Source organism: Haliotis rufescens, unplaced genomic scaffold, assembly GCF_023055435.1.
Source record: "Haliotis rufescens isolate VD_foot unplaced genomic scaffold, xgHalRufe1.0.p SCAF_10, whole genome shotgun sequence".
Classification (NCBI taxonomy): Eukaryota; Metazoa; Mollusca; class Gastropoda; order Lepetellida; family Haliotidae; genus Haliotis; species Haliotis rufescens.
The window spans coordinates 32717385-32861563 of record NW_025963780.1 but is presented as its reverse complement, the minus strand read 5'-3'; the positions used below and the strand labels follow the sequence as shown (position 1 = coordinate 32861563).

At 40.4% G+C, this 144179-nt stretch overlaps 5 protein-coding genes across 9 annotated transcripts; 3 read left to right on the top strand and 2 right to left on the bottom strand.

The window, feature by feature from the left end:
* Window positions 1-20478: 20478 nt before the first annotated feature.
* Window positions 20479-28998, bottom strand: LOC125374666 (sodium- and chloride-dependent creatine transporter 1-like). The gene is made up of 9 exons (XM_048385873.1): window positions 28865-28998; window positions 27640-27861; window positions 25379-25511; window positions 24673-24807; window positions 23245-23348; window positions 22468-22592; window positions 21893-22005; window positions 20947-21046; window positions 20479-20591 (listed from the first exon to the last, which is right to left on the bottom strand). The coding sequence occupies exons 1-9, from the start codon at window positions 28996-28998 to the stop codon at window positions 20479-20481; spliced, it is 1179 nt and encodes a 392-aa protein (XP_048241830.1).
* A 49813-nt stretch (window positions 28999-78811) lies between these two features.
* On the top strand, window positions 78812-122883 carry LOC124131087 (coadhesin-like). Its single transcript, XM_048389614.1, has 14 exons — window positions 78812-79891; window positions 91119-91307; window positions 92019-92207; window positions 92939-93127; window positions 94427-94615; window positions 95347-95535; window positions 96830-97018; window positions 98316-98504; window positions 100719-100907; window positions 102205-102393; window positions 103673-103861; window positions 105088-105276; window positions 121565-121741; window positions 122546-122883. The coding sequence occupies exons 1-14, from the start codon at window positions 79642-79644 to the stop codon at window positions 122755-122757; spliced, it is 2718 nt and encodes a 905-aa protein (XP_048245571.1). The 5' UTR covers window positions 78812-79641; the 3' UTR covers window positions 122758-122883.
* Window positions 122884-127492: 4609 nt separating this feature from the next.
* On the top strand, window positions 127493-131958 carry LOC125376954. Of its 2 annotated transcripts, none has more exons than XR_007219424.1 (3): window positions 127493-128064; window positions 128488-129224; window positions 131494-131958. XR_007219424.1 is itself a non-coding variant. In XM_048389604.1 (3 exons), the coding sequence occupies exons 1-3, from the start codon at window positions 127775-127777 to the stop codon at window positions 129261-129263; spliced, it is 702 nt and encodes a 233-aa protein (XP_048245561.1). In that variant the 5' UTR covers window positions 127496-127774; the 3' UTR covers window positions 129264-129643. The 2 variants fall into 2 exon arrangements, 1 of the variants encoding a protein (XP_048245561.1); XM_048389604.1 differs by lacking the exon at window positions 131494-131958 and having other exon boundaries at window positions 127496-128064; window positions 128488-128718; window positions 129083-129643.
* Window positions 128722-135452, bottom strand: LOC124123830. Of its 4 annotated transcripts, none has more exons than XM_048389586.1 (5): window positions 133435-135419; window positions 133053-133177; window positions 132288-132397; window positions 130273-131377; window positions 128722-129937 (listed from the first exon to the last, which is right to left on the bottom strand). In XM_048389586.1, exons 1-4 carry the CDS (start codon window positions 133633-133635, stop codon window positions 130290-130292), a joined length of 1524 nt encoding a protein of 507 aa, XP_048245543.1. In that variant the 5' UTR covers window positions 133636-135419; the 3' UTR covers window positions 128722-129937; window positions 130273-130289. The 4 variants fall into 4 exon arrangements, with proteins under 4 accessions (XP_048245543.1, XP_048245550.1, XP_048245545.1 ...); XM_048389593.1 differs by having other exon boundaries at window positions 133040-133177; window positions 133435-134400; XM_048389588.1 differs by having other exon boundaries at window positions 133040-134401.
* A 5361-nt stretch (window positions 135453-140813) lies between these two features.
* Window positions 140814-143554, top strand: LOC124131118. Its single transcript, XM_046494212.2, has 3 exons — window positions 140814-141253; window positions 141950-142132; window positions 143189-143554. Exons 1-3 carry the CDS (start codon window positions 140977-140979, stop codon window positions 143389-143391), a joined length of 663 nt encoding a protein of 220 aa, XP_046350168.2. The 5' UTR covers window positions 140814-140976; the 3' UTR covers window positions 143392-143554.
* The last annotated feature ends 625 nt before the right edge of the window (window positions 143555-144179 follow it).

Below are 144179 nucleotides of genomic sequence, written 5' to 3'. Positions count from 1 at the left end.
CCGAAGAATCAAACAACTTTGGCTTCTGCGGTGGAATCATTCTAATATTTCAAATAACCGTTAACGTACTTCTTGAATGTTGTCACGCCATTCATTCAGACAGATCTCGAAGATATGTTAACATCTATGCGAGGACAGCGGATTAGATATCGCGGGGCCGGTTCACAATCCGTAAAAGCATGTGATATGCCATGAATAGCCCATTGCATCTCCTGTACAAAGACTTTCTTTTGTACGTGTTGTCACAGAGCCACAAACTTAAGTCAATGGATCAGATAAAAGCAGGACTGCTGGAATCGGTTGAGGTGAACTTCCGATGACATAAACTCCTACTTGACAACCGCTTTAAGAAAGTGCCGCCATTCATGTACACAGCCCTGTGGATGAAGGAACGACCTAGCGAGGCCAGTAGCGCCACCTGGTGAGATATAATGGAAGAAGACCAACCGAGAGTTGAATCTTGACATACTCCAGTGCCATCTGCAGAACCTTGGTTAGCAATGGCACAGTGATTTATGGGAGTTTATGTGAGTCGGATTTTACGCCGCCTTAGCAATATTACAGCAATATCACGGCGGGGGATTCCCACATTGTGCCTATGATATGCAGATAATCGAACCTGGACTTTCGGCACGAGAAGCGAACGCTTTTTACCACTAGGCAACGCTAGCGGCCTTGATCATATGATCAACTCATGTGTTTTCATTTTTCAAATGTTAAAGTTTGCAATCACAGATAATATGTTTCACCACTGTAAAATGCAAGGATATCAGCATATCATCACCATCACCATCACCATCACCATCATCATCATCATCATCATCACCATCATCATCTCCGTCACCATCGTTATCATCACCACCACCATCAGCATCAGCATCGCCACCGGTACTCCACACAGAGATTAACGAAGGGCATCTATTTGATCAGTGGTTAGTTATATTTCTATAACAGCTGGGGGTCAGTATATCCAGTTTCTGTCAGTGCAGAAAAATACCAAGTCGGTCAGCTGTGAACACGGTGGGGTGTGTGTGTGTGTGTGGATGGGGGGTAGAACGGGGGGATGGATGATGGATTTAACAACAAGTAAGGTCATCTTGAGCGGGACGGTTTTCGTAGGCAATAGATGGATTAGCATATGAACTATGATTCTCTTTAGGTAGAAAAGATCCACGATGTTCGACCTGGTAGAAGTGTGTAATCAAATCGCACAGCATTGGTCTTTGATTGACTGTGGCGTCAAACAAACTTATTCATGTACTTGATCTGAATGTTCATCTTAATTGTTATGGATAGTCACGGAGCCGTGATCCAGGGAACAGGGTGTCATTAGATATGAAGTAATAATAGGATTACCAGAAAAACGGGGTATAACACCCAAGCCAATAACCTCCCCTCAGGAACACCAGAGTAAGTCAGTACAAGATTGAAAACTGCCCCATAAGTATATTTGACAGGCTAGTCGGGTATTGTTACTTGTATATGTGAAAACAAAGTTATTAAAATTAATAGCAAAACTGATGAAAGTCACCAATAAACGTGTATAAGTGTTACATCGTCACTGCAAAAATAATGAGTGTTGTATTTAGTATTAACACTCAAATACGTGATATCTGTATTAGCGATATTGTCTACGTTCCACCGGTGAGTAAGCGTTAGCCTTACTATCTCGTAGTATAAATGTTGCAATAAATTGTATTTCTGATGACATCACGATACAGTTTTTTACGATGCATCACGTCTGCACCAGCGCTTGATAACAGCCTTGTATTTGGGTGTTTCAGTAGTTTAAAGTGCTGTTCTTGATGTTGTTGAATAAACTTTGATACTATGAACAATATAAGGTTATATGAGAGTATGACTTTAGAATGGTAACATGCGTTAATGTATATCTGATATAAATATATATATATACAATAGGATGACATAAATAGAACAATGAGTAGTACGTCCAGATTAGTGTATAGGCAACATTTAAAAGTAGATGAAAGAACACAATCGTCCGGAATACAATGTATAATTCTAGTGCACTTCCCTGGGACTATATAGCATTATACAACAAGCTTTCGGGTCCCGTTTGGGTCGGTTTGGGTGGCAGCTTAGATATCCATAGAGTAGGTTCATCTAGGAATCTCCCATATAACTGGGGCTCCTCTTCAATTTAAATGGAGTCACTTGTTTCTTTCAAAACTATACAGTTTTAGAGACTAAGCATTAGTCTGAATAGATATCACCAGTTTGGAATTTGAAACTAATCTGTTTACAGTAACAGAACACTGTTTAAGTGTCATGTACAAATGTGAAAGTGGAATCCCGTCAATTAGGCGGACGAACCTTAAAACTATTAATAAACATTAAAATAAGCAATATCGGGAAAATGTATATGCATATACTATCTGGCCATAAACACCAAGATCACCTGAAATTTAAAAAAAATAAGTTTTAAAAGCCGGTTGATATTCTTTTGCGTATTTGACGATTATATAACTTTCGAAAGTATAAATCCTTTTCCTATACTCAGACGTTCCTGAGCCTTGCGCTTTCCTAATTATTTTGACTAAAATTATTACCGTTATCATTGTATTTGTTAATGGGAAATACGCGCCGATCAAGTACGTGCCATAAATTAAAGCGACATTGTACGATTCTGAACTCATCACGAGACTGTGTTTTTGAATCACTGTCAAATAGTGGTGACATAAAGTGGAAACAATACGCGAAATCGCGCATGCGCAGAACGGAAAATTTGGACAAGGCATTAAGCAATCCGCATGCGCAGAACGATTGATTTCAGTACTTCCGCTAAGCGCTTCGAGTACAGCGTCGAACTCGGGCCTGTAATCTAACACGCGAGAACTGACCAATGAAATCTGAGAAGTAGGAATACCGGTAGACGCTGTTGCTTGATTGACAATGCCAATCAAGAAAGGGAGGAGCTTGATGATATCGTTCTCTCCCAGTAAATTCCGATGTCAAATAACGACGTTATTTGGACGGAAAAACGATTGTTTGAAAACGTCCAAATAACGTCGTTTTTCCGTCCAATGACCATATACGGACAAAAACGACGTTTTCGTGTTTGCAGTGGAATTTGGTGAGAATTTCTATTGTCTGAAATCCTAATGTACTTTCTTTTGTATTTGGTATGGTAGGGTAGCCTAGTGGGTAAAGCGTTCTCTGAAATTCCAGGCTCGATTCACCACATGGGTACAATACGTGAAGCCCATTGCTGGAATATTGCTAACAAGCCGCATAAAACTATAACAACTCACTGGCTTATTATCTTGTATTTTCAGACCACTCACATGACCTGTGTGATTGAAAGGATTATTATGTATAGTTCTGTTTTTATGTATAATGTTACTTAGTTTTGCAATGTCTTGTTTACCCTTCCATATATTTCATGTGATGCAAACATTCGAGCAAAATTCAGGTGAGCCTTGTGGCTCTACAGGTATTGTTTAAGAAGGCCGGATACATTTTGGTACTTTCTGTACACTTTTCTGTTTGCAATGGCTTATTTACATGTTCAAAGATTGGTTGATTATCAGTTGCAAGATAAATTGTCAATACCTTACTGTTCGAGAAAACAACTGTTTACCCTTTGTAAATATAGATGTTATAAATTGTTTCGAGTACCTGGATTTCACAATCTGACACCAGCTACATTTAAGAAGATCCTGCTCAGCCATGTCAGACAAGGGACTCGCCGGATCAGAACAAGCAACAGATTCACCTCAGAAAGTGATAATTCTGAATGAATAATGCCACATCAGTGTGACTGAGGGTGGTTTTATTACGACACTAATCAAGTCTGGATGAATTTATGCCACAGCACTGTGACAATATTTGAAGAATCAATGTCTGAAGGCCCTGGACTTAGTGCAATTTGTCTCAAACTCTAAGTGGGGATGACATCAGAAAACCTTCCATCAACTATATAGAGCACTTATCCGCTCCAAACTAGATTATAGCTTCATCATTTATGGTGGAGCTTGTAAAAGCAATTTAAAAATTCTAGATTCTATTCACCATCAAGGCCTGAGGCTTTGCCTTAGAACCTTCCGAACTTTGCCGATACAAAGTCCGTATGTGGAGGCTGATGAGCCGTCCGTTAAACAATGTCGCATTAAAATATCTTTGCAATATATATCTAAATTTTGTTCTTTGAAATCCAATCCAGCTTATGATTGTGTTTTTAATCCTCCATACGAAAATCTCTATCAAATAAATTTCTCTTATTCCACCTCTTGGAATAAGAATACAATCACATATTTCATTGACCCCACTCAGCTTTTCTCTTCCCCACCATGGCAGTTTGTGAAGCCAGAGGCTGACCTAGCATTAACAAAATTGGAGAAATCTGACACATATCAACTAAATTATCAACAACAATGTAATGAATTACGAAGCACATATGATACTTACAAATCTATATTTACAGATTGATCCAAAGATGTTGACGCTGTTGCCAGCGCCACTGTCATTGGATCGAGGACTATCTCATCTCGATTACCTGATAACTGTTCTATTTTTACAGCAGAAGCAAATGCTATTTTAACGGCACTTAAATACATCAACAGCCAATCTAAACATATACAGTTTATAATTTTTCAGATTCTCTTTCTTGCCTCAAGGATATTAAAAACATGTCATCTACGCATCCACTTGTAACTGAAATTGTTGAAATGTTAAATGATCTTGCAACTGGTCAATGCGACATCATTTTCTGTTGGTTACCCAGCCATTTTGGAATAACTGGCAACACAATGGCAAATGCCGATGCAAAAGCAGCACTCAACAAATCTCTAACGCCACTTCGTATCCCATACACCGATATCTAAACTCTGATCAGATGTTACATCCGAGATCAGATGCAAAAGAAGCTGGACACCCAAATTACATGAAATTAAACCAACTATCGGTTACACCTACTTGGGCTGTCAGTCCACATTTGAAAAGGGCATGCGACAATGTCGTATTGGCCTTTCGAGATATACATATGAGTATTTATTAAAAGGCGAGGATCCTCCATTTTGTATCCCTTGTGATGAAAGCATCACGGTCAGGCATGTCCCAGGCATGTCCTGCTTGACTGTATTGATTTTTCCATCACAATTAAGGACCTTTTTAATGATGTTAATTCTTATTTAATATTATGTTTTTCATAAGAAATCGAACTTGCTCATAGATTTTGGTGTGCTTAATGTATTAATTTTTAAATTGGTAGTGCTAAATAATAACTTAGATTGTTAGTGGCTTGAAGTAGCGTACAATTGTCCCCCTAAGAGGGTATGTAAGTCCTACATCATTAGAAGTATTTTTATGCATGCCAGACTTTTAAACGTAATAATTTCATCATTTAAATATAAGGCTTAACTGGTAAACTATCGCCAGTGACTGAGGGATGATATAAATCCTGCCGGGGTCTATGCAGGAAACAAAGGCACTCTAAGTCCCCATGGTCCCTTGTATGGTGATCTCCCTTTAGTTTCTGACGATCTCTAGCCCATATTTATATTATGCAGTTCACTTATACTCACTGCTTTTATATATTCTCAACTAGTTTTAAATCGAATCTGTGATATTCTAGTTATTGTACTGTCCATCGTTGACAGCTTTTTATTTAGTCTAAATATACTGAACCGCGAAAGAAACGTTACCTTAAGTAACATTGCATGAAAAGTTGTCATTCAAATATCTCGGCAATTTTTGTTTCTAAAATTTAACATTACCTTGTCCGGAAAAATGAAATTTGATAATTAAAAAACAAAGCAGATGACAATAAAACCGATCGCCCAAACGGCAATGGCCATGGTAACCCGATGCACGTGAATTCTTAGCAAACTGAAATGCACATTTCTTTCCCTTTAAAAATCCACCCAGATCGGATGACATTCATTCGTTATTGAATTGCTACCACATGCCGAGATTGACAAGAAATCAGCGACATAAAGCCTTTGGACAATTGCGAGCTGGACAAAACGCCCGGCAAGTAGCCAATGCATTTCATGTCCACGTAAGGACCATACACAGGCTCCAGCAACTGTACCAACACTACAGATGACAGACCATGTGAGGGAAGACCAAGGGTCACCACCCGATGTCAAGATCGTCAGATTGTGCGACCGCATCTTCAAAATCGCTTTGTTACTGCTGCGGAAACTGCTTGACACACCATGGGAACACACCAGCGACACATTAGTGTGGACACTGTGCTTCCATGATTGACGAGCAGACACCTCCACTGTCACAGGCCACACTGAGGACCCATTCCGACACCACGTCATCGCCGGGACCGTTTTCAGTGGGCAACATAGCACAAGCATTGGCGCCACCAGCAGTGGAAAAGAGTCCTCCTCTCAGACGAGAGCCGTTACTGTATCTCAACAGCAGATGGTAGAGAGAGAGTCTGGTGACGCCGTGGGGAACGTTATTCGGATGTTTGTATTGTTGAGAGAGACTTGTGGGGTGGTCCGAGCATCATGGTGTGGGATGGAGTTGGCCTTGCACAGAGGGTCGGCCCTGTGGTCTTTCAGGACATCGGTCCAGGGAGAGGCAATGGTGTCACAGCAGCTCGGTACATTGATCAAGAGTTGAGACCACACGCCATACCTCATTTGGCACGTCGCCACAACCACGAGTTTCAGCATGATAAAGCCTGTGCCCACACTGCGAGAGCAGAAAGAGACTTCCTTCAGCAGAATGGCATCAGAACCATGCAGTGGCCTGCCTTCAGTACCGATTTAAATCCCATTGAGCACCCATGGGACGAGATTCAAAGACAGCTGAATGACGTCCGACCAAGGCAGACAACTGCAGCTGAACTGCGTCAGGCATTCCTCAGAGTGTGGGCTCAAGTGCCTATGGCCTTCATTAACCGCCTCATCCGTTCAATGTATCGACGTTTCATGGCAGTCATCAATGCACATGGCAAACACTAGATACTGACTTATGATGCCATGTTGTGTTTCACTTAAAGAACATTTGACACTTTATTTTTTAAACCTTCATGATGAAAAGTTTTGCCAAGTTTCATCTTTTTAATATGTCTCAAAGTATGTTTACAGTGTTTGGACAAATTAGGTTTCTCATATATCTATCCATGGTTACGTTTCTTTTGCGGTTCAATATATATGTATTATTAACGTACTTACTCCGGCGATATGGCGGAAATACTGCCGATGTAAAGTTAAATCTTAAATCACTCGCTCATTGATAAAGCCTACAGTACTACCATGACAGCTTGACATTTAAAAATGATTTATATGATTTTGGTATTTGAGGCCGTTTGCCTTACTGTATGTCACAGTTTTTTAAACAGACAGACAATTCTAAGTCCAAGTTGGTTCCACCATTATAATCAGGATCAGGGTCTTTCACAAGGCAGTATTTTGTCTCTCACATTAGGATCATTTAGTATCACGATAAACCGACTGTCAAAAGTTTTAAACGATTTAGTTGATGGGTGGTTATTTGAAGAGGATTTTAACATTTCTTGTCACTGTAAAACATGCACAGTACTGCGAGACAACTGCTACTGCCTCCCAGTAACATTCATAAATGATAGTTTTTTAACAGCTTCAAATTTTCCAAATCTAAAATTAATTGTATACACTTTTGCAGAAAATATAGACAGTGCAAGGACCGAGAACTATCTATATCAGGTATTTCAGGTACGCCCATCAAAGTAGTTAAGGAGGCCAAGTTTGGGGGTTTATTTGGAGCGAAACCTGTCATTCTTGGCACATATATAATATCTCAAGAAAAAGTGCGTGAAAGCTCTAGACGTACTGAAACATCTCAAGAAAAAGTGCGTGAAAGCTCTAGACGTACTGAAACATTTCAAGGAAAAGTGCGTGAAAGCTCTAGACGTACTGAAACATTTCAAGGAAAAGTGCGTGAAAGCTCTAGACGTACTGAAACATCTCAAGGAAAAGTGCGTGAAAGCTCTAGACGTACTGAAACTTGTTTCAAACTGTAAGAGGTCGGGATCAGACAAACCTCCATAGGTACAGATCACTGATAAATTCAAATTGGATTACGGTGCCATTATTTATAGTGCTGCCTGTTAAAGGAACTTGCAGAAACTAGATTCAATACATCATCAGAGCTTGAGACTCTTGAAGCCTCTCCTGTCTTAAGACATGTGTAGAAGCTGATGAGCCTTCTTTATAACAACGTTGATTAGAACTTGCAATATAATATATCACTAAATGATAATCAAACCCATCAAATCCAGCCTGCGAATACATTTATAATCCTCCCTAAGAAGAATTATTCCAAAATAAACCAAAGCTTGTTTCACCTCTAGGCATCAGAATAAACGCTCACTGAACAGCAGGAGATATTAGTATTGTTGATATTATGGCACCACACCTGTTAATGTCTATATAATGTCATTCTCATCGCGATATGGCTGCAATATTGCCGACGTGATGATATTTTTTAAGTTACTAAAGCACCCCAAGCAATTAAAATGTCGAGCAATTCCATTGTTGGTTGATGTTAAACTGTGTAATTTCACACTCACATTCAGTTTGTGAATCTCACATGTATTGCTTCAAATTGTGTTGTAAGGATTGGAGACCCAAAATGTCACACAACCCCATACATACCACTGAATGTAACAGAAAACCTGATCTTTGGCCATTCAAAACATCTGCTACTCAAAGTGATAAGACTTGTACAATGAATGTAAGTAACAAGATATAGATCAGTAATCCAATCAAATATTGAGTGGTTTACTTACCCTTGATATTTTTGTCTTGTCTCAAGTGGGACAAATGTTCGTATCATGTGTTTTGCGAGTTGATACGGCAAATCGTTAACACATTATACAGTTGTCGCACAGGCAGCTTTGTGCAAATTTGACTGAAACAGGCATATGAACTCAAGCGAAGGATTTGCTTAGGGCGTTTTTACGATTCCTGTGTATTTTAAATTAACGCATTTAACTCACTAATTGATAAACGATGCCTAAAAGTAATAAACGATGCATACAATTAATCAATGGAATAAAAATATATATTTTGGCGTAACGAATTAATAAAATACGTTTTGGATCGTTCAGATAATTATGTACAAAACAACAGATCACGAACGTCAGCTGCAAACCAACTGATCGTTTAAACACCTGGCGACTTAACTTAATGTGTGTATTACCCAAGAAAGGATATCATACATTCGAATGCACAGATGGACAATCTACTTTAGCATTGCATTTCTGAAAGAGAAAAAACCATCGGAAAATTACTAGGGCTATGATAGGGGGTACAGTGAAACAGAAAGATGTATTAATGCAAAGTGAAGTTCGTCGTTTCATATCGACAGGTTGAAAAAAGTCAAAGTTTTATAAATATATTACAACGGTTCATGTTAAGGATTGGGTGTATTAAGTAATTACATAAATTGTGAAATATGGCAATATAATAAACATAACGTCAATACATGCTAAAGGTCAAAATAGTGACTTGTGTCTCTGACAGATATAAGTTAGGCAAACGATTTGAGACGTTAACACATTTACCTGTATCTCTGTACATGGCCATCATCCACACGTACCACGTAAAGTGAGTGAGTGAGTTGGGTTTAACAGTATTACAGTTATACCGCGGCGTGTTAGCATAATGTTGACACGGAAAGCCCTATGTGATGCAGGTCTCAGACGTTTACCATTTCGGTGAAACCCATGAGCACGGGTATGGTGCTGACAAACCTAGAAACATAAACGGGATTCGAACCCACAATAAAAGGTTTCTGGCGTGCACGAGGGACGCAACTCTGCACAGCGAATCGCGGCGCCTAAGACGCCTGGGCCACCCGTGATCCCCGTACCACGTATACATACCTGACATACAAGCATGTGGTCAGTTATACTTCTACATGCTAAACTTCATGCTTCCACTCCATGGTAGATGGAGAGCAAGGAGGGTGAAACACAATTTATACTTTATCTACTAAAAAAACAAACAATAACAATACAACAACACATTATCCAGATTTATTCTGAAAGTGAGTGAGTGAGTCAGTGAGTGAGTGAGTATGGTTTTACGCCGCTTTTAGCAATATTCCAGCAATATCACGGCGGGGGACACCAGAAATGGGCTTCACACATTGTACCCATGTCGGGATTCGAAGCCGGGTCTTCGGCGTGAGGAGCGAACGCTTTAACCACTAGGCAACCCGACCGCCCCTATTCTGAAAGTGAAACCTGGACGTGATTCGTTGCTGCTGAGCGAAGTGAGAAACAGTTGTCTTCCTGTTACTGATTCCTGGCAGAAAATTCAAGGCATTGCTGGACATGTTAAGAAATTCATCAAAGTTGGATATGGTGCAATTCCGTTAGAATGTTATAAGAAAGAGCAAGCAGGTCATGTCATGGAAGGAAACTGTTTATCTCGATGACATTGTTAGTCTATGCATGCAGGGAGTAGTGGATTCTAAGCGCTTCCCTGGTGATAATGCCACCTTTTGTCCAATAGCAAATATGCATAAATAATCGAATCTGGACCTGACAATCCCGTAATTGATATTTTGAGGAATTTCACGCCCACAAGGTACACGCAATCTTTCAAGTCAACGAGCTTGATCACCCGATCCATTGAGTCCCCCAGCATAGGATGCAGGAGACTTATTCTAACCCGAAATCTAAACGGTTTACTCACTGTTCACCGGTTTGTCGAGTCCGTGCAGCGCTGTTATACAATGTATAGTGATGGTGCGGACTGTCACGTTAAACAGAATTCACTCGCTCTAGTGTATTCATGCTTTTAGTTAGTATGATATAGCATGAATATATATTAACGCGAAAGCATTTAAACATTTGCATATGTATAATGATAACCATATATATTTACAAATTAATGTTACATGTAACCTACATACATCACCACCTGCTTCACATACACATGGAAATGTATTGAGCATCCCGTGTTGTATCGACCATATGTGTCTAACAGGGTTTCACTCCAGGGATGACAGCATTTCTACAAAACCAACGCTATCGACACTTTGCCTTGCCCTGTCACGAGTGCAGATTTATCAGTTGGAACAGACCCGTGAAGATCCGGGGTAGAATAGGTCTTCAGCAACCCATGCTTGCCGTAAATGGTGACTAGCTTGTCGTAAAAGGCGACTAACGGGATCGGCTGGTAAGGCTCGCTGACTTGGTTGATGCATGTCATCGATCCCAATTGCCTGGGGTCGATGCTCATGATATTAATCACTGGATTGTCTGGTTCAGACTCGATTATTTACAGACCGCCGTCATATAGCTGGAATATTGCTGAGTGCGGCGTTAAACAACAAACCAACCAACAATTGCGTGGGTCGATGCTCATGATATTAATCACTGGATTGTTTGGTCCAGACTCGATTATTTACAGACCGCCGTCATATAGCTGGAATATTGCTGAGTGCGGCGTTAAACAACAAACCAACCAATCATGGAGGGCAGCCAAACGTTGGATTGCAGCTGGCTGGGACAATATAGGCTTACTCCAATTCTGTTTTTGTTTCTTTTTCAATTTGTACATTCAACATGACATACTTACTTTGAAAGACATTCAAAGGGTTAAAATTCTCTGTTGGCCCATTTTTTGGCATATGCTTTGACAGAATCCATGATGAATTTAATTGGTAGCAGACTGCAAACTATATTTTGTGTCATGACTGACGAAGGTGTTATTGTCAGCAATAGTGAATATATATATATATATATAACGTCAACGCCACAGAATCATCAATCTCGATTATATGCCGAAACAGATTCAATTGGGCAAAATTAGTGGTGAAATGTATGTGAATGGATCACTGACAATCAGTGATGACACCAGGTGTTTGCCAAAGAGGGTAATCATGTCTTGCTCTACCGGTAGTCACCTGTGATTCTATGACCATCAGGTTGGTAGCAGTATGATGATCCTTCCTCAAAGTAGTGGAATTTACACAATAAACCTGTCAAGCCCACGTTGTGCATTATTATTATTAAACAACTTGGATTTGAAGGTGATCGTACGGGAGAAAGAAACTGTTGTTGGTTCTTGAAATTCGAAACATTGTGGGACATTGAGAATAAAATGATTAATGCCTGAGAATGTTACTTAATATTAAAGTCTCATTTCTCACATGTAAATGTGTCTTTTTCCAATTTAGTGGAATTTCTGATTTGGCCAAACATTACAATGTAATATCAAGAACTGTAATATCTAGTCCATATTGTGGGTTCATTCTGTTTGAAGACCCCATCCAGCTCAATCAGCTTGAGTCCTTTCATTTCTTTCAGGCTCCTCCCTTTTGTATCCCTTGTGATGAGGGAATCACAGTTAAGCATGTCCTGCTTGACTGTATTGATTTTGCCATCACAAGGGATCAATATTTCAACGTTTCATCACTCAAGGATCTTTTAAACATAAACTCTCATTTAATTCTTGGATTTATAAAAAAATTAAATTGTTTGATAAATTTTGATGTAGAAAGTTATATATTTTAGAAATTGGTAGTATATATTTAAGAACTTAGATTGTTAGTGGTTGTACCCTTGATGGAGGTTGAAGTAGAGTAAAATTATTGTCCCCGAGAGAGGGTGCGTAAGCCTACTTCATTCAAAGTATTTTATATATACCAGGTTTTTAATCATAGAATATTTGTTTGTTTTAATTTTGGCTAAACTTCTTCATAATCACCAGTAACTGAGGGGATGGTGTAAAATCTGCCAGGGTCCGTGCAGGTAGCAAAGGTACATGTACTGTAAGTCCCCATGGTACCCAGTATGGTGGCCTACATTTAAGTTGCTTGTAATATATAGCACAATTTTACATTGTATTGTATTGTATGAATTGTCAAGTTTTATGGCCATTTACTAGTTATAAACCTACATCTGTGATAATCGAGTTCTTTTACTGTCCTTTGTCGACGGGTTTGCATTCTAAATTAATGTATTGTATTATTTGTTATAGTCATTATATGGCTGAAATATTGCCGATGTGACTTATAACATATCACATGATGTAAGTTATTGTTCTTATCATTAATGTAATTATTGTTTCGTTGAGTATGCTTTCTGAAAAGCAGTTGTTGATAAAATCCAATTTATAAAACAAAATACGAGAGAAGATGTTTATGGAGTGCCAAGGATGCCTTTAGAGAGAAATTAATGGTGTTATAAAATCGTAGATGTCCACAATGATTTTCAAAGCCTGGTTTGCACACGCTCCATGATATTTCAAAAAGTGGTTCCCCACCTCTTCCAGAATAGGTGTGATCATAGCGTCAAAAATGTTATGAAGATTATGATGACTTGCATGTACAAAATGTTCCTGGTACTTGTTAAATGAGAATATATGTACTGCTTTTCTCGGTCGAGCTGCTGAACATCCAAGACATATGTACATGTTCACTCTCAGTGAATTCACAAAGACGCCACTATCATACAGTTTATTGCTTATTTTTTATGGGTTTGAGAAAATTATATCTGGCCATAGACCATGGGGATGAGTAATCGTTGGAAAGTTGTAACCACACTTTTAAAAATGTTTTATCTTTGTTTTACATGTGTTTAATTATATGCGTACATACGAAATGCATAAATAATTACGAAAATATTTTTTAGAACATTCCTAACTAAATTATTACTCTAAACCTGTTGATATTATTCAGCAATAATCATAACAGGGAGCCACATCCTGTCCTCGACTGGTTTACCAGCACTAGAGTGCTCCTCGCCTGCAGCCGTTAGGAGGCCAAAGGCAGGATACCAGTCTAGCTCTATTCGGCCTATTTTTCCAACAGCATTTCCCTGCGGTGAGGCGGATCTGTCTGTCGAGAGACGGAGACAGGCCTACAGCTTATTGCTATATGGGAAACGTTGATCCAGTATCCACGTTGCGAGATATTTGCACTTCAGGGAGATAAATCTCATTAAGAAGTATGGTTCGTGGTTAAAAATAACAAAGGCACTAACAACGTTGTGGGTTTCAATTTTAACAATCTAAATGTCTTCATGTGCAGATCTACCTCATTGTCAAATAACATTACAACATTGTAGCTATTAATTTGAAAGGATTAATTATGCAACAAATGTGACTAACTTACCACTGTATATATACTGAACAGCATTGAAAACGCACCAGCAATAAATCTTGAAATATTACAAAAACAACTTGAGCAATGACCGATTTTAATTAGAACAGACATAGACAGATTATTAAGAAAGACGGATATGGCTGAGATACTGCCGATGTGACGTTAAATGTTAACTCACTCACTCACTAAGAAAGACGACAAAGGAAACAGAAAAACCACACAGCAATTACATATACGTCATCAGTGTAAGGAAGACACATAGGGTTAAAATGAAAAGTCAATATCTGGTGTGTCCGCCATTGGCAGCAACACAGGCCATGCAACGTCTTCCCATTGATCGAATAAGTCTGCGAATAATGTTCTGGGGCATTCCTTTCTTGACGTAGTGTATCTGCAAGTTCGCTCAGGTTCTGTACTTGCGGACGACGTGAGAGGCGTTGACCCAGGTAAACCCATAGATGTTCAATTAGCGATAGATCGGGTGACAGGGCTGGCCATGACAGCAGAGGCACATTATTGTTTGCTAGGTACTGTTTTGAAACACGTGCTGTGTGCGCTCTTGCATTATTTTGCTGGTAGGTGTGCATATCCTGGTGCTGATGAAAGAATGGGATGACGTGATTTGCCAATATGTTGTTCCTGTAGTAAAGGGCATTAACTCTTCCACGACAAACATGGAGCTCGGTTCGATGGTTATTACTGATGCCGCCCCACACCATATATATATATATATATATATATATATATATATATATATATATATATATGTGTGTGTGTGTGTGTGTGTGTGTGCGCTTTATGACAGTGTAGGTACATGTATTAAAAGATATGTGTGCCACACTAATGTGTCGCTCTGGTGTGTCCCCATGGTCTATCGAGCAGTTTCTGCAGCAGTAACAAAGCGATCGTGAAGATGCTGTCGCACAATCTGAAGATCCTGACGTCGGGTAGTTACCCCTTGTCTTCCACTACGTGGTCTGTCATCTGTAGCGTTGGTGGTCTGGTACCGTTGCTGGAGCCTGTATATGGTCCTTACGTGGACTTGAAATGCATTGGCTACATGCCGGGCGGTATGTCCAGCTTGCAATCATACAAGGGCTTGGTGTCGCTGATTTCTTGTCAATCCTGGCATGTGGAAGCATTTCAATAACGAATGAATATTATTCGATCTGGGTGGAATTTTATAGGGCAAGAAATGGGAGAACGCATGTGCATTTCAATTTGCACGGAACTCACGTGCATCGGTATACCATGGCCGTTGCCGTGATGTGTTTGGGCGATCGATTTTATTGTCATATGCTTTGTTTTTTATCATCAAATTTCATTTTTCCGGACAGGGTAATGTTAAATTTAGAAACTTTGACAACAATTACCCAGATATTTAAATGACAACTTTTCATGCAATGTTACTTGGGGTGACGTTTCTTTCGCGGTTCAGTATATATACAGTTTTAAAACACGGGCTATAGGCCACCAGTAACCAAAGCTAGGCTACCTCGCTGGGGATCATGGGGTCTTACAGTACCTCTGCTTCCTGCATGATACCCAACAAGATTTACGTCATCAATTTAGCCACTGGTGGGTCATACACGCATTTCTAATTTATTAAAACAATTGTTTGTAACATATCCCTTATTGGTCTAGCAGTTCTTAAAATTTGTTAGATGTTCTGTTATAGTTTCATTTAAACCCAGAAATGCGTGACATTTCTGAGAATGTTTTCCGCAATTATGATAGTGAGTATGGTTTTACGCTGCTTTCAGCATTATTCGAACAATATCACGGCGGGGGACATGGGCTTCACACATTGAACCCTCGTCAGGAATCGAACCCAGGTCTTCGGCATAACGAGCGAATGCTTTAACCACTAGGTTACCCCACCACCCAGCAATTATGAGAGGGAACGAGTGCCCACATGCCAGATCAGTACAAGTAATATGCGGCTTGACCTACTGTTTACCTTTACTGTGGAAAGACATTGTTCATCAAACTCATTATGTAAGGGAGGTAATCGCACTGTAGTCAAAAACATGGTTTAAGATGTAAATCAAGAATTAACTTGAAACAAATATTGTTCATATTATTCTAAATGTGCCTGTGTTGATAAAATATTTTGAGAAAATTATATAATTGTAAATATAATTTCGAAGTTCACCGGTGCAGATTTCATTCTCTTCACCTGCTCGTTATGATAGGTGACTATTCCATATCAAGATCACCTTGAGGGCAATTAAATTTTTTCATCTTGCAAATGACAAAACAAAACACTAGAACCAAAGTATTTCGTTATTTAAAAATCAGACAAAAATGTTACAAGACCCAGCCTAAATATAAAATCAATAATAATGTTGATTCATACAGAGATTAAAATGAAAAATAAAATAGAAAAACAAAATAATTGTAAACACTGAGAATTTCACCAAACAATCATTTTCCGCCCATTCACAGGTGTGTTAATTCCAAATATCAAACATCTGTAATCATCCTAACATAGATTACTGAAAATTGTATTCTTAAAGACAGCTGTCTTCATCAGTCGTGACAACACTATTTACATTTAATATCTTTGTAACTTTATGTTTTAATATTAAAACAATTTACAAACTATATTTTACAACAACACTACTATTGTCTTATTTGTGAAATAGCGATTGATTCATTGCAATACATTTATTTAGAATTTAACATCTCAATAGCTCGCACAGTATGGTAAAACGAAAATAACAAGACATGTAAAAAATACCTATTCCTATAATTACCATCAAATCTTTATTTTTCCGTCATCCTCTTGTCTGCCTACATGTAAGTAATAACGTTTTCAACAGAACCAATACTTATATTTAAATGCCATGCATTAACTGGAGTGCTTTGAAACAACGCACGTGGCGTAAGCTGTACACCATTTTTTTCTGGGAATACGTGACCCGTGAATCATGTAAATATACTCAACAACAAAAGTTCCTGTGACACCAACATTTTAGTGTATTTTGGAAACAAGTTTGGTTTTCAATATTGTAGTACATGTATGGAATCAAGTCACAAAAACGCAACTGCTACAGAAAAGCATGCATTCCATGCAAAAGTTGACTTTTATGCAAGCCCCATGCATTTCACTACCAAAGAATGGGTATAAAAACATGTGCGTTAATGGGATTCCATATGCATTGTTTAGCATCGTGCTGACAACCACTCAGAAAAACAAAAACATTACGCAATTATTCAACACTACGTAATGCCACGCCTGTCAAAAAATGAGCGTCTGCAAGCCATTGGTATGCTTGAAGCAGGATCGAGTCAACTTGATGTTGCAAGACAATTTAACGTCCACAGAAACACCATTTGGAGTTTATGGCAACGTTGGCAACATATGAATGCAGTCAGAGACCATCTTCGGAGTGGCAGACCACGCGTAACCAATAATCGACAAGACAACTGGATTCAAACAACATACCTACGAAATCGAGTCAAGCCAGCAACTGTGACTGCAAGAAACATCCCTGGCCTTCGACGAATATCTTCACAAACCGTGCGTAAGATGTGCAGGGATTGTCGCCAGAAGACCCGCCAGATGTCCCATTTTGACAGGAAACCAGCGTCAAGCTCGTCTACAGTGGTGCGTATCCGCTGGACGGCCATGCAGTGGGGACAATTTCTATTCACTGACGAGTCTCGTTTTCACCTCAGCCACAGCGATGGACGAATTCGAGTGTACCGACGTCGAGGTGAACGTTACGTAAATCATTGTGTCATGGAAGAAGGTCGGTTCCGGGGCGGCAGCATTATGGTAAGGGGTGGGATTATAGCAAGACAGAGGACCCGTTTGATAGTGGTAGAGGTAAATCTCATTGGACATTGTTACCGCGACGAGATCATCGGCCCTGTTCTTCTACCGTTTTTGCGTCGTCATGGCCTAGGCATTACCTTTCAACATGACAACGCCCGGCCTCATATTGCTCGACTTGTTCAGGATTCTCTTCAACAAAACAACGTGAATGTCATCCCCTAGCTGGCTCGCTCACCCTGATCTCTCACCAATCGAGCACATGTTGGATGAGATGGATCGGCGCCTTCGACGTCAACCACGTGTTCCGCAGACACCCGAAACATGCTCCAGCAGATATCGGCAGATATCCCACAGGACTTTGTGCGACGCCTTTTCCATTCCATGAGACGAAGATGGGTTGCTTGCATTGCAACCAGAGGTGGACACGCACGCTATTGATTTGTAAATTGACATTTTGGCATGTTCATGTTCATGTTTTTTTTAATGAAATCACGCATTTTCTGAAGTCAGTTTGGCAAATTAAACAATTTGAACACTTACAGAAGTCTTTTATCTTTTACAAACCGAAATTGTTTCAGATTTGGTAAAAAACATAACTTTGCATTGAATTTTATTCAATGTCACAGGAACTTTTGTTGTTCAGTATATTTTAGTAGAGGGCGACCTGTGTTGTGCCTAATCCTTTTGCTTGTGATTAAATACCTTTCAATAAAAAAAACAACGCGTGTTCTGACCCAAGTTATCTAACACTGAATCCTCTTAGGCTAGCTCCTCCACAATAGTCATGGGATAAGCAATGTCCTCCTGTGTGCCACGACCAGATGCTTCACGCCATTTCTTGTTTGGTTCCATCGATGTCAGGAATTTCTGAAACATATATTCAGGGCGCCATTGAGTAACACTTTAAACACTTATACATTTGGATCTGATGCGTCATACTTGGAAATGCCATTTACATGAATGTCCACTATAAAAAAATTCAAAAACATTTATTGAATTAACTCTGAGCAAGCAAGGTTTGAGGAAGAGTCGTATGACCTTCTTTGTAATCTTCGTAGAAAGAGCAGGTCCAATTGTACCTCAAAAATTTTGAAATTCAGACACCAAAAGCTGGAACTCTGAAATATTGCTCGACATAAAGAGAACGCTGATGCGAAACTAAAAGAAGTTCTTAAAGGAGAAAGAGATTTAGCTGAGCAACAACCTCTTTAACGGTATTTCCATGTGACCGCCATACTCTCCACACAAAGACAGCCGGAAAGGGCAGGATTGAAGCCAGAGACACCATCCATCCGATTCCTGTGGCCCATGGAGGGTAGTCATAGTCTCCATACTTGGGAGGGCGGTAGGAATACAGGGAGTAGCAGAACACAAACTGTTGTAGAGAATGGCATGGTAAGATAAAAATGAAGAACTGAATCTATGAGATTTTTTGTTTGTTTGTGGTTTAACGCCGCACTCAGCAATATTCCAGCTATATTCTCTGAGTCCCAATGGATGTGATGAACATGAAACAATAGAAATCATGAATATTAAGTAAGACTGTGACCTTGTAGCTGTTTCGTTTATTTATGAATTACGCTTTTATGCTGAAGGTTAAAACAATTATTTGACACACAGGGCGGTGGGGTAGCCTAGTGGTTTAAGCGTTCGCTCGTCACGCCGAAGACCCGGGTTAGATTCCCGACGTGGGTACAATGAGCGAAGCCCACTTCTGGTATCACCCGCCGTGATATTGCTGGAATATTGCTAAAAGCGGCGTAAAACGACACTCACTCACATGCGTATACGCCGTAAAACAGTACTTAAAATTTAAACCGTATTTTCAAAAAAAGTTACTTCTGTCTTCGCCACGAGTCAGGGGCGGTCGGGTAGCCTAGTGGTTAAAGCGTTCGCTCGTCACGCCGAAGACCCGGGTTCGATTCCCGACATGGGTACAATGTGTGAAGCCCATTTCTGGTGTCCCCCGCCGTGATATTGCTGGAATATTGCTAGAAGCGGCGTAAAACCATACTCACTCACTCACTCACTCGCCACGAGTCACGTTTTGAAGTAAATACCACAAACTCAAACAACTGCCAGAATGTTGACGTGTTTTGATGGAAGATGTCTGTGATAGCTTTTCCTTATAGACGCTGGGCATTATATAGTACATGTAAGTTAGATAAAAATAAACAGTTGCTAGTCAATCTTTCGGCCATATGTCATTTCCAATGTAGTTTACATTCTCAAAAAGCCAAACATTTTTACTTGGCCAAATTCATTAGCTAAAGTTGAGACAAACATATTTTTCAGGTTTGGCTCAGTGGGTTCCCAACTCAAGTCGATGTTTGAAGAAACATGTCCTCCATTTCGTATCGTTTATATTTGTCTTGCTGTAGTTCCGCTGCATCTTATTGGAATATGATTCCAGGTTTATCAGCACCATGCCCTGTCTCATGGTGAACGTCAGCACCAATTAGGCTTTTACTCCATCACTACACAGCCATGCCATAATACGACTTCCAACTGAAATACATTTCATGTATTACAAACATGTCAACTACTGTGGTTTATGTGTGGAACAGGTACATAATAAGACCGTAGGTTCTATACTTTTACAAATATGGTTAATCACCTACCACCAACAACATCGGACACACACATTTGATGGCTATCATCATAATCCGCGGGATAGCCTTCCCCCACATCGACTTGATGTCGCGTTGTAGTCTGTCCGTACCTTAAATGGAATGGGTTGCAGTGATTTAATGATACGCAGAATATCACAATGAAGTCACGTTACACCAATGTACAAACATACTGTCTGAAACACATCCATGCCACAAGTACTTTCTGCGAAATATCTTTACTGAATCTGCACAGTAAGAGAAACAATTTGACAATGTTTGTTATATTTCTTCAATTTTCATTCGTGCATCAATGGCTCTAAACAATGATCCTATAGTTTCTGGGTGAAACAATTGCATAGCAAATATTTGGACATGCTGTGTGTTACACTTGTGAACACAAGCAAACGAAGCAAATGGCTGACAGTGCATTGTATAAGTGATGCATCTGTAGTATCACATGTTTACCATAGCACCATCCAACCACGATGCATTCAAGGGTAGAGAAGAGGACATTCGACGGGAAGTAGGCGAACCAGTCCACGAGGGTCAACACGTACATCCCGCCCTAGAAATCATAATATGAGATGGTTGGAAAACTGAAAACACTCTCAATGGGCGTGTTTTTTAATGTTTGTTGTACTTTTATCACACGAAAGTTGTCGCCTTTAGACATTGAGGACAGTGATAGAATTTTGTCATCTTTAATGTCAACCAATGCGCCCCTGCCTTGATGCATTCTAATGGCATTCACGTTTTCATGAAGTTGACAAGAAACGTGGAAATGCTAGTTCGCCAGCCTAATTATATAAGCCACGATTAAGAAATACAAGCTGCGCCTATGTTGCAAAACGACTGTCACCTGTGTAATGTAGTTGAGACCAAAGGTGAAGTTGGTTGAAAGTAATACAGCGATAACAAGCCAGCGCCGTCGTGATAGCTGTGGAAACCGGTCTCTTAAAGCTGCCACAACGTTCTCAATCGGCGGAACCTTGAACACATTTATACATTAAGTCCTAGAAGACTTCTGAAACTGACCGATACTTTTCAGGTCAACCTTCAGGTATGTATTTCTTTCTTCAAACAATATTTTTGTACAGCGCAATGAGAAACCATGTGTAGATCTACACAATTCCAGCAATACGAAAACATGCAAACTTAACTAAAATTGTTTTAAATGTATGTAGAAACATTGATACATACAAAGTGTGGCAAAATACTTTCGGCATGGTCACTCACGGTATGGAAAACATCAATATCTCCGCAAGTGTAATCGGTCATGTTATGAGAAGCATGTGGTTAAGAAAGACGTCTTAAATCTCGACTTATTGTTTGGGGCAGGGTTAACTCTGCTCTGGCTATATGTTAATTACCCAATGACGTCAGTCACACAAACTATTAAATCTGTATTTACCAGAGTATCAAGTTCAAGGGTGATCAGCGTCAGAAACGTCAAGGCAGACCACAACTGCGGCAAGGGGAGGTAATTCAAAACTTGCGGAAAGACGATAAAGGCAAGATTGAATCCTGAAATGAAGAACACTTGATTCAGGTCCTTATTGTGAATTACATTTTTTAACAGGAACATTAACATCAGATTATTTTTAAAAGAAATATTGTAGATCCCCTTAATATATACCACTACCTTTCAGATGGCATCATAACATAGAGGGGCACGTGGGGCCCAGTCGTCTAAGGCGCCGCGATTTCCAATTAGAGTCGCGTCCCTTGGGCACGCCAGAAACCTATGATAAAGGGTTCGAATCCCGGTTCGCCCCGATTATTTTTCTAGGTTTGTCAGCACCATACCATACCTGTGCTCGTGGGTTTCACCGAAGTGATAAACGTCCGAAACCTTCATCACTTCGGGCTTTCCTCCCACATTAAGCTGACCCGCCTTGATAGAACTGGAATACTGTTGAAAGCGGCGTTAAACCCAACTCACTCACTCACGATAGGAACACCCGAAAGCACTGACTTGATATCTACCTGAAGATTCAAATGCTTCCACAGTTACCCCCCTCTGGTAGGCAACATGACCGATGATGGCAAAGAAGGCAAATCCAATGAGAAGTGTAACTAGCATGTCTCCAATGCAGACAATTATGGAATCTCTAGAGTCGAAGAAAAATGAAGTAACAAATATTATCAACAGACAATCGTTGTTGCTAGCAACAATGTTATTAGAGTGAGTAGGATATGGTTTTATGCCGTTTTAGCAATATTCCATCAACATCACGGCGGGTGATACCAGAAATGGTTCCATATCAGGAATCGAACCTTGGTCTTCAGTATGATGCGAACGCTTTAACCACAAGGCCACCCAATCGCCCCTCAAGTTATAAGAGACTTTTCTTTACCTATTATCTGGAGTAATCGAAATCAAGAAACGTGTATTAAATGGCACCACCACAAACACAGCTGTCTAATAATAGTATTTTCTTTTAACAATACAGCTACAGCTCTTAACATATTATCACTACCATCACAAAAATGTACACATGCAAATGTCTAACAATATTAGCTCTCTAATCTAACATTAATACTTCTAAAACCGTTGTCTCTTTAGCGCTGATTTTCACATATTCTTTTTGCAATCTGCAGTTGATGGTAGAGACGATTTAAAGATGATACAGACGTGTTAATAAATCAAATACAGTTGACAGTAAGTTTTCAGTTGAAATTAAACATTAGTAAGATGTTTTGAGTCTTACACCAGATAGTCACACCTGCCATACATATTAATGGTCATTCCTCTCGCCTTACCTGAAACAGTTGTTTCGAAATTTACTGTGGCTTGACAAAGTCACGATGGACCCCATGCCGAGACCAAGAGAATAAAGAGCGAAATTACATCCTTCAATCCACACCTACGGGTTACAGAACGTGTGTATTCATTATACTAATATCACATCGTTTTTTCAATTGAAATACAACATGATAGTTGGGAGGTAGATGAAATATTCTAAAATGACACTGCACTCCTCGGGATTACTACACAAAAGGAGAGGGATGTTTTATAGTTAAAAGGCGCACGGTGTCGTCTTCACATGAAAGAGATACGAGTATGAATATGCCTGACAAATGCAAGTATGGGAAAGCCCTGATAGAGATCCATGTAGGATCATGCCTGACAGAGCTGGAAGTATGAATATCCTACAGAAACGCAAGACAATTTATCAGAGAGCACAACATTTGCTACAAAGGATTGCAATAACTGAATGCACGTATAACCCCTCAACGTCAGTGACGTCGTTTGACGACCGAAGATGCATAGGCGTGCGTGAAACTGTGCCTACAACGTTACCTTCAAACATCTTTGATGTCAGCCAGCTGGAAGACATTTTTTCACTGATTTTACCACAGTCAGAAAGGACCCGCGGAACACCAGTAGCGTAAACGTTTCTTCTCAGACAGTGAGAACGTTTCTTCGCATTCCACTGACCCGACATCACAGGCATACGTGTCTTATATTTTGCTATACAAGACCATGTTGCCCTTACCGTGCTAGACACATTGCTTTCCAGGGGATTTAGTCACATTGTTTGTTGTTTAACGCCTCACTCACTCACAGCAATATTCTAGCAATATGACAGCGGTCTGTAAATAATCAAGTCTGAACCAGACAATCAATGTTTGACATCATGAGCATCAATCCACGCAACTGGAATATGATGGCATGTATCAACCAAACCACCGAGGCTGACCACCCGATCCCCTTAGTGGAACGATTCAATCACCCTTTTTTGATGCCCTGATACAAATTATATCCATCTTCATCTACCTAGAGCCTTTTGATTGGGGTGATTATCTTTAATACATTCTCATGGAATACATAGCCAGTGACCATAAGATCACCAATTGTTCTCCAAACCTCATGATGTTTGGTCTTAAAGCAGGTTACTTCTATAGATGGTGGGTCAAAGCTACAGCATGCAAGTTCAAAGGTTATTTCTGGGTAGGACAAGGTTCCTCAACTGAAGTGTTTTCCCCTCAGAAACCGACTCTTCCTTTCCTTGCCTTCGATTCATAATTTCCGACTTATATGCAACATGATAACATGTCACTCACTGAACTAGAATGCTCCTGACAGAGACAAAGGTATTAATACTCCTTACACACTCATGAATACTCCTGACACTCCGTTAGGTCCAGTGGCATCGGCAAGGGTATGTATTTGATGTTGTTTCTTACCTGAGGTCTTGACAGGATTTCAAAGTTTGGAACGATATAGAAATATATTCCATCTGCTGATCCCGGCAGCAGACATCCCCGGATGAGGAAGATGGTCACAAGAATACAAGGTATTGCCACCGTCACGTAAACTAGCTGTGAAACAAACACAGACATGAGGGGTAGGGTTTAGTCAGTCACCTAGACATGTGGCGTATACACTATTGTGAATCTCCTCAAAGGAAGACATGGAGCTATAACGGTCATTTTAGCAACATATTTATGTCTCATTAATACACATGAAATGAAATATCCACCAATATTATGAATATCACTTTCTCATCTGTCATGATTGTTGTTCATGCTTATCGAAACAAAATTACTCTGGTTTCCATGTCATATATTTGCGTCCTGAGCAGGTGGGACTTAACATTTTTTCTAGGTTTAGAGAATGACGAGTGAAGTTCAGTGCTCCAGAGCAGAGTGTGTGTGCGTGTGCGTGTGCGTGTGCGTGTGCGTGTGCGTGTGTTTGTAAACGTTTACGCCACATTAGCAACATTCCAGCAATGTCTAGCTTGGAAACACAGGAAATTGGCTTCACTCGTTTTGGTCATGATGGAAATCGTACTCAAAATTTCTGTGTAATAACTAAAAGCCCGCGCTTTATGGTACATGGCTACATTGCCGCCCACAGTACTCCACATCAATAAGAAACCCCAAGGCCTACCTTCCCAGTTACTTTGATTCCTCGAAATACACAAAGGAATATCAATGAGCAGGTGAAAGCCAAACAAATAAGTAGAGGCAGTCTTATAGTCCCAATGGTTTCTAAGCCATCTGTTATTTGCAGAACCTGAAATCTAAAAAATAAAATTTATTACTGAATGTAGAAAGAGGTTGATAATAAACTACAAACGTGAATGCAAACACATGCAAATTCAGAAGCAGCTGCTTCCGCTATTTGTAGAATTCCTAGAAACCATTTCATTACTCCACATATTTCCAATACTTTCAGTTTGGTGAAATGCATGCCCTATGATACAGTCATATTCGTACAATGAAGTCTGCTCAAGAAGGTTTTAGGGAAAGGGTTTCACTTCTCTCATTCTACAAGCCCAGATTAATGTACATAGCCTTTCGCTGAGGAATCTATTTGGCATTTTCTTGGTAATGACATTAAAGTCAAATGATATCATTTGTGGGGAGGAATTTTCTTTTTTGTTCACTGACGTTACGACCAGTATTTTACTTGTACGGATAACAGACGGTGAGAAGTCAAACAACTAATCTATGTCACGGTCGTAAATGCAAATGGTGAGCATACTCTGCCTCACCATCACAAACACATGCACAAGCATGTAAATAATACAAACAAAGTGATATTTGTGAAACAAATTTAATCCACCAGATGTTTCTCAAGAAATATTTGAAGCCCATTTGTTCGTAAATGGTCATAAATAGACAGATCAATTTATCTCGTACAGAGCTTTCACATGATGTGAAGTTTGGTTATGTAGCTCGATTCCTTCTGTATGGTCAATTTCGAACTGCTGGCTACACAGTGAGGCAACTCTTGAAGAAACCATCCGATCCTTACATATATTCCACCTCTAACTGTTCAAATGCGTCGTTCAAAATTGTGCATCAGTAATACTTATGGTGTGTAAACTCAGACAAAGCTTTAACCACTTAAGCTTGACAATCCAAGATGGTGTCCAAATGTCAAGATGGCGGGCAATCGTCATCTATTTATCTGTTTGCGACCGACTTGAACAACACTTTTTTCCTGTTTTCAATTTCACGATACTCAGACTGATTTGACTACTTTGAAGCTTTGAGCAACTACAGTCCTTTTCATCATTTTAGGACAAGGACAGCCGGTGTCTTGTTACAATGTGGCTCTGTCTACAAAGATTTCAAAGAGCGCCATAGGACTCTTGTTTAAAAGTTGTTTGATCAGGGTTATAACATTCAAGTACTCAGTAGAGTTTTTAAAACGTTCTATGGGAGAGATGTGGAGACCTTTACAAATGTTCAGGTGAACAATTGACGTGCGTTTTGTCCGTCTTTGTGACGGGTCCCATCTGTTGGGCAGGTCACGCCCACCTTTCGCGGACACGTGGCATCATCAATATTGATTAAGACATGCAAGCTTATGGCATAGTCGGAATCATACAATGGTCTCTACGTTCAAGTTGAGATTTCGTATGAATGTGGTTTTTTTATTTGTGAGCTTTTATTTCCACTAATTATTCCATTTATATTAGTTCATTTCTGTTTTTTGGACACACTATTTCTATACCCTATAATAGAAACGTTGTGATGAAGAAATTGTTAGCTTAATAAATTATAAGACATCAAATATTTTTAGCTACAAAAACAAACCACACCTTTTTTAAACGTCACTCTGACTCATACGCGCTTCACTTTATCTAGACTTGGTGCTATTGCACTTTCGACATTTTCTCTAAATTCACAAAATCTTTGAGGCTGATGTTGTTTTTTATCCACCATCAAACTTCACGTAAATGTTATGAATACGTTTTGGTTCAACACTCCTTTGGAAAACAGTTTTTCATTTATATCGGATGTTTTTGTGTGTGAGGTTTGAGAAATGCCCGAAGCGATGTATGTCTAATGTTTACCCCTTTCCTGAAATCCAGAACCTCTCTTACAGCAGAACAAAGAAAACAATATAGAACTTATTGCAACAAGCTGTCAAAAGGCAAACAAGTTACTCCCTTAACCATAATTAGCAAGGTATACATATTTGATTTGTGGATATTTAAACAAACACATATTGTTTAGATACGTCGATGTAGAGATGCATTAACATTTATGAATACTGTAGAAATAGCATAATTATATTTATTTTATACCCAATATGGCATCTGTCTTGGATACTGATTCTCTCTCACACACACTCTGACTCTCACACAATTTGACACAGACGTACACGTTGACGATACAGCCGTAACTAACGCATACCTCCAGAACTCCTCCGCCGCTGTCATTCCAGCCACTGTACCATTGATGTCTGCAGTGTGGTTGGCCATGGTGTAGATGGTAACCTCTTCCGTCATGTTGAGCCCTGTCGTTGTGTTGACATCAGCATGCTGTGAGATACAGGAGGGAGTGTTCCATTCATTGCCACAGTGAGCCCAAGGTAGGGGGTTGGAGAATGACGCGTAGAAGTAGTACACGAACCAACTAAAGATGACAGTGAAGTATGTTGTGTGAATCCACGTCCCTATGACTGTGCCCACGCCTACGCCTGTGTAAGTGAATTATTGTAAAACGCCAACTCGGTAACATTTCAAGCATATTGCGATGAGAATAAATTATACATGACTTGAATCATGACAACGCCATTAGGTGTCTTTTGTCACGAGAGAAAATGTTTTACGACGTATACGCTAGTATTTACTGCTATATGGCAGTGTATTTTATTGTTAAACAAGGATTGTAACTGTGTTACATTGTTCCTGTTGAGATTTAGTAGAAGTTCGTCGCAATGTATTTGGGCGATGATTAGTTGTCAGGAATGTGGTACTATTTAATGTCAGCAGTGGTGAAGAGGTCATTATATTTAGAAGCTCGAATTATCTGTAAACCTCTGGAAAGGCGTGGAAGGATGACCAGCGTTATAGAAACCTGTGGAATATTTTGTGATGTTCTAGTGACACTGGGCTGGTCAAGCACTGCGTAGAAGGTGTTGGAACCTAGATAGACTACATAAGTGGAGCGGGCACGTGCCTGTCTTATCTCACATTTCAAACAAAACGTCGTTTGGGGATATACAAATCATTCTAACATGCCGAACATACTGCAGATCACATCTGTCATTCTCGGAGTGTTAAATGTTGTCATAACACACATTTAAGATATGAAACCAATTACCTTAAGTACCAAGGAGAAGATTATATAATTTTGAATTTATATATATATATATATATATATATATATATATATATATATATATATATATATATATATATAACACGTATTGGCCATGTATATTCATAAGTATCAATCGGAGAATTTTAAACAACACAACTTCTTAGATTTGAACTCTGAAAACAAACGAAATGCACTTTCATTAAATATATATATTTACAATAATGGCTCATATCACTTAACAAAAGAAGTGTGAAAACAAAATTTTGATGCAACCTTCCTGACGCAACTATCCAATAAGCATTAGCTTACTGACCTTGGAATGCTGCTTTTGACCCAGAGTGTCTTCCTACCTTTAAATGCTGGGCACAAATTCCAAACTTCAACTGGCCCCCTTTCAGAAAATTGTCCAATCACCATCTCCAGAAACACAACAGGCACAGTACCCATAAAGGTAAACAGGATAAACGGTATCAAGAATGACCCTTGAATCAAGAAAATAATCAGATGATAACTCATGGTGATTATAAAGTAGACATAATTAATGGATAACAACTTCTTTAATACTGCAATGGCGACGTTTCGGTATAGTTCCCCACACCGCTGTCAAGCTGTTATCCATAAATTGTGTTATCCATAATAGTTGTTGTCCATCAATTGTGTCTACTTTGTCATCCGTCAACTTCTAAGTAATCCCTATCAAACAAATCATGGTGATTACTATGTAATTCGTGACTCATTTAGGCAAATAACAAACTGTTAGTTTGGCTTAACTGTGAGTATTGACGAAAAGTACAAAATAGTAATTACAAACACTACTTACTACAACTACGTCATTTATATTGCGCATATTTCCACACCATACAGAATTTCAAAGCACCATAATTACCCCGGTCACTGGATCAGTGTCCACTCAAGAATCATTCTCAGCTCCCTGGGGAGTACACAACCCAAAATGCTATGATGCGAATGTTAACTTGATCTTAGTATAAGAATGTACATAAGAATAGTACCTCCTCCATTTCTCATGCACAGGTAGGGGAATTTCACGAATGATCCGGAGCCGATTCCAAACCCAAGAAGCGTGACGACATAATCCAGGTGATGGCGCCATTTTTCACGTAACATATCTGTCATAGTAACAATTACGGTTTGCAAACTGTTCAAATTTCAATACAGATTAACTTAATGTCAACTGGTTGACATTGTTTCTGACACATGGATAAAGAAGACAAGAGGCGTGATTTTGGAAGGCCCCATGCTTGTTGTAAGAACAGACTAATTGTATATGACAGTGAGTCATCATGTTCTGACTGTTCGACTGCTAGTGTTTCCAAATCTGCCTAGTCCAGTCTGGGTTCTTTACAAGCAACCCTGTCAAAACGGTGGTGACTATGCTTGTCGTAAGAGGTGACTAACGGGATCGGGTGGTCAGGCTCGCTGACTTGGTTGATACATGCCATCGTATCCCAATAGCGCTGATCGATGCTCATGATGTCAATCAATGGATTGTCAGGTCCAGACTCTGTTAGTTACAGACCGCCGTCATAAAGCTGGAATATTGTTTAGTGCTGCGTTAAACAAGAAACAACCAACCACGTAATGCACGTCAATCCCTTTATGTAAAAATCAATATGGTTGTTGAAATGTAACAGACAGTAAGTATGGATCATGTGTAGACCAGTTAATGTGTACAGCTACTGAGTGAAATCGACTCCTTTGCTTTATATTTAGATTAGAGTCACAAAAACTATCCCCACGACTGTTTGACAAGAGGGATAAAATTAATTTTCCAATTTTCAAATTCCCTTGTGTCTTGTGACTCATAAGCTCAAAAGCGTTTTTGATCAGCATAAGACATCTTAGTAAAAATATCAAAACGTTTTATGGTAGACACATCCAATTTGGTACATCATTCAAGAAAAAATGTCCGATGCAATTTGCTGTATTGAATTGTAGCATACATGTATGTTATATGTCCCCGTGTTTCACAGGGAAGGTTAGTGACAGTACAGCTTTAGATTAGATCGTTTTATATTTTAACATCATGCGCTGGAAGAAATATATATAGAACATGATGACTCACTGTCAGATACAATATATATATATACAGGATTTTCATTATGATTGGTTGAAGGCCCTGTTAATAAAAAGACATTATTGCGTTTGTTTGTCATTATTGATATTTGATTGATATTGATTGAGTTCGAATCCCAGTCATTTGAAGCTGACACGCACCCACTCATTAAGCGGCGTACATTATACACACTATTGTTCAGTCAATCATATTTGTCTTCACAGGATATAGCTCTAACATCATCGACGCAGCACTGAACTCACGGTTCGCAGTACGTATTCGATACAAGTGAATGATTTGCTTGTTTGTTTCTTTGTTAGTAATTTTGTTCACATTTTCATTGGCCATGTTTGTTCACCTGAAGAGATTCTCTGATGCTACAAGTCACTAGATTGTTTGCCCCAGACTCGATTATTTACAAGCCGTATATATGTTTTGTTTGTTCGTTTGTTTGTTGTTTGATAATAATTTCAGTAGTTTGTAACAGTAGATAAACTGTTATTGACGTACATGTATGTTTTCGAATAATTTATATACCATTACAGTTATGATTTGTTTGTTTGTTTGTTGTTTAACGCCGCATTCAGCATCAACCAAGTCAGCGAGCCTGACCACCCGATCCCGTTAGTCGCCTCTTACGACAAGCATAGTCTGACTTGGCGCCGCCAAGTGTGTGAGCTTTTAACAGTATTCCAGTAATATCACGGCGTAACAGCTTAATGTGGGAGGAAAGCCCGACGTGATGCAGGTCTCAGACGTTTACCACTTCAGTGAAACCCACGAGCACGGGTATGGTTCTGACAAACCTAAAAACATAACTGGGGCGAACCGGGATCCGAACCCACAATCATAGGTTCTGGCGTGCCCATCAAGTCCTAGTGGTTCCTACCCTGTCTGATCATTACAATCAGTATCAGGGTGTCCCACAAGGTAGTATTTTGTTTGTCACTATATTCGGTATAAAAATTAACAGTTTGTTAAAAGTTTTAACTGATTCAGTAGATGGATCACTTTTTGCAGATGATTTTAATATATCTTGTCGTAGTAAAAATATGACTCGTTCGTCTGCTGCTTTACGCCGCACTCAGCAATATTCCAGCTATATACGGCGGTCTGTACAATTATCGAGTCTGGACCAGACAATTCAGTGATTGACATCATGAGCATCGATCTACGCATTTGGGATCGATGACATGTATGAACCAAGTCAGCGAGCCTGACCACCCGATCCCGTTAGTCGCCCTTTACGACAAGCATAGTCGCCTTTTACGGCAAGTATGGGTTGCTGAAGACCTATTCTACCCCGGGTAAAATATGCACACAATAGAGAGGCAATTACAGTTATGTATTAATAAAATTCACAAGTGGTGTCTTGAAAACGGGTTTAAATTTTCCAAATAAAAAACTAACTGCATACATTTCCGCAGACAATATAAGCCGCATAAGGACCCTGAACTATTTTTAAATAGCACCCCTATCGAAGCTGTGAAGGGGCCAAGTTCTTGGTACTTTTTTGGATAACCGTTACGCTTTTCTACCACATATTAAAAACCTTAAAGCTAAATGTCTGAATGCACTCGATTTATTGAAAGTAGCTTCTAATTCAAGGTGGTGAGGGGATCAAACAACCCTCTTACACTTGTACAGGTCACTGGTCCGTTCAAAACTTGATTACGTCTCCGATAGTAATTTTACTATCCATCATCAGGGCCTGAGGATTTGCCTTGGAGCCTTTAGAACATCTCCCATTCGCAATCTGTATGTAGAAGCGGATGAACCTTCTCAAAAACATCGCCGTCTGAAATTGTCTTACACTAAATTATATTCTAATCAGTCAAATACAGCTTTTGAATGCATATTGAATCCTCTCTACGGAGATCTTTACAATAAGAAATCAACTCCCAAGATATAGCTCCTCTCCTCCTTGTCAAGTGGCAAAGCCGGAGGTAGACCTTGCATTAACAAAACTAAAGAAATCAGATGCTAACCAATTAATTTACCAACAAGAATACAATCAATTAAAAAACACTAATAAATCTATATTTACAGATGGATCAAAGGATGGTGACGCAGTTGCTGGTGCCACTGTCATTGGATCCAGAACAATATCTTCACGATTACCAGATAACAGTTCCATATTGACAGCAGAAGCAAACGCCATTTTAACATATTATCATTTACTAAATGAGAAGTTTGTGGCACTTTGAATTGTATAAACTTTGAACTTCACACAAAACCACATTGAATATGAAGTTTATCTGACCCTGAAATAGGATCATACACCACAACTGTCTGCAGATATAGAGTTAATATTAACGAACGGGCTACGAGGAATTATATGTCCCGGGTGAATTTAGCATTTACAGTCTCGGGACTTTAGTTTCGAGTGAATTATTTATATTATTACGTAACTTTATCCTCTGTGGTCATCTCTTACATGGGTTGTCAGTCCAGATTTAAAGAGGTAATTTTACGACAATATCGTATTGGTTAGAGTAGATATACACATGAATATTTATTTAAAGTAGCAGAGTCATATCCCTGGAATCCGTGACCACTTTGTTTCTACCTTTTTTATGATGGATTTGTTTAACTGACATCTTTAACTAAAAAAATAGTCCCAATGACCCTCTGGAAAATGACGGCTAACTCTGCCAGAACGCAAAATTCAAAATGGCCGCCGAAGCGATTTGTTAAATTCAACATTTTAGCTTCAGTCACCTACAAAAAATATCTTTCTAGCTCATATAGTTTCCAAGATATAACCCTTCAAACTTATCCGGCATGTGCGTTTCTTTTGTAGTTGAGTATACCTTAACCATTCAAATAGTTAGATGAGACACCTCATTTGTTCTTGTAGCCCATCTAGTATTCGAGATATGATATGTTTTGTTTTTAAAGATGGCAGCCGGCGACCATCTTGGAATTCAAGGTCAGAATTGCTTCTAATGTACAAAATAACGATTCCAATGGATTAATCATGTTCAAATTAGTGGAGTTAGACACCTTATATGTGTCTGTGACTGATATTCTTCCATAGATATACTATTTCATGCTATTCAAAATGGCGTTGGCGGCCATTTCGAATTTTGCGTTCATGGGTAATGGGGGCTAATTTTTTAGCTAAACATGTCAGCTCAACAAATCAATCATACAAAAAAAGGTAGGAACAAAGTGGTCACGGATTCCAGGGATAGGACACTGCTAAAGGTGAGGATGCTCCGTTTTGTATCCCTTGTGATGAGAGAATCACCGTCAAGCATGTCCTGTTTGACTGTATTGATTTTGCCATCACAAGGTATAAATATTTCAAATGATCATCCTACTTGGGTCCATGCAGGTAGCAAAGGTACTGTAAGTCCCCATGGTCCCCAGTATTGTTGTCTACCTTCGGTCACTGGTGATATATAGCCGACTTTTTACATTGTATTGTTATGAATAGGCAAGTTTTTTGTTCATTTACTAGTTTTAAACCTATATCTGTGATAATCTAGTTTTTTTACTGTCCTTTGTCGACAGGTTTTTATTCTAAATTTATGTATAATTTGATATAGTCACTATATGGCTGAAATATTGTTGATGTGACTTTAAATATTAACTCACTCACTCAAATCATCATCTCTCAAAGATCTAATATTAATATTACTTCTCATTTAATTAATATGTTTTTTTAAAGAAATAGAATTGTATAATAAAGTTTCTTAATATGTTTTGAATAAAATAAATGATCTTTTAAAATTGGTAGAATGAATTTTTATCTGAGTTTGTTACTTGCCATCTTCCCGAGGCAAGAGAGTTAACTGACTATAAAAGCCGAGTTTCCAGCCTTGCCGAACTAGGCTGGTATTATGGAGTTACACTTTGGCTGTACTAACGAGTCTCTGCATAGTCCAATCAAAATCGCGCACCGAAATCGAAATCCGGTTCATTGTGTCATGCAGATTTTGGTCGACTGCAGGATTTGCAAAGCATGTGCACCGCTAACTCGTTGTCAACAGATATTTTCTAAATCTTTTCCTGTTTTTAATCAAGGTGCTCATGTGATTTGATGAACTTCGCGATGTAAGACTCGTTTTATCACAATATAGATCTTGATTATCGATCAGATCGTCTTGACTTGGCGCCACCATATTGTTTGAAGCAAATGCAAGTGATACGAGAGGTTGAATCTGATTGGTCAATAGGAGAGGCATAGAAAAGACCATAACTCGTAATAGCCACTGGTGGCGCTACGATCGAGCCCAGGAATTCAAGCCAAGTTCGGCAAGGGTGGAAACTGGACTTTTACAGTCAGTTAACGATCTTGCCTCAGGAAGATGGTTACTTGCTGTATCCCAAAGGGGGTTGATGTAAATTTATTGTCCCACTGAGAGGATATCTGAAGTCCATGTCATTCAAAGAATATTTCTGCCTAATACTTCTTTAAACGTAGAATATTTGTAATTTTAATGTTGATTGCGTACAATCGCCTGCTACTGAAGGAATGATGTAAATTCTGCTGGGGTCCTTGCAGGTAGCGAAAGTACTGTAAGTCCCCATGGTCCCCAGTATGGCGGTCTACGTCCAGTGGCTGGCGATCTGTAGCCTGTTTTTATCTTGTATTGTTATGTAAAAGGATTTATATGATTCCATACTAGTTATTATATTTTTTGTGATAAGTCTAGATATTTTACTGTCCTTTGTTGGCAGGTTTTTATATAAGTTTCAATGTATTTATTATGTTTGTTTGTTTGTTTGTTGTTTAACGCCGCACTCAGCAATATTCCAGCTATATGACGGCGGTCTGTAAATAATCGAGTCTGGACAAGACAATCCAGTGATTGACAGCATGAACATCGATCCACGCATTTGGGATCGATGACATGTATCAACCAGGTCAGCGAGCCTGACCACCCGATCCCGTTAGTCGCCTTTTACGACAAGCATAGTCACCTTTTACGGCAAGCATGGGCTGCTGAAGACCTATTCTACCCTGGAATCTTCACGGGTGGCATTTATTACGTATAACCCTTGTTGCTGATGTGACTTAAAAAATTAACTTACTGTCTCAGCTCTTACAAATCGTGTCAGTTTTCGTCAACTTGGAGGGAGACGACCCTTCAGATATCACAAGTGTCCATCCGCGTGTAATACGTCAACGAGGCCGATTGATTAATCATCCTCCAAATATTTCAATCGCAAAAGAACGAAACACAGAACTGTTATTTTTTACCATTCAATAGCCAAACACTCGAGGATGATATACAAGAAATCAATCACAATTTCTGTTATTGTACAAGTGGAACTTAAAATGACTTCTACCTTAACAAAAGCCGTTTGACATGGATTTTTGAAAGGTTGCAGGTGCTGTGCATCATATTCATTTGATTAATCTGACCTCTAAAATCGGTGTCAGTACAAATGCAGTATAATCAACCAACAAAATGCTAGTGGTTTTATAGATCAACTTTCGTCTGAAGAAACATGAATTTGGAGCACAATTTCGCCCTTCCAAGGTAGGTGACCTAACTTGACCTCGTTTGGTTCCCCTGAGAGCTGATCAGTAACAGCTAACATGTTTGCAGAGAGCCTTTGGCAAGCAAGTTTCTCGAAATGTTGTTTGAACATCGCGTTTAATTCTGGATTATGTGAAGCAAGGCTGTTTTGACTCTTCTATCACTACACGAAATTTTCACGGCAGAGTTAAAAAGGAAAAAAATAGGGAAAAGTCGTTTGTAGAATTGTGGTTCTTCGCAAGATGTCCCAAAATGCCCCATTGTCACCACCCTGCTGTGGACTAGATGTTATATATCATAGAAGAGACATCATGCAAGACGTTGCAAATCACATAATGGGCATGGTGTACGCCTTGTTCTTTGCTACTGATTATACCCCAGGACTGAAACAGTGCTGGAGATGAATATTTACCTTACAGAAACCTGTACGTCGAATGAAAATGTTCCTGGTGTCACAATGTAAGGCAACAGCAACACACTACCGGACGCTCGTCCAAACCTGTTTGAAAAGGGAGTGAGACACTCACTATAACATTACAGATTGACATCATGTGTTTGCCGCGCCGCATACATGCAAATAACCTGTATTACTCTCGCTGTGATGAATTTATTTGAAGGTGACGTTGTGAATACTGTACTCGCTCGCCTACAAATAATGTTGGCTTGCCATTTTTAACTCATGTCTAAAACTTAGGATGGGGAACTGGATATGTATATTTTTAAAACCAATAACTTGATGATGGGCAACAAAGAGCTTGGCAATAATATTGGATATGCGCATTTGTTGAAAAGGTCAATGCCAGCTATTTAGGTCATCATGGATAATTTGGTTATAAGTGTGTGGCTGTGTGATTTTCGTTCAACGCCGCCTTTAACAGGAATCCAGTTATAGTGAGTGAATAGGTTTTACGCAGCTTTTAACAATATTTCAGCAGTATGAAGGTTGGAAACACCAGAAATGGGACTTCACACATTGTACTCATGTTGGGAATTGAATTCGGGTTTTCAGCATGACGCACGAACGCGTTAATCTTTGGGTTATCCTTGCGCAACCCTTCCAGTTATATCACAGTGTGCCAGCCTAATGGAGGAGGACAGTCTGACATGTTTATTTGTGAGTCTCGACAAGCTGTAAATGAGGGATGAGCGATGTTGACAGCCCAGGCCAGTCGACTGAACACAAGCCCAACCCTTCTGATAGAGACTATGTTGGGAATGTGAAGGGAAAATGATTTCATTTTGATCACCGTGTTTTCTTCAGCTACCGCGATATGAGACACTATTATTGTGTGTTGTTGTCGTTGCTTTAAGTGCTTAAGAGGTCACCTTCTACTTCAGCAATTTCGGCTGACCTGTGCTTTTTGGGACTCATGTATGTGAGTAGAGTACACATATCTATTGTGAGTTTGATATTCACATAATTTCTGTTTTTGTATTGCTATGATTTCTATTTTCGTATATTGTTTCATTTTTATCTTTGGCTGCTCTGTTTATATACGTTCGAGTAGCTGTCCATCTCTCAGAAATAGAATAAGTTTGGCCTTCGCTATTGCATCTCTTGGCTTTACGAGATGTATAAAAGATGTATTTGTATAGCCATCTGCCGATCTTACTTGCGTCCCACCAGGCTTGCCATCTTTGGGCTATGGAAGCTTTGATTTTGATTTTTATCACTAGTTTACTAAAGGGAATAGGCTGTATCCCCGCTTTGTCTAGAGATAGCTTCGCCAAGTGTGTCTGCTTTTTTTACTGATAGTTTTGACTGATCCCTTCTTAGTTTCAGTGGGGGTTCTCCTATTTCTACATGTAGTGCTTCTAGTGAAGTGCCTGTGGCTGCACCTGTGGCCCGAATTAAGGCTTTGCATTACATTCTGTGGAGGCGGCTCAAAGACACTACAACGTGGTATGTAGGTAGATATAATACTAATCTATAGATGTAAAGTATTTTTAGTAACTTTAGAAGTGCTTTAACTGTTATTAACATGTGTCGTGTCAGCCCTTAGACACTCGCGAATATCCACTCCCAGAAAAAAACATCCTGTGTTGGTTAAACATGAATGGGAGGCCCAACATGTTGATTATTGATAGAAAAGTAGTCAAAACACTGTCATGTCCTACCCAGGACATCACACCCCTACATGCAAAGGTCAGTGAGAAATCTCATCAAAGAAACACACAGTCAAGACATTGGCTTTTCTACGAGGACTTACGGGGAGTCGTAATTATCACTTTATTAAGTTACTGAATATACATTTTGATTCAAACTCAATTACTTGAGCAAAACTATACGTTTGTGTACATTTGAGATCGGTCCAGAAATGTACGTTTCGTTTTATCATTCTGCAATCCAGTTTTAGTATTACTCGCTGGCCCGACTTTTAGCCAATTACATAAAACAATGAGTGGTACTTTCACTATCAGATTTCTTATTACATTATTAAAGCAAATGTTTTCTTGATGATCTTCAAATGCATTTCCCTCCAGAACAAGGAAGACAAGTAGTTTTCTTATGTACACAGATCAATTATATTCCATGTATCCATCAGTACGACGGGTTCAGTGACCAATACAATTATATGAACACAGTGATAGGTGTGTCTTACCTTTATGTACATGTATATCTTCGAAATGCGAACAATATATGGACTTTTCAGAAATTGGATGTATATCAATCAAATGACTTATATAAATATAAAAAAGAGTAAGTGAGTGAGTGAGTAAGGTTTTACATCGCTTTTAGCATTATTCCAGCAATATCACGGCGGGGGACACCAGAAATGGGCTTCACGCATTGTACCCATTCGGGAATCGAACCCAGGTCTTTGGCGTAACGAGCAAACACTTTAAACACTAGGCTACCCGACCGCCCCTATAAAAAAAGAGACATGGTGTAGAAGAAATAGGGAATATTACGCATAACAATGGATTTGTTAAATTAATGACTCAATACAGACAATTATAAGATTACCCAAGGCATCATTATCTGTGCAATCAGATTAAAGGAAGGGTCGTAATCCACATATTTAAAATATGCCATGTGCGTTGTCAGTTTTGTCACTAGATACTTGACAATTAAGCTCTGATATGTATGTTTTCCTCTGTGATTTCTCGTTTATTTTCGTACCTGGCCAAATATTTTTTTCTTTTATCATTTGTTCAGTATTAGCGCACTTGTTACCATTTGCGTTGCTTTCTTTTTAATCTATTAATCCGTCGGGAATAATACCTCTTAATTGCTCAAATGTCTTACTTGATTAAGTGATGATAAATAATGTCTGCATCTTGTATATTGATATGTCTTTACTTCTCGCTTTCAGTACACAAGACAAGTATCAAGTTGTCCGACTCCCCATTGTTGTCGGTGCCTTAAGTTTGGTACCTCCCAGTCTGTTGACTGACATTGGGCGAGTACCCGGGTTTGCTACTTGCTACTAGGAATACAGCCCTTCTGACAATCTGGGTAATGCAGAAGGCTGCGGTGTTGGGGAGTCTTCACATTCTCCGAAAAGTTCTGGGTGGGTTTGACTAGGCAGAGATTCCTGGGAGAAGTCCAATTCGCTGCCTGGGCTGCGTGTAGAGATGGCAAGGGCCCTGAGCTGATGATGAGCCTAACCAGCCTGACTGTGCCAGGATCACCCAAACCCTCTTTGCTGCATTTTTTATTTTAATCTGTACTTTTGACACTAATGTGATTGACAAGATTCGGGGAAAACATGGCAAATATGCGAGCCTTGCTAAAGAAAACTGCCACGTTGTCAGACCACTCAGGTTTGGTACCTCCCAATATGTTGACTTAGTTTGGGAGAGTATCCAGGTTTGCTGCCAGGAACACAACCCTTTTGACAATCAGCTTGACTGTCCTAGGATCAACCGAACCTGCTCTACCGCATTTATTTATTTAATCTGTATAATAATAAAAATTATAAAATGATAAAACACTTTCCATATTCATACAATATCTATTGCACGATTCCGACGATATCATGAGCATGTGTTTATGAATCACTATCAAATAGTGGCCGCGAAGAAGTAAGTGAATCCTGACCCATCGGTTGTACCTGTCACAAACACACGCAATTATTCACCTTGAAATTCTCTCCACATGTCTGCCATAAAACATACTGAATGTTTGCCTGATGCCTTTACGTTGTAACCTTGATCAAACAACTCCTGAGCAAGAGTCGCATGATAAACGCAATAGTAGAATACGTAGACAGAAAACAAATGCATCATTATTTTATCCCGTTGGTGGTAGTACACGCCATATAATTTTGCATGTCGCAGAACACTATCCCAAAGTTATATTTCAGAGTGCTTGTGCATGCTCATCCACATTATTCTGAATGATGTCCTGAAGTCTGCCCCCATGAGATACTTGACGCCAGCTCTGGTTTGGTTCAAACGATGTCAGGCATTTCTGAAACATGTGATTAGAACACAGTTGTATCACCATTTCTTAACTGTTCCTGACCGCCTCCGTGGTCTAGTGGTAGAGAGTCCGCCCGGAGAGCGGAAGGTTTCGGGGTTCGATCCCCGGCCGCGTCATACCAAAAGACGTTAAAAGATGGTACTTGTTGTTACCCTGCCTGGCGCTCGGCATTAAGGAGTTAAAGCAAGGACTGGTCGGCTCGAAGTCAGTATACTGTGTCTGACTGGGGTATTCATGTTAAACTGCGGCATGGTATCTCAGTGGGCTAGCACTATAAATCGGCATCAGTCCGGTCTAGTACAAGCAGCCACACACACACACACGTGCATGCACGTCGCTATATAAGTGCAATAATCTTGGACGCGACGTTAAACCCCTATTTCACCTCACCTCTTAACTGTTCCTGCTGTTTTTGAAATAAAGAGAGAGAAAAAACGGTATTATTATCTTTCAGTGTATATGCATTACCGTGTTCTCACTGGTTCATGTATCAGTAAAATTAAATGAATCTTGAAATGATCACACAAGAAGGTGTATTTTCTTAAACGTAAAAATGAACAGATACAAATAAGGATCAACCTCTTTGACGGTATTTCCATGTGCTCGCCAGCCTCTCCAGACAAAGACAGCCGGAAAGGGCAGAATTGAAGCCAGAGACACCATCCATCCGATTCCTGTGGCCCATGGAGGGTAGTCATAGTCTCCATACTTGGGAGGTCGGTAGGAATACAGGGAGTAGTAGAACACACACTGTTGTAGAAAATGGCATCGGCTGTGGTAGCTTTCAGGGATTGTCCAGACCAGTTTATCACGTCTCTGCCAAGGATGCAAAAACAAGGAGGCTGGACAGTTTGTCGCTAATATGAAACCAGAGACCCTGGAGGTCGCCATTGCAAGCTTGCGCCAATACCAGCATAACTCACAGGCAGTGTATGGAAGGGCCCCTCGGGAGATACGACAGGTCTCCATGGACACATCACCACCACCAGAAACACGGGTGAAGGTGGTTGAAGCCTCGAGTCCCAGGTCATCGGGTAGTTCTGGTGATTCTGGCACAGAGAACAGGGAGACCGGAAGCTTTGGAACAGAAAGTCAGTATCCTCACCACGTTTGCACAGGAAACCAGGACCTTTATGAAGTAAACCAGGACATTTATGAAGGAGACCAGGACCTCTATAAAAGAGACCAGGACCTCAATGGAGGAAATCAACACCATGGTGACGAAGCTTCCCGGAAAATGTGAATAGTAGAGGGCGGCAAAGGTCTCCGAGCCCTAGCCGACGCACTAAGGGATGCTTTATCTGTGGAGTTAAGGGTAATTTCAAGTCAGATTGCCCCGTAAGAGCCCCAGCGAGGAGGGAAAGGTGTCCTTTGTAGACTTTAAACATGTAGGGGGAGGGCGGACAGGCCAGAATCCCTCCCCACATCTCACGCCAGTCGACCAGACACGAAGGGACCCCCCTCCATGGCTACCAGACACAACAATAGAGCCGGCGCCGCTGGTTCATGCAGACCGGACGGGGAACATAACCCGGTGGGAACCAGCAGTTTCTCTACACTGCCTCACAGTTAAGCAGACAGGAAAGGACCACCTCCATGGCCACCAGACACAACAATAGAGCTGGCACTGCTGGTTCATGACATACTGGATGGGGAACTCAAGCGGGTGGGAACCAGCAGTTTCTCTACAATGCCTCACAGTTTAGCAGACAGGTAAGGACCACCTCCATAGCAATAGAGTCGGTGCCGCTGGTTCATGACATACCGATGGGAACCAACACAGTCTCAACACTGCCTCATAGGACATTTGACAGAGAAAGACCACTTCCATGGTCGCCGCCAACAGCAAACAAGCCGGTGTCTCTGGTGCACGAATCATCAAACAAAGAGAACAAGCCGGCAACTATTCAAGGCTCAAACAGTGAGACGGTACAATTGAAGCCAGGAGATTCACCCAGACATAGCAAAGGCAGAGAGATTGACATAGAGACAGGGCTTCCAATGATTACAATTCATGCCCTTAACTAAGGCGCCTCCTACATGATCAAGGTGGATTTTCAAGGGGTGAACACAGTGGGAATAGTGGACAGTGCGGCTGATGTAACCCTTATTGCGGATACTTTCCATGATGGGCTATCGGACAAACCAGTCCTAGTGCAGGAGGTAATGGTAAACAATGCAGGGAGGATGAGAGGATGGGTAACAGGGCCTGCCAGGCTGTGAAGTCACGGCAGGACGTATAGGCAAGAAGTCTTGGTAGCCCCAATCGGATCATGTCCCAATGACCATCACAACGCGAGAGGGCAATGTGTGCCATGTCTTTCTTACCTCAGCTGTTTCGCTGAAGCCCTGGACTGTCACACGGGTGACAGGACAATTGGATAAAAAAATAGAACAATACATGGAGCTTGTCATGGGAGTACTGGGACACGCATTGATGCCACGGACCATACACCAGGGGGAGCAGAGCCAGTCTTGTGCCTCATCAACACCGCTGATAGACACGTTAAATTCTTTCAGGGTCAACAAGTGCGTGTAGCGACTGAAGCTGAGGTTATTGTGCCGGAATATGAGACTGCAATCACAGAGTGTGGAATGGCTAAGAGTCTGTATTAGTTACAGGGATAGCAGATCCAGTGGAAGAGGAGGGGATGCCAGTGGTCCCACCTCATTTGACCTATTTGAACGTTCCAAGATTCATTTGGAGGATGACGACAAGCGCCAGTTGGCCGAACTTCTGATTGAATTCCATGACGTGAACTTGACCTGGGTGACTTCTCATCCATCGAACATTCCATAAGACACTGGGGATGCAAAACCGGTGAAACAGTTGTTGAGATGCACACCTCTCGGTTTCGCAGAAGAGGAGGAGGGACATCTCAAGAAGATGCTGAATGGAGGCATCATCCAACCTTCAAGTCCAGAGTGGGCCTCGGCGCCAGTGTTAATCCGCAAGAAATGTGGCGGAGTGCGCTGGTGCATTGATTTTCGTGCGCTTAATGCCCGGACTCGGATAGATGTCTTCCCTCTGTCCTTGATCGACGAGTGCCTCGACACATTAGCAAACAGCATTTGGTTTTCGAAATTGGATGCCAATTCTGCCTACTGGCAAGTGAGGATTAAAGACAAAGACTTTTGTCACGAAATACGGCCTCTATGAGCATGTAAGGATGGCTTTAGGATTGTGCAACGCTCCAGCCACTTATGACTGGGTGATGTCACTTATACTTTGAGGGTTGAGTTGGGACTTATTTCTAGCATTCTTAGATGACACAGTGGTTAATAGCATCACCATCCCTCGGCACTTCGAAAATCTACAAACTGTTTTGAGACGATTCCGAGAATACTGCCTGAAACTGAAGCCAAAGAAGTGTGAACTCTTCCAGCAGAAAATCGAGTTTCTAGGGAGAACCGTCAGTCGTGATTGAGTAGAGGTGAACAGCGCTAGTCTGGGAGTGGTCGTGGAATGGCCAGCCCCTAAGACGACAAAGGAAACAGAAAGCTTCCTGGGATTCGCGAACTACCACAGAAACTTTATCAATGATTATGCCAAGGTAGCGGCCCAACTGTATTCAATCACCGGGAAGAAGCCCTTCAACTGGGGACCAGATCAGGAGATAAGCTTTGAAACCCTCAAACAGGCTCTGTTGTCTACCCCCGTGCTCTGGTTACCGAACAAAACAGACCCCTTCCTGCTTGACACCAACGCCTCTGACCTATTGGGGCGGAATTGATTCAACTTCAGCACGGAGAGGAGAGAGTCATAAGTTATGGCAGTTACGCCCTGACCCATGAACAACAATGTTACTGTATAACACGCAAAGAAATGCTGGCGGCGATCTGCTTCATGAGGCAATACCGCCATTTTCTTCTAGGTCGCCATTTCACTGTCCGCACGGACCACAACAGTCTTCGTTGGCACCTCAACTTCAGATCTCCAGGGCAGATTGCCTGGTGGCTGGAGGAACTTGGACAGTACGACATGGTCACACAGGGTCAAAGCTGGGAAGAGAAAAGGCCTTATCAAAGATGGAGCCCGAGTCCAGAGAGACGATATCGGGGGAGCATAGAATGGCCATCTCACTGTTATATGAGCCCCAGCCTCGTGCAGCCCCAATCGTCGTGGGGTGAGACACTCAAGACACAGGAGTCCCAGCGTAGACCTGGATCGACTCAGCAGCTGTAGGAGCCATAGGAGCTCCCCAGGTCGCAGTACAGCCGGTCATAGCAGCCCCAGTCCTTGGAGGAGCTCGTACTGAGTCAGAGCCATCAGGGACCATCGTGGTCGAGTTTGAGTGAAGACAGAAGGCACCAACAGCAACAGGCAAAAGTCCAGGTCAACACCTGGACATGGACACTCAATGAGTGGCCAAGCCACAGAACTATACCGCTCACCCAAGATAGGCATTAGCCCCTCACTGTACCGTCCTGGACCCAGCCAGAGACGGACGCACCGCCACAGTCAGAGGATGGTCATATGCTCCCTGACATAGATATCATACGAGAGGTAGGCCCTCGTGAACAAGAGAAGATGTGGAGAGGATATCTGCTGGGGTCACCGGTCGGGCAGGCAGGTGAACAAGCCCCTTTTACCTACGAGGCGCCCACAGCTGATGATCAGCAAGAAAGGGTGACTGAAGCCCTCCCTAGTAGGAAGACTCAATTCACCGTGGTTGTTCCAGCCAAGACCAGTCTGGGGGGCAGGTCTCAGGACCTTCTCAAAAGCAGGGCTGGGGACTTCTTCAGAGACCATCCAGCAGGCAGAGAAGAAGCCTTGAAGAGCACAAAGGGTAAAATCCAGTGGGAAGGCATGGAAGTCCCAGACAGACCGCCAAGAAGGAAAGTATCCAGGGAATAGAAAATAGAGTGGGAAGGCATGGAAGTCCCATTCATCCCGGCAGGGAAGAGAAGAATACCTTGGGAAGGGAGGGGTTAATCAGAAGGGAGGGGTGGTCATATATCCTCATCGCTTCAGCCTTCACCCCATAAATTCATCGGCCTGTCTGATGTATTGGAGGGTGCAGGCATTGCTAATGAATGAACTCACCACTTCCCAGGTTAGTGAGTTCGGGACTTTCCTACAGACTGTGGCATCCAGAGCAATTCCAAAAAAACCCGAAACAGCCGAGTCCTCGGAAAATTGGGACCAGGAGCTTTCCAGTACAGGTGAAGAGGTGTGGATTCCAATGAATCTGGAGGCCCCAGAATGGAAAGGGACAGGTGAGGGTACGGTACAGCCAATCGTGCCTTCCGACCATACTTCAGGATGGGAGTCCAGCACGTCACCCACAGAAGAGGGCATGGCGCGGCAAGTCGTGTCTTCTGGTCATCATTTGAAGAGGAGGGCACGGTACGGTATGCTGTGTCTCCTTGGCACACCAGCCGGGGAGCAGGCATGGCAGAGACCGCGGTGTTGCCCCTTATCATTCACACCAGCCATATGACCCCGGCAAGTCTTGCGGAAATATCGACAGATCTATCACTGCCAGCCGCGGTGGACAGCCACTTTCACCACGATCGCACCAGGAGCCAACTGTTGGGTAGTCTGTCCAGGGCCAGCACCGAACAGTTGTTAGCGGAGGGTCCACAGCCGGTTCCTCAGCACAGAGTCAGGGTTGTTGGGGCAGTGGAAGTGTATTTTGACCCTGAGACGTATCGGGAAGTGGGCAGCCTGGGAAAGTGGAAGGTGGCAGTGGGGGTCCACCTCAAGTAGCTGAACCAGTTGACTGATGCGAGATTCTGGCAATTAGCCCACTTGTGCAGCCAGACTGGAGTACCGGTTGGGGAAACTGGGCTGGATAGATCAACAAGTCCGGCCAGATGGAGTAAACAAGAGGAGGTCTTGAGGGAGGTTCTTGCCATTACACCCAGAGACAAGGTAATAGTGCTCCACGTGCGAGGGGTGACCGTGGCCAAGTATGCGGCTGACGTTCATTCCCGAATAATCGCCATATCAAAAGAACACGTGCCATCCCATCAACCCCTACATGTCCACTGTTTTATGGGAACTCGGGAGACAGTTCCAACACAGGGCTCCAACACTACCCCAACGCATTCTTCGGTTTTACAGCCAAAGCTGGAGAATTCGACCAACGGCAGGTGCAAGGGCTCCTAGCAGTCCCCATGGGGCGATTATTATTGGAGACCCGTACATGCATCCGGAGCGCGGACCAGTCAACTCTCCTGCAATGATTGGGGGAGTAGCAGCCCTTGTCGCAGACCTGGTTGGAGTCAGGTACCACAAGCTGTTGCAGCAGAGTCTGGACAATGCTGAACAGCTGTATGTGTGTTGAGGCAGGCCGGAGAACAGCTCAAAAACCCTTGACCATCGTGGCTCCCAGCAGTTTAGCTCCCGGGCGCTTAGTAAACAGGGAGGGATGTAGTGATCGCATGTTTCCGGAGGTCTTCAGAAAGGTTCATGTTGGTCGTCTTGTGGATGACCGCAGGAGACCCCCAGAATCGAAGTGTGTTGTCAGCCATCGTTGTAAGTAAACCAGGTCGAGTACCCAGCTCAATGGAGTATTGACTCATGTACTGACTTGGCAAACTGACAGCCCTTGTACGTGAGTATAAAACAAGGTTTGTGAAACCGAGACTTCGTTTTCACAACACTAACAAGGGCAGCCAACGGATGACTGCCTATGACAGGGTTTCGAATTAGCAATAGACAATGGAAGGTATCAGTTTGAAGTAATTAGCGCTGACAGCATGGAAGCTAGTACTTCAGTTATCATAGATAAGTAATAGGCAATTGGCAAACGGGAGGCCGGGGGTAATTAGCACCGACAGGTGAAAGAATTGAAATGACAATGGGCAAATGGAAGCCAGCTAGGTTATAAGCAGTGACAAAGATCCTTATCATAATTATTATAATTAACTTTGTTCCGTGTTAACAACAACTGTATAATAAAACATTTTTGAGGAATTATATCTTTGGAATTTTTTTTGTATCTACACAACATTTAATACTATTTTCATACCCTTTTCATCTCTTTCTACTGCAATGTCGACCTTTCCCTCCAATTGATAGAATGTATGATACTGTTATTGTTTTTATAACTAAAATTGATAGAATTGTCATGAAAATGCCGCATTTCATAGGAAATCTGTGGACTACTGTTACTTGATGGCAGCCCACATTTCCGCATTAAATTCCATCATAATAAGCGTGTGCTATTTGTTAATTTGCACGTTGACACAAAGATGGCGTCTTATCGGTGTTGACGAGACGGTTCGAGTGATTCACCGAGCGCTTCACGAACCTACTGGCATTTTGTGGGTTGAGAAAGTCAATTTTTATTTAACGAATTGGAACTATAAAATCGACAAAACCCTTTCCAGATTCAAAAGAATTCAATCGTACGATTCCTTTTATAGCACGTGCCTGTGTTTATGAAACACTATCACTTAGTGATGATACCAAGTTTAAAGGTGAGTGCAGTCTGCCCTGTCAGAGGCACCAGTCACAAGCACAAGTAAAGCAAAGGCAATTGTTCTCTTGACAAAACACGGGAACATATGGTATTAGTCAAAATAGTGATTTGCATCGAGCATTATGTTTATCGCAGAAGCGATATAATTGGAAATGTTCTTTATATGTCTTCCTTAAAACGTTTTGAAAGCTTTACTGAGGCCTTTAATGTTGTAACCGATTATCAAACAACGTCTGAGCAAGATTCGTATAAAGCTCTTTGAAATGTTCATAATGTAGATACTAAGGACTAGAACTGCTGGAATATTGCGCGACATAAAGGGAAAGGTGACTATAGAAACGTTGCAGTAATTGTCCTTGTCACAGATTGTTATGGTAAGGTTTTATTTCCCTCTGAATCTTCATACATAGATATAAATATAAAAAAGCACTTTACAGGCTGCAGATCAAAGAACAACCAGTCAATACATTGCCATATACAATCAAGGCATTCATCGATGAGTTGAAACTGAGGACACTTTAGAAAGTTCACCACGTTTAACTTGTTTTGGATTGATGTCATCCACGATCAATTGAGGTTGATTTCGACAAAATCGCAGAGAGTGACCTGGCTTCACAAGTTTTATCCTGTATATAGGACAAGAAAATCATAACAACCATACCACGAGATCCCTAAAAACTGCTCTTCATCGAAAACTGAAAGACCCCTCTCATTCTCGCATCAGAAACATGTCTGACAAAGAATGTACCCGCAGCAATATTATGACTACATCTCAGTGTAATGTCTGCGATTCCCAGATAGGAAATCCCTGAAATCCAAACATTTATCGAGAAGGCAGACATTAAAAAACTGTCGAACTATTGTGGTGATTGGGAAAATATAGACCCAACATGTATGCCTGAAATGATTTGGTTTATTCCATGTTATTGCTCTTGGAAGCGAGGTCGCAAGGAGCTTCACAAAATCAACGTTTGAATTATGGTGAGATGACAACAAGAGATGTCTTACCTTTGCGGCTGCTGACAAAAACAAAGAATTTGCAAGGCGGCAGGAGTGGGTCTGACCTGTATTATTCGTATCTCAAAATATAAGAAAATGAATCCAGCAGTGTTCCGGTAGCGTCTTATCAATTCTACCTGTCCATGCTTCACCCGGAATTCGATTTCGTCTTACAATTACCACCCAAATTCTTTGAGAAGACCAGTATTTTGTGTAACAACACACTCATGGTTATGAACACTCGCGTCACTACCATGCAGAGAATATCCAGAAAAGCAGGTATACCCTATATGTACACCTGCCGCTCGAAGCTTCAACCATCACACACCTGTACCCCGCCAGAGTCGACAGCAATCAGGTCCACAATATCACAAAACACAAGTCATTGCACAGAAGAAACCTCGTCCAACTAGTGATTGTAAAAGCGGTTCCCATAATGCTTCTCTAGTCTAATGTCATTTGGAACTTGAGCAACATGTTGGTATGCCATATTGGATTCAGTGATGTTTTTGAGCCCCCACGCGTCCAGCAGTCAACACCGTTTTCCCGCCCTGGCCTGACCTTGCAGGCGCCACTATAAATAACTGTTATAGCACCTACATTGTAATAAAATAATCTGCTCCTTACAACTGACATTAAAAAATAAATGGCCGCTGTACCCTGAGTACAAGGATCAAGGTTTAATAGGGTGACATTTGTTTTTGACGTCATCCATTATTGTTCCATGTCATTGCTATTTGTAAATGAAGTACCTCAGTTGTGAGATTTTAATACAGCCACTAAACTGATGCTGCCGTTTATTATATGTTGTTCATTTTGGGAGTAGTTACACATTCTATCAATTTTAGCAATAATAACGGTATCTTTCAAGGCGTTATTATTTGCAGAAGCCCGAGGTGTGTCTTGGGTTTCCAGAATATTTAAGAGTATTGCATAGTAAAGGTAATAAATGATAGTAAATATATAGACATTTGACGGAAAAATTAAGGGCAATCGTTGATCGCTTTTCCCTTTTGTGTTACCTGTAAGCCAGACATACACATACTCAATATGGGTCAGTTTGACTCAGTTGTACACATTGAAGTTACAGCCGACTAAGGGAGAACGCATACCTGCAGAACTCTTCCTCCGCTGTTATTCCAGCCCCAGTACCACTGATGTCTGCTGTTTGGTTTGCAACGATGTAGCTGGTACCGTTGTCCGTCACGTTGAACCCTGTCGTTGTGTTGACATCAACATACTGGGTGATACAGGTGGGAGTGTTCCAGTCGTTGTCGCAGTGAGCCTAGGGATTGGAGAAAGACACGTAGAAGTAGTACACGAACCAACTAAAGATGACCTGGTAGTTGGTTGTGTGAATCCACGTCCCTACGACGGTGCCCACACCTACACCTGTGCGAGTGAGTGAGTGTTTAACGTCACATCGGCAATATTTCAAGCCATAAGTTCTTTCTCCAGATCACACGTTGGAAACCAGTGTTTTAAATATCATAAATTCAACATTTCAACAGATAAAAAAGAAAACATGTGATACACTATTTGAATGACGCTCTGTTTATTATATATTATTATATATTATTACGCCGTTTTTTGCACCAGCGATAACTCGGCAACCTGTGACCAGAATCCCTCCAAAAGAAACCATCAGCATCTGGAACAATGTGAAACAAAAATCTTAAGGTTCTAGGCTCAATGACCAAGAGCGGGTCATTCTAAATTCCTTTTCCGAAAGGAACTATTCCAGCAACTTTCTCAGAAACCAATAGTCTGATGGTTCCCAAGTTTGGCATGCGGCAGCGGCATAAGATGCCCATTCATTTGGCAGTCGTATTGGATTGGAGATTTTGGCCATGCCTTTTACCATTTTACTCAGTACATGTCTGCCCCGATCATATTTCTTCCATGGCCGCCATATGAGTCCTACTTCTGGGCCAAAGTTGTCATAAAACACTTTGCATGACTTCTTTATGATTTTTCTGGCATGGAAAGATACCATGTAAAGTAGATGGTGAAGTTGCTTTTTATATGTATTTTGGCTGCTGTTCTTGATCATATATAAAATGTAACGTGATGATTCGACATATTCAGACCTCTGGACCTTTTCAGAGATTGTATCCATGCATGTACTTCCTGCATCAAAAGTCTCTAAACGCGTATAAATATATCGATTGGTTGCCGCCATCTTGGATTTTCTTCTGATCTAAGGATTCTCACAAAGTGTGCTTTGACAATTGTGTCTTTATTAGTCATGCAGAGAACCTATTGCATATTGGCAGTATGTAGAAACATTATATGATAGACATTTTTCGTTCTTAAGTTCATGTCAAAATGCGCCATATTGGATTCTGGTAGTTTCAAATCAGAATATTTTGCGAAAGACGTACCTGCCCAGGTTCTCTATAGTTGGTTGGTTTGTGGTTTTACGCCGCACTCAGCTATATTCCAGCTATATGACGGCGGTCTGTAAATAATCGAGTCTGTACCAGACAATCCAGTCATTAATATCATGAGCATCGATCCACACAAATGGGATCGATGACATGCATCAACCAAGTCAGCGAGCCTGACCACCCGATCCCGTTAGTCGCCTTTTACGACAAGCATAGTCGCCTTTTACGGCAAGCATGGGTTGCTGAAGACCTATTTTCCCCCGGATCTTCACGGGTCGGTTCTCTATAGAGAGCATTGCAAACAGGAACGACGCATCATGAAAAGACGCTGAACGTGTGCCTTAATGTTTGAATTTATAATAAAACTGCATAAAAACATCATGTGTCTCAAAGGCCCAACAGCTTCAAGATGTGACATCGTTATTAGACGCTGATCAATTTCATCTGTAAAGCTACGGTCATTAATTTTTAAATAAAACGCAAAGGAGTTAAAAATTTTACTTGACACAATTTCCACCGTCGATCTAAAGGCAGTGAACGGTGTCTTTTAGCAATTTTATTGACGCAAAGATGAAACGTCAATATAATGCAGGAAATGCTTCCTTTAACTGCCTTTAAATCAATGGAGGATCTAGTGCAAAATGTTTCCATATATCAGTCCATTTTTGTTGACGTTTTCGTTGTTAAAGAGGGAGTGCCAATTTCATCCATATAACGGGGTTTACAATGTACCTTCTGCCTTATTCACCTAGAGCCACAGCATTTTCTATCGTGGTGACTGTGTATCAGGTATGAGTTCTTTCGATTTGAGGTTCACCCGTGAAGATTCCGGGGTAGAATAGGTCTTCAGCAACCCATGCTTGCCGTAAAGGCGACTGTGCTTGTCGTAAAAGGCGACTAACGGGATCGTGTGGTCAGGCTCGCTGACTTGCTTGATGCACGTCATCAATCCCAATTGCGTGGATTGATGCTCATGATATTAATCACTGGATTGTCTGGTCCAGACTCGATTATTTACAGACCGCTGTCATATAGCTGGAATATTGCTGAGTGCGGCGTTAAACAACCAACCAAATCATTAAGTGATATACTTGAATCCAGAATCATAAGGATTACTATAAACTGAGCTGATGTTATAGTTTTCGACTTTCAAGTGTCCAGAAGTTTTTTTTGTCAACAGAGGAAGCGACATGATCCAAAGTGCAAGTAACAAGAAAGGTTGCATGGAAAGCTACAGTCGTACACTTTCTCCTTTGAGGTTCTAATTTAGTCAGCATCTGTTTTCCGAATCCTTAATAATCCAAACCGGAAGTACGGAACACAGCTGCTCGCAAGAACCAAGTACATTGTTACTGATTCGTGTGTATCTAGACTAGCATGGGCTCAAGTGAGAGACGCCATCACAATATATTTTGAATTATTGTAATATTTTGAATGGAAAAAGACACAGGCATATTCAATTTTGCAGAAGACCTGAAGTACTTTACTATAGAGCACAAGCAAGCATCAGCATACGAAGATATCCGTTCCACTCAATATTCAATGCACTGCAATGAACATTAACGACATTATCGAGTGTAATAATTAGTGATTCTCACTAAATATTCATTGCCAAAGTTGATTTCTCAAATACAAGAACATTTCGTCATATTGCCGGGGAAACTTTTTGACGACATATCACACTGAATGGAAATATATTCTTCACAAAAAGTTAGGAATCGTGATATTGAGGGGGATATATTTTAGTAGTGAAGACTGAGCACACAGTTTCATATATGACCCCAAAGATTCATGGTTCCTACCTTTTTTGTTTAATATACAAATAATGCTAATATAAGGAACATGTGAAAAGCACGAATAATATAGGTATAAGAAGAATCTGAATCAGTCATTCTTGGACTCTATGATATTGTAATAAGCACATATTAATGAAACTAAATAAGATATATTATTATGAACCAAAAATAACAAAAACAATTTCTTAGATTTGATCTCAGAAAACAAACGATAGGCAATTTTATCAAATATTTATTCAATATTGTTTCTTATCACTTAACAAAAAAAGCGTGAAAATATATTGTTTGTGCAATCTTCCTGACGCAACTATACAATATGCATCAGCTAACGTACCTTGAGAAGTTGCTTGTGTTGCAAGTTGTCTTCCTACCTTTAAATGCTGGGCACAAATTCCAGACTTCAACTGGCCCCCTTTCAGAAAATCTCCAGAAACACAACAGGCACAGTTCCCATGAAGGTAAACAGGATGAAGGGTATCAAGAATGAACCTTGAACCATGAAAATAATACTCATCAGGTGCTACTAATGGTGATTAGTATTTAATTCGTGGTAATTATGACTCATTTACACTGACAGCAAACTGAATTTGTGGTTAAACTGTAAATATACGGACATTTGATTCAATTATTTTCACATTTTCACTGGGAAATGACGTTAACATACGAAAGTGTAATACTAAAAAAAAATGGTTTTACTGAATTATCAATATACTAATAGTGGTATCTTTAATTATGCGAATTTTCATTTGATCTCAGTTACAGAATGTACGTAAGAATAGTACCTCCTCCATTCATTATGCACAGGTAGGGGAATTTCACAAATGACCCCGAGCCGATTCGAAACCCAAGAAGGGTGCCAACATAATCCAGGTGATGACGCCATTTTTTCACTTGGCATACCTGTCTTAGTAACAATTATAGTTTGCAAACTTTCCAGTGCGAATACCATTTATTCCAATGTCACTACCACTTGTCTGTCAACTGAGGTTACTAGTTTTCTGTTGGACATTATCACTGACAAATGGCTTATCAGAACACAAGAGGCACGATTGTCGTAAGAACCGACTAATGACTGACTGTGAGTCACCATGTTCTGATTGTTAGCCCGGCTCAGTCTACACATTCTACATTATAAGATGTCAATGTCAAACGATCTTGAATTATCCCCCGAAACAGATTCGGTTAGTCGTAAAAGGCAAAATAGTGGGGACAATAAATGAATGGATCACTGATCATGGATCATTGATGACAACAGGTGTTCACGGAATAGGTCAACATGTCATCATGCACAATCGGAAACAGCAGCCATAATTGCCTAGAAATTGATGTTGCTTTGCAATTTCTAACGCAGCCTATGTTAAGACCGCTTCGTAATGAATAGATATGTCATAAGCAGTTGACTCGTATAGTAGTTATTTTCACACAAAAAATTTCATTCTTGTATTGAAAAACTGAATATGATTGACATTGTGTTTAATGTACGTAAGAGCGCACATGATAGCTGTATATATATATATATATATATATATATATATATATATATATATATATATATATATAGTTATATAGTTATATAGTTATATATACACGACGTTTTGCCCAGAGGCGTTCACAATTTATACCTTTTAAAAAATAATTACAAATAATAATGCACGCAGCTGTGCAAACGATGTTGTCAAGGACTTGAAACTTTCTCATATGATTCTTTCTCAAAAGTTTTTTTTATCGAGGTTACAATAATCAAGATCTCAGTCAAACTTTCGAAACGTTTTTTGGTTGAGATGTGGAGGACACTTCCATATTTGACTAATCAGTGACAATATGATGTCCGATGCAATTCCCTATTTTTGACCATATGTTCGCGTATATTTTCAAGTAAACAGTTTTCTTGCCCTTGCATTTGTTCGTGGCGGAGGCCACCGGTGGGGCAAATTAACGGTTTCGCGAACACCTGTATCATCACTATTTGATTGACAGACACACCCTTATGGTATAATTTCGCAGTAATTTACATACGATGTGGATTCGATTACAAGATTTAGGTTGCCAATTTATTCTTCACATCAACCTACATTTATTCATAGGTAAATGAACTACTGACCTGGCATTGAGTACTTAATGACTGTAAAACAGCTGTCACAGTTGTTATACCCAATACTGACTGACAGAACGACATGTTCACTCAGTAACAAGGGCTCCGGCCCATCATACAATGATAATCATGTTTACAGCTTCCAGCGAATGATGTTAAAATATGAAACGATTGATATGGATGACGCTTTTTTTCCCAATCTTAAATTGAACTCAGAAACCGAAGTTAAAATCCCAACATATATATATATATATATATATATATATATATATATATATATATATATATAAAATATAATATTGAATATAGACTACGCTCTCACATGCGTGCATGTCTAATCTAAATCTAATCTAAAATACCTGATATGAATATACTGTTAATTACTCTTATCTAACTACGTTAGAGTACACAAACCAATTTACACAAGATGTCTTATGCCTATGAATATTATAAAATTCTGTACCTGAATACCGGAAAGTGACTTGGCCCTTTGCCTTCCATGCAACAGTAAAGAATATGGGGCTGTCTCTTATCTGCCCTACCTCTTGTATAACCTCTTGGATAGTACTTGTAATTCTTGGCAATTCCTGTTTTTACCCAAAGAGACTTATCACTTGACGCTTCACTCTTACAGAGCAGTCTCCTCTAACGTCCAACCAGGCAGGTCTTCTTCGACTTCCTTGCAACAGGATAGAACCCGTGTCTGTCTCTTATCTGTCCAACCTCTTGTATAACCTCTAGGGTAGTACTTGTAACTCTTGGTGGTTTCTGTTTTACCCCCAAGAGACTTATCACTTGACGCTTCACTCTTACAGAGCAGTCCCCCCTGACGTCCAACCAGGCAGGTCTTCTTGGCCTTCCACACCAGAATGTGTTCTTTAAGCACCAATGTGCTTTACACAGGTTTATTAGTCACCTACAAAGCAACTGTGCTGATAAGCAGGAGTACCTTATACAAGAGTTTAATCCTACGACTTGTGTATATTAGTTATATAACACGTATATAACTTCACTGGTATTAAACAGTGATGTAGTATTTAACCCATTTTGTCTAAGCACTTCCACAGTACCAAATACACAATGAACTGTATGTATACGCATCTGTATTAAAACACGCACTATATTTAGGAGAATAACCTACTCTTATTTTATGTTGGGTTTCAAATGTATAAATAAGAGGTATCTACTCTATAGTGGGACGAGTCGACTACATCAAATTTGAAAACATAGTTGGTTCATCTCTTGCAACGCGTAACTACACAGGGTACAAAGGTCTGCTATCTTAGAACATTCCCAAAAGGGGTCACAGGTAGTTATACACATAACAAATATTCAGTACCTTTAGTCTTGAATAGTTCAAAATAATTGTTCAAAACACATAGGTTTTCAAAATGAAACTGACAAATAACCCTCTAAAGCTTAATGTTTTAAATTTCATCGCATCCTGTTGTGCACTGTTTGGACTAATCAAGTCATTTCTTTGAAATCAGTGTGAGAAGGCATTTTTGGGAAATCTAATATGTCGTCTCACATTGTAGGGGTGGCAAGTTTTAGAAATAGTGAAAACAATACTGAATTATCAATTAACATTCTACTATTTTTTATATTGTGTAAATCTTATTAATTAAATGGCAAGTACCACCAGTAAAGAATACAAATTCAAAATAAATGCCTCTCCACCCAGAACCAGGATGTGGCAGAATTTGACCTATATCGCGGTTACTGGTCACTAGACTGTCAATGTTGTTGTTAACAGTATCCGTAGCTCTGACACGTTTCTCGAAGCAAGATGACAGCCCCGATCTATGCTGTGGTTCAACATTTTGCCAATGCAACTGGATTATGACTGAACGGCCGTTTTTTAGGCTGAAGACGAGACCGGTATAAACTCTCCCCCGTACAAATTCTCCCCCCGAAGATTTTATACCGGTACAGATTCTCCCCCGGAAAATCTGTTCTGAAATAAAATCTCCCCCGGGGCGGATATATTTCGCGCCCCCCTCAGTATAAAGTCTCCCCCCCCCCCCTGATTATTCGGTTTGTTGCCATGTCTTTAAGTACTATATTCTTTACAAAGTTATCTTTAATGTAAGGAGGGTTACTTTAACAAACAGATTATGAAATATGGTCATAATGAATTGATATTTCAGCATATTTTATTTTGTAACTATACCTTCCATCCTTAAATAATCATGGGACATATATCATACCAAACAAATTTGAATGAAATGACTTAATGTAACTAATACATGTACGGTTACTGTTGTAACTTAATTCAGAAATCTTATTAATCCTCGCAAACATTCGGTTTTAACACTAACTACGTAACTACGTACGGCATTGACACGAGAGACTTTTCATTTGACCCATCGCCAGTCAGTTTCAACGTTTCACGACATTCGACGCCAGGATGTGAACGAAATGTGACAGTTGTGACCTTGACACAGTGGTTCGTGTATGTTTTGCTTAATTGTGCGCGGTCTGAAATGGATATCATTAAGTTGAATCAAGTGCCTGTGTTGTGTCTACAGTCGGGACAATGTCGGTACTTTTCGTGGCCCTTAGAAGGCAACAGTGTTTCCTATGGACTTTCAAATCCCCTCCTGCCAAATTCTAACGACGGTGGTTGACGGGTGTGGTTATGAATAGCGACCAAAAAAAAGGTTTGTAAATATCATGTTGTCATGAATAAAGTTTTTTGTAACACTATTTTATGACATCATATTTACTTTCATTTTCGTTTGTTTTAGTGAAGACGTTATCTGTTTGCCACCGTTCCCTAAGAGTTTCATAAACGTTACCATTGTATTAGAGACCTGGCTTGTAAAAGAGACCTAGCGTCTAGGTAGCAACAAGGATACCTCTTTTTAACCAATCAGAATCAAGCATACTTCAATGTCTTGGTAGAACTCTCAGTGACCTTACCCTACCAAACCACCAAAACTATCTCACCGTGTCATAGTCTATAGATACCTCTGTGGAATACATACCGGCATGGACACCTGTGAAGATCCGGGTTAGAATATGTCTTCAGCAACCCATGCTTGCCGTAAAAGACGACTATGCTTGTCGTAAGAGGCGACTAACGGGATCGGGTTGTCAGGCACCTGACTTGATTGATGCATGTCATTGTATCCCAAATGCTTTGGTCTTCAGCAACCCATGCTTGCCGCAAAAGGTGACTACGCTTGTCGTAAAAGGCGACTAACGGGATCGGGTGGTCAGTCTCGCTGACTTGGTTGATGCATGTCATCGATCCCAATTGCGTGGATCGATGCGCATGGTGTCAATCACTAGATTCAGTAGATTGTCGGGTCCAGACCCGATTATTTACAGACCGCCGTCATATAGCTGGAATATTGCTGAGTGCGGCATCAAACAACCAATCAACTAAATCTTACCAGGCATTATCACACATTGCTCACTGTTTTACCTGTTTCATGTATCCCCGTAAAGCAATGTCACTGTGACCATCCGGACTGCCACGTTAAACAGTATTCACACGTTCTTTTGTATTCATGCGTTTTAATCATTTAATCGTTTAACAACAAACAAACCAACCAACCATTCATTCTTGTATTCAAGATGTACTGCGAAACCATGAATTTATTACTGCACCGATGATGATGCGTTCTGCAAAAAACAGATACGAGTGAGTGAGTTAAAATTTGCTGTCACATCAGAAATATTTCAGCATTATCGTAACGATAGAAACTTATACATTGATAAGACATATTTAAATTGAATAAAAACCTGTCGTCGAAGAAAAGTACAATAACTATATTATCAGAGTTTCGATTTTAAAACTAGTTGAGAACATTTAAAGAAAACACTGCAACAATACAATGTAAAAATTGGTTATAGATCACCAGCAACCAAAGGTAGGCCACCATACTATAGAGACCATGGGAACTTGTACCTTTGCAACCTGCATGGCACCCAGCAGGATTTACACCATGTCTTTCGTCACTGGTAATTATCAACAGAATGCCGGAATGTTCAGTCTTTGCGATCTGAAGAAACCTTGGTCCACTCCCGCTACGACATAAATGGTTACAGCACATTTGGACCAAGCAAAACAGCAACTGACATCTAACAGTTAACATGTAATAAACATGTCACCATACCAGGGACCGTAGTGACTTACGATTCCTGCACGGTTCCCTAGCAGGAACTCTGGTATGAATAAACGTACTTTGAATGATGTGGTCTTACGTACATATCCTCTAATTTTACTCCACTTCAGCCGTTTTTGAGGATACAGCCACCAACCAACGAAGTAACAAATTAAACACTACAAATATTATAAATAATACAAATTCATAAATAAGTTCTATTGCTTCTTAAAACACCTATAATCAAATGAGAGTTTATATATGTTCAAAAGATCCTTAAGAGATTATGAGTTGAAATAGTTATCCCTTGTGATAAGGGAATGCTTGACGGAGATTCTTTCATCACAAGGGATGCAAAACAGAGGATCCTCGCCTGTCAATAAATATTCATGTGTATATCGTGAATGGCCAATACATCATTTTAGTATTGCCTCTGGAAATCTGGAGCGAAAACCCAAGTAGGTGTAACCGATATTTAGTTGTATTTCATGTAATATATTGATAACCACTTGGGTGTCCCACTTCTGCAGCATTGGATCTCGGATGTAATATGTAATTACAAGTTTATAATCACTGTATGGGATCGAAAGTTTTGTCACCGATTGCTTGAGAGCTGGTTCAGCTGCAGCATCCGCCATTGTGTTACCAACGATCTCAACATGGCTAGGAAGCCAACAGAAGATGATGCTGTATTGGTCAGAAGCAAGATTCTTCTGTAATTCAATTATGTAAAGTAAATCGTGATGCTGACACAAAGTATATTTATTTGCCAAAGACGATGGCAAGTCTGAACCATTGAAGTATTTGTCATGCCTTCTACAGAAACGTCTCTAAATAGAACCATGTTATAAAATGTATAATTGGATGGGATACGATTTCTTACTTTATTATTTATACAGAAGGTGAATTCTAATTAGTAACGAGAATGACGCTCTCAGTGGTATTTATCTCCCCCGACGTATACATATTCATACATAAATTTCATTGTGTAGAGTTGCTAATGTCAGCAATTACACTCGCTCTTATTCAGGACGAAAGAATCATTCTCAGACTTCGTGATCACGGTGCACATGTATGTCAGTTCAGTTGTTGTTCAAATGATAAATAAAACGAAATTCACTGACAAAAATGATGTCCCGTTTCAAATCGCTATTTTGACAGGTGAACAATTAACTTGCCTTTGCATGTGTTTGTGACGAGTACCACCGGTGGGACAGGCTATACCAGAATAGGGTAATAATATATATGGACATAAAGCGACAAAATCCTTTCCATATCCAATAGAGTCGATTGTACAATTCCGACCATATCATGGACATGTGTTTAAGAATCACTATCAAATAGTAATACCAGGTGTTCGCAAAAAGGTGAGCGTATCCGGCCCCACCGGTGGCACCCGTTACAAACACATGCAAAGACAAGTCAATTGTTCACCTGGAAAAAACATGGTAACAAATGGTACAAGTCAAAATAGGGAATTGCATCTGACATCATTTTTATCACTGGTGTAATGCTGTAACCTTGATCTAACATCTTCTGAGCAAGAGTCGTATGACGCTCTTTGAAATCTTGGTAGAAAGAGCATGCACTATTGTATCTCAAAAGTGTATACACAAAAGGCTGGAGCTGCTGGAATATTGCTCGACAAGAAGGGAAAGTTGATTATTGGAACGTTAAAGTCTTCCTGCTTGTCTTGTGGGGAGTGTCACTCTGAATCTCTATGCATAGATCTGAATCTGAACAGATGAGGTGGTCTCACTGTTCTCCTTTATTTCTAGTCGGGGGGGGGGGGGGGGGGGGGCATCAGTAGAAGGGAATTTACTATTTGATTGTCATTGAACGATATCAGATCATCGATATGCCTGAAAGATAAACGTCTTGGCCAAATTGACTTGTTTTGACTTTGCCAATCCGAGCAGAAATTCAGATTCACGTGCATAACGAAACAGATCCGCAAGAAGGGGAGCACAATTGGTGTCCAGGGGGATGCCTACTTCTTGCCTAAATGTCTTACCCCCAAAATTGTACGTACACGTTATCAATTCAGATGGAATTTGCTTTCATTTTTCACAAATTGTCCCGAACCTTTGAATATAGATACGTAACTGTATATGTGATCACCACGTTTATGAACAAAATCCCCATGGACCAAGGAATGAAGTTGTTCCTTAAGTTTGTCATGTGGGATAGTGGTATACAAAGTTGAAAATAACATGTTTTGCCAAAACGTGGTTCTTTTCTGAGATTGCAGAAGTCAAGCAAGTCCGTTGAGTTTTGGGGGATCCACATAACATAAGTTCCACTTGTCACAAATACTTTTTGTGATTATAAAGAAAGTCCTTCCTTTGTTGTACTAAGGATTATAGTTAGTCTTTGAGACAGTGATTTGGTGGTACATTTTCTAGTGTCCCCCGTCGCGATATTGCTGGAATATTGCTAAAAGCAGCATAAAACCTCACTCAGCGCGATGATCGAACACTTTAACCACGAGGCTACCCCCACCGCCCCTCCTCGGGAATGAAATAACTTTAATGCAAACAATGTCGTCCTACTTACTTAATTTCACACAAAAATCTCTTTTCCCAGCGTCCTGTAGTATTTGAAGCAGGCGGTTTATGCAGGTTCCCATGTAACACATACAGTAAACTACGGTTATAACGAACACGCTTATAACGAACTGACGGATATAACGAACTACTTTTTTGGTCCCGATAATTAGCTGTATTATGCTGTATATATGCTTATAACGAACTACGGTTATAACGAACTAAAATTAGTAGTCCCTTTGAGTTCGTTATAACCGTACTTTACTGTACTTAAGTAAATATGGTAATCATCACTTATGTGCAAATGTTGAAATACATTCGCATTAATATATATATATATATATATATATATATATATATATATATATATATATATATATATATATATATTGACTACGTATGATTAAACGCATGAGGTGAGGTGAGGTGAGGTGAAATTGGGTTTAACGTCGCTTCCAAGATTATTGCACTTATATAGCGACGTGCATGTACGTGTGTGTGTTTGTGTGGCTGCTTGTACTAGTCCGGACTGATGCCGATTTATAATGATAGCTCACTGAGATACCATGCCACAGTTTAACATGAATACACCACTCAAACACAGTATACTGACTCCGAGCCGACCAGTCCTTGTTTTAGCCCCTTAATGCCGAGCGCCAGACAGGGTAACAACAAGTACCATCTTTTAACGTAATTTGGTATGACGCGGCCGGGCATCGAACCCCGGACCTTCTGCTCTCCGGGCAGACGCTCTACCACAAGACCACGGAGGCGGTCTATTAAACGCATGAATACAAAAGAACGTGTGAATACTGTTTAAAGTGGCAGTCCGAATGGTCACAGTGACATTGCCTTACGGGGATCCATGAAACAGGCAAACCAGTGAGCATGCGCTTGTTTGAGAATCCCTGGTTGGTTTGTTGTTTAACGCCGCACTCAGCAATATTCCAGCTAAATGACGGCGGTCTGTATAAATAATCAAGTCTGGACCAGACAATCCAGTGATTGATTGATATCATGAGCATCGATCCACGCAATTTGGATACGATGACATGCATCAACCAAGTCAGCGGGCCTGACCAAATCGATCCCGTTAATCGCCTCTTACGACAAGCACATAGTCGCCTTTTATGGCAAGCAAGGGTTGATAAAGATCTGTTCCACCCCGGATCTTCACGGGTCTTCAGGTGTGCGAGGGGGATTCCGTGTTACACTACTGCATTGTATGTTTATGGGTTAAAACTTTAAAACCGGCATTAGTCTGGATACGTACAAGCAGCCACACTCACGTGCATGCACGTTGCTATGTTAGTGCCATGGATGTGCAATGGATCTTGACGGGACAATGTTTTAGAAAGAAGTAAGACTTTTAGGTTTTAGTCACTACTACGTGCTTATGACTATTGTAACTAATGCGATGTGTGTTAGACTGCCAGAAATAAATTGTTCTTAAATAGTGGTGCCATCTCATTTTTGAATGGATGAAATGCATCCACTCAAAACAGTATAAGTGCATAATATAAACAACAATCAAACAAACACACATTAAACGCCGAACAAAACAATACATGTTTTCTTTCCTTAATGCAGAGCCGAAAGCAGGGAAAGTTCACGTACCATTAACGTCTGTTTGTATGGCACGACGAAAAGATAGAACCGGCGACGTTCGCGTCTCCGGGCAGACGCTTGATCCACAAGACCACAAAGGCGGTCTGCGTCATTATGAAAGAATAAAGTTGAAATTCACAAATTAAATGTTGTCAAAGGAATATATTTATACATATTAACCCAAACCATTACCAATATTATGGTGGACATAAGGTTCAACGTGCATCTGGATCAATTATATAGATTTTAAATATTCTCCGTTGTGTACCTTGGCCTTCTAAGGACTCACCAGTTCACGGAATACAGTTCTGTCAATCCTTTCATTGCCATCAATATTTTTATTATTATTAGATACAACCTACGAACTCTTAGATCAATAGGATTCATGAAAGGCATGTCCTCTGCTTGCCTCAGGAGACAACACACATGAACAGTCTTTCAACTTGGCTCCAAAGGTCTAGACGTAAAAGCATTTAACGACTCTTCTTTATCACCGTGACTGATGCAGTATGCTGGCTCTTTGATTTTGGGGTGAAAAAGCTTGGCTGCAGAAATACAATAGTTGGTCAATAAATTTGTTCGATCGTGAATAAATTGTACGACTCTACCCTAATATCATTGAGATAAAGCCCAACCTCTGTACAATACTATTGCATATTTTCGTTATGTATTATGTATATAGCTTTGGGACCTGGTCTGAAATGCAAATCTGTCGTAAATCTTTCATTAGCAAATTATTTCTCCAGAGACAATATGGACTTCATATTTTGTTTGTGGCTACAGGGAGTGAATATGGTCATACTTCGCTTTAAGCAATACTTCAGCAATATTACGGAGGCGTATACCAGGAATGAGCTTCACAGATTGTGTGGAATTGTGCCAAGATCTTCGGCGTGACGAGCGAACGTTTTTACCACAGGGCTAACCAACAGCCCTTTTTGTGGCAACATGATCTTATTGCTTCGTCATACCAATTTTGCACAAAAGTTTTTTGACAAACTTGACAATATTCATGCCCTAAGTAAAGCGTTCAAAAACTTTTGTGGTAGACATGTAGAGGGCATTAACAAAATTGACGCATCTGAGACAAAATGATGTCCGATGAAATTCCCTATTTTTGTACCATATATTCCCGTGTTATCAAGGTGGACAATTAACTTGCCTTTGCGTGTGTTTGCGCCATTGAATACTTGCATTTTAATGTAAGTGTATGTGTGTACAGGTTTGGTCCGTTCTTGCACAGTGTGTCGGCCTCGAGATCTGTTACCGTGTACTATAAAGGTCTGTTCTTAAATTGTTTGCAAAATTGTCTTCAGCCAATTATGTTTAAAAGAATATGCCTAACGTATTGGGAAATGTATTGATTGGTTGTGTATGTAAACACCCGAGGGATCCTCATGGTTAAATAATGATGTGGACTGATTGTACTTTCAGCATCCCTTCTTGTTTGAGATCAAAGTGACGTTGACGTTTCCTTGGAGGATGCACAGAGAAGCATTTTGTTGAAGATGTGTTTTTTCATACAATCGTGTGAACCTACTTTTCATGTTATATTGTTAATCAACTATGACCGCCTGCTATTGATTTATATTCATATCAATATAATGATGTTAAGATAATTGTCAAGTGCGACAACGCAACCAATGCTCAAAATTTTCTTTGGTAATTTTGACACTATTATTGTCCCGTGTGCGACTGTAACATTTGCCAGGTCGTCGTTGGAGGCTCAAAGGAGGCAGAATGGTTGCCTAGGTTGTTCCAAGGTGGTACACAGGAGGTTCAGACATCGCCATGGACGCCATGGTCGCCGTGAAATTTTTAACATGTTCAAAACAGTCGCACAAAGGTCGCCGAGAAGGTTGGTTGCTCAAAGGAGGCAGAATGGGAACACAAACATTGCGGTTTCTGCAGAATGAAGGCACAGTGGTCGCCAAATGGTTGCCAGGTAATAGATGCGTTCTGCTGAAATACGGCGACCACGGCAACCCTTGAGACACCATGGCAATGCTTCTGCCTCTTTTCTGCCTCCTTTGAGCTACCTGTAGTGCCTCCCCAGCCTGCCTGTAAATAGAGGGCTTGCACCTGCAGTGTTTCATTGTGTTTGCAGATGTTGAACAACTCGAGCAGTTACTGCTGACCAACTGCTGGAGCAGTTACATAGAAACATGATTTTCTGGGTTTAGGCGACCATTGAGCGTCCAGGCCAGTTTTTGATCGCTCAAAGGTGGCACAAAGGTCGCATCCCAGTGTGAAGGGGCCTTTACAATGTATGCCCTCCTACCCTACGTTATGGATGGTTATCAATCCATCGGACACTGCTCTGCCTAAACCAGACTCGATTATTTACACGCCGACGTGATAAAGTTGAAATATATTGCTTACTGTGGCGGACAACAATATTCACTCACTCACTGACCAATTTAGGTTTAATTCCACTATAATATGTTCTTATATTATTATATAATTAACATTATACAAACAAAATTAGGACATGTGGATAGGGTCAAACATGTTATATATTTGGAAAGGGTAGATCGAAACGGCCTATATGGCAGCCCATGTGAAAACTGATATTTTTTATAATTAGCTAGAAATGAATCGATACACTAACTATTGTTAATTGTGAAGGAGACTTGTGATAATAATATTGATCTGATGCTAGTTATCAATTTTGCCAATTCTGTCTACACGTGTACATACAGCGTTGGGAATGTACATACATCTAAAAAAAATAAAAAATGAGCAACATAAATGTTCATAGGGTTTTATTACGTTTATATATTTCCTTTCTTTCCTTTCTGTCATTTAATATCTTACTTGTAAATAGATATAAATGTAAATCAATGAATGAAGGCGATCTAATCATGGGTTGTGATAACATTTTAATTGGTATAAAAATGTGTTGAAACTAAATCAAATTAGGTTAAACTCCATAGTCCTGGAATGTCCCGAGCTCTTTACCCATGGAAACCCCATGTTACTATATTGTACTCATGTAAATCTACATACACACATTTTCAACGACCTCCACAACTCATATAAAATGAGGTGCACGATTGATTCTACGATTAAGCTTGTAATATTCATACACGAAGTCACATATATCCATTTTTTGTCAATACCTCAACAGATATCCAACGTCACAACATTCTCAGGGGAATATCTACAAGAAATTAATACGCAATCTAAATAGTATTGCTCTTAGCGTGCCCAAGGATAATTCGTTGTTTCTTTTCACCGAAAAGTGTTTTGCATGTTCACCATTTCTGATCGATTGTTTACTTCCATACATATGTCGCGGCGTTCGTGTTCATTTAGCCTCCGTGACGTTGATGATTGATCTCATGTCCAGTGGCGGTAACTGACACATTCATCTTCCATCTTGTGAAAGTCAAGAAAAACTTCATTACATATCAGAACTTATCATATAACTACCTGTAACTCTTGGGAAACTTTATTTTCGCAACCAGTTCGAATAAAACACACCGGTTGACACGTAAACATAATATCTATCACGACACGAAGGGGCGGTATTCCCAAAGTGTATGCATGCTAGGAAATGAACGTGTCATCCGAGATCCATGGATCAACGTTTGAAATGTACGTCATTTGTCCGCCAAATTTGCATATACTACGCAGCTCATGAAACAAAAACAACAATCAGGTCAGTATGAACACATGTGACAGAGGTGGCTAAATATGGTCATCGTTTTCAGGTATTTTCTAACGTATGCAATAAGCGTAGATAATGTTTATATAAGACACAGATTTCATTACCCTTGAAATAGTGTATGACAAGGTTTAGATTAATCCTATGTTCCAAACGCGCCTAGATTTTCGGTCTTAGGTACATGGGAGATTACCATATTGATGTTCAGTCTCAGGTAAATGGAAGATTAACTTATAGATGTTCGGTCTTAGGTAAATGGAAGATTACCATATTGATGTTCGGTCTTAGTTAAATGGAAGATTACCATATTGATGTTCGGTCTTAGTTAAATGGAAGATTACCATATTGATGTTCGGTCTTAGTTAAATGGAAGATTACCATATTGATGTTCGGTCTTAGTAAAATGGAAGATTACCATATTGATGTTCGGTCTCAGGTAAATGGAAGATTACCAAATTGATGTTCGGTCTTAGGTAAATGGAAGATTACCATATTGATGTTCGGTCTTAGTTAAATGGAAGATTACCATATTGATGTTCGGTCTTAGTTAAATGGAAGATTACCATATTGATGTTCGGTCTTAGTTAAATGGAAGATTACCATATTGATGTTCGCTCTTAGTTAAATGGAAGATTACCATATTGATGTTCGGTCTCAGGTAAATGGAAGATTACCAAATTGATGTTCAGTCTTAGGTAAATGGAAGATTACCATATTGATGTTCGGTCTTAGGTAAATCGGAGATTACTATAGTGATATTCGGCCACAGGTAAATGGAAGATTTCCATATTGATGTTCGGTCTTAGGTAAATGGGTGATTACCATATTGATGTTCGGTCTAGGGTAAATGGAAGATTACCATATTGATGTTCGGTCTTAGTTAAATGGAAGATAACCATATTGATGTTCGGTCTTAGTTAAATGGAAGATAACCATATTGATGTTCGGTCTTAGGTAAATGGGTGATTACCATATTGATGTTCGGTTTTAGGTAAATGGGTGATTACCATATTGATGTTCGGTCTTAGTTAAATGGAAGATAACCATATTGATGTTCGGTCTTAGGTAAATGGGTGATTACCATATTGATGTTCGGTTTTAGGTACATGGGAGATTACCATATTGATGTTCGGTCTTAGGTAAATGGAATTTTACCATATTGATGTTCGGTCTTAGGTAAATGGAATTTTACCATATTGATGTTCGGTCTCGGGTAAATTGAATTTTACCTTATATATGTTCGGTCTTATGTAAATGGAAGATTACCATATTGATGTTCGGTCTTAGGTAAATGGAAGATTACAATATTGATGTTCGGTCTTAGTTAAATGGAAGATTATCATACTGATGTTCGGTCTCAGGTAAATGGAAGATTACCATATTGATGTTCGGTCTTAGGTAAATGGAAGATTACCATATTGATGTTCGGTCTTAGTTAAATGGAAGATTATCATACTGATGTTCGGTCTCAGGTAAATGGAAGATTACCATATTGATATTCGGTCTTAGCTTAATGGAATTTTACCATCACGTTGACTCGATCCTGCTTCTAGCATACCGGTGGCTCGCAGACGCACATTTTCGGACAGGCGTGGCATTTCGTAATGTTGAATAATTGCGAAATTTTGTTGTTTTTCTGAGAGGTTGTTGTCAGCATGATGCTAAACAATGCATATGGAATCCCGTTAACGCACATGTTTTTATACCCTGTCTTGGGTAGTGAAATGCATGGGACTTGCATTAAAGAAAATTTTTGCATGGAATGCATGTTTGTCTGTAGCAGTTGCGTTTTTGTGACTTGATTCAATACATGTAGTACAATATTGAAAACCAAACTTTACTTGTTTGAAAAATACACCAAAATATTGGTGTCACAGGAACTTTTGTTGTTGAGTATATATTGAATAAATGAATAAATATTATCGTAAATGTGTGGGTTGATGTGCAGTGGCCAAACAATAAAGTTTCAAATATTAACCGTGTCAAGGCTCCTTACTTCATGTCTTCACATTTCAACCGTATACAATTGTCATAGTATTGATTTTTGATTTAGAAAATATCATGAAATAATTATTGCACATTATTCTATTGCTTTGCTGTCCAGATCACTGCAGCATGAATTAATCACCGCCAGTCAAATAAATGATACTTTGCATCAATGACACGATCGTTAAAATTTGCCATGCGTTTAACTCTGAATATTATAGTTAACAGTTGATATTACGTTTGATTCCCCCTACTTCAGCACAATGTCGCTGTGCCTTCTTAGTTATTTGCCCCTTTGTATTCGTGAGGGGATGCATGTAGCGTATTGCATTAGTGAATTAGTGGAATCAACCCTTAGCGTGAGCATGTTCTTTTTTCAAGTATACTGATTAAACATATTTTATTGCGAAAAATCAAACGGATTAGAACAAGGGACACACTTATGAGGCCTTCTCCTACATACATTTCATTACATTGTAATATGTGAATAATGACAGTGCAGTAAATATGAACAGTGCAAAGTAAGTATATACAAGTACATTTCTTTGTTTGTATATTTGTTGTTTAACGCCGCACTCCATAATCTAGCTACATGGCTGCGATCTGTAAATAATCGAGCCTGGACCTGACGATCCTGTGATTGACATCATGAGCATCGATCCATGCAATTAGGATGGATGACATGCATCAGCAAGGTCAGCGAGCCTGACCACCACCCGATCTCGTTAGTCGCCTCTTACGACACGCATAGTCGCCTCTTACTGAAAGCATGGGTTGCTGAACACCTATTCGAACCCGGATCTTCACACACACACACACACACACACACACACACACACACACACACACACACACACACACACACATACATACATACACTCGCTACGACCCATCCTAGTGAACAGAACGTTCGGGATCGACCCGATCCACGTCTAGACAGTTTTAGTCTACGGCAATCTATGAATTTATCCAAACATCAATTTGACACATCTTTACAATCACCTTTCAATGGTCGGCCAATTAATCAATAATGACTAACACATGTGACCGCCACAGGTTCTTTAGCAACTTCGGAAGCCTATCATTTCGGCCATTTTGACGTCTTGTACTTCATGCGCTGTCATTGTGACTGACTTACTGAGATAGTTCTTAGAGAGTTTCTAGAGAGTGTTCTAGTTGATCCCAATAAAGCGTAGAGGTGTTAGGTGGTCTGTACCACGCACATAATAATACTCTTTTCTGATGCAAGAAAACCTCGAAACACATATCTCCATAATAGTATGATGCTAAATCTTCTCCTCGGTTGACATACAACAATGAAAAGAAATATACAATCGATACCACCACCAAAACAATTCTTATCCCTACTACAAGGAGAATGACAAAGGTCTATTCTCAGATTTTTATTTACAGAATCATCAAGGTGTGTCTCTGTAAAACATAATATATCATATTCAGAGATTTGCCCAGAAATAGGAGGTAGTAGCGACACAGAGCCAGTATTTTGCTCAACATCTAGAGCAATTATGAGCAGTTATTCGTTTGTTTGTTTGTTTGTTTGTCGTTTAACGCCGCACTAAGCAATATTCCATCTATATGACGGCGGTATTAAGATGAGGATTGGTATGATATTGGAGTCAGTGAAAGACTGTGCCGAAAAGAGATGTATGTGAACAAGACCAGAGCAAATTGATAAATAAAAGAGTTCATAACAACCATGGAATAACCAACTAAAGTAGGCAGTGGATGATTTATTGATAATGAGGAATTTTCCCTTTCTTGAATAATATGTGTTGTAATACAAACCTATCGATGATCTGTTCGCACTCAAATCAGTCATATGCAAAAGCAGGAAATAATATTTTCCAAATATGAATTATATACCAGGAACAGTATCTCAGTTATATAATCAAAACTTGTAGCAGTAGAACACCATTGTATCACTAAATAACTGGGCAATTGAAGGGTATTCACATGCAATGAACCACTTGTGTGTGCACACAGTACATGATTGAGTGTGATGAAATATACAGAAGCAGACAAGCTAAATAGAATAAAGTGCAGTGATAAACACAGAGGACTCGTTACAAATACACATGTGCATTTGCGCAATGATTTGCGCTATACGAGCAGATTTAATCGAATGCAGTGTACGGTGTGACCAAACCATGTTGCATGGACGCTGTCTGTTTGTATTGTGACGACATAAAACTGTGATAGAGTGAGTGAGTTAACATTTAACGTCGCATCGGCATTATTTCAGCCATATAGCAACGAGACCAAGTTAATTTATTCACAATTGAGTCATTTATGAATAAGTTAAATTTAAAAACAATTCATGAAACATATTTGAGCATACTTTATTTAAAACAAATTTTTTGAAACATATTTGAGTATAGCAATAGCATGTATACAGTTATGAAACACGGGCTATAGGCCACCAGTAACCAAGCTAGGCCACCTCGCTAGGGATCATGGGGACCTACAGCGCCTCGGCTTCCTGCATGATACCCCAGCAGGATTTACGTCAGCACTTTAGCTACTGGTGGTTGTGCATAATACTTGCCAATATTATAAAATATTCAGCAATGAGTTGGCTTCAAAACACTGGTTGATGATAGTAACATGAATTATGATAGGATTACGTGTCACACAGGGGGACAACATTTTAACGCTAAGTTAACCACCTGGACAAAGCCTTCAATAATGTCAGTTCATAATAGCATCACACCAAATATAAACAAGAAAGAATGAACGTACACATAGCATATGGGATTCACTACAACACGCATTCTCAGATTATCGACGAATAACAGAAACAAAATTGTCAAATTGATACAAGACTCAACAGAAAATCGGTTTATCTGGGTATCTGGTCGAGAACACAGAATTGTTGCATATATTTCATTGTGAGTCTGACCAGACAATCTAGCGATTGACATTATGAGCATCGGTCCACGCAATTGGGATACAGTCAGCGAGCCTATACATTGCGGAGCAAAACGCATCATTTTCCGTTTAATTTCCGCTTTGAAAAACTCGACGTTTTCCGTACATTCTTTGGACACTCACCAATTAATCAATTTTAAAGATTTTTAGTCGTTTTTCCGTCCATTGCCCATATACGAAAAAACGACGTTTTTGTGTTTGCAGTGTCACCTCTGGACTTGTGCACACGTGGAGTGAAATCGATTCCTGAATATCCGTACATGTACGGGAACCATGATGCCGTGTACCGACGGATGTACGTCATTACAGAGAATCAGACACTTCCGCTCTGCCTCAAGATACCCTACCTAAACATGATACCACTGAACACATATCCGGTGACGTAAGAGCTTTAGCTCTTATCGTATCTCACACAAATACATAACATGGATATTTGCAAACTGAGCTGCAAATTTTTTGTGATGGTTCTGAGATCTGCAGAAATTCTGTATTGTCATTAGGATAGTTGCTCACACAATACTGATGTTATCCCTGTCATCAGATGCCATGTTTGCGGGTCGATATCTCTGTAAATACACATGCTTCGTTCCTTTATAGTGATCAGGTTTTGCAACCCTTTTTATATTTACTTTGGATGCGTTCTTCCGATATTTTCGATTTTTCTGTGGATCGACCTGCTCCCGAGTCATATTGAGCTCAAGTAACAGGTTCAGCCTCGATAGACTCTTACCAGCGTTAATGGTTGGTAAGTTGGTTTGTTGTTTAACGCCGCACTCAGCAATATTCCAGCTATATGACGCCCGTCTGTAACTAATTGCGTCTGGACCAGACAATCTAGAGATGTTCACACACTTCAACATGCTCACACACAACGAGCAATTGGGTTCGATGACATGCATCAACCAAGTCAGCGAGCCTGACCACCCGATCCCGTTAGTCGACTCTTACGACAAGCATAGTCGCCTTTTACGACAAGCATGGGATCCTAAAGACCTATTCTACCCCGGATCTTCACTGATACTTTCGAAAGAGGACATTCTCAAATGGAAGGCGACTCAGTACATGCCACCATAGAACGAGCGACTAGACATTCCGATCTCTACACCCCTATGGAATGGATGGCAGCTGTTAGAAACGCAAAACAGAAGCCTCCTCATTATGACATCGATATATGCATGGGCCACGGCGACATGCATCAACCAAGTCATCCATATGACCTCCCGGTCCCGCTAGTTGCCTCTTATGACAAGCAGGGTTACTGGAGATCAATTCTAACCGTCAACTCCCATCTTCACTGGTTATAAACTTAGTTTTAATTTTAGATTTACTGATAGTGAGGGCTGTGTTTGTCCAGTTATTGGTGACTGTTGTTTTTCTCGAAATCATGCAACACACAACACACATTTCTGTGAAAATGATTGTAGATTAACGTAATAAAAAGTGAACATGTTCCTTAAAGTTTCAGCATACATTATAATAGACGGTGACGGGATAGCATCTCGTTGGCTCCCCTCACCAGCCTGTGGCTGGAAACATGCAATAAGCGGCGTGAAACCAAATTCACTCAGTACGTATGAGCATGGAAATACGCCACATGAGTACGTCATCGTTTTGAGAGATTTAATACCCCGAATCAAATCACAGTTATACTAACAGTATAATGGATATGCAGAAAATAATACTTTGATAAAGAGGTGTATTGAAGAAAATATATTTATTCAGCAAATATCTTATTCTGCGCTTTTGCAACCTGGTAAATTATGTCTGATGAAATTTCCTATTATTACTTGTGACATATGTTCCCGTCTTTATTCAGGTAAATAATTGTCTTGCCTTTGTATGTGTTTGTGACGGGTGCCACCGGTGGGGCAGGATACGCTCATTTGGAATAATCCCTATTTGATAGTGATTCATAAACACATGCTCTTGACATCGTACACATGACGCTGCATTTTTCTTAGCAGAGATGCTTATGATTATTGAAATGGTTTTGTCACTTATATTCTTATATGTACATTCTACATGTACCTCTTTTTGTCGGTTCATCATGTGTTTATCGGTCCACGTGGTTTGAATTTTGCTCTTCTTAAATTTTGGTTTTACAATCACACTTCTCTTTCATTTTTATTTCTTCATTGCCCAACAAAAATAAAATTTTAAGTGACATCTATGTGTTTGACCTTCACTGACAATTGTGACACGCTGCGTATTCTTGGTCGGGTTCTTAAATGACTGGATTGGCACGCGACTGTTTCATTTATGTTGGTTCTGTTTGTTTAACCTCGCACTTAGCAATATTCCAGCTATATGACGGCGATCTGTAAATAATCAAGTCTGGACCAGACAAGCTTGTGATTGACATCATGAGCATCGATCCACGCAATAGTGGTGTCACAGATTTGTTGAGAGCTGCAGCATCAACCATAGTGTTACCCGTGAGTCCAACATGACTGGGCAGCCAGCAAAAGACGATGTCGTATTGGCCAGTAGCAAGGTCATTATATAGTTCTAAAATATCTAAAATAAATGAATGACGTGAAGAGCTAGATTTGTCTGTAGAGCTAGATTTGTCTGTAGACAAGAAAGTGAATCTGAAAAGATGATGAACCGTTTACTGCTAGATTGTTTTTGAATATATTCCAAAGCTGTCAAAATGGCTTTGGCTTCAGCTGTGAAAATTGAGCTATGGTCTGGTAATCGCGAAATGTATATGGGTACAGCATTCATCCAAAATGAAGTCCTTCACTCACTAGTATGTCACATTTCGCATTGATTATTGGACAGTTTGTGGACAGGTACAACACGCTACACAGCTATTATAGGATGCCTCGTTGATTTCTAACGATTGAGAGGGGCGGTCGGGTAGCCTAGTGGTTAAAGCGTTGGCTCGTCACGACGAAGACCCGGGTTCGATTCCCGACATGGGTACAATGTGTGAAGCCCATTTCTGGTGTCCCCCGCCTTGATATTGCTGGAATATTGCTAAAAGCGGCGTAAAACCATACTCACTCACTCACTCTAACGATTGAGCCTTAGGCTAGAAAATCTAAGTGAAATGTAATAGATTTTCTCGCCGTCTTACGGGTCATACATTGTGATCCTACGATCTTCAGTAGTGGAACAGTAGGATCGGAATGGGGTCGTCGGACGTATCCCTTTATTCTCCTTCTCTTGTTTTGTACCCGTGCAAATCGGGGGTAGAATACGTCTTCAGCAACCCCCGCTTGCCGTTGAGACTGTTGTGAAGTGCTCGACTTCAATTGCATTGCTTGCACTTCAAATTTTAACAGGTCGCATCTCACAAAGACTGGCTGTGGGTGTGATTACAATGGTCATAGTAGTGACATGGTTAATGCCTACATTAAGAAAATATATCCTGTACTCACTGTGGTACTTACCAGTGAAGAACCTGGTTAGAATAGGTCTTCAGCAACCAATGCTTACCGTAAGAGGCGACTATGCTTGTCGTAAGTGGCGACTAACAGGATTGGGTGCTCAGGCTCGCTGACTTGTTTGATGCATGTCATCGTATCCCAATTGCACAGATCGATGCCCATGATGTCAATCACTGGATTGTCTGGTCCGGACTCGATTATTCACAGACCGCCGTCATATATCTGGAATATTGCTGAGTACGGCGTTAAAAAACAACCAACCAAACATATCTCTTGTTTACGTTTTGGCATACAAAGTTTTCAAATGTCATGTGACCTCCGTCTTACCTTAAATGGTTGTAAGTGATTGTCGACAGACATAATTATTTGTCGACAACACCTGGGTGTGCATGAAATCATTCTTCGACATTTGACATACTAGGGGTTGTGATTTGAGTTCGGGGGTTGATTTGGGCTTATTTGGACGGAGTGCCCGGGGCCTTGGGGGAGTGATCTGAGCCTAGGCGCAACACACTCTAAAGGGAACTCAGCCTCGGCCTACGCCACTCTAGAGTGAGTGAGTGAGTTCATATTTAACGTCGCATCGGCATTATTTCAGCCATATAGCCACAAGAGTATCTAGGCCCAATACTCCCTAAGAGTTACGATCTCAGCCTAGGCCCAAGTCACTCTTAGAGTGATCTCACTCTAGGCCAAAGTCACCCTAAGAGTGATCTCATCCAAGGCCAAAGTCAGTCTAAGAGTGATCTCATCCAATGTCCTTGTCATTCTAAGAGTGATCGCAGCCAAGGCCCAAGGCACTTTAAGAGTGATCTCAGCCTAGGCCCAATCCTCTATAAGAATGATCTCAGCCAAGGTCCAATTCTCTTTAAGTGTGATCTCAGTCAGGGCCCAAGTCACTCTAAGAGTGATCTCAGCCAAGGCCAAAGTCAATCCAAGAGTGATCTCTGCCTAGGCCCAAGTTCTTTTAAGAGCAATCCCAGCCTAGGCCCAAGGCACTCTAAGCGTGATCTCAGCCACGGCCAAAGTCACTCTAAGAGTGATCACAGCCTAAGCCCCATTCTCTCTACGAGTGATCTCAGTCTAGGCCAAAGTAAATCTAAGAGTGATCTCAGCCTAGGCCCAATTCTCTCTAAGACCGATCTCAATCAAGGCCCAAGTCACTCTAAGAGTGATATTAGCCAAGGCCCTAATCACTCTAAGAGTGATCTCAGCCATGGCCAAAGTCACTCTAAGAGTGATTATCAGCCAAGGCCCTAATCAATCTAAGAATGATCTCAGCCAAGGCCCTAATCACTCTGAGAGTGATCTCAGCCAAGGCCCTAATCACTCTAAGAGTGATCTCAGCCATGGCCCAAGTCACTCTAAGAATGTTCTCAGCCAAGGCCCAAATCACTCTAAGAGTGATCTCAGCCATGGCCCAAGTCACTCTAAGAGTGATCTCAGCCTAGGCTCGATTCTCTCTAAGAGTGATTATCAGCCAAGGCCCAAGTCACTCAAAGAATGATCTCAGCCAAGGCCCTAATCACTCTGAGAGTGATCTCAGCCAAGGCTCATGTCATTCTAAGAGTGATCTCAGCCAAGCCCCGAGTCACTCTAAGAGTGATCTCAGCCTAGGCCCAAGTCACTCTTAAAGTGATCTCAGCAAAGGCCCAAGTCACTCTTAAAGTGATCTCAGCAAAGGCCCAAGTCACTCTTAAAGTGATCTCAGCAAAGGCCCAAGTCACTCTTAAAGTGATCTCAGCAAAGGCCCTAATCACTCTGAGAGTGATCTCAGCCAAGGCCCTAATCACTCTAAGAGTGATCTCAGCCATGGCCCAAGTCACTTTAAGAGTGATTATCAGCCAAGGCCCTAATCACTCTAAGAGTGATCTCAGCCAAGGCCCTAACCACTCTAAGAGTGACCTCAGCCAAGGCCCTAATCACTCTAAGAATGATCTCGGCCAAGGCCCTAATCACTCTGAGAGTGATCTCAGCCAAGGCCCTTATCACTCTAAGACTGATCTCATTAGGCCCAAGTCACTCTAAGAGTGATCTCAGCCATGGCCCAAGTCACTCTAAGAGTGATCTCAGCCATGGCCCAAGTCACTCTAAGAGTGATTATCAGCCAAGGCCCAAGTCACTCTAAGAATGTTCTCAGCCAAGGCCCAAATCACTCTAAGAGTGATCTCAGCCATGGCCCAAGTCACTCTAAGAGTGATCTCAGCTTAGGCCCAATTCTCTCTAAGAGTGATTATCAGCCAAGGCCCAAGTCACTCAAAGAATGATCTCAGCCAAGGCCCTAATCACTCTGAGAGTGATCTCAGCCAAGGCTCATGTCATTCTAAGAGTGATCTCAGCCAAGCCCCGAGTCACTCTAAGAGTGATCTCAGCCTAGGCCCAAGTCACTCTTAAAGTGATCTCAGCAAAGGCCCAAGTCACTCTTAAAGTGATCTCAGCAAAGGCCCAAGTCACTCCGATTTGACCCGGGGATTGAGTCGGGTCTCTAACACCGGAATTCCAACGGTGCAGTGTTAATGTGGAAACAGTATCTCAACGGCTAATACTGAAAAAACAAAACAACTATTGGCTTTGTCCATATTGTCTCAAATTTTCAATAAGTATCAGTTTGTTAGTTTGTTTGTTGTTTTACGCCGCACTCAGCATTATTCCAGCGATATGACGGATGTCTGTATATATTCAAGTTTGGACAAGACAATCTCGTGATTGACTTCATGAGCATCGATCCACGCAATTGGGATACGATGACATGCAATCAACCACGCCAGCGAGCCTGAGCACCCGATTCCGTTAGTCGCCTCTTACGACAAGCATAGTCGCCTTTAACGGCAAGCATGGGTTGCTGAAGACCTATTCTACCCCGGAATCTTCACAGGTCAACTTGCTAGCTACTTCGAACGAGAAGGATTTGCATGATATTCGTACTGAGGAGCTGTCAAATGACTGTATTATGGTCCCGGGGCCTTTTACTGGAATACACTGACTCTGACTCATTGGTTTCCAATAAGTCAGTGGATAATATTTCCCTTGTGATTTGGCATTAATTGTTCAGGCCAAGTTTTCAACATAACATCAATAATGATATGACCATATCGAAACCATTCTCACATCCATACCCGTCTTCCCTTCAGATAAAGAAACGTCGCTTAACGATCATGGATTTGCTACTTACCATCAGTAAAGCAAATCAATAACTATGAGAACAGCCACGGCGAAACGAGTGTTCCAATACACTAATAAGAATTTCTAGTCTCATTGATTGTATTGAGACCTCAGGCAGCCGACGTTGACATTGCGCGACATGTCCATCCAATTTCATTGTGCGTCTACCGTGAATGTCAATATTGTTTTAAGTTTTGCCGGAGAGAGATGCATGGGAAAGAATCATCTGGAAAGCTGTTTTAAAACAGTTTGAGGTTCTTTAGACGTGTGGCGTACACTTCAGACCAACACGTAAGGACGAATCAAACAGGACGTTCATTTGAATAAGACCAACGCTGAAACCTTTCTACCAGTAGATGTCGTGAGGTAGAAAACCCAATTTGGGAGTTCGCAGTAGTCGTTGGCTAATATGTCACTCGCAGAAAACGGACTCCGTCAATGTGCAGAATCAATTTTTGTGTGTTGAAGTTCCCATGGACAAACTACTAGAACCATACGACAATCGTCGATGGCACCAAGGAACCAGGCTATGGTTGAAGATCTTCGAGGGATAACGAGATACAATTTGACACTCGTTACTAATAAACCGATACACGTGTGGCGCACCACAGACACCCTCTTCAAAGAATCTTTGTTGTCTTAGGCGGATCTGTGAGAAACTTACGCTATCAGCGTTTTCATTTTTTTTCAGTGTCTGTTCACACATCAATACTACACAAAATTCAAAGAAGCATCTGTCAATAAATGGGAGTGTGCAAGTTAACAGCCTAATCTCGACATCAGACAGGATCATGTAGCTTCAACATAAGTTTTTGTAAGAGATACGTGAGGCGTTCGAGTGGAAAGTTTGATTGTGTTTAGTGAGTATCATAGACAACCCTTTCTGAAGTGCATTATTATCCACATTCGTCTCTGGATCTGGTGTCATTTCGTCATATTCACAACAAAGACATGGAAGGCATTTTAAAAATATTTACCAGTTTGGTTTTTACCAACTTCATGCCAAAGGATCTGCCAACCCCTCTCGTCGTTCCGAGTAAAATATTCTGCGCCAAGGAGTGTGTCAAGGTCCCTAACTGTCAGTCTTTCTTTTACGATAACACTCAAAAAAGAAAACTCTGCTATCACCGATCAGACGTTTTAACGAGTACAACGGGACTCAGCCCTCAAGATAATGTTGGTTATTACCAGGTACACAAAGGTGAGAGATTACAATTATGTGCATGTAACATTAATCCCTAATCATTGTATGTCGTTTCGTCCGTCCATTTCACTACTGTATAAACTTGGAAAACTAAACTCGCATCCGTGTAATTTTTATAATACCAATTTTATGAAACAAGTGAATAGTTCCGCTCGTCAGGACTATTCACAAGTTTCACAGAATTAGTATTACACGGGAGCGAGTTAAGTATCTTATTTATTACCTGCCGTTTAAAATAAATTTAAATTTCACTGTCGTATGTAAATATGCGGATTTATAAACTAACCACAGCAAAATCCAATTGAGTTCATCAGAATAATACTTTAGGACACGTATTTTTTTATGCCATACAACCATCTAACTTCAGAATTCAGGGGTCCGTCCGACAAAGCTGTCGCAGCGCTAAGGTCATCGCATCTCCCACACATTACATAGACTTACGACTGTCGTTGCGCTACGATCGCTTTGTGGAACGGTGTCTCTCATAACAATGTTTACAAAAACGTCCCACTATATCCTGTGTCATAATTTGGAAAAAATATTGCGAGATACACCGGGGAAACAATGCCATGTGACGTCAGCCTAGCAACAGGGTTGCTGGGGGTCATCTATACGCAACGTCATTAAATTTGGCCCAGGGGTGTTGAGGGTTTTCAATATTTGTTTGTGATACTTGTACATAAGCACGCGTTCATGTGTCACACACTGTAATACCAGCATATTGTTATTAAACAGTGGTATTTTCAAGGGGAGAGTGACCGCCTCCGTGGTCTAGTGGTAGAGCGTCCGCCCGGAGAGCGGAAGGTCCGGGGTTCGATCCCCGACCGCGTCATACCAAAAGACGTTAAAAGATGGTACTTGTTGTTACCTTGTCTGGCGTTCGGCATTAAGGGGCTAAAACAAGGACTGGTCGGCTCGGAGTCAGCATACTGTGTCTGAGTTGGGTATTCATGTCAAACTACGGCATGGTACCTCAGTGAGTTAGCACTATAAATCGGCATCAGTCCGGACTAGTACAAGCAGCCACACAAACACACACACACACGTACATGCACGTCGCTATATACACTAAAAACACGAAAACGTCGTTTTTTTCCGTATATGGTCATTGGACGGAAAAACGACGTTATTTGGACTCTTTCAAACCATCGTTTTTCCGTCCAAATAACGTCGTTATTTGACATCGGAATTTACTTGGCGAGAACGATATCATCAAGCTCCTCCCTTTCTTGATTGACATTGTCAATCAAGAAACAGCGTCTACCGGTATTCCTACTTCTCAGATTTCATTAGTCAGTTCTCGCGTGTTAGATTACAGGCCCGAGTTTGACGCTGTACACGAAGCGCTTAGCGGAAGTACTGAAATCAGTCGCTCTGCGCATGTGGATTGCTAAATGCCTTGTCCAAATTTTCCGTTCTGTGCATGCGCGATTTCGCGTATTGTTTCCACTACGTCACCACTATTTGACAATGATTCATAAACACAGTCTCGTTATAAGTTCGGAATCGTACAATGTCGCTTTAATTTATGGCACGTACTTGATCGGCACGCGTTTCCCATTAACCAATACAATGATAACGGTAATAATTTTAGTCAAAATAATTAGGAAAGCGCAAGGCTCGAGCTCAGGAACGTCTGAGTATAGGAAAAGGATTATGCTTTCGAAAGTTATATAATCGTCAAATACGCAAACGAATATCAACCGGCTTTTAAAACTTATTTTTGTAGAAGGTGATATTTGTGTATATTACCAGATATTATATGCATATACATTTTTCCGATATTGCTTATTTTAATGTTTATTAATAGTTTTAAGGTTCGTCCGCCTAATTGACGGGATTCCACTTTCTCATTTGTACATGACACTTAAGCACTGTCCTGTTACTGTAAACAGATTAGTTTCAAATTCCAAACTGGTGATGTCTATTCAGACTAATGCTTAGTCTCTAAAACTGTATAGTTTTGAAAGAAACAAGTAACTCCATTTAAATTGAAGAGGAGCCCCAGTTACAAGGGAGATTCCGAGATGAACTTATTTTATGGATATCTAAGCTGCCACCCAAACCGATCCAAACGGGACCCGAAAGCTTATTGTATGGTATATAGTCACATGGAAGTGCACCAGAAATATACATTGTGTTCCGGACGATTGTGTTCTTTCATTTACTTTTAAGTCAGGAAAAAAGACTTAAAAGGAGAGTTGTTGAATTTAATTATTAGATGTTGTCTATACACTAATCTGGACGTACTACTCATTGTTCTATTTATGTCATCCTATATATATATATCAGATATACATTAACGCATGTTACCGTTCTTAAGTCATACGCTCATATAACCTTATATTGTTCATAGTATCAAAGTTTAATCAACAATATCAAGAGCAGCAATTTAAACTACTGAAACACCCAAACACAAGCCTGTTATCAAGCGCTAGTGCAGACGCGATGCATCGAAAAAACTGTATCGTGATGTCTTCAGAAATAAAATTTCTTGCAACATTTATACTACCAGATAGTAAGCCTAACTCTTACTCACCGGTGGAACGTAGACAATTTTCGCTAATACAGATATCACGTATTTGAATGTTAATACTAAAGACAAACACTCATTATTTTTGCAGTGACGATATAACACTTATACACGTTTATTGGTGACTTTCATCAGTTTTGCTAGTATTCATTTTAATAACTTTGTTTTCACATATACAAGTAGCAATACCCGAATAGCCTGTCATACATGCATATGGGGCAGTTTTCAATCTTGTACTGACTTACTCTGATGTTCCTGAGCGAAGCTTATTGGCTTGGGTTTTATACCCCGTTTTTCTGGTAATCCTATTATTACTTCATTTTTATCTAATGACACCGTGTTCTCTGGATCACGGCTCCATGACTTTCCATAACAATTAAGATGAACATTCAGATCAAGTACATGAATGAGTTTGTTTTGGCGCCACAGTCAATCAAAGACCAATGCTGTGCGGTTTGATTACACACTTCTACCAGGTCGAATATCGTGGATCTTTATTTTCTACCTAAGGAGAATCATAGTTCATACGCTAATCCAACTACGAAAACCGTCCCGCTCAAGATGACCTTACTTGTTGTTAAATCCATCATCTATAACCCCTCCCACACTCTCACCCCCATGCCCCCCCCCCCCCCCCCCCCCCCCCTCACACAAACATACACATACACGCACGCACGCACGCACGCACGCACGCACACACACACACACAACGCTGATAGCCTCTGGTCAACACCGCGGCGCTACTACAGAATGTTCGTCCAACTCTGAGGGGACATTCTCAGTATCTTCAAACGCGCTGAAATGTTTTCGCCTTGCATCCAAGATTGTGAACAAGTGAAATCGTATGATATTTGGCTATTTTAGGTCGATATGTCGTTTTGGATTACCCAATAAAGTCAATTCATGGTTACACGGTTGTGAAGAAGCTTTATAACACTTATTCATCTCCATCTCCAATAGAGCTACTCGTACTTACATAAAGTTGTAGTTATTATGTCACTGTTTTATTTCTTTAAAAATATATTACGTGTTCACTAATAACAATTGAGATGAACATTCAATTTCCGGTACAAGTAAATGAATAAGTGTGTTTTACGCTACAATCAGTCAAAGACTAAAGTTGTCCGGTTTGATGACACACAATCTACCAGGTACCACATTACGTTCACCCGATCCCCATTTAAGTATCCTCTGTGTGGATATTCCTGCCGAAAAGCCCCCTTGTACATGTACCCGGGAATCTCATTGATACATTCATGCGCGGCATTCCCTACCTTGAGAAGATCATAGATAACACGCTTATCCAACTCGAACTACCATCCCGCTCGAGATGAATGTTTTATGTAATATCCAACAGACCCCCCCCCCCCCCCCCCCCCCCCCCCCCCGCAACACACACACACGTGCATGCTCATCGCTATAAAAGTGCAATAATCGTGGACGCGACGTTAAACCCCATTTCACCTCACCTCACCTCACTGTGCAATTTGAAATTGCGACCACCATGTTCCAATCGTCTCAGTGATCGAACGATTGGGAAGTAATTGTAACTTGTGTAAACTGCCCGGCAAAAGTAAGTATACGCCCATGTTTGATGGGGGTTAAAAATGAAACAAACATGAAATGGTTATGCGAAGGAGATATATTTGCTTCGGGTATCTTAGGCGATACTACATGCATCATATCAATGAGTGTCTCACAACAGGTGACGTGCATATGACGTCTTAAGGAACACGGGGTCGCAATTTCACTTTACATAGGAGTGATATTAGAATGGCAGGCATTTTCTTTTGCCCGGTTGTGTGTGTGTGTGTGTGTATATATATATATATATATATATATATCCTGGGAATATAATTTTTAACAGTTTGAGAATTGGTGTCGTTATTTTCTTTTACTGTTCTAATATATTTTATACTGTACAGCAGTAATGAATAGTTTCCTAGACAGAAAGCATGATCTATGAAACGGTTTCTGGTAGTTCGTAACTCTATTTGGACGACATCCACCTCGTGTCTGCAATCCGACTATCCCCTCTCCCTGTAAGTTACATCATGTCAAGAGGTCGTTGTGTGTCAAGGACGTAAGAAAATCAGCTGATGCCCGATGTTGAAGAACCGTGTTCACAGCTGACCGACTTGGTATTTTTCTGCACTGACAGAAACTGGATATACTGACACACAGTAAAGATATTTAAATAACCCCTGATCAAAGAGATGCCCTTCGTTAATCTCTGTGTGGAGTACCGTATATACCTGTGATAACGATACCGGTGGCGATGCTGATGCTGATGGTTGTGGTGATGATAATGATGGTGACGACGATGATGATGGTGATGGTGATGGTGATGATATGCTGATATCCTTGCATTTTACAGTGGTGATAAACATTATCTGTGATTGCAAACTTTAACATTTGAAAAATGAAAACACATATAGTTGATCATACATGTATGATCAAGGCCGCTGGCGTTGCCTAGTGGTAAAAGCGTTCGCTCCTCGTGCCAAAAGTCTAGGTTCGATTCTCTGCATATCCGAGGGAATTCCCCGCCGTTATATTGCTGGAATATTGAAAAGAGATTTCAAATCACAATAACATAACTGATATAAACAGAGGTGGTGGTGCTATAATCTCTACATTGTGCCCTTGTTCGTGAGCCATTGTTCTATTCAGCAAACAGCCCAAACCCGAAACTCCACAATATATCCGATTACACTGACCCATGCTGGCCCCAGCTGGATTCTCCCAAACGTCAGTTCTCCGTGCGATACTGACACCCTGTACGTCTCCCAGACCATAGAGAATAAATTTAAAAGGAATCCAGCTCAAGTCTAGAACGATTTGGCAAGCCCAGATTGCCTTAATTCTATCCATGGAAGTAAGCATTGATAAAACAATATAGTTCTTGGCTCCTTTAGATTATATTTTGTAGATAAATATGTTTAACTGCGAAAGTTTTACTGACACCTGTACTGTCCCTGTTGAAGCTATTTATAGCTCGAATAAGAATTTCGAATTATCGTCCATTGTTCGATGTCAATACATCGATGACAAGTGAGGATATCATATAGTAATCGTTGATGTCGCGCTACACTATAATAAACATTATAATCAAGTTGACTAGTCTGTACATAACTACAGTGAACATGTACCTGATCATGCCCTTCATAATATTAAATACTAATATTGAATGAGTGCTGAATTTAACTGGATCATTGGTGACATGTGATATTAATATTCCATCAATTTCTGTCCTGGTTGGTCTACAAAATAAAAATAAAAAAATAAAAAGGAGGACAGAACAATTCTTAATTTCAGGCTAGAGCTGTGGAAATCTAGACTTTCCCAATCATTGTAGCCTTGCGTTGGTCTAATGTTTTACTTTATTCTCTTGGGTCTACGTCACAGCTCATACCACACAATAACAAGACCAGTTTGCCCCCCGACGGAGCTCCTGGATTTTGGTAATATCATCTAACATTGCCAACTCTACTCAGTAAACAAGAACCTAATCAGTGAGGGGTCTTTTATCATCCCTATTTGACTGCTTATACAAATCTTATATCTCTCCTCACAGCTGGTTAATATACATTTTTGCTGCTGAATATTCGAAACAGAGTGATTGAGTTGGTACTACACATGTATACGGTTTTAAATGACTGCAGCGCTCCATTATGAAAACAAATTGTTTTAACGCCGCTCTCAGCAGTATTCCAGTGATGTATGACGGTGGTCTGTTGTGTTTGAAATAAATGCAAATTGAATCTGGAATCTTGAAAGTTGTAGCTTTTCCGCAAATCAGTATCACATGCAGTATACAGTATATCAACTGCAATATACTGTATACAACATGCAGTATACAGTGTGTCGCGAGCTACGCGCTGGGCTGGAGCACACATTTCCTGCCCCCCTCCCTTCGGCAAACACTTGATGGGGGGTGTAACGAGGTCACAGGACAGGCCTGCACTCGTCAGTTGTCTGATACGGTCAAGAGTAAGACGTTATGACGATCACTGCACTAGAGAAATGTGGATTGTTGATGAGGTACAACGTGTTTGGAACTGGGAGTTGAACACTAAGCACTTATAGAGAAGAGCTCACCATAAAACGTTATGGACTCGCGGACGGACTTGTGTTTTCAATTCAAGACGCACATGTATCAGGTTGAACTTCTACGACAGATATAACTTGGTTACCGCTCCCTCACTGTAACATTAACTGAACTTTACGCCTTTTATACATATTTGTGACGGGGCGACAATGCGACAACGAGACATATTTTGACATTGAAAAATGTCGCGTTACGGCATTGTCGCCCTTTTGTAAAATATAGAAAAAGATTATTCAAAGAGCGACAATGCGACAACGCGACAATGCGTCAAATGGACAAAATGTCGCGTTGTCGAATTGTCGCGCTTTGGTTAATTTTGACACGTTTTGCTTGTTTTTGTAAAGGCGTCAATGCGACAATACGACAACGCGACAATGTCTCTTCCCAGATTCCATAGTGATCCGTGCAAATAAAACTGAGTTATGAAATAGAAGTCTAACATGACAATTAAAAGATAAAGTGTAAAAATGCGCTGATGAGTTCATCTGCATGCCGAGTGTATACGCTGTGATTAACAATAATGTTCTGAGTCAATACATTTTGTCAAATGTATGACATGTATTACCTGTAGGAACATATTGTTTATACTCGTCCATGTTTTTGACGGACAATATAATTTACATGCTCGGTAATAGTGAGGAACTTCATCATTGTGTTTCCGTGCTTTGTTCAGGTGAACAATGTCCTTGCATGTGTTTGTGATGGGTGCCACCTGTGTGGCAGAATACGCTCACCTTTTCGCGAACACCCGTTGGATGGCCTGAACCACGGATTTCTATCCCACATCAGTCTGATACACCGTGATATAACTGAAATACTGTTCAAAGTGGTGTTTAATGCGATCACCGTAGTGTGTTACTGCAACTGTCCAAATTTTGTGAAGTGATGTTATGTAATATGTAAAATAAAGCATATTCAATTATCCAATTGATTTGATTAGAATATACTTGCGTCAGTGTATTTGATTAACGCCCAAAACCGTACTTGTTAAACACATATAATAACAGATCATATACACGCATGGTGACTTGACTTACTATTAGCTTCAATAGGCCATTCCGGAATAAAAAAGTTCCCCCAAAAGCGAGCAACATCTGTTTTAGTTTGTTTACAAGAAATATATTCCAAAAAATCTCCTCATTAGATGAGAAGGTCTGTTAAGAACTACCTCAGTATGTCAATCACAATGACAGAGCGTCGTAATACATTTACATCAAGTACAAGACGTCAAAATGGCCGACACGTTAAACGTGACGGGAGATATGTCCGAAGGTGTTAATTAACCTGTGGCGATTTCAAGCCTTTGTCATCACTGATCAATTGGCCGATCATTGAAAGGTGATTGTAAAGATGTGTCAAATAGATACTAAGGTAAATTCACAGATTGCTGTAGATTGTCACAACGATAGTTTTGATTTTGGGGTTGTTTTTTTCTCTAGGATAGGTTGTAGCGAGGGTATCCTTGAACGGGCATGCAACCAAACTCTATGACTTATCCCAGAGTATGCTAAGACGCTACACTCAAAATTAAAGGGTCTAAATGATGAGGAACCACGCTTCTGTGTGAATTCGTACCAGGGAAATCCCAGGGTTTTCCTCAAGCTGTTGAAGTAGTCAGTGTTTACGTAATTTCAAGAACACAGTCACGTGAAAAACAGCATGTGACCCACCTCTCGTCCTATGGAAAAGCTGTATATCGTGTAAACTTCACATTACAAAATTAGTTACTGTTATAACCAAACACAACCCTTTATCCGATGGATGTAACTGGGCATAGCGGAGGGATATGTTATCTCAATTAACTTGGTAACATAGTTTGGTTTGACTTCTTGGCGCGTGTCTGAATTCAATTAACATGTTACATATCCTAAAACTGACTAATCAGCAAATCTAGCTTCACTGCGCGCGACAGATACTAGAGCAAGGCATGCCAGAAATACGAAACCTAATGCTTCCGAAAGGAAGCCTTGGACATCACGTGCGTCGGGGGACCAGCGCCATCTGATTTGCCGTTAACAGTCGTACAAGGCGGAGCAAAAAGCATCGTTTTTACCGTCCATTTTACGCTTGAAAAACTCGACGCTTTTCCGGACACTTTCTAGACGCTAACAAATTAATCAATTTTAATAAATTTTTAGTCGTTTTTCCGTCCAATGACAATATACGGGAAAAAACGACGTTTTCGTGTTTGCAGTATAGTGGTGGTTTATTTCAGTAAATCAGGCCTGAGGCCCATTTTACAATATATATTCAAGCATTCAAACATGTTGCGCCACAAGTGCATGTAGTAATATCAATACTAATCAGGAGTATATACGGGAAAAAACGACGTTTTCGTGTTTGCAGTGATAAGCGCAATAATCTTGGACGCGACGTTATACCCCATTTCACCTCACCTCACCTCAAGGGGCGAGTAACAAAATAGTACATACCAAATGTAAAACGTCATTCATTGTGATGCATTCCTATAGTTGTCACCTAACATATAATATCCCAAACTAAGTTGCGTAATTTGGTGGGTTTTTATTTTATGTAGTTTATTAAAGTTCAAAGTAATGTTCAAGAGGAGGGACGTGTTGGTTCGTCCAACAACCTCGGGGCAAAATAACCCTTGAAGAATAATACATATTTCCAGGGATCGATTTATGTTTTCGTGGCATCAGCGACATGCAATTTCGCTTTTCCGCACAACGGGTTCTTAAGTATGTGTAATATTTGTTTATCGACTCGCACGTATTTGAACTAAAATTGTGATTCATTGTCACAGTTGATGCGATGCAGTAAATAGTGTTAATTTCCATCTGGAGAATACATCATGAATAAATAAGATGCCGGTCGTGGTTGGTTGATTGGAGCCTATGTTTGTCGTAAGGGGCGACTAACGGGATCGTGTGGTCCGGCTCGATGACTTGGTTGATGCATGTCATCGATCCCATTTGCGTGTATCGATACTCATGATGGCAATCAGTTGATTGTCTGGTCAAAATTCCCTGAAACCACAACCAAATCAGATCTCGTGGCGTAGGATATGACCACACACACACACACACACACACACACACACACACACGCGCGCGCGCGCGCGCGCGCCATGACACCACCGCCACCGAATTTGTCGAATTCACGTATACAATGTGGGGCAAAACGCTTATTTCAACACGTTGCCTTCCATCTCTCCGGTGAAGAAGAAACGTGATTCATCGCTAAACCACACTCGTCTCCAGTTTCTCAAATTCCAAGGCTGTAAGGTATGGCACCAACGCAAGTGTCGCTGTCGATGGACAGGGACGATAACTGGTCTTCTGGGTCGGATTCCAGCCTCGCGAAGATGGTTCCTGACAGTCTGGTCCGATATCCTCCTCAAAAAAGGGATGCGTCCTGCAATCCCCGAAGCTGTGGCATTGCGATGATGTAGGTGGAACAGTCGAATGTAGCGATCCTGTGCATGGGAGGACGGTCAGCAGTGGAATCGAACTGTGTGTATCAGTCCCAAAGGCGGCAAACGGTGCTGTGGTTGACGTTAAAGACGGTGTGAAACAGAAGACTGCGATTCCCCTCTTTGGATACGTCATATGGTGATGTTCCGATCGGCAGCTCTGAGTGTCGGCATTTTCGAAAGAAGAAAAATGTTGACAATTGAATGACAAATCATTGGCTTATGCTTGCCTTTTTATAGCCACTACTACGAGTTACGAATGCCATAACTTGCGCGTGCATTTTACTTTACTGTTTTCCTCCGTGACATTATTGAACAACCGTTTAAGACATTGCAAATCGACAATGGCTGCGTTTTGATGCACCGTTTGTCGAATATCAGGCCATGAACATAACGTATATCCAGTTCAGTGAACTGCAAAATACCTCTGCGTTTCGTTTTTTGAAGAGTGTATGCGTGACGGTGAACCTTTCATCACAAGGTTCGTCCTCACCTGTCCTAAGCAGATATTCGTAGGTAAAACGACCTTATCATGTCTTGACTGACAACCCAAGTAGGTTTGACCGTTTTTTGGTTTAATTTCGTAAACTTTATATTGATTCCTACCTGAGTGTCCCACCTTTTTGGTATTAGTTCCCGAGTAAAACTTTTGATACCCGGTTTGAAAGTGGATGTCCTCATTTTGTTGAAACTGGTAAGTTGTGTTTGTTTATTTATTGTATAACGCCGCACTCAGCAATATTCAAGCTAAATGACTGCGGTCTGTAGAATAGGTCTTCAGCAACCCATGCTTGCCGTAAAAGGTGACTATGCTTGTCGTAAAAGGCGACTAACGGGATCGGGTAGTCAGGATCGCTGACTTGGATGATGCATGTCATCGTTCCCAATTGCGTGGATGGATGCTCCAGACTCCATTATTTACAGACCGCCGTCATTTAGCTGGAATATTCCTGAGTGCGGCGTTAAAAAAACAAACCAACCAACCAATTGCGTGGATCGATGCGCATGATGTCAGTCACTGGATGGTCCAGACTCGATTATTTACAGACCGAGGTCATATAGCTGGTATATTGCTGAGTGTGGCGTTAAACAACAAACAGACAATTATATATATACATGAATCCCATGACTGATTTTATTACAGTAAACGGTGGTTGGTCCTCGTGGTCAGTAACATCAGCTGGCCCTTGTTCGTTGACTTGTGGAAGTGGTCAGCAAACTGTTGCCAGGGCCAGGACCTGCTCTAACCCAGCTCCGGGCCATGGTGGGGCTTCTTGTTCCGGAGCGTCAACGGACAGTCAGACACAGGCATGTAACACCGTGGCTTGTCCAGGTAGGACACATATGGTTAATCGCAAAGCATTCCGATGATTCCATAGTTTACTGTACATGTACATATTCTCCATGGTTAAGTTAATTGCTGTAAAATCAAGGTAATTTAGATGAAATATTTTTCTGTACATATATATGATATGGTCTTGTGGCTTGAACATTCCAGTCGTATAATGAAGGGTGCATGTTTTAAATGATGGTATATGACCATGGCTTTTTCCTGGTCAACTTAAAATAACAATGTTATAATTCATAGCCTGTTCAAATAATCATTACGACATCATTCTGTTCAACAGTTGTAGATTCACATTAAAACTGGTGGTATAACTATGTGTTAAGAGTTTTTTCGGTTGATGTTGACGCGAGCAAGACCTTGACAGAAGCTGAGATCTTTATGTAACGAGTACATGAGTTTTCCTGGACCGAGGAATTACTCATAGATCTATAGTTGTTTGTTTTCTTTTTGAAAAATCTGCTGTTTGCATGCAAATGAGCAATAACTCCAGTTTTCAGTTATTTGTCATACATTCGAAACCATTTCGTAACCGTCTCCAATGTCTATGAATTTGCCATGTGGGGAAAATTTTTCCCCTGTCATGCCTCATCCTTCGTCGGTACACAAACCTCCAAAGTGTTTCGCCCATACACCATCAAACTAGGTTTTCCTTGAAACAAATATATAAATGATTTCTCGAAAACCTTTACTCTTTAGTTGATGGCGCCTGGGCTTCATGGACTGTAGCGTCCACTGGAACATGCTCACTGACCTGCGGGGGAGGGCAGCAGTCACTTAGTCGGGTCAGGACATGTACCAACCCTCCCCCTGATAATGGCGGTTTAACCTGCCCAGGCTCGTCCTCAGATACTCAAAGTCAATCCTGCAACACCTCACCCTGTCCAGGTAAGATATGAAATTCCTTGTGCATAGTAAATAATTGTAGTAATCGTTTGAAAGGAACCTGCTCAACCCAATAATAGGTATAAGTAAGGAATAACGGGTACTGTCATTTTGGGCCATGTTCAGTGACATATGAGGGTCGAGTACAAGGGACAGGACATGTGCCAACACTGTCATAGAGCCCTGTGGCGCACTGTACACTCCCCGAGGCGTCCTCAAACACCACCACTGAGCGGTGTAACGTCACAGACTGCCCATGTAATGATCAAGCTATATCTAATTGTCTGAGTAACCCGTCATAAATTTTATGTTGCTTCATATATTTTGTGATTACTGTCCCTTTAAATAATGTTTGTGTGTTTGTTTAACGCCGCACTTAGCAATATTCCAGCTATATGTAAATAAACGAATCTCGACCAGACAATCCAGTGATTGACATCATGAGCATCGATCCACGCAATCAGGATACGATGACATGCATCGTCCAAGTCAGCGAGTCTGACCACCCGATCCCGTTAGTCGCCTCTTACAACAAGCATAGTCGCCTTTTACGGCAAGCATGGGTTGCTGAAGACCTATTCTACCCCGAATCTTAACGGGTCTTTTTTAGATGAAATACCTTTCTGTAAATATATGATGAAATATCTTTCTGTAAATATATGAACACGGGTTAAATGTAATATAGTCTTGTGGCAGAAACATTCTATTCGTAAAATGACAACCTTACTCTTTAGTTGATGGCGCCTGGGCTTCATGGACTGTAGCGTCCACTGGAACATGCTCACTGACCTGCGGGGGAGGGCAGCAGTCACTTAGTCGGGTCAGGACATGTACCAACCCTCCCCCTAATAAAGGCGGTTTAACCTGCCCAGACTCGTCCTCAGATACTCAAAGTCAACCCTGCAACACCTCACCCTGTCCAGGTAAGATATGAAATTCCTTGTGCATAGTAAATAATTGTAGTAATTGTTTGAAAGGAACCCGTTCAACCAAATAATAGGTATAAGTAAGTAATAACGGGTATTGTCATTTTGGACTGTGACAACAATTGGGCCATGTTCAGTGACATATGGGGGTCGAGTATAAGGGACAGGACATGTGCCAACCCTGTCATAGGGCTCCGAGGCGTCCACAAACACCACCAGTGAGCAGTGCAATGTCACAGGCTGCCCAGGTAAGGACCAAGCTATATCTCATTGTCTGAGTAACCCATCATAAATGTCATGTTGCTTCATATATTTTCTGACTACTGTCCCTTTAAGTAATTTTGGTGTGTTTGTTTAACGCCACACTTAGCAATATTCCAGCTATATGTAAATAAACGAATCTCGACCAGACAATCCAGTGATTGACATCATGAGCATCGATCCACGCATCAGGATACGGTGACATGCATCAACCATGTCAGCGAGCCTGACAACCAGCTGATCCCGTTAGTAGCCTCTTACAACAAGCATAGTCGCCTTTTACGGCAAGCATGGGTTGCTGAAGACCTATTCTTCCCCGAATCTTCACAGGTCTTTTTAGATGAAATACCTTTCTGTAAATATATGATGAAATATCTTTCTGTAAATATATGAACACGGGTTAAATGTAATACAGTCTTGTGGCAGAAACATTCTATTCGTCTAATGAAGGGTGCATTTTTGAAATGACACTTTATGACAATGTATTTTTTCTGGCCAACTGGTGTAATAGCCTGTTCAAATAATCATTACGACATCATTCTGTTCAACAGTTGTAGATTCACTTAAAAACTGGTAGTATAACTGTGTGTGAAGAGTGTTTTCGGTTGATGTTAACACGAGCAAGACCTTGACCAAAGCTGAGATCTTTATGAAACGAGTACAGGAAGTTATCCTGGACCTAGGAATTACTCATAGATATATGGGTTGGTTTTTCCTTTTTGAAAAATCTGCCGTTTGCACGCAATTGAGCCAAAACTGAGTGTATATTAGCTTTAAGCTCGAAAGTTTACTACATTTAATATTCCAGTTTTCAGTCATTTGTCATCACATCGAAACCGTTTCGTAATCGTCTCCAATGTTTATGAATTAGTCAGGTGGGTAAAAATATTCCACTCACATGCCTCGTTCTTCGTCGTTGACAGGTACAACGTGTCTGTACACAAACCTGCAAAGTGTTTCGCCCATACACCATCAAACTAGTTTTTCCTTGAAACAAATAAACGAATGATTTCTTAAAAAACCTTTACTCTTTAGTTGCTGGCGCCTGGGCTTCATGGACTGTAGCGTCCACTGGAACATGCTCACTGACCTGCGGGGGAGGGCAGCAGTCACTAAGTCGGGTCAGGACATGTACCAACCCTCCCCCTGACAATGGCGGTTCAACCTGCCCAGGCTCGTCCTCAGACACTCAAAGTCAATCCTGCAACACCTCACCCTGTCCAGGTAAGATATGAAATTCCATGTGCATAGTAAATAATTGTAGTAATCGTTTGAAAGGAACCTGCTCAACCCAATAATAGGTATAAGTAAGTAATAACGAGTATTGTCATTTTGGGCCATGTTCAGTGACATATGAGGGTCGAGTACAAGGGACAGGACATGTGCCAACACTGTCATAGAGCCCTGTGGCGCACTGTGCACTCCCCGAGGCGTCCTCAAACACCACCACTGAGCAGTGCAACGTCACAGACTGCCCATGTAATGACCAAGCTATATCTCATTGTCTGAGTAACCCGTCATAAATGTCATGTTGCTTCATATATTTTCTGACTTCTGTCCCTTTAAGAAATGTTTGTTTGTTTGTTTAACGCCGCACTGAGCAATATTCCAGCTATATGTAAATAAACGAATCTCGACCAGACAATCCAGTGATAGACATCATGAGCATCGATCCACGCAAGCAGGATACGATGACATGCATCATCCAAGTCAGCGAGTCTGACCACCCGATCCCATTAGTCGCCTCTTACAACAAGCATAGTCGCCTTTTACGGCAAGCATGGGTTGCTGAAGACCTATTCTTCCCCGAATCTTAACAGTTCTTTTTTAGATGAAATACCTTTCTGTAAATATATGATGAAATATCTTTCTGTAAATATATGAACACGGGTTAAATGTAATATAGTCTTGCGGCAGAAACATTCTATTCGTAAAATGACAACCTTACTCTTTAGTTGATGGCGCCTGGGCTTCATGGACTGTAGCGTCCACTGGAACATGCTCACTGACCTGCGGGGGAGGGCAGCAGTCACTTAGTCGGGTCAGGACATGTACCAACCCTCCCCCTAATAAAGGCGGTTTAACCTGCCAAGGCTCGTCCTCAGATACTCAAAGTCAACCCTGCAACACCTCACCCTGTCCAGGTAAGATATGAAATTCCTTGTGCATAGTAAATAATTGTAGTAATTGTTTGAAAGGAACCCGTTCAACCAAATAATAGGTATAAGTAAGTAATAACGGGTATTGTCATTTTGGACTGTGACAACAATTGGGCCATGTTCAGTGACATATGGGGGTCGAGTATAAGGGACAGGACATGTGCCAACCCTGTCATAGGGCTCCGAGGCGTCCACAAACACCACCAGTGAGCAGTGCAATGTCACAGGCTGCCCAGGTAAGGACCAAGCTATATCCCATTGTCTGAGTAACCCATCATAAATGTCATGTTGCTTCATATATTTTCTGACTACTGTCCCTTTAAGTAATTTTGGTGTGTTTGTTTAACGCCACACTTAGCAATATTCCAGCTATATGTAAATAAACGAATCTCGACCAGACAATCCAGTGATTGACATCATGAGCATCGATCCACGCATCAGGATACGGTGACATGCATCAACCATGTCAGCGAGCCTGACGACCAGCTGATCCCGTTAGTAGCCTCTAACAACAAGCATAGTCGCCTTTTACGGCAAGCATGGGTTGCTGAAGACCTATTCTTCCCCGAATCTTCACAGGTCTTTTTAGATGAAATACCTTTCTGTAAATATATGATGAAATATCTTTCTGTAAATATATGAACACGGGTTAAATGTAATACAGTCTTGTGGCAGAAACATTCTATTCGTCTAATGAAGGGTGCATTTTTGAAATGACACTTTATGACAATGTATTTTTTCTGGCCAACTGGTGTAATAGCCTGTTCAAATAATCGTTACGACATCATTCTGTTCAACAGTTGTAGATTCACTTAAAAACTGGTAGTATAACTATGTGTGAAGAGTTTTTTCGGTTGATGTTAACGCGAGCAAGACCTTGACCAAAGCTGAGATCTTTATAAAACGAGTACATGAAGTTATCCTGGACCTAGGAGTTACTCATAGATATATGGGTTGGTTTTTCTTTTTGAAAAATCTGCCGTTTGCACGCAATTGAGCAATAACTGAGTGTATTGGCTTTAAGCTCGAAAATTTACTACATTTACTATTTCAGTTTTCAGTCATTTGTCATCCAATCGAAACCGTTTCGTAACCTTCTCCAATGTCTGTGAATTTGTCAGGTGGGTAAAATATTCCCCTGACATGCCTCGTGCTTCGTCGTTGACAGGTACACCGTGTTTGTAAACAAACCTGCAAAGTGTTTCCCCCATACACCATCAAACTAGGTTTTCCTTGAAACAAATAAACAAATGATTTCTCGACAACCTTAACTCTTTAGTTGATGGCGCCTGGGCTTCATGGACTGTAGCGTCCACTGGAACATGCTCACTGACCTGCGGGGGAGGGCAGCAGACACTTAGTCGGGTCAGGACATGTACCAACCCTCCCCCTGACAATGGCGGTTCAACCTGCCCAGGCTCGTCCTCAGATACTCAAAGTCAACCCTGCAACACCTCACCCTGTCCAGGTAAGATATGAAATTCCTTGTCCATAGTAAATAATTGTAGTAATTGTTTGAAAGGAACCCGTTCAACCAAATAATAGGTATAAGTAAGTAATAACGGGTATTGTCATTTTGGACTGTGACAACAATTGGGCCATGTTCAGTGACATATGGGGGTCGAGTATAAGGGACAGGACATGTGCCAACCCTGTCATGGGGCTCCGAGGCGTCCACAAACACCACCAGTGAGCAGTGCAATGTCACAGGCTGCCCAGGTAAGGACCAAGCTATATCTCATTGTCTGAGTAACCCATCATAAATGTCATGTTGCTTCATATATTTTCTGACTACTGTCCCTTTCAAGTAATGATGGTGTGTTTGTTTAACGCCACACTTAGCAATATTCCAGCTATATGTAAATAAACGAATCTCGACCAGACAATCCAGTGATTGACATCATGAGCATCGATCCACGTATCAGGATACGATGACATGCATCAACCATGTCAGCGAGCCTGACAACCAGATCCCGTTAGTCGCCTCTTACAACAAGCATAGTCGCCTTTAACGGCAAGCATGGGTTGCTGAACACCTATTCTTCCCCGAATCTTCACAGGTCTTTTTAGATGAAATACCTTTCTGTAAATATATGATGAAATATCTTTCTGTAAATATATGAACACGGGTTAAATGTAATACAGTCTTGTGGCAGAAACATTCTATTCGTCTAATGAAGGGTGCATTTTTGAAATGACACTTTATGACAATGTATTTTTTCTGGCCAACTGGTGTAATAGCCTGTTCAAATAATCATTACGACATCATTCTGTTCAACAGTTGTAGATTCACTTAAAAACTGGTAGTATAACTGTGTGTGAAGAGTGTTTTCGGTTGATGTTAACACGAGCAAGACCTTGACCAAAGCTGAGATCTTTATGAAACGAGTACAGGAAGTTATCCTGGACCTAGGAATTACTCATAGATATATGGGTTGGTTTTTCCTTTTTGAAAAATCTGCCGTTTGCACGCAATTGAGCCAAAACTGAGTGTATATTAGCTTTAAGCTCGAAAGTTTACTACATTTAATATTCCAGTTTTCAGTCATTTGTCATCACATCGAAACCGTTTCGTAATCGTCTCCAATGTTTATGAATTAGTCAGGTGGGTAAAAATATTCCACTCACATGCCTCGTTCTTCGTCGTTGACAGGTACAACGTGTCTGTACACAAACCTGCAAAGTGTTTCGCCCATACACCATCAAACTAGTTTTTCCTTGAAACAAATAAACGAATGATTTCTTAAAAAACCTTTACTCTTTAGTTGCTGGCGCCTGGGCTTCATGGACTGTAGCGTCCACTGGAACATGCTCACTGACCTGCGGGGGAGGGCAGCAGTCACTAAGTCGGGTCAGGACATGTACCAACCCTCCCCCTGACAATGGCGGTTCAACCTGCCCAGGCTCGTCCTCAGACACTCAAAGTCAATCCTGCAACACCTCACCCTGTCCAGGTAAGATATGAAATTCCATGTGCATAGTAAATAATTGTAGTAATCGTTTGAAAGGAACCTGCTCAATCCAATAATAGGTATAAGTAAGTAATAACGAGTATTGTCATTTTGGGCCATGTTCAGTGACATATGAGGGTCGAGTACAAGGGACAGGACATGTGCCAACACTGTCATAGAGCCCTGTGGCGCACTGTGCACTCCCCGAGGCGTCCTCAAACACCACCACTGAGCAGTGCAACGTCACAGACTGCCCATGTAATGACCAAGCTATATCTCATTGTCTGAGTAACCCGTCATAAATGTCATGTTGCTTCATATATTTTCTGACTTCTGTCCCTTTAAGAAATGTTTGTTTGTTTGTTTAACGCCGCACTGAGCAATATTCCAGCTATATGTAAATAAACGAATCTCGACCAGACAATCCAGTGATAGACATCATGAGCATCGATCCACGCAAGCAGGATACGATGACATGCATCATCCAAGTCAGCGAGTCTGACCACCCGATCCCATTAGTCGCCTCTTACAACAAGCATAGTCGCCTTTTACGGCAAGCATGGGTTGCTGAAGACCTATTCTTCCCCGAATCTTAACAGTTCTTTTTTAGATGAAATACCTTTCTGTAAATATATGATGAAATATCTTTCTGTAAATATATGAACACGGGTTAAATGTAATATAGTCTTGCGGCAGAAACATTCTATTCGTAAAATGACAACCTTACTCTTTAGTTGATGGCACCTGGGCTTCATGGACTGTAGCGTCCACTGGAACATGCTCACTGACCTGCGGGGGAGGGCAGCAGTCACTTAGTCGGGTCAGGACATGTACCAACCCTCCCCCTAATAAAGGCGGTTTAACCTGCCAAGGCTCGTCCTCAGATACTCAAAGTCAACCCTGCAACACCTCACCCTGTCCAGGTAAGATATGAAATTCCTTGTGCATAGTAAATAATTGTAGTAATTGTTTGAAAGGAACCCGTTCAACCAAATAATAGGTATAAGTAAGTAATAACGGGTATTGTCATTTTGGACTGTGACAACAATTGGGCCATGTTCAGTGACATATGGGGGTCGAGTATAAGGGACAGGACATGTGCCAACCCTGTCATAGGGCTCCGAGGCGTCCACAAACACCACAAGTGAGCAGTGCAATGTCACAGGCTGCCCAGGTAAGGACCAAGCTATATCTCATTGTCTGAGTAACCCATCATAAATGTCATGTTGCTTCATATATTTTCTGACTACTGTCCCTTTAAGTAATTTTGGTGTGTTTGTTTAACGCCACACTTAGCAATATTCCAGCTATATGTAAATAAACGAATCTCGACCAGACAATCCAGTGATTGACATCATGAGCATCGATCCACGCATCAGGATACGGTGACATGCATCAACCATGTCAGCGAGCCTGACGACCAGCTGATCCCGTTAGTAGCCTCTTACAACAAGCATAGTCGCCTTTTACGGCAAGCATGGGTTGCTGAAGACCTATTCTTCCCCGAATCTTCACAGGTCTTTTTAGATGAAATACCTTTCTGTAAATATATGATGAAATATCTTTCTGTAAATATATGAACACGGGTTAAATGTAATACAGTCTTGTGGCAGAAACATTCTATTCGTCTAATGAAGGGTGCATTTTTGAAATGACACTTTATGACAATGTATTTTTTTTGGCCAACTGGTGTAATAGCCTGTTCAAATAATCGTTACGACATCATTCTGTTCAACAGTTGTAGATTCACTTAAAAACTGGTAGTATAACTATGTGTGAAGAGTTTTTTCGGTTGATGTTAACGCGAGCAAGACCTTGACCAAAGCTGAGATCTTTATAAAACGAGTACATGAAGTTATCCTGGACCTAGGAATTACTCATAGATATATGGGTTGGTTTTTCTTTTTGAAAAATCTGCCGTTTGCACGCAATTGAGCAATAACTGAGTGTATTGGCTTTAAGCTCGAAAATTTACTACATTTACTATTTCAGTTTTCAGTCATTTGTCATCCAATCGAAACCGTTTCGTAACCTTCTCCAATGTCTGTGAATTTGTCAGGTGGGTAAAATATTCCCCTGACATGCCTCGTGCTTCGTCGTTGACAGGTACACCGTGTTTGTAAACAAACCTGCAAAGTGTTTCCCCCATACACCATCAAACTAGGTTTTCCTTGAAACAAATAAACAAATGATTTCTCGACAACCTTAACTCTTTAGTTGATGGCGCCTGGGCTTCATGGACTGTAGCGTCCACTGGAACATGCTCACTGACCTGCGGGGGAGGGCAGCAGACACTTAGTCGGGTCAGGACATGTACCAACCCTCCCCCTGACAATGGCGGTTCAACCTGCCCAGGCTCGTCCTCAGATACTCAAAGTCAACCCTGCAACACCTCACCCTGTCCAGGTAAGATATGAAATTCCTTGTCCATAGTAAATAATTGTAGTAATTGTTTGAAAGGAACCCGTTCAACCAAATAATAGGTATAAGTAAGTAATAACGGGTATTGTCATTTTGGACTGTGACAACAATTGGGCCATGTTCAGTGACATATGGGGGTCGAGTATAAGGGACAGGACATGTGCCAACCCTGTCATGGGGCTCCGAGGCGTCCACAAACACCACCAGTGAGCAGTGCAATGTCACAGGCTGCCCAGGTAAGGACCAAGCTATATCTCATTGTCTGAGTAACCCATCATAAATGTCATGTTGCTTCATATATTTTCTGACTACTGTCCCTTTCAAGTAATGATGGTGTGTTTGTTTAACGCCACACTTAGCAATATTCCAGCTATATGTAAATAAACGAATCTCGACCAGACAATCCAGTGATTGACATCATGAGCATCGATCCACGTATCAGGATACGATGACATGCATCAACCATGTCAGCGAGCCTGACAACCAGATCCCGTTAGTCGCCTCTTACAACAAGCATAGTCGCCTTTAACGGCAAGCATGGGTTGCTGAACACCTATTCTTCCCCGAATCTTCACAGGTCTTTTTAGATGAAATACCTTTCTGTAAATATATGATGAAATATCTTTCTGTAAATATATGAACACGGGTTAAATGTAATACAGTCTTGTGGCAGAAACATTCTATTCGTCTAATGAAGGGTGCATTTTTGAAATGACACTTTATGACAATGTATTTTTTCTGGCCAACTGGTGTAATAGCCTGTTCAAATAATCATTACGACATCATTCTGTTCAACAGTTGTAGATTCACTTAAAAACTGGTAGTATAACTATGTGTGAAGAGTGTTTTCGGTTGATGTTAACGGGAGCAAGACCTTGACCAAAGCTGAGATCTTTATGAAACGAGTACATGAAGTTATCCTGGACCTAGGAATTACTCATAGATATATTGGTTGGTTTTTCCTTTTTGGAAAATCTGCCGTTTGCACGCAATTGAGCAATAACTGAGTGTTTATTAGCTTTAAGCTCGAAAGTTTACTACATTTAATATTCCAGTTTTCAGTCATTTGTCATCCAATCGAAACCGTTTCGTAATCGTCTCCAATGTCTATGAAATTGTCAGGGGGGTAAAAATATTCCCCTGACATGCCTCGTTCTTCGTCGTTGACAGGTACAACGTGTTTGTACACAAACCTGCAAAGTGTTTCGCACAAACACCATCAAACTAGTTTTTCCTTGAAACAAATAAACAAATGATTTCTTAAAAAACCTTTACTCTCTAGTTGCTGGCGCCTGGGCTTCATGGACTGTAGCGTCCACTGGAACATGCTCACTGACCTGCGGGGGAGGGCAGCAGTCACTTAGTCGGGTCAGGACATGTACCAACCCTCCCCCTGACAATGGTGGTTCAACCTGCCCAGGCTCGTCCTCAGATACTCAAAGTCAATCCTGCAACACCTCACCCTGTCCAGGTAAGATATGAAATTCCTTGTGCATAGTAAATAATTGTAGTAATCGTTTGAAAGGAACCTGCTCAACCCAATAATAGGTATAAGTAAGTAATAACGAGTATTGTCATTTTGGGCCATGTTCAGTGACATATGAGGGTCGAATACAAGGGACAGGACATGTGCCAACACTGTCATAGAGCCCTGTGGCGCACTGTACACTCCCCGAGGCGTCCTCAAACACCACCACTGAGCGGTTTAACGTCACAGACTGCCCATGGAATGACCAAGCTATATCTTATTGTCTGAGTAACCCGTCATAAATTTTATGTTGCTTCATATAATTTGTGACTACTGTCCCTTTTAGTAATGTTGGTGTGTTTGATTAACGCTGCACTCAGCAATATTCCAGCTATATGTAAATAAACGAATCTCGACCAGACAATCAAGTGATTAACATCATGAGCATCGATCCACGCAATCAGGATACGATGACATGCATCAACCAAGTCAGCGAGCCTGACAACCAGATCCCGTTAGTCGCCTCTTACAACAAGCATGGGTTGCTGAAGACCTATTCTTCCACGAATCTTCACAAGTCTTTTTAGATGAAATACCTTTCTGTAAATATATGATGAAATATTGTTCTGTAAACATATGAACACGGGTTAAATGTAATATAGTCTTGTGGCAGAAACATTCTATTCGTAAAATGAAGGTTGCATTTTTCAAATGACACTTTATGACAATGTATTTTTTCTGGCCAACTGTTGAAATAGCCTGTTCAAGTAATCATTACGACATCATTCTGTTCAACAGTTGTAGATTCACTTAAAAACTGGTAGTATAACTATGTGTGAAGAGTGTTTTCGGTTGATGTTAACGCGAGCAAGACCTTGACCAAAGCTGAGATCTATATGAAACGAGTACAGGAAGTTATCCTGGACCTAGGAATTGCTCATAGATATATGGGTTGGTTTTTCCTTTTTGAAAAATCTGCCGTTTGCACGCAATTGAGCCAAAACTGAGTGTATATTAGCTTTAAGCTCGAAAGTTTACTACATTTAATATTCCAGTTTTCAGTCATTTGTCATCCAATCGAAACCGTTTCGTAATCGTCTCCAATGTCTATGAGTTAGTCAGGTGGGTAAAAATATTCCCCTGACATGCCTCGTTCTTCGTCGTTGACAGGTACAACGTGTCTGTACACAAACCTGCAAAGTGTTTCGCCCATACACAATCAAACTAGTTTTTCCTTGAAACAAATAAACGAATGATTTCTTAAAAAACCTTTACTCTTTAGTTGCTGGCGCCTGGGCTTCATGGACTGTAGCGTCCACTGGAACATGCTCACTGACCTGCGGGGGAGGGCAGCAGTCACTAAGTCGGGTCAGGACATGTACCAACCCTCCCCCTGACAATGGCGGTTCAACCTGCCCAGGCTCGTCCTCAGATACTCAAAGTCAATCCTGCAACACCTCACCCTGTCCAGGTAAGATATGAAATTCCATGTGCATAGTAAATAATTGTAGTAATCGTTTGAAAGGAACCTGCTCAACCCAATAATAGGTATAAGTAAGTAATAACGAGTATTGCCATTTTGGGCCATGTACAGTGACATATGAGGGTCGAGTACAAGGGACAGGACATGTGCCAACACTGTCATAGAGCCCTGTGGCGCACTGTGCACTCCCCGAGGCGTCCTCAAACACCACCACTGAGCGGTGTAACGTCACAGACTGCCCCTGTAATGACCAAGCTATATCTCATTGTCTGAGTAACCCGTCATAAATTTTATGTTGCTTCATATATTTTGTGACTACTGTCCCTTTAAGTAATGTTTGTGTGTTTGTTTAACGCCGCACTTAGCAATATTCCAGCTATATGTAAATAAACGAATCTCGACCAGACAATCCAGTGATTGACATCATGAGCATCGATCCACGCAATCAGGATACGATGACATGCATCAACCAAGTCAGCGAGTCTGACCACCCGATCCCGTTAGTCGCCTCTTACAACAAGCATAGTCGCCTTTTACGGCAAGCATGGGTTGCTGAAGACCTAATCTTCCCCGAATCTTAACAGGTCTTTTTTAGATGAAATACCTTTCTGTAAATATATGATGAAATATCTTTCTGTAAATATATGAACACGGGTTAAATGTAAGATAGTCTTGTGGCAGAAACATTCTATTCATCTAATGAAGGGTGCATTTTTTAAATGACACTTTATGACAATGTATTTTTTCTGGCCAACTGGTGAAATAGCCTGTTCAAATAATCATTACGACATCATTTTGTTTAACAGTTGTAGATTCACATCAAAACTGGTAGTATAACTATAGGTGAAGAGTGTTTTCGGTTGATGTTAACGCGAGCAAGACCTTGACCAAAGCTGAGATCTTTATGAAACGAGTACATTAAGTTATCCTGGACCTAGGAATTACTCATAGATATATTGGTTTATATATATATACATTTAATATTCCAGTTTTCAGTCATTTGTCATTCAATCGAAACCGTTTCGTAACCGTCTCCAATGTCTATGAATTTGTCAGGTGGGTAAAATATTCCCCTGACATGCCTCGTGCTTCGTCGTTGAAAGGTACAACGTGTTTGTAAACAAACCTGCAAAGTGTTTCGCCCATACACCATCAAACTAGGTTTTCCTTGAAACAAATAAACAAATGATTTCTCGAAAACCTTTACTCTTTAGTTGCTGGCGCCTGGGCTTCATGGACTGTAGCGTCCACTGGAACATGCTCACTGACCTGCGGGGGAGGGCAGCAGACACTTAGTCGGGTCAGGACATGTACCAACCCTCCCCCTGATAATGGCGGTTCAACCTGCCCAGGCTCGTCCTCAGATACTCAAAGTCAATCCTGCAACACCTCACCCTGTCCAGGTAAGATATGGAATCCCTTTGGTATTGTAAATAGTTGTAGTAATCGTTTGAATGGAACCCGCTCAACTCAATAACATTTATACGTAAGTAATAACGGGTATTGTCTTTTTGGACTGTGACAACAATTGGGTCATGTTCAGTGACATATGGGGGTCCGAGTATAAGGGACAGGGCATGTGCCAACCCTGTCCTTGAGCCCTGTGGTGCACTCTGCTCCGCGCCACCACTGAGCAGTGCAACGTCGCAGGCTACCCAGGTAAGGACCAAGCTATATCTCATTGCCTTTTTATCTGTATGAATAACACGTCATAAATGTCATATTGTTTCTTATTACCCACGTGGTGAAGATACAGGTGGTAAGATACTAAATCCGTACGTCACACGTGTGTCGTACAAGGTTGACCTTGTTTTATTCGTTTTGATTGGATAACCGTGACCTTTGTCACATCGGGACTACTTTTTTCATTCATAAAAATGAGACGTCATTCATTTTGCATCCACAAAGCAGAACACACTCCGGCGTAGTGGTAGGGTAGGAGAGTGAAGGCAGAACTGAAGAAATTAATGAGAACGAAAGATATTTACAAACACTTTATTGAACCAAACACAATAGTCACACGCGTCAAATTCGGTTTGCATTATATATAAGTTTTGGATAGAGCTTCTACAGACATTATATAATCGAGCTATATCCTTTTACAATGTACAACTACCGATCAATAGAGCGAGGGTCCCCATGAGCGTGACGCACCCGACCACTTTCGCAACTTTCAATTTGATTTAGGATAAGCGTGGTGAAATGAAGTCTGTTTAAACTATCTGGACAAATATTTAGACCTACTTGGGATGATCCGTTTGTGCCATCAGTGTCCCCTTCGAAGCACTGTTTCGGGAGGTGTTGTTCATGAATGAAAGTACACGACTGCACGACCAGATCACTAAAAGTGAACAGTTCTGATACAAATCATTCGAAATCTCCGTGGAAGTGTGACTGACTTCTGATTTTGTGCTCCCAAACATCCAAAATGTGAACAATAACACTCCCTATCTCTAGCGCAAAACGCTGTGAGTAGGCCTAGATCACGGTTGTCTTTTCTTATTCCGGTGGTGACCTTGCCCTTCGATCGTTCGAAGCTGACATGCAAGCAGACTTGAGTTTGTTGATTTTCACGTCTTCAGTATAGGGTGGTACAGTTAACATGAATGTCTTTGGCGAACACTCTGCATTCCCTCTTCCAAAATGGTACGAACATGATATAAATTCAGCTGATAGATCAAGGAAACCGAACCATTTTGATTGCACAGACAGGACACCGGCAATGACCGACTGTTAGTCCGATATTCAAAGCGCGGCGCTAATGTGACTTTTCAAATTTTCATATCGGTGTCCATCGTACAAACAACATGACGCTTGAATTACCATAAGTTGATGAATTTCTTCCAAAAGGATCTTGAGCGTCGGTGCTGTTATGTTTGCAAACAACTGCAGGGGCATGTTGTTAATGCGTATGCATAGAAATGTCAACAATGCCCATATTTGGGCATATATCAAAATTCATGCCCAACCAGATTTTGCAACCGGTTTCAGTTTGGTCGGTCAACGAACGAAAGTTGTTATGTATTTACACTCAAATATATATTTAACGTGGGTAATAAATAAAATACCACACTCATTCTCGTTAGATACCATTTTTACGAAACTCGTGAACTTTCTATGGTCTAACGAGAATGAGTGTAGTATTATCCATATACATTTTGTGACCACTTTCCCTTTAAGTAATGTTTGTTTGTTTGTTTGTTGTTAACCGCCACAGTCAGCAATAGTCCAGCTATATGAAGGCAGTCTGTAAATCTCGACCAGACAATCCAGTGATTGACATCATGAGCATCGATCCACCCAACTGGGATATGATGACATGCATCAACCAAGTCAGCGAGCCTGACAACCCGATCCCGTTAGTCGCCTCTTACGACAAGCATTATGTCAGGTTTACATATACACATGTACATACGGGTGAATATGATTATTCATTCAGCGGAAAAGATACCCGTAAAGGAATTGCCAATTACATAATCCCCGTGGGGACAAAGGGTTGACAAGAATGTGTCCTCAGCACCCCATTGCTGGTCGTAATGGACGACTGAGATGGGCAACGCATTCCCCGTTGGTTCCGTCCCTGTCTCGGCGGAGGACGGGAGTCTGGTAGTTGAGGTCACTGCCAGTTCCTGGAACTGTGTTCCTTTGCCCAACACACTATTTTGAACCCTTACTTCGCCTAGACGGGTTGAAGGATTGGCCCGGTCCTATCAATCGGCTGATCATGCCAAGTCCTGTGCGTAATATTGTATATGCACACGTGTGTTGAATTATAATGTATATTGTATTCTTGGTCATGTACAACTTGTATGAATTCACAATTGTGGATGGAATAAATTGCCTCGAGTCTTGTGCCAGAAGGTGGTGACTCATGGGACAATCTGGTGATGTTGACCTCTGTATTCTCCACGTTCTTGTCATGGGCTGAACCAGCATGGCTATTCAAGTCATATTTGGTGGGGAATATCATCCCTGTATCCCTGGTGTTCGCATCCTGGAAATCAGATGCACTACAACACTGTCCTTGTTGACACTCGATGGTGGGTGGGGAGAAGGTATGCAGGAGCACTTTCTTTCACAATGTCAATCCAACAATCTGGTTCAGTTCGCAACGACAGAAAAAAAGACGTCTTAAATAATGGTTCTGAAAACAAATAAAATTTATGGGCTCAATTTCTGATGATCGAGACTGCTGACAAACAAACTTTAAAATTGAATCCATTTTCTATTTCAAAAGCTATTGATAGACATTGGAGAAGGAAGTGAAAAATGTAATACGTCTCCGTTGTGGCTCCATTCTAGTTGAGTGTGTGAAAAAGCAGCAATCTCTTAATCTCTTGATTAGTCAGTTTGGCAATGTTGAGGTTGATGTTTCAGGACATAAGACTCTAAACTCCAGTGGAGGCATTGTTCGTGACAGAGCTCGACGCCTTTCCGACATGTCCGAACATGAAATTGTTACATAGTTGTAAGATCAAGCAATGACAGCTGTCAAACGTTTTTTCCTCTCCCATGAACACCTTTTTCTTCACATTTGATCGAACAACTATTTCTTGTTTAATTAAAGCTGGTTGTGTGAACATTGGAGTGGAGGTGTATGTCCCTATCCACTCTGATGTGGCCCTGGTTCCAAATCATGTGATCCACCCCAGGTTTGCCAGCGTTGTCGTGGTAAACATGATAGCAACGAATGTAGGGAAGATGTTAAGTGTGCCAACTGTAAAGGCCAACATGAAGCCTCATCAAAGTCCTGCCCTGGATGGAAAACTGAATCCCAGATATTGAGACCGAAACATCAAAGCAGTATTTCGTATCTGAAAGCCAAAAACCAAGTAGCTAACCAGTTACCAGCAACTATTACTTATTGTGCTGCAGTGTCTCGTTCTGTTTCCACTTCATCAATCGAATGTCAGACTGAGTTGTCATGGGTTAAACATGATCAACAAGTTGAATCAAGATGTCAGCCAGCCCAACAAATCAGATTGTCAGTCCAAAACATAATCTTCAGAGTCACAGACTGATTCACAATCTTTACCCGTTATTGGAAAACCAAAAATCTAACTAACCAGACAACATCTTAGAAGACCCATTCCTTCAGAGGTGCCTGTCCATAACTCCTTAGGACCTTTGGACATGTAGGTAAAATCCGTCTTTACAGGCCAGTGCTTGGACTTCATCTTCACGCTCGCGAGTCAGCCGCCATGACTCAAACACCTAATATGATGCAATGGAAGTTTTAATGGGATACAATTGCTAGTGCAGGACTTTAACCTATCAGCATTGTGTCTCAAAGAGACATATCTTAAGCACAACGATGTATTTAATTTAAGGCAATACAATTGCTATCATTCGTTTTCACCTCCAGGTGATAAAGCTACTGGATTTCTATATATTGAACAAATATGGCATCATCCACAGCACTGTTCTGCTTAATACAAATCATCAAGCTGTCAGTCTTGCATTACACATTGCCCTTACTTTGTGCTCCTTGTATATTCCTCCTTCAAATACTCTTCAGCAGTCTTATCTTTAGAATCTCTATGATCAGTTACCAAATTCCTGTATCATCATGGGCGATTTAATGGGCCTAACCCTCTATGGGGAAGTCCAAATTCAAACAGAAAGGGAAAAGTACTTGAAGACCTTATTTCTGACAATTATCTCGGCATATTTAATAACGATTCAAACACTTATTTACATCCTGCTACTGGAATATATTCAGCGCTTGATCTGTCAATCACATATTCAAATTTTTACAACGAATTTGAATGGTTAGTTCATGATGACCTCTACACGGGCCTAGTCGTCCAAGGCGCCGCGATTCGCTGTGCAGAGTTGCATCCCTAGGGCACGCCAGAAACCTATGATTGTGGGTTCGAATCCCGGTTCTCCCCAATTATGTTTCTAGGTTTGTCAGCACCGTACCCGTGCTCGTGGGTTTCACAGAAGTGGTAAACGTCTAAGACCTGTATCACTTCCGGCTTTCCTCCCACATTAAGCTGACACGCAGTGATATAACTGGAATACTGTTAAAAGCGGCGTTAAACCCAACTCACTCACTCACTCTTTGGGAATGACCACTTCCCTACTATTCTTAAATCTGTTAACCCTACTGACCTTCCACCAACAACACAGTGGAATTTTACAAAGGCTGATTTGTCATTATATGAATTATTATCTACTGAAAAATTAACACCTGACATTTTTAGACATGTTCAAGATCCGATATACTTTTTTTCGGACAACCGAATGATATTGGTAATGAAACACTTCAAAAGTCCTCTGCTAATCCACAAATTCGTACACCATGGTTTCACAATGAATGCAAACAGCCACAAAAATATAGGAAGAAAGCAGAAAAATATTTCCGTTGACATCCTACAGTCCATAATTTAGATAAGGTTAAAATTACAAATGCCAGGGCATGACGTGCTTTTAAACAAAATAAGCACCGATATCAGTGGTTTGGAATATGATACAAAAAATTAAAGGCAAAGCTTCACAATCATCTGTTCACCATCTTAATGGAGATTTCACGTTATAAACTGATAAAACTGATATTGCCAATAAGCTTGGAGAAACGTTAGCAAAACACTTTTCAACGTCCATTTATGTCACAGAGTTTACAAAAATTTAAAAAGAGAAGGAAAAGATAAAAGTAAATTTTACTTCTGATAATGGTGAAGACTATAATGAAGTCTTTTCATTACATGTGCTGCATAGTGTCCTTGGGGAAGCTCATGACACAGCAACGGGAGCTGATAACATACACTCCCAGCTTTTTGAAACATTTACCTGGTCATGAATCATGTCTTGAGACACTTTTAGATATATTTGATCAAACATGGGCATCAGGGACTTTTCTCCTTCGTGGCGTAATGCCATTGTTGTCCTAATACCAAAGCCTGGCCAGGATCTTACCATTCCCTCTAACTATCGACCAATATCTTTAACAAGTTGCGTACAACCATGGAACGGATGGTGAATAATAGATTAGTTTTATGTCTGGAAACCAATAATCAAATTACAAATATTCAATTAGGTTTCCGAAAAAAACGAAGTACCATCGACCATTAAGTACGGTAAGAATCCATTGTTAAAAATGTAGTGACTTTTTCGATCTTGAGAAAGCCTATGATACTACTTGGAGGAATGGTATTCTAAAGGATTTACATGATTTTGGTTGGGATTTTGATCCGTTTGCCTCATTTTATATCACAGCTTTTAACAGACAGGCAAATTCAAGTACGAGTGGGTTCAACCCTGTCTGACCATTATCATCAGGATCAGGGTGACCCGCAAGGCAGTATTCCGTCTGTTACATTATTTAGTATCACGATAAACAGTCTCTCAAAGGTTTTGAATGATTCAGTTGATGGACCGTTATTTGTGGACGATTTTAACATTACTTGTCGCAGTAAAAAAATTCACACTATTGAGAGACAATAATAATGCCTCAATAAAATTCACACATGGTCGCTTGCTAACAGCTTCAAACTAAAACTAATTCTATGCACTTCTGCAGGCAGCACAAATACCCAGATCTATTTCAATCTGACTTCAATATTTTCGACCACCACCCGACACTCTTGCCACATGTAAAAATTGTCTCATATGCCTGAAAGCACTGGACTTGCTGAAAGTCGTATCAAACTCTTAAGTGAAGCTGGGATCAGACAGCCCTTCTCCATTTGTACAGATCTTGGATCTGCTCAAAATTGGACTACAGTTCCATCATTTATGGTGGAGCCAGTAAAAGTAACATGCAGAAACAAGATTCATCAGGGCTTGAGGCTCTGTCTTGGAGCTTTCAGGACCTCCCCTGTTGATAGTCTGTATGTAAAGGATGATGACCCACGTTGAAACAACGTGGTTTTAAAACTTGCATTAAAATATATGACAAAACTAAAACCAAACCCGTCAAATCCAGCATATGACTGCAATTTTCATCCTGGATTATTCAAAACTAAAACAAAGCTTGTTCCACCCCTGGGATCAGATTACAACCACAAAAACAGCAGCTCATATTGACCTTGATATTATTGCACCCTACAGATTACTGTCTACCCCTCCATCGCAATTAGTCAAACCAAAAGTAGACCTTACATTTACTTATTTTCAAAAATGCGATACAAACCAGTTAATTTTTCAACAAGAGTATGTCCAGTTACGCTCTAAATTCAATTCTCACTGCTCCATCTTCACAGATGGATCAAGGGATGGCGGCAAAGTTGCCTGTGCCACCATCTTTGGTTCAAAAACTATTTCTTCTTGATTACCAGATAACAGCTCAATATTTACTGCTAAAGCTAAGGCAATTAGCCTTGACATATATTCAGAAATATACTGCATGTTAACACTTCATCATTTTCTCTGATTCTTTATCATGCCTACAGGCACTTAAGACTGTCAACTCGAATCATCAGTTGATTCTTGATATTTTAGAACTTTGCAATAATCTTGCTACTGGCCAATACGACATCGTCCTTTGTTGGTTGCCCAGTCACGTTGGTATTATTAACACACGAGCTTATAAAATCAATGTCCCATCTTTCCATTCCCTACAGTGATTTTAAACAATGCATAAAGGAATATATTCGTAGTTTGATGCAGACAAGATGGGACACAAAGGAGGTACAGATATTCTTCATCAATTGAAACCCAAATTAGGTTACACCAGACATGACGAATTGTCGCATTGGCCACAGTCGCTACATCCATTAGTATTTATTGAAATGTGAGGATCCATAATTTGCTTGACTGTACAGACTTTTCTCTCACAAGGATCTTTAAAGGATCCTTTTATAAATGTCAATGCTCGTTTAGTTCTCGATTTTTTTAATAAAAATAAATTTTGAATTTTGAAATGTTTTTAATTAGTATGGTGTTATTAAAAACTGAGGTTATTGAAGGCTGTGCCACTCAGGGGGTTAAAGTTGTGTAAAATCATTGTCCCCCCTGACAGTGGCACGTGAGTCCATCTATATTGAAATGTATAATATAAACTAGTGTTATAATGTATTGATTGTGGGTCTACTTTTGTAATACACTCTTTAAAAAAAGAAATACACAGGTAGATTTTTAGTAAATTTATTGTACCTTATAAAGTCGATATATTTTTTAATTTAATACTATCATAGATACAAATATGAAATTTTGGAGTTCGACAGTCACATTTTGTTGTTGTTGTTGTTGTTGTACAAAGACATTGAAAACTGTTCATTGTCATGTCACATTAGGCCACAAGGTTGCGCTGAACTCATTATCTCGTGTAACCGCCCCAGGCAGTAATCATGGCTCTGCATTTCCTCGGCACTTACTGAATAAGTGTACGAATTCTGTCCTGCGGAATTCTGCGCCGTTCTGCTAGTAACGCGTTGGCCAGTTGTGGGAGTGTCTGCAGCGTGTTCTGACGTTGAGGTACACGTCGATCGAGTTCATCCACGAGGTGTTCGATTGAGTCGAGATATCCAGGTCAAATCGTTGATGTTGGCATTATGAAGGTAGTCTACCGTGACACGAGCTGTGTGCGGTGGAGCGTTGTCATGCTGAAACAGCTCCCTCTGGCGGTCAATGATTGGAAGGAGATGAGGTTGAAGAATTTGATTCTTGTAGTGATTTGCTCTCAAATTTCCCTGAACCACAACCAAGTCAGATCTCGTGGTGTAGGATATAACCCTCACCCACCCACACTGACCATGACACTACCACCACCGAATTTGTCAAATTCACGTACACAATGTGATGTGGGGCAAAACGTTTATAGGAAGACAACATGCTTATCGCTAAACCACATTCGTCTCCAGTTTCTCAAATCCCAAGGCTGTAAGGTACGGCATCAACGCAAGCGTCGCTGTCGATGGATCTGTTGCAAAACAGGGACGATAACTGATCTTGGTCGGAGTCCAGCCTCGCGAAGATGGTTCCTGACAGTCTGGTCCTCCTCAAACTAGGGATGCGTCCTGCACTCTCCGTACCTGTGGCATTGCGATGACGTAGGTGGAACAGTCGAATGTGGCGATCCTGTGCAGGGATGGTAACTCTTGGTCGATCGGTTCTCGTACTGTCTGCAGTGGAATTGAACTGTGTGTATCGGTCCCAAAGGCGGCAAATGGTGCTGTGGTGGACTTTCAAGTGGCGTGCAACAGAAGACTGTGATTCCCCTCTTTGGACACGTCTTATGGCGATGTTCGCTGAGTCTCGGCATTTTAACTTGAAAAATGTTGACAATTGAATGACAAATTATTGGCTTATACTTGCCCTTTTTTAAGAACTACCACGAGTTACGGATGCCATAACTTCCACGTGCATTTGGCTTTACTGTATTCCTCCATGACATTTTTGAACAAGTGTGAAAACAATGCCGTTCAAGACATTGCTAATGGACAATGGCTGCGTTTTGACGAACCATTTGTCGAATATCAGGCCACTAACCTTGTCCATTAACATATACCCAATTTATGTACCAGACATACATAGTGCTTTTTTAGATAGATATGATTCTTAGCTTAGCAGTAGCAGATAGTCACAATGGCTAATTCAGATCATGGTATAATCACGCATATTATTTGAAAAGAGTTATGTTTGAAATGTTTAAGCAGTGCAGATTTTGTACTGATTGTTTAGTGTGTTGGTTTTATAGTGATGTCAAATAGTTCTTGCTTCAATTCTTTATTCATGTACATGTGTAGGCCAGCGGCCCATGGTACAATATTTGGTCCATCATTAACATTTATAGGCTTAGCGTTTGGAGTCTAACATTCATAGCATGGTATATAAAAATTGCAACATTTCTAATAACAGTTTCATTGTTTACCGCCATAAGCATATTGAATTTAGCAAGAGTAGGATGTACAAAATACTTCTGTGGTAAATACTGAAGACGAAGTTCATCATAAGCGTTACAAATTAATAAAAAATGATATTCATTCTCGACATATCTTTGGTTGCAACTATTGCACAATCTCTGCTCTCGTGGAGTATTAACGTATCTACCAGTCTCAATGTGGAGAGTGTGGGAGCTACAGCGAAACTGGGCTAGTGCAACACGAAATTTGTTGATAGTGATAGCAGACAAATACAACTCTGGACTAAATGAATTTTTGAAAAGTGTATAATGGAACATTTTAGAACTATTTGCTAAAGACCAATGCCAATCCTGTTCGTAAGCAAATTTTAACCTATCTTCACATTCGAAAATAAATGATTCGGGGCACATAACATATTGGTTGTCCCATATATATCCAAATCCAAGGCTGTATAAAAGAGTTTTGACTTTTGTAGCCCAATTAGTTTTACCATGTGTGGCTAGCTGAAATAACATATCATAACTTTTCTTAGGATATCATTAATTTGGGAGGGACATAAGTTTACACCAATATTTTATACAGCGTTCTACGCAGAAATGTACAGTGGGTATCTTCCACACTCTCCTCGCACAACATGATTGGGAGTAGACGTTTTAACACCTAGCAGACGTTTACAAGCAAGTACATGGATACTTTCTATTTCTTTACAGTTTTCAAAACTCCACATTTCAGCCCCATATAACATAATTGGAGCAATTGTAGTATCGAATATTTAAAAAAATAGTTTCAGTGGAATAGGTTTAAGTGATGAAAGGGATTTTAGAACCGAGAACAATACCCGTTTAGCCTGTAATGAAGCATTGTAAGTATGTTTCGACCATGATAAACTCCCAAATATTTGTACGATGATACACATTCCAACTGACAAGCACTGAAATACCATTTCTCTGATCTAGAAAGTACTCCACCATTCTTAAAAACTTATCAAGATTTACCTTCAGGAAATAATTCTGGCAATAGTGTTCGAGTACATCTATGCGTTTTTTGGAGGCCATATACAGTATCTGATATAAGAATTACATCATCAGCAAAAGAGTAGCAGGAATAGTTGAATTATGTCTGGATGGAGCTGAATTCCGGGTTCACAGTTAGCCTCAATTTCAACAGCTAGATCATTGATAAACAATGAAAACAAAAACGGGCTCAGTACACAGGCTTGACGGACAACCAAGTCACAAACGAATACATCTGAGAAGCTATTGTTAAACTTTACACAGGAAAGTACAGTCGTATATATGGATTGTATACATTTAAACATTTTAGGTGACACACCACTGTTATTCAAAACTATTCATAGTTTTGATCTGTTTATAGAGTCGAACGCTTTGGAGAAGTCTACAAATAAAGCATATAGTTTACCTCGCTTTTTCCCCAGATAACGCTGTATAACTGACTGTAAAATAAACATATTATCAATTGTGGAATAGCCACAACGAAATCCTGCTTGCGACTTCACAACTTTATCATAGGCATCACACCAAGACTGCAACCTTCTATTTAGAACAGAAATATATAACTTGCTAAAAATACTTAATACTGTAATCCCTCGGTAGTTATCGGGTGTATTAGTATCCCCTTTCTTGTGTAGTGGTACAATTTGGCCAGTCGACCAGAAAATCGGCAAATATGCGGAATCAAACATGACGTTAACCAGACAGGTAATATAGGGAACTAACACATCGTATGCGTATTTGAACATTTCAGCAATAAGCGTATCACTGCCGGCAGCTTTGCCTATTTTCAATTTGTTAATTGCCTCAATTACCTCCTGCTGTTCAATTGGCGAGTCTAAGATAGATAAAGTTAAAGTCATCAAAATTGTTATCTGGTACAGTGTTATCTTCATCCCATATTTCTGAATCGAACAACCCCTTAAAATGTTAAAACCATTGCTCAATATTTATATTTGGCTTAGGACGGACAGTGGTAGCAGACAAACGTTTCAAATTTGCCCAAAATATTGTTCTGTTATCCAAGTTAGTCAAAATGGTACTCTGTACATTGTCTTGATATAACTCTTTTTTTTCACGGATAACATGTGTATAAGTATTTCTTTCCTTAATATAATTACAAAGAGATGACGAATCTTTTAGTGATCGGAAAACCTTAAGAAGCCGATATCTTTCACAGCGGTGGTATTCACACTCCTTATCGAACCATGGCTCTTTACTTCTAGCAATATAAGAAGGGCGTTTCATACATTTCGCAGTGGTACATAAAACATCTGAAAATACCTCAACTGCTTTATCAATTTTACCTGAAGTGATAAAATCTGAACACTTGTCAAGCATTGAAATAGAATTTGTAGACAGTAAACTGTCTCTAAAAGTTTGAGTTTTGTCTTCGTTCCACACAAAGCGGTAGCTGTCCCCTGGGTCTCGTGCAACACGCTCACGGTCTCTCGATCCAGAATTGGCACGTGCGTGAAATGAACATGTAACTGGCATAGGCGTCGACTCTGTTCTATTTGCAATGTCAAACTGTTTGCACAACATAAACAAAGAAGGGGATGCAACAATATAGTCGATTACGTTTGTGCCATTGTGGCTGATGAAGGTATAGTCACCTTTTGCCGCGTCTGATCCACATCGGCCATTGAAAATGCACAAATTCAAGGCACTACATACGTTTAGTAATATCTTACCAAGGCGATTAACAGTGGTATCACAAGAGAAACGTTTGGTGATCATATTGCCATAAATATCAGAAGGTTCCTGAATGCCAAGCCTTTCAGCAATATCACTCTCTGCGGCATCGGGCTAATTACCTCCAAGCATGATAAACATATCACCATATTTTTGTATAACATCTAACAAGGATTCAAAATAATAAACTTATTCCACATTTTGTTGGTTTACCCCTGTACCAAGTTGACCCATCAGGATTGAGATAAACACAAGCTACCAATACATCTTTTTCTAGCTTAAATACCGATTTATCCAAAATAACATATATCACATTCTGTCCAATAATGTGACCTTTGACATTATTGACTAGAGACTTTCTAATAAGTACTACAATCCCCCCTGATAATCTCCCAAAAGATGACAATCTCTCTGCAGACAAAACATATGGCTGATAATCACCGAGCTGTTGATCAAATTCAGTCCTTGGCCCATGTTTCTGTGAGTCCAGGTCAAACTGTGTGATATATGAAACAAATTCATTGTCTAGAAGTTTATTAGTAATACCGGAAATGTTCCAGAACAAAAAATCTGAAATTGATTTTGTAACACAGCGATAATCCGGGCCTCGGCCACACCTCTATTTATTATTAGTATCTGTATCCTGCCTATCTGAATGCTGTTGGTAATCCTTAACTACAAGGGCACCATTCTTGTAGTAGCCTTGCTTTTTGTTACGTCTCAAATCCTGGAGTACTTTCCTCTGGTGTGTGGTGAGATCACTGCCTATACCATATCCACTCTCCTTCAGTTTATCGCGCAGGCCTATTGCTCTCACTTTGCAGTCCATAGAATTGAATCGAACTATAATAGGTCTCGGGCGATTAGACTTTGCATAGCCAATCCTATGTTAAATAGTTAATATTCCCTTCAGACAATGAAGAAACGTTCATGCTGTACTCAGAAGTTAAGAACATCCCCCATACTTTATCACATGTCTATAGATAACTCTGTTTAGTAGTTTGGTTGTTTTGAAATGGAACATTATCGGTATTCGGCATGATGCACGGGAAAACTAAATATATTTAGCGTTTGTATATTAAGTTTTCTTCAAATACGAGATATCATCACTGTATTCCAGACGTTCCTTAATGTATGTTGAACAGTTAACTTTAAATTTCTGACAAATATGTTTGATACTTAGTATTTTAGAAGTTCCTTTGTTCTTGAATTGAAAATTACTGATTTGTTAGTAATTTTAACCTTTGGGATTTCAGACCGTCCCTATTTTAAAGTTGAATTATTGTTATGTATTCTGGAGACATCTGCATTTAAAGTATGTTATAGAAGCAAGGCAAGGTTGTTGCATAACAAAAACGTAAGCTTTATAGCTGTGTAAACACAATGAATAAATAAATGCCTTTGAAAAAGAGTATTGTTTGTTTCAATTTGTAAAGAGTTTTTTAAAATGTCAATCAACATTTCAACACTTCAACACTTTTTCAGTCAAACCAATTCTGGTTATATTATAGTAATATAGTATTCAACACTTCCAAAAGTAGTAACTGCATACATGTAGATGTGATTTTCCTCAGTTAAAAGGACGTATGAGCCACTTACTTTCACGGGGAAGACTAAAGATATATTTGACAAAGGTAGTATGCGACACTTACGACCATGCAAACAAACTTATGATAAAACCTAGTCAGAAGCAAAAGGACATCGCTTATAAAATAGCTCATAAAATAAAAATAAAAAAGTAAAAAATAATAATGTTAATGTCAAGATACTATTTTTTTGTAATTTTACTGGTAACCAAAAAATGATTTTTGAAAGTTCAGGCTGCATTAAATAAAAATGTTTTTATCGATTATGTCAGATGTTTGAAAATTTCGGGATCTGCAGATACGACTTTTTAATTCTCTGGCTACGATATATTGATACCACAACGCGAAAAAACTTTCACAATATCAATAACATCCAATTTGCGACGTGATTACCACCACTGGTTCTTTGAATTATTGATCATTGTCTTCCGTTTGACACTCTTGGCGTAACATTTATCCTAGTTGTGATACTTGAATGAAGGATCCGATCACGCATAACATAGTAACTATGTACATGTTACCATGGAAATAGACCACTTACTCAGTGCAGAAACATCAACTTATTATTACTTCGTGTGATCAGTCAAACGATTTTCTATAATTGATGATTTTATGTCACAATATTAATGACTATGATATCATCGTCGTTGACTTTAATTCAAGTGTTTGTTGGTGTCAGTCCAAAAAACGTACTAGTTTCGAGGAATTTCCCGATTTCTGGTCGACAAATATAGATTGTTGATAAATTAAATGTTCTCTACATAGACACATGCTCCTTGAAATGCCTTAGCACCGTTCCTATATTTTCATATATGAGATAGCTACGCCATAAATTACAAAGAACAGCGAAGAACGAAGCGTGGTTTCTTTCACGATAAAACATTGTTCTCTCATGACATCATTTCTGTATGTTCGCACATGCGCTGGCAACTTTAAGACCACAGGAACTGGATGACAGCGTGTATAGCATAATATATCCGTATAGAAAAGAAACACCCCTCTATTTATACATACAGACAAGGAGTGACACCCGCCATCTTGGGACCCGTGAAGAGCCGGTGTCACGAAATATATTCGCCCCCAGAATAAAATCTCTCCCCGGCGAATTTATACCGGTACAGTTCCGCCCATCTCGAAATAAACTCTTCAGCAACCCATGTTTGCCAAGTCAGCGAGCCTGACCACCCGATCCCATGAGTCGCCTTTTACGGCAAGTATGGGTTGCTTAAGACCCATTCTACCCCGGATCTTCACGGGTCCAACCTATTGGTACCTGCTAAACAAACCATAGGCTACACAATCGTATTCATCTGTGGTCACCTTGAATATCTGTACATTTTTTCCTAATTATACCTGTGCTCCCAATTACCCACAGGCTATTAACATTGTCTGTCTCGTGCATAGAATTCCACCGAAACGAGAGTTCCGTGATAATGAGAAATCAAGAATTGATCCAGATCAAAAAGTGAAAAGGTTTTTGTGTATGTAATATGACATATTGGACATGCTGCACAAAACGTTATGAATATTGACGTACCCACTGTGTGATCACGATAGAATTATTCACGCGGGCATCTGTGTGCATCTTTGAATTGTAAGGGAAGCAGCCATCTGGGAAGCCTTCTATACAGAAACGTTATCCATCATTAATCCCTTGATTCGTCCATTGTATGAGTGAGTGAGTTTGGTTTCACGCCGCATTTAGCAATATTCCAGCAATATCACGGCGGGGGACACCAGAAGTGGGCTTCACACATTGTACCCATGTCGGGATTCGAACCCGGGTCTTCGGCGTGACGAGCGAACGCTTTTTAGCCACTAGGCTAGCCGACCGCCCCTCCATTGTATGAGGGGGCACGGGTGGCCCAGTCGTCTCAGGCGCCGCGATTCGCTGTGCAGAGTTGCGTCCCTTGGGCACGCCAGAAACCTATGATTGTGGGTTCGAATCGCGGTTCGCCCCGATTATGTTTCTAGGTTTGTCAGCACCATACCAGTGCTCGTGGGTTTCACCGAAGTGGTAAACGTCTTAGACCTGCATCACTTCGGGCTTTCCCCCCACATTAAGCTGACACGCCGTGATATAACTGGAATGATGTTAAAAGCGGCGTTAAACCCAACTCACTCAAAGAAGCAGAGGAAGTTCAAAAATAACTTAGTGAAATAGTAGTAGAAGCATTCATAAAATACTCTCATAACTGTTGATAGGAAAAGAGCGCCGCACCCAGCAATATTCCAGCTATATGACTTCAATACCAGAGACAATCCTATTGCAGCTACAGAACGGCGGTCTTGTAAATAGTCGAGACTGGACCAGACAAATCCAGTGATTGACATCATGAGCATCGATCTACGCAGTTGGGATGCGATGACGTTCATCAACAGAGTTTGACCACCCGATCCCGTTAGTCGCCTTTTTCGACAAGCTTAGTCTCCTTATTCATAGACAATGTAATAAGTTAACTTTTCCTAGAATATGGAGATTGTAGAATCACATATACTAGCTGACTTTTCCAAAATATAGATTCTGGAATCGTACAATTTATGATAGCTCGGTTGTCATAAAACTCATCTATGAATCTTCTACAATTCCAGTGACATGTCCAACAAGCCAAGGCTACTCACATGAGCCGAAAATCAACGTGTGCTACAAGATCCAAACAATTGAACGAACCTGGACTAATGCTCGCACTGTCTGTCAAGCTGAGGGAGGCGACCTCATAGTTCTTCAGAACAGCGCCAAGGATACTTATATTCGGCAGGCGATATATGGTAATAAATTAATAATAATGCCTTATCTTTGTAACATTAACAGCAAGGTCAGCCAAGAGCGTAATTTTGTTTGTTTATTTGTTGTTTAAAGCCGCACTCAGCAATATTCCAACTATGTGACGGCGGTATGTAAATAAACGAGTCTGGACCATACAATCCAGTCATTGACATCACGAGCATCGATCCACGCAATTGGAATTCGATGACATGCATCAACCTATTCAGCGAGCCTGACCACCCGATCCCGTTAGTCGCCTCTTTCGACAAGCATAGTCCTGACCACCCAATCCCGTTAGTCGCCTCTTTCGACAAGCATAGTCGCCTTTTACGGCAAGCATGAGTTGCAAAAGCGATACAGCACCACTACTCGACGTTTTTAACGTCTTTTCAGAAACGTCGTGATTCGTAATAATACAAGCCATAAACCCTTTCCACAATCATAAGAACTCTCCATTCTGACAATAATAGAATTCTTAACGAGCTCCCGTGTAATGCCAGAACTAGTCACGACTTTCAAAAAATTAATATACCACAATATCGAGTTTAGTATTGTGATAATTCCGGGGTAATAGGTCTTCGGCAACCCATGCTTGCCTTAAAAGGCGACTTTGCTTGTCGTAAGAGGCGACTAACGGGATCGGGTGGTCAGGCTCGCTGACTTTGTTGACGTAGCTGTAATAGTGCTGAGTGCGGCGTTTCGTTTTGGGCTTTTCTCACATATGAACTTACAGATATAACAGCGATTATGTTCAAATCTAAAGACTACATTAAATACAACTCATTCAGTCATTCATTTTGTTATAGATATCATCGGAAACAGCGATGTAGACTACTTCATTGGAGGGCAGCAAACGGCAACTCCTGGCTCTTGGAAATGGATAGATGGAACTTCCATCTCTGGCTTTTCAATGTCTAACTCCAATAAAATGTGTTTGGAAATCGACAAAAATATATGGGATGACGACTTTTGTAATTCAGGCTCGCAACCGTTTGTGTGTGAAATCGTACTGACATAAAGATAAACGCACGAATGTACGGAAGCGTAGTAGGGCCACGGTGATCTGTTTTGTCTAAGTATCTCCTACGTAGGACTTATTATCTTCTACGTATGACTTATTATCTTCTACGTAGGACTTACTAGGACTTACTATCTCCTACGTAGGACTGAGTCCTACGTAGGAGATGGTGATTCTAGGCCCAACTAAGTCCTACGTAGGAGATACAAAGTCCTACGTAGGAGATAGTATGTCCTACGTAGGAGATAGTTATTCTAGTCCATACTAAGTCCTAGGTAGGAGATAGTAATTCTAGGCCATACTAAGTCCTACATAGGAGATAGTATGTCCTACGTAGGAGATACTTAGACACCGTGGCCCCACCACGCTTCCGTACGAATGTAATATACAACATTCTCCTACTTCCATGTGGAACAAGCGTATAGTCGACGAAGTCATCTATATCCCCCGCCCATTGTAACACGTTATGGTCCAAAACCAGGTAACTGACCAAACTTTTCTTTTAGCCCATGTCAAAATAGCTGCAATGGAAATTCTAAAATAAACATTTCTAAAACTCCTTAATATCAAATGGCACCAGTTCAGTATGTGCTTTATATATAGACACGCAATGTTTGGCAAGGAAATATTTAACAGTCTATTTGTTATACTCCATAAGTGAACCACCCTATAATAAAACTTAAATCCAACTTGTTGCCATGGAAACGTAAAAAAATTATAAAATTCCTAAACAGGAAAAGACACCAATTCAGTATGTGCCTGGTAGACATGCAAAGTTTTGTAAGAAAGTATTTAACAGTTTTTTAGTTACGCTCCGGAAATGAGCACCACCCATATAGAACCTAAGTCCAACTGGTTGCCAAGGAAACGTAAAAAATCAAAAAAATCTAAAATTCCTAAATAGCAAAAGGCACTAGTTCAGCATGAGTCTCATAGACATGCAAAGTTTCGTTGGGTCGGGGGATAATAAATATAAGTAGCTGCTTCAGACGGCACTGATCAGTCAACTTGGATTTGGTTGGTTGGTTGGTTGGTTGGTTGGTTGGTTGTTTAACGCCGCACTCAGCAATATTCCAGCTATATGACGGCGGTCAGTAAATAATCGAGTTTTGACCAGACAATCCAGTGATTAATATCATGAGCATGGATCCACGCATTTGGGATTGATGACATGCATCAACCAAGTCAGCGAGCCTGACCACCCGATCCCGTTAGTCGCCTTTTACGACAAGCATAGTCACCTTTTACGGCAAGTATGGGTTGCTGAAGAACTATTCTACCCCGGATCTTCACGGGTCAGGGTGGAACAGATGTCCATCATAAAACGTTTGGAAACCACCATTACTTGACACTTATCTCACCCTGAACAGTATTATATTTAATCATATCGCCTTTGAGGCCGACCATTTCACATATTGATGTATTGCGGTTCTGTAATTCTGTAGTCAAAAAACAAATGGTCTCCGAGTGTGATTTAAAATTTAACGTCGCGTCGGCATTATTTCAGCCATATAGCGACCTAATATTCTTGAAATAAAATTCTGCTTCATATTGTAGGGGAAAAAAGAAATTGTCTGCCACAAATGTTACATTGTTTCAATGTGATTTTCTTTTTTTAAAAACTTTGGCTCATGGTGTTAATGAAATATCCGGTTTTGCACTGTAGCTGAATAAAATCTGGACTTAATTCCAAAACGAAAAGGCTAACCCCAACGTATCACATAGCACTGTACACACAATGATAATGTTTCAGTACTGAAGTGGCCATCTTCCCGAGGCAAAGACGATAACTGACTCTAAAAGTCCAGTTTCCACCCCAGCCGAACTAAGTTGGAATTCCGGAGTTGGTTGGTTTGCTTGGTTTGTTGTTTAACGCCGCACTCAGCAATATTCCAGCTATATGACGGCGGTCTGTAAATAATCGAGTCTGGACCAGACAACCCAGTGATTAATGTCATGAGCATCGATCAGCGCAATTGGGATCGATGACATGCATCAACCAAGTCAGCGAGCCTGACCACCCGATCCCGTTAGTCGTCTTTTACGACAAGCATAGTCGCCTTTTACGGCAAGCATTGGTTGCTGAAGACCTATTCTACCCCGGATCTTCGCGGGTCGGAATTCCGGAGTTACATTTTGGCTGGACTTACGTGTCTGTAGTCACTTAACGCCCTTGCCTCGGGAAGATGTGACGCAACTGGCTGACTTGATTGTATCAATGTCATGCAATAGAATGGACTTACATATTTTTAAAACCAAGTTCTTTACCGTTTTCCCAATTAAAGACGGTATGCGCCTGTATATATCCCAAGAACACACAGATATATGATATTACTGCAGTGTTGGTCTGTCCGGAACATGTATGTTTTGCGATACATACAGTAAACTACGGTTATAACGAACACGCTTATAACGAACTAACGGATATAACGAACTTACTTTTTAGTCCCGACTATTTGCTGTAGTTATGCTGTATATATGTTTATAACGAACTACGGTTATAACGAACTTAAATTAGTAGTCCCTTTGAGTTCGTTATAACCGTACTAAATGTATGTGTTTCCATTATGTTTAAGTTTTGACGTGCTATCTTGTAAAGACTAAAATAATCTTTTTCACAAAGGTAGAACCTTTTCTTGATATGTGTTCACATGATGTACTCTAAGGGTAACTTCGAGTTGCGAAATTCCAGTGGTTGTTGGTTGGTTTGTTGTTTAACGCCGCACTCAGCAATATTCCAGTTATATGACGACGGTCTGTAAAATGATCGAATCTCGACCAGACAATCCGGTGATTGATATCATAACTATCGATCTACGCAATTGGGATACGATGACATGCATCAACCAAGTTAGCGAGTCTGACCACCCGATCCCGTCAAAGTCGCCGGCAATAGTTAATGTTGCATAACTATCAGTAGCTTCACAAAATTCACCAAAGACGAATTAACATTATTTCATTCACGTGTTGTCTTCAGGCGTGCATTGTATGCTCTGTATATAAAGTATGTATTACTCTCTCATGTACATGTACCTTGTTTCAGCAGTTGGCCTACTTTCTTGAATAAAGTTCTTTTGCTGAAGCGGTTGTTTATATGTGGACAAACATCTTCCATCGCAAATGATGTGCCGAGATGATCGGTTCAGTTGTCTACGGCGTTCTGGTGAGCAATATTGAGGGAAGGTGACTTTCACGAAAATTGTCAAAACGTATGTCTTACTTTTAACCACTTAACAAACTTTCATTTTCATCAAGCCTTTATGGACACATTGGTCCCGGGAACCACTATAATTGTTTGTGTGTTTTGTTTGTATGTCGTTTAACGCAGGTCTCGGCAAAATATGACAACCGTTTGTAAATAATCTATGGACGGTTGTCAAATGACAACAGTTTGTTAATAATCTTGACCCGTGAAGATTCCTGGGTAGAATAGGTCTTCAGCAACCGTAAAAGGCGGCTATGCTTGTCGTAAAAGGCGACTAACGGGATCGGGAGGTCAGGCTCGCTGACTTGTTGATACATGTCATCGATTCCAATTGTGTGGATCGATGCTCATGATATTAATCACTGGATTGTCTGGTCCAGACTCGATTATATACAGACCGCCGTCATATAGCTGGAGTATTGCTGAGTGCGGCGTTAACCAACCAACGATCGATGCTCATGATATTAATCACTGGATTGTCTGGTCCAGACTGGATTATTTACAGACCGACGTCATATTTTGCTGAGTGCGGCGTTAAACAACAAACCAACCAACCAACTAAATAATCTAGCCTGGACCAGGCCATCCTGTGATTGACATCACGTGCAGCCATCTGTGGAAACGATGGCATGCAAACAACCAATTCCCAATTGATGTGCGTTCTCACGGTGCGATATGTAGTAACAACTTGTAGCATACGACAATACAGATCGTAACAACTCGTATCTCCTGAGGTCTGTCAAGCAATCAATGATGTACTTCGAAAGGTTGGTTTGTTGTTTAACGCCGCACTCAGCAATATTCCAGCTATATGACAGCGGTCTGTAAATAATCGAGTCTGGACCAGACGATCCAGTGATTGAAATCATGAGCATCGATCCACGCAATTGGGATCGATGACATCCATCAACCAAGTTAGCGAGCCTGACCACCCGATCCCTTTAGTCACCTTTTACGGCAAGCATGGGTTGCTGAAGACCTATTTTACCCCGGAATCTCCACGGGTCCCGTGGAAGAATAGGTATTCAGTAACCCATGTTTGCCGTGAATGGCGACTATGCTTGTCGAAAGAGGCGACTAACGGGTTCTGGTGGTCAGGCTCGCTGACTTGATATGATGCATGTCATCATATCCCAATATTGTGGATCGATGCTCATGACTCGATTATTTACAGACCGTCATATAGCTGGAATATTGCTGAGTGCGGCGTTCAATAACAAACAAATCAAACCCAACCAATCCCAGGTCACACACTGCATCAATCAAACAGATCTAGACTAAATTTAGGCTCCAGACTGTTGATTAGTTGGTTGGTTGGTTTGTTGTTTAACGCCGCACTCAGCAATATTCCAGCTAAATGACAGAGGTCTGTAAATAATCGAGTCATGAGCATCGATCCACAATATTGGGATATGATGACATGCATCATATCAAGTCTGCGAGCCTGACCACCAGAACCCGTTAGTCGCCTCTTTCGACAAGCATAGTCACCTTTTATGGCAAGCATGGGTTGCTGAAGACCTATTGTACCCCGGAATCTTCACGCTTCTCGAAGGGACTTTGTGCAGGTACTAAATTGTTTACATATAAATAGGTTTGTTTGTTTGTTTGTTTGTTGTTTAACGCCGAACTCAGCAATATTCCAGCTATATGACGGCGGTCTGTAAATAATCGAGTCTGGACCAGACAATCCAGTGATTAATATCATGAGCATCGAGCCACGCAATTGACCTCTCCGCATGGAACCTTAAGCCACGCCTTCAAAGAGGTCACGACCTTTCCACCACTTCCTTAGACAAACTTATAAACAACATGGCTGCCTCTTGTCAAACTCGGAGAGCTTCGTTGGCGGATTTACAGGCTGATTTGTCGACTTCTTTTATGAAACAGGTGTCATTTTCAATGAAAAGTAAACAGCAAGGGTTTAAGTTTTTTAGTGAGGGGTACTTCCATTCAGTAAGCATGACTTACGGAGAGAATGACACCATCGTCAGTAGTGCCAAGTGCTATCGCAGTATGAAGAAAAACGAGCCGCCCCATGCTGTTCATGTTGACATCAAGCCTGAAGAAATATCCTATGCCTATTGTTCATGTCAAGCAGGGTAAGTTGACCGTTTACAACCAGGTTTGTCTCGTTACTGTTGACAAGATGCATTATCCCGTAATATTTATTGTTGATACAAACGTATCAAGTTCCCTAATTTCGTGATACATTCGTTCAATATGCTGAGGCTAACAGGATAATAGTTACATCTAGAGGTAATGATCATGATAATAAATTTGTGTAAAGACATTTCACTCATATCTCCTAGCGAAAGAAAAGTTATTGTGTGTTAATTTACAGTACTGGACTCTTTAAGTTTTCCATATCAAAAACACCTTATCACCTGTTAAAAAAAAGATCAATACTAACATCTGATATATTTGTCAAATATGCAACTAACTTTTTAGTGTTTTATTTGTATGGATTATAAAAACTTGCAATCTTATTTAGCATCAATTTTGAATTTCTCTAATTTTTTCAGAGCTAGTGGATCATGTTCCCATGTCATTGGATTCATCATAGCACTGCAGCAATGGCAGTTGATGGGTTTCACTGAGGATCCATCAAAGCTGTCCTGCACATCACTTCCAGAACAGTGGAGCAAACCTCGGTGTACCAAAGTTGAAGCAGGCGATGTACCACATTTAGTTTTTGTCAACCCCAAACCAGACAGGAAAAAGAAACCAGTTACTAATACATTGACAGAATGCAGGTACTTGATTTATACTGATTTATTTCATGAATTATGCTTTCCTTATTTCGCTCAAAGCAAACAAATGTATACATAAAATTCACTGGTATGACATGTATCATAAACATTTACATAAACTAAATAAACTTTGATTATATAAACTAAATATACATTGATATAAACTAAATGATAATCATCATGTTCAATGGAAATAGATGCCATAATATGATAATTATCATGCTTATCACTCTTAAATGTATAACATGTTCAACAAGACACATTTGAATTCATCAACGGCATAAACTTCAACAAGGAAGTGAGCTTTCATGTTTGCACAATAAGTTCTCTGGATTAAGAAAGTGAGATAGACAATTACATGTTACAGAAATGTACGGGTCGAGGAGACAGATGTTGAACATCTTCAAGGCCTAAAACACCTTCCCATTGGATACCTTGTGTGCAACCCCTCAAAAACTGTGCACACTCATGTTGGACCAGTCCCTGTTGGCAGTGGCTTGTCAACGCATGTAAGTTTAGCAATGGTTTTAGTGTTTGTTAGAATTTGACCACAACCTTTACCTGCCAAGCATGTTGTAACTCAATGGGAAATGACTGGATATATCCAACCTTAACATGTTTGTTATTAAGGGGTAGCCACCGGAGATATTGAGGATGCTATTATAGTGAAACTCCTAATACAGCAATTCAGAATTTTGTACAGTAATTTTACTCTATATCATTATTACTGGAGGATGTTTTTCACATGGTGTGACCATTATCAAGGTCCCATTGTACACTGTCAGGTTTTAACACTATAGTAACAGTAAATCATGGTAAATAGGGCTAAAGCTACATGTTTATAAGCTCAGTTGAAATCAGGGACAATGTCCTATCTAGAAAAGAAAAGCTGGAATTAAAATTACTTCATGTGTTTGGGCGAAAGGAAGTTTGGATTAAAATCACTTCATGTAATTGAATAGGTGACAGGTCACATAAAATTATAGTTCAAGTGGTTCAGTTTTGACAAAAGTATTATCATGATTATTTTTGAATTTTATTATTATTATTATGTAAATTATGTAATTTTACATTGCTACCTGTGAATCTGACCTTTGGCCCAAGCTCAAACAATGCTAACAAACATGTGACAGCAGAACCTTGGTATGCAGTACAAACACAAATTTAGCCTGATAACATGATAGGTCTAAAAAGAATTTTGCAGTGTTACAAAAACAACTACCATTGTAAAAAAAACCAAAGCAAGATAAACATATTTTTATTGCATATATAAGGTTTGTGTGCGCACTTTTGATGTGTGCGAAATACGCATCAGTCGGAAAGCGCACATTAAATCTCAGAAGTAACTAACTAACAAACTAACATGTGATGTCCGTGTGCGAAATACGCTACAGTCGGCAAGAGCACGTTAAATCTTCTATATCAGTCAGACTTGTGATGTGTTTCATTCCCGGTCGCCTTATACACGGAGTATAGGATTTTGGGTTGATTTTTAAGGCGTGTACAGGGGGGTCGTCTTATACCTGGGGTCGCCTTATACACAGCGATATACGGTACATGTACTGTGTCTCAATTTACTTCTTTCTGATACAAGGAGGCATGAAATTTGTCAGAAAAGAGCAAACATACCAAATTTGATCAATTGAAGACATCATTGATAGCTGAATGCGGCCACTGAGAATCTTGAAACTTTTGATTCTGCGTATAGCTCTTTCGACATGTACTCTGTGCCCAGCAATCTTCTGAGTGAAGATGACATCTTTTTGGCTCATCTGTACACCAGACTTAGCAAATGGTGGTATATTCAGTCGAAGCCCTGTTTTCTCTACTTCTGCTTCAATATCAAACCCCTTATCTGCCATAATTCCATCTCCCTCCTCCAGATAACCAATCTCAAGAAGATCAATCAGTGTTGACTGAAAACCTGACTGCTTAAATATTTCTTTGTCTGACATTGCCCCTGAGAACAGCATAGAAATAAAAATAACTGAGCCTCTCGGATCTACAGCCACTAATGCCTTCAATGTGTTAGTGGACTTGTAATTGCTGTACGTTTGAGTTTGGGTATTTAGTGAAGATGGTTTTTCAATTCTAATTTCTGTGCAGTCAACAATAGGAAATGTACTTGGAAAATCTTTCCTATAGTCCTCTGGCATCCTTTCATACAAGACATCTCTGTGGGGCCAGATGCTTAACTCCCCAAACCTGAGAAACATGTAATTTATCCAGGAATTGAAGATAACACCTGCAACTTGCTGAGTAATTGCAAATCTAAAAGCCAAATCCTGCAAGTGAAAATTATTCCTCAGTTTGCAAAGCGTCAAAAACAACTGATTTTCAAGGGAAAGTTTCCTAATTTTGGACAATTTTCCTTTCCCAAGATACCTAAGAGGACATGATTGAGGATCTGGAACTAAATACCTAAATATGGCAATGAAGGTTTCTTTGTTAAAGCCTGTGTAGTACCGAATAAGCTTAGCATCTTCCAACATAACATCAATTGAAAAAGTAAATGTTTTTTGCTTTTTTAAATGTTCACATTCCTCTTCAGTATTTTTCAGCTTTCTCTTGACATCTATAAGCTCCAAACTGCATTTTGACAGATCTCTCTTCAGGCTCTCATTCTCTGCAATAAGTACTATCATATCCATTGGGTCGATCCCTGAAACATTTAAAAGTAAAAGGAAATCAATTCTGCCAAATACAAATTGATGTTATAATGTAATGACAAATAAACATTGTTAATTTGATCTCATGTCAGTTTGCTTTTTATTTCAGGCAAAGTTTTTTGAGACTGAGCCAATAAAATCTGTTGGCACTAGATGTGGCAATCTAGCTTTTCCCCAGGCCGCCACAGTGACCCTTGGAGCAGAGTACCACATCGAGGATACGACACAGGAGCAATGTGAACAGTTAGAGCAACTAACAAGGGACCAGACCAACAGTCAGTTGTGGTTTCAAGCCAGGAAACACAGGCTGACAGCATCCACATTTGGGATCATACTCAAAAGAAAAACCATCACAGAAAAGTTCATCAACAACATCATAAATGAAAAGGCTTTCACATCTGCTGCAACCAGCTATGGCAAAAGTAATGAAAGACAAGCTATTGAAAAATACATTAAGCAGTCAGGTAATCATGTTCATGATTGTGGTCTTGTAGTGAACAGAAAGTTTCCATTTCTAGGAGCTACACCAGATGGGAAGGTGTGTGAAGATGGTATTACAGGCATCATAGAAGTAAAATGTTCATACTCAGCCCGAGACATGTCGATCAGTGATGCCTGCTGTTTATTGCCAAAGTTCTGCTTGCAAAATACAGATGGGATAATTTCAATCAAGAAAACTCCCCATTATCATGAATATTTTTATCAAGTTCAAGGACAACTCATGATTTCAGGTGCTGCCTTTTGTGACTTTGTTGTTTTCACAAAAAAAGACCTTTTCATACAAAGAATTTTTCCTCTTCCTGTGTTTATGCAACAAATGTTGGATGAATTGAGTGCTTTTTACTTTCAGCATGTTAAACCAGTACTGTGTTTGCCAAGTTCTCATAATGTGTGTACACTTACAGCATGAGTCAGTCTGACAATCAGTTGTCACGGTTGAACTTGTATGCACAGCAGTGGCAGAAGGTAAAGATGGGTTGTCAGATTTAGCTATCTTTTCTGTTGGCTCCAATCTGCAACAATATTTGAAACTATAAACTTTTACAAAGTTACTATTGATTGTTGTTTGAGAAGATAAAATTAAACCAATATCAAATATTTGTGTGTCTGTTATTTGAGTTCATACAGTATAATGTGCATGAGTGTTATATAACAATGTTTAATAGCAAAAGAGGATAAAGTGTGACCCATATAGGTGCTGACTGGATTCATACATTACCTTATCAAACAATTTCACATCATACTTGGTGTTAACGAGAACTAAAGACACTCAACAAATCTAATAAATTTCCCTGTGTGCTATCTCAACTTGTATTACCTTCCAATCTCTCCAACTTTTTTGCTAACACTGAATTTTCACATTAGCCAATATCGTTATCAAACTTTTATTAAATGAACAAACAATTTAAAGAACAAAAGCCATACCTACCTACCCTATTTATTGTTTGTTACATGCAGAACTCATTTATTTTTATTTCATCCAAATTAACAACATACATTTCCCCTGGGCAGTATTCATTACAAGATGAGAAAATCTTATTTATGAACTTATGTGAACAAGATGGAACAACTGAATCAACTGTAGAAATTTTACAAAGTATTTGATCATGTAAATGGATAATCAACTTGTAATGTACCAATCAATGGCTTCTTACAGTGTACACAAACCTCTGAGTTCCATCATGGGTGGGCTTTCTTTTTGTAGGGGGCTTCCTACTCAGTCCAGCCTTGTCAAAGTGATTGGCAGGTAATGGGTCTGGATGTTGCTCACATGGAAAATTGTTGACGAAGTGCTGAAAATCAAATTTAACACAATAACCTCTATTATGTGGATAAACCGATGTATAATGTATATAAACACAATGAATTCAAAAGTTTTCAATAGGTTTGTGAAATCTTTATATACATAGATCTATATGTTCGACGATTACCAACCCAGGTAATTTATATTCACTACTTGGCCAATGGTAATAGGAAAACCGATCGCTGCCAAACAAAACTTCAATGACGTATCCATCTATAAAATTGATTAAATGTACGGGAAATGTACCTTTGTGCAAACATATCTATTGCAGTTGATGTTTGACGGATTGAGCTGATTATGCGGTCGTCCACAAAGTTTTATCCACCGTAGGCACTTCTCGTAGTCAGTCTTCGGTTTTGGAAACGGTATGAACTTGACACCGCCTCCTAGTCGTTCAGGATACCTGTCATCACTATTGCACAGACCGTGACTGCACCTCTTTACCATTTTTTCTGGATAAGTTGGCCGATAGAACGATTGCGTAAAGCGCGCCAGCCAAACTTAGACAAGCTTGTTTGTCTAAGGAAGTGACTGCAGTCAAAGTATGCGTGCGCATACTGTCAGAGCGACTCGCTGATTGGTCAAGTCAGCTGTCAATAAAATTCGACGGAGAGGTCAATTGGGACCGATGACATGTATCAACCAAGTCAGCGAGCCTGACCACCCGATCCCGTTAGTCGCCTTTTACGACAAGCATAGTCGCCTTTTACGGCAAGCATGGGTTGCTGAAGACCTTTCTAACCCGGAATTTTCACGGGTTATATAAATAGTTCATACCTATTCATCAATAGTGTAAGTAAATACTTCAAATTTGTTGAACAATATTTTTTTATCATATGTGAAATTATCTATAACATTTCATTTGTGACTGGGTCCTAGTTATGATCATTCGAGTATATTAATACTTTAATATAGGTTTCACCTAAATCAAAATTCAATAAAGATAAAAAGGACAAAAATAATTTATAAATTTTTAGTACTTCTTTGATCTTGACGCTTTCTGTAAAAAGCGACTCTGCTTGTTGTAGTCCGGCTCGATGGCGTGGATCGATGCTTATGATGTCAATCACGTGATTATCTGGTCCAGTCTCGATTATTTACAGACTGCCATCATATAGTTGGAATATTGGTGAGTGTGGTGTTAAACCACAAACATCAAACTGACAACACATCAATATTTGCTGTTTTCCCCTTTCGATTCCAAGCACATAGAAAAATGAACATTTATATTTGAAACAAACTTGTGACAAGGTAATATTGAGTGCTAGTATCACATTTTTTATAATTTATTATTTCAATCTTGAATTTCATTAACTGCTACCAATATTTGTCATTTGGCACTAACAGCATGAAAACTAAATCTACCTACACAGCTCCATTCTGTTTGAAGGATTTGATTGTAAATCTATTTCATAAATCATTTCACGGATATATTTCAGTTATCCGAAAATGAACAGATTTATAAAAAACTGGATAATCCTTGATCTCTGAATCATGTTTCTTTCATTTTTATTCCCATTAGAAGGGATAAATTATTTATTATGAAAGGAGCCATGAAGAATTTTCAGATTTATAGTGAATCTACACTTGCTAAACTTAAGACTACTAATCAATCAAAAGAAAAAAATACTTACAGAACATGCAAGGTAAGTACTTTACAATAAAATTACTATGCCTCATTTTCAAACTGATACTCCATTATTAGGGTTTGAATTCTTAATTTTAGTTCTTGTCTCAAGTTTTCTACTCTCTTTCGTTCCAACCCAACTTGCTGTCCAAAAAGTACATCAGGATCATTTCAAAAGTCATTCTTTTTCCTGTTCTTTTGATCAATTAAACTCAAGGTCTTATACATAAGACTTTCCATGTCTGAACCTTCTGTTGACCTTCACCTTTTTCACATGTTTCCTGCACTCTCAAGGCGGCAAGAAGTCAGCAAAAACGAAATTGTGTTGTACATTTAAGAAAATCAATCTAAATCACTTCTGATATATTAGTTAACCATGTATCATAAAATTCCAAATTGTGCTTGAATACTCCATATTCCCGAGGCAAGAGAGTTAATTGACTTAAAAAGTCCAGTTTCCTCTTTTATAGTCAGTTAACTCACTTGCCTCGGGAAGATGCAATACTCTGGCACATATTTCAGGGCAGAGTTTTGTATTGTCAACAGCAAATAGTTGTTTTCTACTTGACATACATTGTTTGAATCTCCAATAATATTATATGTAGCGATGTAGGTATTTGTGTAATTTAATCTTAATATTGAAAACACTAACCTTTTGACTGCAGTCGTTGTCAGCGGAGTCTGTGGTGCACTCCGTGTTGCCTGTGCATTCAGTGTTGGTGTCAGTATCAGCATCATTGATAGCTGCTGCTCTGCTGGGGATGGACATTGGTTCCCTCATCTGAATAAAATGTAAATTTCATTTTAATTAACACAAATGGTAATTGGCAACATGGTGATTATTGTTATTCATGAACATGCCATACAGACCACATTCAATGCTTCATAATCATTGTACATTGCAAGAGACTCGATTATTTACAGATAGCTGGAATATTGCTGAGTGCAGCGTTAAACAACAAATAAACAACAAACAATCCAACCAACCAACATTGGAAGAAATAAAACAATTATAATTAAACCAATTTGTTATTTCATGTGTTGTTTCTTATTTCATATTAGTTTTCAATTTGTCATGTGAACTCAACTACCATATCTAATCAGAAAAGATAGATAAACTATCTTATTATCATTATTATTATATAAATAGAGGAATTGCATAACACGCTAAAATTCATCGATACACCAGTTTATGGTTACTTTCACTATGTATTCAGTATTTATTCATATAAAATAAAGCTCAGAAAATCATAAGCATTAAAAATTTGTTATATTTTGTATCATTGGTGCACATTTTCAAGGCGTATCAAAATAACATAATTTTCGCCAGATGAAATCGGTGCCGTTTTGCTGAGGTGCCAGTTTTAGCTTGCATATGCAATAAAATTATAGGAGACAACCATACCACCGACTATTACCAGATTGTTAGCAGAAGGTCGCTTGAAAAATATGTTGACACAGTTCTCGATTAAAACGTTGCACATGACATCTCAAGAATGGGTCGAGGACCGCGAAGAACTCCCACAATGATTGATAAACATTATCAACGCCAGTTCCATTTTTCTCCGATTGCGTGATCTTACGTAGCTCGCGGCCATAGTAAGTCCGAAGACTGGCAATTTTTGACCCACCTTGTTCCACTGAAACAAAAGAATGTCAGACATTAGGAGAGTAAAGGAATTATTTACGGTTGATAATTACAGCCAAAATTCTGTCACTATAATTTCATAACTCGTAGAGAAAACCTAAAACCTGCATGTAAACAAAACGCACATGTCGTCTGCTGGGTCAGTGTGACCGAGGCTGAACTCACCTGTCATTTCTCTCCGTGGACATCTGTTGCGCGATCATTCACTGCGCCGCTGGTCTATTGTCCCGTTTGAAATAGGTGACATGTCGGACATTCCATAGGCATTCCTGGGACAACTAAAAGCTGACAAACCGTTCAGTTTCTTCTCTGGAAAGACCACGTTTCTTCAGTCGTGGTTTGGACATGATGTCAACACAAACAAAGGGACGTCACTCCGGGCGTCACAAATCTACGCGATTTGATTGGCGGAGATATATGTCGTACAACTCGGCTGCAACTAGGCTAGCATTCGTCACCACTCACCTCTTTCCGTAAGCTACAAGAAGACCCCACCCATCCACCCACTATCGATGAATGTTATGTGCGAAAATACGACAAACCAATCAGAATGCGCGTATGACTTCAAGTACTTCGGTCAAAGAATCCCTCACGAATAATTTCAGATTTAAATATGTCATGCATTTAAAAATATACCCAACATACAGTTAAATGAGTTCAACTATACTGTATAATAATGTAAGTCCCAATGTGTTTTCAGTAGCATCGGGAATATATATGATATATGGAGGAAATATAGGTGAATCATTACGCAACGCGTTGACAATTCTTTTAGCGATGCCCGTTTGCGCTTAGACGGAACCCAGTCGCAAAAATGGCACGAGTCGCTATTCGGCTTGTACCGGCATAACACAAGTTGGTCACGAATGCCAGGCTAGTGTAAGCGATTGAAATCGTTACGATTAGGGTGTTCTGACGTTGCAACTGTGTTGCATGCTACAAGTTGTTACTACAAATCGCACCGTGTGAACGGACCTTTATTTACCTGTAGTGATATCAAGAATCAGGTGTTCTTCATACACATTTGAGTTGTACACACACCTTCGCATATTTTCAGTGTCGGATGAAACACGTGAGAGAGGTTTTATGAGTTTTAAAACCCGAATCCAATTGATAATCCCCTAAAGAAATCGGGGAAAGTGTTTTATCTAACTAATGAACAAAAAATAGGAATTAAAAACAACATTTATTCACAGTTTTATGTTTCAAACATACTTTCCATGAACTTTAGGAAACGGGCTTAAAATTTCTGTTGCTGGCGTACAGATACTTGAAAAAGATATTCTTAAAAGCATTGTAATTTGCCAGCGCTTCTGTGACCCGTGAAGATTCCGGGGTAGAATAGATCTTCAGCTACCCATGCTTGCCGTAAAGAGCGACTATGCTTGTCATAAAAGGCGACTAACGGGATCGGGTGGTCAGGCTCGCTGACTTGGTTGATGCATGTCATCGATCCCAATGCAATTGCGTGGATCGATGCTCATGATATTAATCACTGGATTGTCTGGTCCAGACTCGATTATTAACAGACCGCCGTCATATAGCTGGATTATTGCTGAGTGCGGCGTTAAACAACAAACCAACCAAAGCCAGCGCTTCTATTACGAAGGTTGCAAGTTCAATCCACGGAGATATACAGAAAACATTAATTTGTCATTTGATTTGACATCATTCCGCACATTGCATCCAAATATATTTCTTGCGAGAGACATGCACATGTGACAATATCAGCGGAATTATATCAATAAAATCACCCGGATATACAATTTTTTTTTGTAAATTATACAAAACCCCTGGGATAATATATAACGTCCCCCGGATATTACACAAAAACCCAAGCATATTATAACATCTCTACTAATGAGATTATAACCGATTGGAGAACATTATGATGACGTCAATGGAGGTGTATTTTCAGGACCACAGATAGATTTATTGAGCTCGTATTGGCGGAAGCGATCGTAAAATCTGTAGTTTTTGCTCATTGTGATAAGAACGCGTGGTATCCAATCTTCCCGAGGCAAAGGAGTTAACTGAATATGAAAGTCCAGTTTCCTCCACGAACTAGGCGGGAGTTATGAGTAATATTTGGGCTGGTCTAAGGATTCTATGCATAGTCCAATCAAAATCAAGTAACGAAATCGGTCGATTGCAAAGCATGTGTTCTTGTTTGTTTGTTGTTTAACGCCGCACTCAGCAATATTCCAGCTATATGACGGCGGTCTGTAAATAATCGAGTCTGGACCAGACAATCCAGAGATTGATATCATGAGCATCGATTCACGCAATTGGGATCGATGGCATACATCAACCAAGTCAGCGAGCCTGACCACCCGATCCCGTTAGTCGCCTTTTACGACAAGCATAGTCGCCTTTTACAGCAAGGATGTGTATCGCCTTTTACAGCAAGGATGTGTACCGACAGCTTAGCGTCAACAGATTTCCAAATCTGTTTTTTCACGTGATTTGATACACTCCCCAGGTAAGACCCGTTTTATTACAATATAGATCTTGATTATCAATCAGATCGTCTTCAATGGGCGACGCCATTTTGATTGAAGCAAATACAAGTGATATGAGAGATGAAATCTGATTGGTCAGTAGGAGGCACATAGAAGGGACAAAACTCGTACTAGCCACTGGTGGCACCCCGATGGAACACAGAAATTCCAGCCTTGGTCGGCAAGGATGGAAACTGGACTTTTACAGTCAGTTAACGCCCTTGACTCGGGAAGATGGTAGTATCCAAGAAACCGTCAGGTTGAATATTGTAAATACCCTTGATCGATACAGCACGGAGAGCTGCAGGACAAATCGATTTCCCGAATAAAGATGCATCAACATTTCATTCGATGGATGCAGTTTTGTTATTATTACTCACATTAACTTATAAAACGAAAATTATGATCATAAGTTTATATACATGTGGCACGCCCGGATGTTAAACGTTGCTTTGTTTTAGATACATTTTCAAATTCATGAAACAATAGAGCCATTCATACTTTAAAACGCAGAATGGTGGCCTTAGTCTCTTACGTACATTTGTTTGTTTGTTGTGTAACCCCGCACTCACCTATATGACGGCGGTTTGTAAATAATCATGTTTGGACCAGACAATCCAGTGATCCACACAATTGGGATACGATGACATGCATCAATCAAGTCAGCGAGCCAAATCAGTCTTTCAAGCAGTCGCACATATACACACAGTCCGGTGAAAGAGTTAGTGAGTTTGGTTTAACGCCGCTTTTAACAGTATTACAGTTATATCGCGGCGTGTCAGCTTAATGTGGGAGGAAAGCCCGAAGTGATACAGGTCTCAGACGTTTACCGCTTCGGTGAAACCCACAAGCACGGGTATGGTGCTGACACACCTAGAAAAATAACCGATAAAAGAACAATTCTATAATATAAAACTTCAATACCAGAGAAAACCATATTCACTTACATGACGACAGTCTGTAAATATTCGTACCTGGATCAGATAATCCAGGGATTAACATCATGATCATGGATTTACGCAATTGGGATAAAATGACTTGCTGTTAGCCTAACCTCGGTTGCTGAAGAAACAATCTAACCCGGATCTTCACGGGATCTCTAAATGTGAAATGAAATAAAATATGATGATAAAACAAATGTAGGTATCAAGGACATTGTAAATGCATTATCATGCGGTTTCCTTCTAAACTGGGGTAGAATAGATCTTCAGCAACCCATGCTTGCCGTAAAAGGCGACTATGCTTGTCCTCACAGGCGACTAACGGGATCGGGCGGTCAGGATCGCTGACTTGCATGATGCATGTCATCGATCCCAATTGCGTGGATCGATGCTCATGATATTAATTACTGGATTGTCTGGTCCAGACTCGATTACTTACAGACCGCCGTCATATAGCTGGAATATTGCTGAGGGTGGCGTTAAACAACCAACCAACCAACCCCAATTGATAATAAAAAGCATTCCGTTTCAGTGATGCATTCATATCCCCGTCACCGCCTTTTGCGCCAAATGAAAATTTGTTTCGGCGGATAAACGAGATTATCCTCTGGTATTGACGTTGTATAATTTTACACCCCAATACACCGTCATCAAAGACTTTAACCAGACGCTTTGGTCTCCTCTGTCTTTTGAAAAAAAGAACAGTACTTCCAGTATGCTGGACAGAGCGTTTTTCAGATGTTTGTAGTGTAGTTTTTCTTCGCAGCAAGTCGACATCAAGCGAACATGCTTGATTGAATGCGTTTAATGTGTGTCTACGTCTAGTGTAGTTTTTCTTCGCAGCAAGTCGACATCAAGCGAACATGCTTCATTGAATGTGTTTGAAGTGTGGCTGGTGCACTGATAATTACGTTTCACATTTTCGTAGTGTACATATATTCACAACAGGTAAACAACACATCAACGACGCGCAAGCAAACCCTTGACTTCAAAACACAAGAACCAGTAAGGGCTCTACTCCTCGAAACATACGCATCATTGTTTACGAGCTGAATTTGAAAGCGGTTGACTATGCTCTGCATATCTCTCTATCTGATTACTTCGCTCAGCGTTCACGTTATAAGCTCAAAAACATATTACCTCGCGGAAAAAGGAAAGCTTGGTATCGATCACATTCTCTCCCGTGCGACTTTGAGTTGTACAGAAGACTGTATTCTCTTTTGTGATGGAGAGAAAGCCGTTACTGCGAACTATGATGTGACGAAGGGGACGTGTGTCTGTCACTCGGTTTATCCCGAGATGCTCTCTCTGGTGACACAGGCAAACAGCTTCATGTACGCCAATCAGGGTGAGTAGTATTTATAATAATTTTCATTATACATCCTCGAGTATCCAAGGTAGTATATCTCCATTCTATAATGACAAATACCTGGACCCACTAGCTTCGTTTTGGAAGTGACGTTACCAGCTAAATTTCTCCTATCACTAACTCAGCCTTAACAATTTCAGACAAAGAGAGTAATTCGATTGAACCCCGTACCATTTCAATCCGGCTAACTCCTGGCTATAGTAACAAAGGTGATCAAGGCATTTATCTAATATAATGAAGATATACTTATGAGTTACAATGTAAAAACCGCATCTGCAATATTGCAGCCATATTGTTTTGGTTTGGTTTGTTGTTTTACGCCGCACTCAGCAATATTCCAGCTATATGACGGCGGTCTGTAAAATAATCGAGTTTGGACCAGACAATCTAGTGATTGATATCATGAGCATTTGGGATCGAAATAGGTGGCTAACGGGATCGGGTGGTCAGGCTCGCGGACGTGCTTGGTGCATATCATCGTATCCCAATTGCGTGGGTCGTTGTTCATGTCAATCACTGGATTGTCTAGTCCAGACTCGATTAATTAAATACCGCCGTAATATACTTGAGTGCGGCGTTTAACAACAAAACAAACCAACGCAAAGAAGATATAATACAGGGACTTGATAATCGAGGATGTTATATAAAATGCTTAAATGTGTCATTATCTTACAGTTTGTAGAGCAGCTGCTGGCTTTGGGTACGTCTACAACAACTCCGCGCACTTCTGCTACAAAGTACAGACGAACATGGCCACCTGGTTGAAAGGCCGTGAGGTATGCCAAAGCGAGGGTGGCGACCTTGCCAAGTTAGACACTCCCGAGAAGCGACAGTTAATGCGAGAGATTGTTGCAGCAGGTAAATAATAGCGACAAAATACTCTTCATATTTATTGGAAATTCATTGCTCAAAAGAAGTTACCAAAAGCAACAAACCCTTTCAATATTCATAAATCGGGGGCGGTCGGGTAGCCTCGTGGTTACAGCGTTCGCTCGTCACGCCGAAGACCCGGGTTCGATTCCCGACATGGGTACAATGTGTGAAGCCGATTTATGGTGTCCCCCGCCGTGATATTGCTGGAATATTGCTAAAAGCGGCGTAAAACCATACTCACTTACTCACTATTCACAAATCTCTATTGTACAATTTCGACGATATCATTTGCCTGTGTTTATGAATCACTATCAAAGAGTGAAGATACCATGGTGTTCGGGAAAAGGTGAGAGTATCCTGACCCACCGTCACAAACACATGCAAAGGCATGTAAATTGTTCAGTTAAAAAACACATAAACATACGGTAGAAGTCAAAATAGGGAATTGCATCAAACATCATTTTTGTCACTGATGCATCAAATTTGGAAATTTCCTCCACATGTCTACCATGAAAAAAATTGAACGCTTCACTGAGTCCTTGAATGTTGTAACCCTGATCAAAAGGCTTCTGAACAGGAGACTTATGACGCTCTTTCAACTCTTGGTAGAAAGAGTAATATGCGACTGAAGATTCCGGGGTAGAATATATAGGTCTTCAGCAACCCATGCTTGCCGTAAAAGGTGACTCTGCTTGTCGTAAAAGGCGACTAACGGGATCGGGTGGTCAGGCTCACTGACTTGGTTGAAGCATGTCATCGATCCCAATTGCGTGGATCGATGCTCATGATATTAATCACTGGATTGTCTGGTCCAGACTCGATTATTAACAGACCGCCGTCATATAGCTGGAATATTGCTGAGTGCGGCGTTAAACAACAAACAAACAAACAAACCAAGAAAGGGTATGCGCAGTTGTACCTCGGTTAAACTTGATCAATCCCCTTCCGAGCAAGAGACGTAATGCTTGAAGAAAGAAATATATCTAAAATGTGGAGGCAAACACGTTTTTTCCGATCACGTTTATTGTTTACACAATTCAGATGGAGCCAATGAATACTTCCTTGGAGCAACAGACATGGCCGAGGACGGAGTATGGAGATGGACAGTGGACGACACAGTCTTTCCGGAGTACACAAAGAGGGGTCATTCCAAATGTCTCGAAATTGAACCAAATTTGAATTTTGATGACACTGGATGCCACAACGAAGAGCAAAAATACATCTGTGACATTTCTCTTCAGTAAGATTATTATAATCAGCAATTAAACCCAGAATGTGCAAATTCTTACCAGGAAATTAAAGCAGCTACTCGTCGCACGTGCTTGTTGTTTTCTCCATAGGTTAATAGACCCGTGAAGATTCCGGGGTAGAATAGGTCTTCAGCAACCCATACTTGCTGTAAAAGGCGACTGTGCTGTCGTAAAAGGCGACTAACGGGATCGGGTGGTCAGGCTCGCTGACTTGGTTGATACATGTCATCGATCCCAATTGCGTGGATCAATGCTCATGATGTGAATCACTGGATTGTCTGGTCCAGACTCGATTATTTTACAGACCGCCGTCATATAGCTGGAATATTGCTGTGTGCGGCGTTAAACAACAAACCAAACCAAAAAACATAAGTTAATAGCTATCAGTATATGCTAGGATGTGCTGATTGTTACCAGGATACACCTGGCACGTGACCCGTGAAGATCCGGGATAGAATAGGTATTCAGCAACCCATGCTTGCCGTAAAAGGCGACTTTCCTTGTTGTAAGAGGCGACTTACGGGATCGGGTGGTCAGGCTCGCTGACTTGATTGATGCAAGTCATCATATCCCAAATGCGTGGATCGATGCTCATGATGTCAATCAATGGATTGTCTCGTCCAGACTCGATTATTTACAGACGGCCATTTGTTAAACAACAAACAAACATCTGGCACGTGCTCGCTGCTTTCTTCATGAGGTGAGGTGAGGTGATATGGGGTATAACTTACTTATATAGCGACGTGCAATGCACCTGTGTGTGTGTGTGCATGTTGCTGCTT

Bases quoted from the DNA above. Each gene is read 5' to 3' on its own strand.
- LOC124131087 (XM_048389614.1), top strand. From the start codon at position 79,642: ATGGAAGGCATTTTAAAAATATTTACCAGTTTGGTTTTTACCAACTTC. The intron at 91,308-92,018 runs GTAGGACACATA...TTTACTCTTTAG, and splicing joins TAACACCGTGGCTTGTCCAG to TTGATGGCGCCTGGGCTTCA. The intron at 94,616-95,346 runs GTAAGATATGAA...CTTACTCTTTAG, and splicing joins CAACACCTCACCCTGTCCAG to TTGATGGCGCCTGGGCTTCA.
- LOC125374666 (XM_048385873.1), bottom strand. From the start codon at position 28,998: ATGGGTACTGTGCCTGTTGTGTTTCTGGAGATGGTGATTGGACAATTT. The intron at 22,006-22,467 runs GTAGATATCAAG...TCTTCATTTCAG, and splicing joins GGAAGCATTTGAATCTTCAG to GATTCAATCTTGCCTTTATC. The intron at 20,592-20,946 runs GTAAACATGTGA...ATTCCATTTAAG, and splicing joins CGTGGTTGGATGGTGCTATG to GTACGGACAGACTACAACGC.
- LOC125376954 (XM_048389604.1), top strand. From the start codon at position 127,775: ATGGCTGCCTCTTGTCAAACTCGGAGAGCTTCGTTGGCGGATTTACAG. The intron at 128,065-128,487 runs GTAAGTTGACCG...TAATTTTTTCAG, and splicing joins TATTGTTCATGTCAAGCAGG to AGCTAGTGGATCATGTTCCC. The intron at 128,719-129,082 runs GTACTTGATTTA...TACATGTTACAG, and splicing joins AATACATTGACAGAATGCAG to AAATGTACGGGTCGAGGAGA.
- LOC124131118 (XM_046494212.2), top strand. From the start codon at position 140,977: ATGCTCTGCATATCTCTCTATCTGATTACTTCGCTCAGCGTTCACGTT. The intron at 141,254-141,949 runs GTGAGTAGTATT...ATTATCTTACAG, and splicing joins CTTCATGTACGCCAATCAGG to TTTGTAGAGCAGCTGCTGGC. The intron at 142,133-143,188 runs GTAAATAATAGC...TACACAATTCAG, and splicing joins GCGAGAGATTGTTGCAGCAG to ATGGAGCCAATGAATACTTC.
- LOC124123830 (XM_048389586.1), bottom strand. From the start codon at position 133,635: ATGGTAAAGAGGTGCAGTCACGGTCTGTGCAATAGTGATGACAGGTAT. The intron at 133,178-133,434 runs GTACATTTCCCG...TTTGATTTTCAG, and splicing joins ATAGATATGTTTGCACAAAG to CACTTCGTCAACAATTTTCC. The intron at 132,398-133,052 runs GTTTGTGTACAC...ATATTGTTGCAG, and splicing joins ACCCATGATGGAACTCAGAG to ATTGGAGCCAACAGAAAAGA.